This window comes from Pipra filicauda, unplaced genomic scaffold (genome assembly GCF_003945595.2).
Source record: "Pipra filicauda isolate LSUMZ 115617 unplaced genomic scaffold, ASM394559v2 scaffold87_size3191425_pilon, whole genome shotgun sequence".
NCBI lineage: Eukaryota > Metazoa > Chordata > Aves > Passeriformes > Pipridae > Pipra > Pipra filicauda.
The window spans coordinates 1,275,028-1,392,107 of record NW_024105064.1 but is presented as its reverse complement, the minus strand read 5'-3'; the positions used below and the strand labels follow the sequence as shown (position 1 = coordinate 1,392,107).

The 117,080-nt window shown below is 56.9% G+C and overlaps 1 protein-coding gene across 10 annotated transcripts; it reads right to left on the bottom strand.

Moving 5' to 3' along the window:
- Positions 1 to 3,341: 3,341 nt before the first annotated feature.
- On the bottom strand, positions 3,342 to 113,067 carry AGRN (agrin). Of its 10 annotated transcripts, XM_039390849.1 has the most exons (40): positions 112,716 to 113,067; positions 105,559 to 105,820; positions 68,562 to 68,582; positions 56,902 to 56,949; positions 43,484 to 43,699; positions 42,048 to 42,272; positions 39,972 to 40,196; positions 39,604 to 39,810; positions 34,440 to 34,661; positions 32,210 to 32,404; positions 31,111 to 31,311; positions 29,443 to 29,588; positions 29,194 to 29,299; positions 28,768 to 28,881; positions 27,033 to 27,197; positions 26,192 to 26,335; positions 25,961 to 26,085; positions 25,389 to 25,494; positions 24,776 to 25,159; positions 24,505 to 24,639; positions 23,026 to 23,153; positions 21,153 to 21,267; positions 20,721 to 20,840; positions 19,808 to 20,146; positions 17,773 to 17,965; positions 16,877 to 17,092; positions 15,963 to 16,192; positions 15,166 to 15,300; positions 14,913 to 15,009; positions 14,490 to 14,654; positions 14,277 to 14,388; positions 13,296 to 13,307; positions 12,337 to 12,453; positions 11,660 to 11,849; positions 10,984 to 11,071; positions 10,214 to 10,237; positions 7,600 to 7,632; positions 5,599 to 5,823; positions 4,917 to 5,020; positions 3,342 to 3,526 (listed from the first exon to the last, which is right to left on the bottom strand). In XM_039390849.1, the coding sequence occupies exons 1-40, from the start codon at positions 112,902 to 112,904 to the stop codon at positions 3,369 to 3,371; spliced, it is 6,237 nt and encodes a 2,078-aa protein (XP_039246783.1). In that variant the 5' UTR covers positions 112,905 to 113,067; the 3' UTR covers positions 3,342 to 3,368. The 10 variants fall into 10 exon arrangements, with proteins under 10 accessions (XP_039246783.1, XP_039246786.1, XP_039246784.1 ...); XM_039390852.1 differs by lacking the exon at positions 7,600 to 7,632; XM_039390850.1 differs by lacking the exon at positions 13,296 to 13,307.
- Between the last annotated feature and the right edge of the window lie 4,013 nt (positions 113,068 to 117,080).

Here is a 117,080-nt window from a genome sequence, read left to right as displayed (position 1 = left end):
CCTGTGCCTCAGAGTGTTGTCTCCAACCAATATCCTGCTGGAGACTGGCTTTCCATGGCCCAGGGGAAATGCTGCCATCCACGAGGAACAAGCCACAGGAGCATCACTTCAGTCTTGCTGAGGTGGTGTGGTGCCCATGGGATGCAAAACCTCTTTGGAAAATGATGCCCATGGGATGCAAAACCTCTTTGGAAAATGATGCCCATGGGATGTAAAACCTCTTTGGAAAATGATGTCTGTGAGATGCAAAACCTCTTTGGAAAATGCTGCCTGAGATGAGGGGATAAAAGAACAGCTGGGATGGGGGGGAAAAACCCCTTGAATTGCTGCAACCACTGTGATGGCCACAGAGGAGGGGAAGGAAAGACACACAGGTCCTGCAAACCCTGGGTGGGTGGGATTGAGGATGGAATTCATAAATAAGCTGAATTTAGAAGATACAGCAGGTACCTGCATGAGCCACTCAGGTTCTGAGGGAAATCTGTCCAGGAGACAGTGAATAAGTGTGAGATAAAGCACAAAAAAAAAAAAAATAGAAGCAACAGGCCCCTTAAAAACATATTTAATAGTTTTCAAACTTTATTTCATGGTGATTGACGAAAGACACAAGTTAGTAATGGTTATATCATGCTGCTCCTCTACTGTGCATTGCCCTTCAGAATTCATACAGCAGTTCACAATGGTCATTAATTTACCCTATAAATGAAGCCACGTGGACATTTAAAAAAAAAAAAACAAAACAACAAAAAAACCCAAAAAAAAACCAAAAAAAAAAACCAAAACAAAACAAAAAACCCAAAACAAAACCAAAAAAAACCCAAAACAAAACAAACAAAAAAAACAACAAAAGAAAACCAAACCCAGAAAAAAAAAACAAACCTCAATGTCTCTTTTTCTTTCTTTGTTTGTTTGTACATACATGTTATAAATGCTATTAAAAATAAAGCCCCAGTTAAGTGCACGGCCCCAAGGGAGCACTTGCTGAGCCTGACCTTGGTTCGAGATGCTCCACAACGAGGACACCACGTCCTGTTTTAAGGCATTTCCAAGCCCCAGCAAAAGCAGACAGAGTTTTTTTGTTTGTTTTTGTTTGTTTTTTGTTTGTTTAGCTGTTGGGTTGTTGTAATTTTTTTTTTGCAGTGACCCCTGGCTTCGTTTGGAGTGGCATTTGAGAAAATTAGCAGCTTCCTCTGCACGTGCCCCCTGTCCCCCTCTGGAGCTGGAGGATCCAGCCCTGTCTCAGCAATGCCCAGCTGGAAATTCCCCCCTTCTCAAAATTCACAGATTTGGGGGGGTCTCACACCTGCAATCCCCACCAGGACCCATGATTTATATACAGCAGCCACTTAAAATGTGGTTTTTGGCACACACACACACACACACACAGAGCAGTCTCCATCCCACAGAGGGCACAGCCCCCCTCTGTGGAATATTTAACCCCTGGATTTGCAGAGGAATGTCACAGATTGGGGATGGGGAGGGTGGGGAGGGGGGGGATAGTTTTCTTTCAATCAAATAAAAAGAAATAAAAAACCCCAAGTGGTTTTTACACACGTTCTTCCCCCTTGTTCAGAGCTCACCCTGAGGAAAAGGCCTTTGACCTTGTGTGGCTCAAAACTTGAGTGCCAAGAAACACCATTTTTAAAAGGTGTGCTGGAAGTTGGAAGGTGAAACTGCAGAATGATGGCACTTCGGGTATTAATTAACACTCATTAATTAATATTAATGATCCTTCAGGTGCATCCTGTACACTCCACAAAGCTGTTTTTTTACACAGAGCTGCCATCTCAGGGTGGGGAAGGGATGTGGATGCTCCACAGCATCATTAAATCCTTCCCATGGAGAAGGAACTCGAATGGAGAGGGTTGTTTCCTTCGGAGCTGTGATCCATTGGCTCTTCTCCTGCTCCCAGGAGATCCAAATGTCTGCAGGCAAAATGTGTGCTGGGTGACAGACACTCACAAACACGCACCATCCACTCACTGGCTTTGTCACTGGCACTAAAACATTTGCTTTCAAGGAAGAAAACACCTAAAAATCCCCCCCCACCCCCCAAAACCACTCCAGTCCCGACTCGTGCCCCGTTCCCATTCCTGATGGAGCTGTTCCTGCTGGGCTGGCAGCATCCAGAGGAGCTTTGATCACGGCGTGGAAGACCCTGGGCATTGCAAAAAAAACTTGAATCCAAGGTGGAAACTCCGAATTCTCTTTGTGGGAGAGGCTCCAGTGCCAGCTCTGCATTCCCAGGCTGGCAGAGCGCCCGAGGGCAAAGCCATGCCCCAGAGGCTGGAAAATGGACGTGGGTCATGGAAGGACACATCCAACAGGTCTTTTAAAAGCCAAGAGGGACCCAGTCCCTGTGCCCTCCCAGCCTGTTTGGTGGTGCTGGAAGAAGGGGGAGCACTTCCAGCCCTTGGAGAGGAGCTCCAAGTTATCCCCGGCGCACGGGAGGGCGAGGCTTGGTGGGCAGAAGCTCTTGGGAAGAGCAGCCAAGGGCAAACAGGTGGTTGGGACACGTCTGGATGAACACAAAGCGTGGAAATGAGGTTTCACAGCTGCTTCTGCACATGTCCAAGAGGAGGAGGAGGAGGAGGAGGAGGACGAGGAGGAGAACCAACAGAGAAAATCAACGTTTCCCCCCAGCACCTCTCAGTCCAGCAAACAGTCATAAGACAACCAAAGAGCAATGCTTTCCTGCCTGCTCAGAGCAGGCCTTGGTCTCTCTTCCAGTGCATGGCATCCCTGATTTTAACAGAGCATGAAGGAGAAAAGCACTTGAGATTCTTACACACATAAATTAGAGCGAGAGGAAGGAGGGGGGGAGGAGGGAGGTCGGGTGAGCACAGGGCCAGGGGAAGGCTTGGCAGAGCCAGACCCCGAAGCAGGGGTGGCAATTCCCACCTCCCTGCTCAGCCAGCACTGCAGAGGGGACGTTGGGGCCAGGCAGTGAATCCATGAAGGCCACAGGTCTTGCCAGCACCAGCATCTTTTCCCCCCCGCGGGCATGGACGACAACCCCAAGAACACAAGTGAGGAGAGGGGGAAAAAACAACCCCTCAAAAAAAGAAGCTTCAAGTATGAAGAAGATTTACAGCGTGATGGGCAAGTTCTTCTGTCACTTCTTGGAGACTTGGTTCAAGGTTTGTTCTTTGTTGCTGCTGTTTGATTCGAGTTCTGCCTGACCTGGATAGGCTGCAACCGAACGGATAACCCGAAAGAAAAAGGTGTCTCCTCCTCCCCTCCCTTTTTCCCCCCCTCCCTCCCTCCTCCCCCCCCAAAAATATAAAAAGCAATAAGTTTACAAAAATAGAAAATAATTACAGCAATAGGCAGGAGGGAGGGAAGGAGGAGGGAGGGTCTCTGGGGGTCTATTTGGCCGAGCAGTGTAATATCCTGGGGTTGTTTAAAGCGTCCTCCACCAGGTGCAGTTCTTGGCGGTCCACAAGGACATCCCGTATGCAGCCAACGAAGCCAGTGCTGTAGGCCTTGGGCAGCTTGTGAGCCACACTCAGCTTCTCCAGCCCCCCTGCAGGAGACACACAGAGCTCAGGGCACGGGGCAGGGGACAGCCAGACCGTCCCCAGCAGTGTCACACCCCCACGCACACACCGGCACCGCTGGGAACATCTCAGGAGGGAGCTGGGGGGGATTTCTTCCTGGAAAAGGGTTGTTAAACACTGCAAGGGGCTGCCCAGGGAGGTGGTGGAATGCCCATCCCTAGAGGTGTTCAAGGGACAACTGGATGTGGCATCAGTGCTCTGGGGTGGATCCCAGGTGGGGATGGGGCACAGGTTGGACTCGACCTCAGAGGTCTGTTCCAACCTTGGCCATTCTGTGAATGTCTTCCCAAGAGCAGGGAGAAACCTCTTTCCTGGCTAATAGTAAATATGAATTCATCAGTCAGTTAAATTAATTAGTTTTATGAAAATAAACAGTAGTTATCTTCACTTAGCTCAGTCGTGCCAGTTCCAACCATTGCCTGCAGGTTTCCTGAAGACACTTCAACCAGCGACTCGTTTCTATGGGTATTTCTATTCTCCAGCTATTTTTATTCTAAAATACACATTTCAACTCAAAAGTTTCCTTTCCCTTGGGGATTGGTCCCAAATCCAAACTGAATTTTAGTTCAGTTACTGCAACATCAACTCTGGGCTCATTACACAGGAAATACATTGGAATTACGAGGGGCTGATTGCAAACACAACTTTTGGAGGGGCCAGTGGGGAAGCCAAACAAAAATCTCTCATGGACTAATTCTGCTTTGCACATAAACTTCCAGGCTGATTTCAGAAGGAGAAATGGCCCCCAGGATCCTCTCTTTTTCACAGGCAAGACAACATTTTTGAATATGAACTCCTTGGGAGTCAGGTTAGACCTGAACTACAGGCTTAGACTGGGGAGATAACAACAGATGCTTCCAAAAAGTGTAAATGGAATCTAAGTCCATTTTTCCCTGTCAGGGTGGGCAGGTCCTGGCACAGGTTGCCCAGAGAAGCTGTGGCTGCCCCATCCCTGGAGGTGTCCAAGGCCAGGTTGGACAGGGCTTGGAGCAACCTGGGACAGTGGAAGGTGTCCCTGCCCATGGCAGGGGGTGGAACAAGATGAGTTTTAAGGTCCCTTCCAACCCAAACCATTCTGTGATTCTGTGATTCTGATTCACTGTTTTTTCCAGGCCAGCCAATGGGCACACTGTGCCATGGGAAGGACTGGCATTGGTGGGTAAAGCCAACCCCTCATCCCTCGGTGTCACCACCACCCTGCCCTGGTAGGCAGAGAACAAGCAGGGGAATGTTTAGGTCACCTGGGAGACAAAGATGTCGTGTTGAAGCAAGGCAGGGAGCATCCCCACCCCATTCCACCTCTGAATCCCTCAGCAAGGGGCACAGGGGACGCTCACCCTGCCCACACCAACTCACCCAGCCACAGGGCCCCGTCTGTGTCCAGCTGGGTTGCACCAAGTGGAGAAGAACCAGCGATGGGAGCTTCGTTCCCAACCTGGAGGGAGCCTTCCCTCTGTACCCTGCTCCCAGAGGGAGGGAAGAAGGAACAGAAGATGATTAGAGGACAAACCCAGAGGTGTTCCCTCTGCTTTGCACCAAACCCTGGCACTGGGCACCATCAGCCCTTCTCCAGCTGCAAAGGCGAAGGGAGCTGAGCCCTCCTCTCCCTCTGGCTGTGACACGGAGCAGTCCTTGCTCCAGTGCTCCCCTCCAGCATCCCCACGGCCTCCCACAGCCCCACCACCAGCCCTGCCAGCGGCCACAGCTCCCTCCAGAGCCACCAGCAGCAATCCCTGGCACGCCGGGCACATGATCCTCACCACTCCCACCACCACCAAAAATAACGAGGGGCAGCTCGGGCTCAACGCGGCCAGAATGTCAAACCCTCAAATAAAAGGCACAGACCTCCCAGGCCTCCTCGTTCCTGCCCCTCTGACATTTCCAGGCGTGCCCCAACACGCTGCCCTCCGCAGGGCACTGCCCACATGCCTCTCCTCTATTATTATCCGGGGGCAGGAGCGATCCTTGGGGATCACGGGGCGCCGTGACTCAGCTCGCCCGGCCCGCTCCCGCTTTTCCCTCCCTCCAGCCTTCCCACCTGGAGGCTTTGATGTGGATCCACTGGTTGGTGTTGACTGGGACTGTGGATCTGAGGACGACTGGCTTGGAGCCCAGGTCGTAGGTCATCTGCACGAACCCATCCACGATGGCCAGGGCGATGTAGTCCGAGCGCTCCAGCCCCTTCCCGCTCCACAGGATCAGCCCCTGCGTGGCCTCTGTTTTGATGCTCAGCTCGAAGTGGTTGGACTGCAGGGCCTTCTCACTGCGTGGGGAGATGGGGGCAGAGTGAAAAACAAGGCAGCTCCTTGGAGCAGCCTTCTCTTCCCAGCCAGCTGGCTCACCTGCTGGGAGAACCTCCAGCCAGCTCCTGGCATCAGGCTACACGTGGGGTCTGTCCCTACCTGAGGGGTTGGCAGACTTTGGGGCATGAGAATGCCTGGGGTCTGCCCCTGCCTGAGGGGGTCACAGATTTTGGGATATCAGAATGCCTGGGGTCTGTCCCTGCCTGAGGGGTCACAGATTTTGGGATATCAGAATGCCTGGGGTCTGTCCCTACCTGAGGGGTCACAGATTTTGGGATATCAGATTGCCTGGGGTCTGCCCCTGCCTGAGGGGTTGGCAGACTTTGGGATATCAGAAAGCCTGGTGCCTGGGGTGGGAGCAGATGGGAAGCTCTAAACCAGGCCAGAGGATCAAAGGAATGGCCCTCGAGGTCTCTAACCCAGCTCCCACTCAAAGCAGGATTCAGAGCAGGGGCTCTGCCTAGATGAGCTTGGGAACTCCTCCATCCAACTAAGCCTGGAGCCCCTCCATCCTCCTGCTGATCTGAGCAGGGTCTGCACAGTTCTCCTGGTGTTTTTTCCCCACTATCCAGCTTGAACCTCCAAAGCCACGGGGCTCCTGCTCCTTCCTTTTGCCCCCCAGGAGCACAGAGAGCAGGGACATCAATCCCTGCAGGCTGTGACACACCAGCCTCGCTCCCCAGGGCTGGGGACTGTGACAGGCTGAGCAGTTTGAAGGGGAGGGAGGCTGCCCACACAGGCAGCAAAGCCTTCTTTCTCCTACATGAGGTGTCTTTTCCCAAGGGAGGAACGGAGGAAGGACGGGATTTCCTCCACGTTGGCATCCCCATCTCTGCTCAGTCCCTTTTGGAATGGGCACAAGGCTCTTGGCAACAGCTGAGGTTGCCCTGTGGGGTGGCCACAGGGATGCTGAGACACGGAGACTGGACAACATGGACAACACAGACAGCTTTTTATTCCCAAGGGACACTGCACCTAAAGGGCTGGACGAGGCTCTGCACGAAGCCTGAGGTACTGCCAGGGTACCTCAGCCTGTCCCCTGCTGCCACCCCTGGAGTGCTGTGTCCAGTTCTGGGCCCCTCAGCTCAGGAAGGACATGGAGGGGCTGGAGCAGGTCCAGAGAAGAGCAACAAGGCTGGGGAAGGGACTGGAGCACAAGTGCTGTGAGGAGAGGCTGAGGGAGCTGGGGCTGTTCAGCCTGGAGAAGAGGAGGCTCAGGGGAGACCTCCTCACTCTCTGCAACTCCCTGCCAGGAGGGGGGAGCCAGGGGGGGGTTGGTCTCTTTTCCCATCAGCAAGACAAGAGGGCTGGGTCTTGAGCTGTGCCAGGGGAGGTTTAGGTTGGATATTGGGAAGAATTTCTTTGCAGAGAGGGTGCTCAGCCATTGCAATGGGCTGCCCAGGGAAGTGGGGGATTCTCCGTCCCTGGAGGTCTTTAAGCTGAGACTGGATGTGGCATCAGTGCCATGGGCTGGGAACCACGGCGGGGTTGGATCAAGGGTTGGACTTGATGATCTCAGAGGTCCCTTCCAACCCAGCTGATTCTCTGATTCTATGATCCTGGGCTGGAGGGTTGGGGCTCCCTCCCTGTTTGCTCCCCCTCTGCAGAGCTGTATCCCTCACAAATAAAAAGCCAAGGATCTGGGCACACAGGACACACACACAGGGAGACACAGACATGCTGAGGCAGCGACAGCAGAGCACGAGACACGAGAGCACAAAGCCTGGCTCACTCACCTGGGCTCCACGGGATAGTCCAGCGCCTCGGGACTCAGGTGGGGGAAGAAAGGGGAGCGTGCCATAAGCAGGGGGCAGCAGAGGAGACCCTTCCCTTCCCTCCCACCCCCCTGGCACACAGGGAACAGCCCCTGCTCAGCACCAGCAGCTCTTCATCCTACCCGGAACCTGCCCAGCGTGAGTGGGGAGCACCAGGAACTGTCCTGGAGGTGGATGAGTCGCCTCCAACACGTTTGGAAGTGGTGGCTTAGCCAGGGGGGAGCAGGATAATGCCAAGGAGGGAATCCAGCCCTGTGCTGGTGGGGTGGGGATGCTCCAATGTGCTCCTGGGGTCTGGAGCACAGCTCTCTGAGGGGTGGTGGAGGGAGCTGGGGGGGCTCAGCCTGGAGGAAAGGAGGCTCGGGAAGGACCTTCTCACTCTTTACAACTCCCTGACAGGAGAGGGGAGCCAGGTGGGGGTCAGGGTCAGTCCCTTCTCCCCAGGGAACAAGCAACAGGACGAGAGGAAACGGCTCAAGTTGCACCAGCAGAGGTTTAGTTTGGATTTTAGGGAAAATTTCTTCACTGAAAACGTGGTCAAGCTTTGGAACAGGCTGCCCAAGGCAGTGGTGGAATCATCACCCCCTGGAAGTGCTCAAAAAATGTGTGGATGTGGCATCTGGGGACGTGGTTTAGTGCTGCTGGGTTAACAGCTGGATTTCATGATTTTAGAAGGCTTTTCCAACCTCAATGATCCCATGATTCCATGATCCAGTGTTCCTGGTGCTCACCCACGCTGCTGGGGTGTGGATTCCAGGGACACACTGCTGGGGGAAGGGAGCTGTGGGTCCCTGGCCCTGCACAAGGACCCTTCCCTGCAGGAATTCTCTTGGAATCACAGAATCACTCGGGTTGGGAAGGCCCTCCAAGATCATCCAGCACAGAGCTCACCACTAAACCACATCCCCCAGTGCCACATCCACACATTTTTGGAACACTTCCAGGGGTGGTGCCTCCACCACCGCCCTGGCCAGCCTGTCCCAATGCCTGACCACCCTTCCAGTGGAGAAATCTTCCCTGATATCCAACCTAAACCTCCCCTTGAGGCAACTTGAGGCCGTGTCCTCTCGTCCTGTCTTTGGGGTGTTGCAGAACGGGCTCCCATGGAGTGGAACTGTCACACACAGCCTCTGAGTCAGCCTTGGGGCACTTGCAGAACAGGGTGTGCGTGGAGAAGGGGAAATCCAGGAGTCCAGCTGTCCCTCTGGCACTGCAGGTCCCGCGTTACATTCAACTCCAACGACATGTATGGATAAAAATGGATGTGCCAGTAAAAAAGGTACGGGCATGTCACGGCCAGCAGAGCCCAGAGAAGCACTGGCAGTGTTAGTCCTGCCCAGGGCACACCCCAGTGTCTGCCTGGAGGCACAAAAAACCCCTACTTTTATGGGTCCCTCAGCCTGGCAAGGCTGGCGAGGGCGGCGGCCACATCCCAGCAGAGGAATATGGGGAGAAACACTAAAGCTCCCTCACAGGATGGGGCATGCACAGCCAAAATAGGCTGGGCCAGGCAGGGAGGAGGCTGGGAATGGTGGCCTTCCCTTTGCAGAGCACTGGGAGAGGCAGGACACCTTCTGCTCGTGGCTCTGGGGGTGCAGAGGGACAGCGGGGCACTGGTGCGGGTCACTACAGGCTCTCGCTGCTGGAGGGCACTACCCAGCTCAGGAGGATACTTAGGATGCTCCTGAAAAGCCCTTTCCAAACCCAGGGCACCTCCCCAAGTGCTGTGAACATGCAGGTGATGGCTCTGTGGCTCCCCAGGCGCTGACACACATGCACACACCAGCTCAGCCCCCCACGCCCCTGCCTGAGCCCAGCTGGGAGAAAATGAGGTGAGATGGGGATGGGACAGGCAGGAATCTCTCCAGCTCTCCCCCAGACACCTGGGAATAGATCTGCATGGAGCAGGGCTTCCATTCCACCCCTGGTGCTCAGCAGGACAGACAGACAGACAGCAAATCACAGCTGTCAGGGCTGCTCTAGGGAAGAAGTTTCTGCCCATTCACCTGCCCAGACCCTTCCTCTGACCCCCTGTCCCCACTGCATCTTTGGAAGGGCTCCCAGGCCACACACTCTGGCTGGGGAACATCCTCCCAGTGCCCTGCCTGGCCTCCCCTCTAGAGCAGCAATGCCCCATCCATGGTGGAAAAACTCAGGGCAGGATCAGCACCCTGGATTTCCATCAGCTGCTGGTGGAACAGTGAGTCACAGGAACCTTCCTCCTCTGTGCCCAGCCTTAAACTGTGCTTAAAGAACTCTGCTGAACTTAAAAAAATCATGCTTAAAAATGAAACTATGGAGAGCTGGGACAACATCTGGCTGTGGCAGAGCCAGGACAACATCTGGTTGTGGCAGAGCCGGGTCGGGCAGCTCCTGCTGCGCCCTGTCTGGGCACCAAGAGCTGTGGTCAGTCCCTGAGTCCTCCTCCCCCCAAAACAGGAACACCTGCCCGTGGCAGACCCCAGGAGAGGGCCCAAATTCCTCCCCCCATCCCTGCCCTGTGCTCCCCCAGGGGTGGGCTGAGGTTGGGGTGTCGATGGTGAGGGCAGAGGGGAGCAGGGAGGGCTGTACTTACGCAGGGATCTCATTGCCCAGGTGGCTTGAAAACAAAGAAACAGGGACATTGAGAAGGGACAGACAGACAGAGAGACTGACAGACAACAGCTCAGCACGGACACCCTCCCAGGCAGGGTGTTAGGACACAGGGAAGCCGAGGGTGTGACGGGCAGATGGGTGAAGTCTCATCCAACACCCTTTCCCAGTTGCCCTGGAGCTGGGAATTAACCAGAGGGACACAGTGGTGAGGAAGGAAGGGCACTGAGCCAGGCCACGGCGGAACCAGAGGGTCCTGAAGGAGAAACATCCAGCCCAGAGGCCGTGCAGGACCTCAGGCAGCAGCTCTGCCCACCCTGAGGGAGCAGCCCCAGGGAGCAGCATGGCCACAGACACCACGGGGTGCACCCCAGCACCCCCAGCACGGGGCTGGGCAGAGCCTGGGGAAGGTCAGACGGGTCCCACAGCAGGGATGGCCCAGCTGTGCTGGCAGAATGACCCTTGTGGCACAAACAGGCAGGGACACAAAGGATGCAGCTCCATCCCACCCCCAGAGCAAGCTGTGCTGACCCAGGTGCCCCACACACAGCCAGACCTGAAGCTGGCCAGGCACTGCTGTTTTGGGGCAAATCCTCTGCCAGCAAGGCAGTTTTAGAGGTCAGGGCTGGAACTGGCTGCTCAGAGCCCCAGTTTGGTTTGCTTCCCTTTGGAATTCCTTGATCCCAGCTCTTCCTCCTGCTGTCAGCCCTATCTCCTCGTTTGGAGCTCGGTTCAGCCCAGCAGCCCAGTTACCTCTTGGTGACAGCATTGTGGTACTCCATGTATGTCCTGCCATCAAAGGCAATGGCCTCTGCATCCCCAGCAGCCTTCTCGATGATCACTGGGGGTGGGAAAGACAAGAGCTGTCAGGATCTGCCCCTGGAGACCAGGAAAATGCCCCTTTACACTGAGCATCCCTAAGAGGATGAAGGCAAGCACCAACCTGCCACCCCCTGGGGCGTGTCAGCCCCGGGGCACTCCAAGCAAGCCCCTGGAGAGGTTTGCTGTGGCTTTAGGGTATGGAATTTCGGGACCATCTCCTCGTTTTGCAGCCAACAGTCATCAATTGTCAGTCAAACTTAAACTGGAATTTCAGTTTGATGGCTTCAAACTTAATAATAGAGGGAAGGTTTAGATGGGATATTAGGAAGAAATTGTTCCCTGTGAGGGTGGTGAGGCCCTGGCACAGGTTGCCCAGAGAAGCTGTGGCTGCCCCATCCCTGGGAGTGTCCAAGGCCAGGTTGGAGCAACTTTGGCTAGGGGAAGGGTTCTCCTGCCCATGGAAAATGAGATGATTTTTAAGGTCCCTTCCAACACAAAACATTCCAGGACTCTACGAAGGACAAGATCTCCTGCACTGTCCTGCTGCCACCAGCCACGTCTGGTAGTGTGGGTGAGGGTCCACACCCAGCCCACCCTGGTCCCTCACCTTTCTCACAGTGGGCCCCGTGGAAGCCCCTCTGGCAGGCACACTCGTAGCTCTCCAGCCTGGGGCTGCAGGTGCCCCCGTTCTGGCAGGGGTTGGGTTTCTGGGTGCAGGGGTGGCCCCGGAAGGGCGAGATCTCGATGGCGCTGCGGATGTTCTGCTCCGTCAGCAGGGGATCCCCCTTGATGGAGATCTGGCACGTGCAGGCAGGAGGAAACACAGGAGTTATGTCATCCAGGAGGTGGGGAGGCCCTGGCACAGGTTTGCCCAGAGAAGCTGCGGCTGCCCCATCCCCTGGGAGTGTCCAAGGCCAGGTTGGAGCAAGCTGGGCTAGTGGGAGGTGTCCCTGCCCGTGGCAAGGGGTGGAATGGGATGGGCTTTAAGGTCCTTTCCAACCCAAACCATTCCATGATTCTATGGTGATCCTCCACCATCCCATCTCTCTGCCATGGGGGGACAGAGGGCAGTGTCCTTGGGGATAAGGGGAGACGGGAACCAGCCCCAAGCCCCACGTGTTCCTCTGACGCACCTTTGCCTCCCCTCCTGCCACTTTTCCACCAGGGGTGCTCCCCGTGGGACCCACAGGCCCACTGCCAGGCTCCTCCTCACTCCCCTCCAGCAGTACCAGGGCAGATGGCACATCTCCCAGCTGGACACTGGGCTGCCCAGCAGGACCTTACCCTCTGCACAGCCCCCTCGAAGCTGGTGGAGATGGCAGCTGCTCGAGCCAGCTTGCTGAAATCAGGGGCTCCTCCAACGTAAAACGGCTCCTTCAGGTTCAGGTAGGTGTGAGGCACCTGGGGAGGAGAGGGGAGATGATGGAGAAGATGTCAGGATATCCCTGGGTGTCCCGTGCAGGCCCAGGAGTTGCCCGTGATGAGCCCTGTGGGTCCCTTCCAATGTAGGATGTTCTCTGATTCTATGAAAGGGGCCTCCAGGAAACCTCCTCATGCCAAGCTGCGAGGTCCCACCCACCAGCAGGCACCTGGAAAAGGTTCCCTGGGGGTTTAATTTTGGGGAGATGCTGTTTCTAATGCTCTCAGGCGTGAAGGGGGGGCTCTAGTTTTGCGTGACCCCCCAAACCAAGTAACCAAAGTCTCTCTGGGGGTGATGTTCAAACCCAAACGCATTCCAGAAGGATTCAGCTTGGGTTCTCCTGGCTGCTACAGGTTGCCGTGGCTAGAGGAGGTTCTCCTGCATCCCACATGGTGTGTGTTTGGAGGAGAAATCTCCCTCCTTGCTGTCACCCTGCGGTCCCATCTGCCCAGCCTGGAAAATCCCAGGAGAGTCTCCAACCGCAGGGTTCTCCAAGCAGGAATGCTGTCCCTTCCTGGGCACCTGGGATGGAGCCAGGGGCACAGCAGAGATGGGGTTATATGGATCACTAGCTAGTGCTTCGTGGAGTTAAAAAAATGATCAGATTAATCGAAATGCTTCCAGAACAAAATGCAACGGCTGGCTGGGGATGAATGATGGAAGAGGAAACGAGTGTCTCTAATCTAAAGAGATCCTAAAGCTGCTCGGTCAGATGGGAAGGGGAGTGGGTGAAACACTGGGATCTGGATGGAGAACAAAAAAAAAAGAACGAGGTGCCAATGGCAGATGAGATGGAGGTGTGGTGGTTCATACTTATCTTTACCTTACGGGATTTCTGGGATCCAGAGACAGCAGGGGAGGGAAAATTACAAATGGAAATCAAAGGGAGAGAGAAAAAGAGAGAGAGAGAAAAAGGGAGATCAGTGGGTGACATTGCAACATGCAGGGCCACAAGACCCCCGCTGCCACCAGTGCTGGGGTAGCCAGGGAGGGGAAGGGGGGCTGCAGAAGGTGACAGGAGGGTCCCTGCCACCCAGGGGTGAGCTGTGCTGGGAGAGAAGCTTGAGAAGAGCAGAGCGAGGGGAGGAAGAAATCCCTTCTTTTCCAGGAATGCTGTGTAATCCTGGTGCTGCACTTCTAGGTGGATCTTATAGATGAGTTCAGCAGCAATCAGGGCTTTTCCTGCACTATCAGCTTCCCAGCTGGAAAGGGGGGTTAAAGGAACCCCAGGGGTCTGCAGACAGAAGTGCAGAGGGACAGGGGACGGGGAGAAGTTGGAGGGGGAAGCTGCCAGCTGGGAAACAGAGAGGAGGCACTGATGGATTCAGCAGCAGCAGTGCCAAGGGGCTTTCCCTGCTCTGTGACCTCCTCCTGGCTGAGCTCTCTGTGCTGGGGGGGCTCTTGAGCCCCCACCGTGGAGGACACAGGCTCAAAGCCACAGGTAGCACAGGTGCCTCACGTGCCTGCCCCGATCCAGGGACAGTCGAGGATCTGAGATAAAGAGTGGGGAGGTGGATGTGTGTGAGGGGGCTCAAAGGCATTCCTGAAACCTGGCAGGGGCTCTGCAGCCCTGTGTACAGGGCACAGGGAGGCAGCAAGGGCTGGGAGAGGTGTGCAGGGAGACAGGCACGCTCTGCCTGCAGCACCCTCTCCTCCCCAGGGCCTGCCCGCTCCTCCTCCACCTCTGAAGCCGTGTGCCACAGGGATTAAAAGCCCAGGAGCCTGGGGAATTCTCAGCTCGTTCCACACGTGACAGGAGCAGGGCTGGAAGCCCAGAGAGCCCCCTCCTGAGCCACCAACTCACCGGTGACTCCCCCATCACCCTCTCGCCGTTGTTGATCCTCATGACCCCCTTGCGCCCGTTCCTCTCCAGCAGGACACTCGTCCAGGTGTTGAGGGGAACCGGCTCTTTGCTCCTGGGTGGTGAGAAGGGGGGAGAAGACACACAGGTGAGAGCTCTGCCATCAGCAGAGCGCTGAGAAACCTCCCCTGAGCAGCCCGGGCTGGGCCCCCTCACCTGAGCACGGCTGCCCCCTTGCCCAGGTCGTATCTGTACTCCAGGTACCCGTCGTGCAGGGCCAGGGACACGAAGTCCCCCTTGCCATCTGTCTTCTGGCCGTTGTAGAAGATCATTCCACTGGGGTTCTTGGCCAGGAACACAACTTCCATGGACATTTTCTCCCTGAGGAAAGAAGGGTTATTAATAACCCTCCAACCCAGCAGCCCCTCGTGCTCTCTTCCTCCACCCCCATGCACTGAGCCCTTGGAATAACTCTGCCTGCCCGGGGCTATGGGATTGGCAGAGAGATGCCACCCCTGCAAGGCACCCTGGGTGGGTGAGAGGCACACCTGCTGTGCTCAGGATGCTGCTCTGTGGTGTCTCTTTACCCACCAGGCAGGTGATGCCCTCACGGGCCACCCTCATACCCCTGGCACTTACTGCAGGTCAGGAACGAAGGTCTGCAGCCCGTTCAGCTCCAGGTAGGAGAAGCCATTGAACTCCGGGAGGAAGGGCATGGTGTGGTCCTGCTCTGTCACTGGGCACAAACGAGGGGATGGTGAGGGAGGGGAGGCAGAGCAGCTTCAGCCAGTGCCCCAGAGCCACAGCGGGCGAGGCCACCGCCCGGGCTGGGCACGCTGAGCTCCGTCCACCCCCTGCCCCAGCCCCGCTCCTCCGCCGGCTCCCGTCCCACCTCGCTCGCAGAAGTCTCCTTCCCGGCCCATGGGGCAGGCACACAGGGCACCCCCCTCGGGCAGCACCAGGCAGGTGGCAGAGACGTGGCAGGGCGAGGGCTCGCAGGGGTTCCTCTCGTCGGCGCACGTGGGCCCTGCGGCGGGACAGGCAGCGTCACCCCCGCGCCACAGACCGACAGCCCAACGTCCCTGCTGCCCCCTGATCCCCCCCCAGCCTCTGGCTCAGGCTGGGTCCCCATGACCCAGGAAGCCCCCACAGCTGGCACCCACAGCCACCCTTGGCTGGCTACGCCCCTAAAATGCGAGGGGATGTTATTTTGTGCAGGAAAGCCAACAGGTCCTGGCCCTTCTGTCCTTGTGAACAGGGCTACACCCCAGACCTACTGACCTCACTGCAGGAGGCTTCATCCTCCACTTCTCCCTCTGTCCCACTGCTGACACTCCCCTCCCCACTGGGCTGATCCCAGAGGCTCTGGGATCCCAAAGGACCACCCAGCAGGATGAGGAGCCCAGCCCTGCTCTGCCTGCAGCCCCCTCCCCACTCTGATGATCTCAGAGGCTCTAGGATTGCTCAGGACCACCCAGCAGGATGAGGAGCCCAGCCCTGCCCCGCCTGCAGCCCCCTCCCCACTGTGATGATCCCAGAGACTCTGGGATCCCAAAAGACCACCCAGCAGGATGAGGAGCCCAGCCCTGCCCTGCCTACAGCCCCCTCCCCACTCTGATGATCCCATAGGCTCTGGGATCCCACAGGACCACCCAGCAGGACGAGGAGCCTGCAGCCCCCTCCCCGTACCGGTGTAGGTGTGGCGGCACTCGCAGTGGAACATCTCTGCCTCCTTGACGTGGCAGATGCCCCCGTGGTGGCAGGGGTTGGGGTGGCAGGGGTCGTTGCCACACTCGCCCACCCCGCTGCCGTAGAGGACGTCGCTGCCCTTCTCCCGCAGGTCGTACATCTGGTTGTTCACGTCCAGGAGGCGGATGCAGCCCTTGAGCCCCGTGGTGGCCGTGGTGTGATCTGCCACCCTGAGGGGACAGAGCTCGGGGTCACTGGGGCTTTTGGTCGCTCCAAGGATGTGGGTCAGGCTGTGCTCCCCCACAGGGCACAGATCACAGAATGGTTTAGGCTGGAGAAGAGCTCTGAGATCATCGAGTCCAATCTGTGCCTGATCACCCCCACCCTGTCCCCCAGCCCAGAGCACTGAGGGCCACGACCAGTCCTTCCTCGGACACCTCCAGGGATGGGGACTCCATTACCTCCCTGGGCAGCCCCTTCCAATGCCTGACCACCCTTTCCAGGAAGAAATTCCTCCTAATGTCCAACCTGAATCTCCTCTGGTGCAGCTCAAGGCTGTTCCCTCTCCTCCTGTCCCTTGTTCCCTGGGAGCAGAGCCCGACCCCCCCTGGCTCTCCCCTCCTGTCAGGGAGTCACAGAGAGCTAAAAGGTCCCCCCCTGAGCCTCTTCTTCTCCAGGCTGAGCCCCCCCAGCTCCTCATAGGATACTCCAGCCCCTTCCCCAGCTCCATTTCCCTTCCCTGGACTCACTCCAGCCCCGCAACGTCTCTCTTCCAGTGAGGGCCCCAAAACCAGACACAGCCCTGGAGGTGCCTCACCAACACAGACGGATGATCACTTAAGAAGCCCCCCCAGCCCCCCACGAAGCAGTGGCGGGCGCTGTGGCCCGGGGACAGCCCCCAGCCCCACACTCACACGGCCATCTGGTCGTCGGGCGCTCCCCCGATGAACAGGTCGGTGTCCAGGTTGAGCCCGTCGGTGCCCGGGGGGCTCTCCCCGCTCACGTGGGGCTCCCCATCCACGGAGAGCATCCCACTGCGCCGGTTCCTGTTCACCACCAGCTGGTGCCACTTGCCAGGCTCCACACGGACCTTGCTGGTGATGACGCCCGTGCCAGAGCCCGTGTTGAACCTGCAGGAGAAAAGAGGGGCGGGGGAGAGGGCCGTGTTCATGCCATCCCGCAGAAAGGTGACACCTGTGTCAGGTGACATCTCCCAGGGAGAAGCTGGGAGCGCTTGGGAGACCCCCCCTCCCTGCCCACCTGTGTGCCAGGCTGCCCTCAGAGCACGCTCTGCCCACCCCCCCTGAGCGTCAGGACTGCCTGAGGACTCATCTCCTCCACCTCACCTCATTCCAAATCTGTCCCTTTGGCTTTTGGAATGGGGGGGAGGGGGAAAAAAATAAAAAGTCATTCCAGCTCAGATTTCTGGGGCCTTTCTCCCTTTCCTTTTTTTCCACCTGTGTTTCTTTTCTCGGTACAAAAAAAAAAAAAAAAAAGAGAAAACCACCACCCAAAAAAAAAAAGAAAAAAAAGATCTCTCGCTCGCCCCAAAAAAATCAACCTCCCACACCTTCCAGCTTTTCAAAATTCAAACTGAAATCACTGAATTAACTTTGCTGAAAAGTGCCAGAGGGAACAAGCTCCCTATCACATCCAAAAAAAAAACCCTTCTCCTCTCCTCATCTCTTTGATTCCGGGTCTCTCAGAACACAAGTCCAAGCCCTGCATCCTCCTGATGTTCTGCGAGGACCGTTCTGGCTGGAGCAAGCCCACCTTCCTCCCCACCAGCTGGGGCTGGGAGGGCACCCACCTGAGCTCCACGAAGCCGCCCACCAGGGCCAGGGAGATGAAGTCCTTGCCGCGGTTCTGGCCGTTGTAGAGCAGCAGCCCCCCGAGCTCCAGGGTGCGGAACTCCATGGCGATGCGCACCGTGTGATACGCCTTCATCATCTTGAACGCCAGGTAGGACTTGCCCCCGAAGCTGGGGATGAAGTACCTGATAGCTGCAAGAGCCAGGAGATGAATGAAGAGGGGACAGAAGGACACAGAGCCTGATGTGAGCCCGGGAATGTTTTCGACCTGTCCGGACACGGAGCTCTTGGGAAGGGGCGGAGAGAAGCTGGTTGTCTCCTCTGAGCCCACGCTCACCCCGTCACCACCTCCCAGACATTCACACTGGTACCCAAAACCCCTCTTGTGATGCCATTCTCCCCAAAGATGCTCCCAGGCTTTAAAGATCTGTGGTGTTGCTCCCCCAACCAGCTCCTCCCAGTTAAAAACCAGTGCTGCTGGTCCTTTCCGGGCCCCTGTGCCATCATCCGAGCTCTGCTGCACACACAGCATCTCGTAACTCAGCTTCCCTGCTCCTTAGATAATTTTTATCTCTCCTCCCAGAATCCCACATGACAGATTTACATTCATCACTCCAGGCTTTTGTTCACCGTGGCTGAGGTTTTCCAAGAGATCTGAGAGGCCAAGCCCTATTAAAATGAACAGGGCTGGACACCCACAGCTTGGAGCGCTCCAGATTATGGCTTTAGGGACAAAGCTTTTCAGGAATAAGCACTCCCAGCCGCCCAGAGTCCCCAGCATGACCCCAAACTGCCAGTGGGGGCTCACAGTAAATAACAGCAGCTCTGGGTAAGCGTGCTGCCAGTCTCCAGCTGCTTGTTAAGCTGCTCCAAGCACTGGGAAATAGAGGCTGGATTATCAGAACACATCTCCCCAGGCTGGAGAGGATGGTCAGTGCCTGGCTGTGTCACACTGGCAGGCAGGAGCTGTGAGGGGCAGTGCCCCGAGCTGAGCTAACACAGCAGCAGCTCCCGATCCCCCGGTGCTTCGGGGCACTGCTGGATCAGGAGCGGAGCCAGGGGGAAATCACTCCTGGCACCTCGCAGCCTTTTACAATGAATAGCACATGTACAACCTGCTGTGGCAGAGCTGAGATTACAGCCCATTAAAGCAGCCCCTGCAGTGCCAGTGCCAATTCCGGGGCCGGATTTGAACGTTCCCCCCATCCCTCCATCACCAGCCAACGCGTTCGCTGGAGTCGCCCGACGCGGGATGTTCCCGCTCCAGGCCAGGTTGGACGGGGCTTGGAGCAACCTGGGATGGTGGGGGGTGAGCTCAGAGGTCCCTCCCCACCCCGCTCTGGGATGCTGAAACCCAGCAAGAGTTCTGAGATGCTGGAATTCTGTTCTGAGGGGATGTTACAGACCCTCGCTCTGAGGAATACAACATCACTGTTAAAGGGACAAGGGGTACTCTGTTCCAGAGCTCTGCCTACGGATGTTCTGTACTAATGAAAAGATAACAGAAAGGACAACTTAGTAGTCATGAATTAGATAGAATGGACATCTGGGGAGATGAGCAAGCTGAAGCAGAGGGGGGTTTCACAAGCTCCCAGTACGTAGTCAGGAAAAGTTCATGACAAAGAGGACCCTCTTGAGGCTGAAGGACCAGAAAGACCACCAGAGGACTCCCTAAAAGGACAGCCCTGTCTCAAGCTCCGCCTAGACTCTGCCCATTATGAATATGATAATTAGATTGTGAAATTAAACGAATGTGCATGTATAGATGTTGTAATCACTCACAAAAACTGTATAAATTACCCGGCTTTTCACTGAGAACTTCGGAGCTAGTTTGTCCAGCTCTGAGCAAAATCCGTTTGCCCAGACTTGGTTTTCACTCAGGAAAACCATCAGGGGGTAGAACTGCCCCTGGCTAGACTCCCCAGCGTTGCTCAAAACAAATACCTTTGCTGCTTAAAGACTCAAAACTGTCCCTGAGCAGCCTCCTTTCTGCCAATTTTGGCACCAATGCCATGGTGGGTGGGGGGCACTCACTTTTCTCGCAGACGGCCCCTCCCTTGCCCGCGGGGCAGCTGCAGGTGAACTCCTCGCCGTCGTCCTCGCAGGTGCCCCCGTGCAGGCAGGGGTGGGAGTCGCAGGGCCGGGGGGGTCTCCTGGTGACGGGGGGCTGCCGGGTGGGCTTCCTGCGGGTGCTGGCGGCCGGCAGGAGGGTGGGAGGGCTGGGCCTCCGGGTGCTCCCGGCGGCGCCGTCGGGGCGCTGCCCGCGGGCCGTGGTGACGGCGGCGGCCGTGGTGGCCCTGCGGGTGGTGGCCGGGGCCATGGTGGTGGCCGTGGTGGTGGTGATGGTGGTGGTGAAGAGCCTGGGGATCCAGTCTGGAAGGGCAAAGGGCGGGGAGAAGTCAGTGCTTCGCAGCCCTCTCCGGGGCAGGGGCGGCCGCGCTCCCACGTGCCACGTGTCTGTCTTCCCTGGAAAATCACTGTTCTGGGTTTATGAGGATGGACAAGGCCTGGCCACCTCTTCAGGAGCACCAGGACAGGCTCTCTTTCCACTGCCACGGTGCAGCAGTTGCCATGTGCCATGAAAAAGTGGGGCAATTCTACCCCCGGATGGTTTTCCTGAGTGAAAACCAAGTCTGGGCACACGGATTTTACTCAGAGGCCCCTGGCACAGGTTGCCCAGAGAAGCTGTGGGCCAGGTTGGACAAGCCTTGGGGTTGGGTCCACCGTGGCAGGGGGGGTGGAATGAGATGAGCTTCAAGATCCCTTCCAAAACATTCCATGATTCCCTGATTCTGCACCACCCTCTGCACCCTGGCACTGCAAGGGGGAGCTTTTCATGGGTTACTGCTACAGACAAAAAGCCCTGGCAAGAGCAGAAGAGCCACCCTGCCCATCTGAAAGCCTAATCCAAGCGAGGGGGGGCCGGCCACAGACAGAGGGGACTCACCAAAATCCATGAATTTGACATGCTCCTGCTGGGGCTTCTTCACCAGGATGGTCTTCTTCTTGGAAGCTTTGATCTGCTTCAGCAGGGCCGCTTGGATATCAGCTGCCGTGTAGGACGTGGCTGCTCACAGCCAGGAGGAGGAAGGACAAAAGGAAGAGTGAAGATACAAGCCCACCCAGCAGCTCCTCTCCCACAGCTCATCCAGATTTGCTCCTTTCCCAAGGAAAACGCTTCCAGCCCTCCAGGCACCAGCTTAGGGCTCACCCACTCCCAGCTCTGTTGGTTTTGCTGGGCAGAAAACACAACCCTGGCAAATTTTAGGAAGGTTCTTTCCTTCTCCTTGCCACACATGTGTTTCTCCAGGCGGCATTCCCGCTGGGAATGCCTGCTCCCTCCCTGGGCAGGTGGGGGTGCCCCAGGGAATGCTCCTACCTGGGTCAAAGTGGGACTCCACGAAGACACGGACGGCGCTGCTCTGCCCCAGGTCCCGCACACGGATGCTCTTGAAATCCTTCTTGACGTCAGAACTGCGGAAAAGCTCGTCCAGCTGCTCGGTGGGAGGGGGAGGAACAAAGGGAACAACCTGGTTAATGGGGAGATCCTGGGGAATGGATCTTTCCGGGGAAAGATCTGGAGTCTCGGACAGTCTCCTTGGTTTCAACCCACAGGGGTTTGCATCCAACCCTTTGCAAGACACAGACACACAGAGGACAGGGCTCTGCTGTGCTGGGTGACAATTCCAGGTGGTCCCTATTCTTTAAGGTAAGGACAGGATCCATAAATAATGTGGGACACCCCGTGGTACCTGTGAGGAGGAGCAGAACAGAGCCAAAGCAGAGACACCTTGCAGCTCATCCAGGGATTTTCTATTGTGTGGCATCTAAGTCTTCCTGATCTCTTCCAAAGCTGTGTAAACCTGCTTAGGCACTTTGGAAAATCCCATAAAGCCCTATTCTGCATCTTTAAGTACCTGCCTGCCTTTTAAAACTTGGCTGTTGGATACTGCAGGATTTGTCTGAAGTCACATGAAGGAGACAGTGGCAGTGCAAGGCTCACAGCAAGTCAGGGCTGTAACACCCCTGCCAGCTGTCTGTCCAGGTTGGTCTGTCCACCAATTCCTTCCTCTGGCTTCCAGGCAAAGACAGAAGACAGTAATTAACTGATTAATGGTCCCATGGCACAGTCTCCCCCTTTAAATTTGGAATAGTGAGCAGAGGGGTGAAGGAGCACATCACATCCCTGGGCAGGCTGCACAGGGAACAGGTCTCTGCAGCACAGGGCTGTGGCAGGAGCTCTCAGCCCAGCCACAGATGCCTTTTGTGCCATGGTTTCATGTTGCCAGCCTGGGAAAACAGAAACCAGCAAAGGCCCTTAATGGATGAACCCGTGAATGAAGCTTTTGTGTGCACGTTTCCATCCTGGGCTGTACTGGGAGACACTGGTATTGTGCTGCAGAACTGCAGGAGCCAGCTGGTCCATGTGCCAGGCACACATCTGCTGGTGTGACTGCACTGAGGGCTTGCCAGCTTTCTGTGTGCAGCTTGGAACCCGCTCTAAATGTGTTGATGTCCTTGCAAAGATGGTTTGTGTTTGCTGTGCCACCCTGCAGGCTCCAGCAGAACGTTGTTACCTCGCCCAGCACCCCCAAATGTACACACTGCCACCCAAAATCCACATACTCCTGCAGCTGGCAATGCAGGGGGTTCCCCTCAGGGATGGGAGGCTGGATTTACACAAGCAGCTTCCCAAGCTGTGGAGCTGAACCACAGGGTGAAGGGGTTCTGGATGTGTTTTTAACTCAGGGTTTTCCCTGGAGATAAGGACACTTTGGGAAATCCAAGGGGTTAAGGCAGAACCTCTTGCCTGAACTGTCCCACCACCGTGGTCAAGCTGAAGAAGGATTTTGAACTCAGAAGGATTTTTTGACCCAGCACAAAGGGAGGTTGTGGCCAGGCGGGGGTCGGTCTCTTCCCCCAGGTAACAGGATGAAAGGAAATGGCCTCAAGTTGCACCAGAGGAGGTTTAGATGGGATATTAGGAAAAAATTTCTTCACCAAAAGGGTTGTCAAGCACTGGAACAGGCTACCCAGAGCAGGGGTGGAATCACCATCCCTGGAAGTGTTCAAAAAACACGAGGATGTGGCACTTCGGGACATGGTTTGCTGGTGAACACAGTGCTGGGTTAATGATGGACTTGATGGCCTTGGAGGGCTTTTCCAGCCCTTATTCTGTGACTCAGTGACTCCACGGTGTGGCAGGGCCCCCTCTTTTGCCGAGGACAGAAGATCCCTGCCCTGGAACTCACCGCGCTCTCGATGCTCCGGGCCGTCTCCCCAAAGAGCTCCGACTTGGGGTCAGCCATCTCCGGGGTGTAGAACAGCTCCTGGCCTTCCACCTCCTCCAGGATGAGGACTCCTTGGAAGACTTTGGTAGCTGTGGCAGGGAGGGAACACAGTACAAACACCTTTAGTTTGGGTGGGCAGGGGGGGAGGCGTGAGGCCGAGAGCCGCCAAGAGCATCCGAGTCCCTGGGGAAGGGGGATGGCAGTGTGTGGGTAGTGCCAGTGCTGGGGTTAGTCTGGATGGGTCTGGGAGAGCCATGGAGGATTAGTGTCACAGGGTGCTGGAGCAGATGGCAAAGACCAGGCTGGAGATGGCAGCTTTTACCATACGGGTTCCTCTGAGCTCCGGCCCGGAGAGCAGCCCCCCTGCACCGGCTGAGTGACAAGAGAGACACATTAGCAGGACAGTCAGCATTCCAGGACCAGACACGGGCATGCACAGGGCACAGGAGGGAGAAACCTGGGCTCTGGACAAGGAGAAGACCTGTGCTGGGAGAAGGAAGGACAGAGCCTTCCAGGCCAGCCCTGCCAAACCCAAGCGAAACTGTGACAGGTCCCTTCCAGGGGGGGCAGTGGGATGCAGAGAGATCCCACTGTGGGTAACCACGTGGGAGGGTCCCTGCAGCTGTTGGGGGTTGAAAGGGGAATGTGGTGTCCAGAGGAAAAGGGGGTGTCCTGCTGGAAACCACAAGGGCACTTGGGAAGGACCTCAGTGAGGAAATATCTGGGACACAGCCCCAGAGCACCGATTTTCAGGGTAAGGAGGATGGACATCTTCTGACGGAGCAGAGGTGGGGCTGTGCTTCCTCAACATGTGGAAAAGGACTGTGAGCAGGAAAAGAGATTCCAGCTGGATCAGGGGAGCAGAGCACACCCCTGGGAACCACTGTGACAGTCAAGCAGCTCAGAGCCCCCAGGATGCCCATCAGGGACCCCAGGGGTACAGCTGCTCTCCCCCCAGCACCAAACTGGTCCTGGCCCCAGCTCCCTTTACAGCCACTAACACAGGGAATCCAAACAATTCCCTCCTCTACCCTAGTGCCAGTGGAGAGATTGGCAGAAGCCTGGGCAAAGCACTGGTCAAATTTTTAAGGCTGTAGCAGTCAAGGAGGAAGGTGGTCACCTGAGGGAAGAGAATAGCAGTGCTCCGGCTGCCCACGTGAACAGCAGTGCCCACCCGAGCACCAGGGCTGGTTGCTGGGGGCTGTGGCAGGTTGGCACCGTGTCTGGCAGCTGCTGTGGCTCAGCACATCCCCGTGAACACCCCCTTCAAGGGACACGCCAGCCCCCGGACGGGGCACGGGACCGTCCTCGCTGCCAGCCGGGCAAGCACAGCGCCGTGCTGCCCTCCCTGCTGGGCATCTCCCCGTGGCACCCCACATCTCAGCCTGACTCCTGACCCCCCACAGGGACCCCCAGAGCCCAACCCCGGGACAAATTCACCTGGGCAGTTGCTGCCCTCGGCGTCGGCAGCCGCGGTCTTGCCGTCGGAGCAGCATCCCAGCGGGGCGTTGTAACACGTGGCCCTCTCCACGGCCGGGGTGGGCGTCACCTGCCCTTCCTCCACCTCCTCTTCCCCTGCAGGGGCACCAAGAGGAGCGTTCACCAGCAGCAGTAAGACCTCCCCTCTGCGTCAGAGAACGGGGCTGAGCCACAGCTCACACACACACAGGGTTTGGCCGGACCCACGAGCGGCCCCAGAGCGCCCACTCACCGGCAGAGCCCGCCCCGCTGGACTCCTGGTCCCCGCTGGCGCCCATCTCCTGGTCCCCACTGCCCTCAGCACTGCCCGACTCCCCGTAGGCAGGCTGGGGGGTGGCCAGGACCACCGGGGCGGTGGAGAGAGGCCGCACCGTGGTCTTGTGCCCGCCGTGGGTGGCCCAGGGCGTCGTGGCCGGCCTGGCCGTCGTGACGCGTCTCGTCGTGGGGTGACCCCGTTCCGTGGGCTTGGCTTCCAGCGGCGGGGAGCTGGTGGCCACCTCGGTGGGCTCTGGAGCCTGGGTGGTGAGGGGCAGGGGCGGGGGGAGGATGAGCCGGTCCAAGGGCAGCGTGGGCAGCGGCGTGGGAGGCGACGGGTGGCTCGTGTGGGTGATGGACTCTGGAAGGAGCAGCAAACAGGGCGGGTAAGGAGGGGGGCACCTTCCGGGAAAGGCTGGCAGCGGCACTGGGAAGCAGGTTGCAAACCCGTGACTCTGGTTGGGAACCCTCAGGGCACCTGCCCTGGGCAGGAAATGTCAGGAAATGCCCTGGCACTGCAGAGGAAAGCAGCCAGACCTCAGGTCACGGGGCTGGCACTGCCCCAGCCCCCCAGAGCAGCGGGCACTCACCGTGGCACTGCCCCACGTGCTTCACCGTGATGACCTGGCCCTGCCTGCAGGCGATGGTCCTCAGCTGGCACTGGTCCCCATAGGTGACACCGTCAGAGCCACACACCTGGGGGGCAGAGAGGACACGTGAGCTGTGCCTCTGTCCTCCTCCGAGCAAAAGAAACTTGTCTCTAAATGCTGGGAGAATTCTGAGGCAGAGGGGACACGTGAGCTGCACCCCCTGTCCTTCTCCAGGCAAAATAAACCGGGCTCTAAAGGCTGGAAGGATTTGGAAGGAGTCCCTCTGAGGCGCAGAGGGGATGGTCTGCACAGAGGGACCCGAGGTGGGCTGTGGGAGGTCAGAAGCAGAGCGAACTCAGAGTTCTCAGGTGGGGGACAGAGCATCCAGCTCTGCTGGAGACATCTACCCTTGCACATCCCCCTTCCCCACGCACCAAGGCAGGGACCAAACCCGCCCTCCTGCTTCTTGTGGGGGGAAGAGACACAAGACCCCCACGCTGCCTGACACAGATGAACCCCCACAGGTCCCTGCTCGCCCCCCTGAGCCCCCCAGGGCTGCCTGTCCCCCAAACCTTGGTCATGTTGGCCTCTGAGCACAGCGGGGACGGGCACTCGCAGTGGGCAAAGCCGTTGACCTCCACGCACGAGGCCCCAAACTCGCAGCTCATCTCCTCGCAGGATTTTGGGGCCGAGGGGTCTGGTGGGGTAGGAAGAAGAGGTGATCAGAGCACACAGAAAGCAAAATCCCTCCCCTCCTGGTGCATCTTAGCTCTCCCAAGGACCCGTTTCTTGGTGCCCCTCACCTTTCTCGCAGCCAGTCATGCCCAGTTTGCTGCCGTTGGGGCACTGGTTGCACTTCATGCCAGTGATGCCAGTCTTGCAGGAGCACAGCCCCGTCATCTGCTCGCAGTCATCCCGCACTGACCCCACGGGGTCGCAGTTACAGGCTGGGAGAGAAGGGCAAAACCACACTGTTGTGCTGGGGGGTTCATGGAGCCGACTGCAGCATCACCCGGGTCCCTCTGGCACGGGGCACGTCACCCAGCTCTGCAGGACAGCTGCTGGAGGTGACTTACAAACAGTCACTGCATGGCTTGTGACAGGACAAACAGCTGCTGGAGGTGACTTACAGTGGGACAAACAGTCACTGCATGGCTTGTGACAGGACAAACAGCTGCTGAAGGACTTGCAATGGGACCAACAGCCACTGGAGCTGACATACAACAGGACCAACAGCCAGTGGGGGACTTGCAATAGGACAAACAGCTGCTGAAGGTGACTACAATGGGACAGTGACTGGATGATTTACAATAGGACAAACAGCTGCTGGATGACTTACAATGGGACCAACAGTCACTGGAGGTGACTTACAACAGGACAAACAGCCACTGGAGGACTTGCAATGGGACAATCACTGGAGGTGATTGATAATGGGACAAACAGGTGCTGGAGATGACTTGCAAGGGGACCAAGTCACTGGAGGTGCCTGACGATGGGACCAACGTTGGGGCTCACAGTTTTAACATCAACACCCTGACACCCGCCCCGAGCAGGCCATGGGGCCGTGCCCGTGGGAGCAGCAGGATGAGGGGTGCTGATGCCCCAGCCCTGCCCCGGGTGCTGCCCCAGCCCCGCCCCACTCACGGGTGCAGCCGCTCTTGCTGTCGGTGACGATGCCGCGGAAGTTCCAGAAGCCCGGCTCGCAGCGGTCGCACTTGAGCCCCCCCACGCCGGGCTTGCAGGAGCACTGCCCCGTGCCAGGGTCACAGGAACCCCCGTAGGAGCCGTAGGGGTTGCACTGGCACGTGCCTGTGGGCAGAGAGAGCCTCAGAGAGGGGCTGAGCCGGGGAGGAGCCCCCGAGCTCCAGCCAGGGTGGGCTCGCGCTGGGCAGGGGGAGGTTCCACCAGCTGCTCCTGCTCCGAGGGGGAACTAAACCTCCAAGGGATCAGCCTGCTGTCATCAAGGACTCCTCTCTCATTACCATCAAAGGGGAAGGAAGCTATTAGAAGTTTATTATTAATTCATTAATTAGGAACTTGATGGAGGGGAGCGATCCAAAGATAGACAGAGAGACGCTTCTCCTCACCCACAGGGAGCAGGGGAAAAGAGACACGGGGAGAAAGGGAGACCTGAGGAGCAGCCAGGAGGGTGCCATGAGCACATCCCCACGCTGCCAGAGGCAGGGAAGTGGCACATCCACGGACAAACCTGCCCCAGGGGCTTCAAGCTGCTGGTTAAGTGGTAATTAGCCCCTGATGAATGATTGCTGCCAGCACAGGGACACAGGTGGGACAGAAACCAGTGGGATACTGAACCCCAGTGAAGTGGGAAGCTGTGCCCATGGACTGGAGGGCAGGATTTCCACCAGAGACACAGAGGATCACCACTACCAGTGTGGTGCTAAAAACAAAATGCTTGTGTCCTCTGTAGCATCACCCTGACTGTCTCCTCTGCCCAGCACCCACCTCAGCCTGCAACACCCCCCCTACTCCTGCCAGGACACCTCTGGACATTCAATGCTGCCACTTTTGAAATTATCCAGCACATTACACAGGACTCCCCCCTCATCAAAGAGGCATTAGCCCAGCACAGGCACAGCACGAGCCGTGTCTCCACGGGGTGATGTGCTCCCTGCCAGGCAGCCACAGCCTCAGCTGTTAAAGGCTTTGCTAATGCCTTTCAAAATGCTCCTTCTGGCCCTGATAATTATTTAATAAATATTAATGAAACGCTGGGCAGCTCGGCTTCCTGCACAGTGCAGTCACCCACCAGTCACTGGTCCTGGGGTGGCCTGTGCAAGGTCCCCAGGTGAACCTCCAAGCTCTGTTCCACCTCATCCTGCAGCTCAAGGACAGGTGGAATATTCCTGTCGCTCAGGCTGGTGAGTCCAGCAATGGGCTGAAGGCACCAGTGGCACAGTCTTGGCCCCAGGGGCACTTCTGGGGGCATCCAGACAAGTTCTGAGCTCCCATCCTGCCTTCCTGCATTTCAAAGGGATTTAGGCCTGGAGGTTGTCTCAGAGCTTTTGGAAGGACAAGAGCATCACCAGTAGATCCAGAAGGGGAACCACACGTGCTGGGAGGTTGTAGCAAGGTGGGGAGTTTGTTCCTCCTCCCATGTAACAAGTGACAGGACCAGAGGAAACGGCCTCAAGTTGTGCCAGGGGAGGTCTAGATGGGATATCAGGGAAAATTTCTTCACTGAAAGGCTGGTCAGGCATTGGAAGAGGCTGACCAGGGAATCACCACCCCTGAAGGTGTTTAAAAAACACGTGGGTGTGGCACCTGGGGACAAGGGTTAGTGGTGGACCTGGCAGTGCTGGGTCAAGGGTTGGACTCCAAGGTTTTAGAAGGCTTTCCCAACACAAAATCCACTCACTTGGACATCCTGCTGCTCCCACTCCGAGTGCCAGGGTCACGTTGTCTGGGCAGCAGCCGTAGATGGTCTGGCTGCAGTGCACAACCAGGAGGGGTGGTGGGGTTGTGGCAAGGGCTGCAGAGGAAGGCAGAGGGGTACAGGTTATTTTTGGCAGGCAGGACACTGCTGGGATGCATGGCCAAGGTATGGATGGAGCAGCAGGCAGCAATTCCTGCAAAACCACACGGAGATTCTGGGAACAGGCCACGAGGCGAGGTCCTGCCCTTAGCCAGGGAGAGCACAGGGCATGGAACAGGAAGGATGCAGCGGGATCAGCAAATGAACAGGGACACAGTGGGCACTTATCCACAGGGAAAGGGCACCAGGCTGGGCACCCCCAGAGCTTGTGCCAGCTTTGGTGGGGAGGGCTGCCATCAGGGGACTCACCACGACAGGCTCCTTGGCCAGTGACATAGAGATCCTGGCGCTTCTCACACCGTGTCTTCTTCAGCTCACACTCGTTGGCGTAGGTGACACCATCGGAGCCACACACCTGCCAGGACAGGGAGGGGCAGCCGCTCAGGGCAGCCCCTGGCATGGGAAGGCGGGTTCCCTATCCCATGGGATGCCCTCTCCTGGCCCAGGGAACCAAGGGAGGAGAAGAGGGGAGGGGAGGGAGGGTGCAGGGGGGCTCACCGGGCTGCGGGGCACGGCCAGGCAGGTGAAGTCGCACACGCAGCGATCGTCCTCGGCGTCCTCGTCCCACCAGCCCCCGAACTGCCGGCACCGGTCCTGCTCACACTCGCTGCCATCCCCGGAGCCAGAGCCCCCCGAGCCACACTCTGCAAGGGAGGACCACCCTGGGGACACAGGGCTCAGCCCCAGCACGGGGGGGAGCGGAGGGGATGGGGCCAAAGCCCTGTCCTGGCACCAGGATGTGCCCACAGCTGCACACACCCGCCCGAATCTGAGTAGATTCAACCTCCTCAGCACAAGCAACCCCAAAATCCCGGGCCAAATATATTTGGATGTTTATGCCCAGCTGTCAGGGAAGATCTGTCTCTCTCTTGGACAAAGCAGGTTCTCCCACCACTGACTGTGCTGAGCCAACACAATGAGAACTGCAAACCTGCTTTAGCCTGAGGTTTTCCTCCTCCAGCATCACTGCAGGAGCCAAACCAAGGCTCCTGCAGCTCCCTGCAGCTCAGCCAGCTGACAGCCACGCACGGGAGGGAGGGCTGCCACCGGCCTTGGTGACAATTTAACTCCATGCTTTGATCCCACTCCTTTTCTTGCTCTCCCAAACGTGCTGAGCACAGGGAGATTGCTGCTGCCGATATGGAGAGCAGAGCAGAGGAAGGGACGGGGTTTGGGTTTAGAAGTTCGGTTAGGGAGATATTTTAAGTACCTAAAGCCTGTCCCCAGCCTGGCTGCCTCTCTGTAAGATGCTCAGAGCTCCAGCAGCAAGAGAGATGTTGCTGATTTCAAAGGCTTCTTAAAGGGGAAGGGTAGGGGGGGGAAGGGAAACCTGGCCCTTTTTATTGAATGATCAAAGGCTGGGATTTGGCATTACACAGAGAATTATTTAAGCTCTTCTCCCAGAGGGACATCAACCTGAAATTCCCCAAGGAGGGCTGTGATCAAACACCATGTTATGTCTTCCTCTCTCCTTAAGCTCTTCCACGCACTGAAGTCCTTTCCAGCTTGACTACATGTGCAACGAGCCAGGGAATCTCAGCTCACCGGAGCGGGGAGGTTTAGGTGCCTCCCTTACATGAATTCAGCCAGCAATAACCCACAGCCTTCCCCAAACTGGGAAAACTCAGCAGGTTCTTAGCTTTTAGCCTGGCCAAGCAAGGTACAGCCAACCCTACAACCTTCCCTGGCACTCAGGCAACAGCACCATGGAATGGGTTGGAACGGACCTTAAGGATCATCTTGTTCCAAGCCCTCTCCTGGGGGCCAGGATGCCATGGGATGTCACCCACTGGACCAGGTCACAGGCCAGGCCCTCAAGCAGCCCCAGAACAGAGGGAAGCAAAGCAGCAGCTGCGCTCCCAGCCCCAGGAATGGCTCTGTTTCCCTGGATGAGACCCTCCAAAGCGTGACATTAAAGCAGCGATAACTCCCTGTCCACCCAATCGGGTGGCATCACCTCCACAATGCTGGGTACAGGGGAAAGGGGGGTGGCAAGCGGGGTGCTGAGTGGGCAGGAGGCATTGCTGGCACACTGTGCTGGGCATTCTGGGGGTCTCACAGGGCACCGTGCCCGAGCTCCACACAGCAGGGCTCCCGTGGCAGCGGAACCCTCCGTCCCCCCTCCCTCTCTCCCTGGTTCATGCACCCCCACACCCTCACACCTACCATCCTCACAGGGCCCCGTCCTGGCCACCTCGATGCTCTTCTTCTGCTGGCAGGAGGCCACGTGCAGCTCGCACTGGTTGTCGTAGGTGAGCCCGTCGGTGCCGCACACCGGGGCCGGGGGCTGGCGCTCGCAGCGCGGGCACACGCACTGCCCACCCACACAGCGGCTGCCAAAGGAGCACACCGTGCTGCCACACGACTCTGGGGACACAGGGGGGAACACAGGCAGGCGTCACGGGGGCTCTCGTGGCCGGCTGAGCAGCGCCACACAGCTGGGGACCACTGACGTTATTGTTTGATTTGATCGGTGCAAAGGCTCTGCAACGGCCAGGTGCCCACCCTGAGCATTCCTGACCCCCCATCAGCACCCACGGGCACTGTGTGCCCACCCTGAGCATTCCTGACCCCCCATCAGCACCCACAGCTGTGGTGTCCAACAATTCTTCCTTACACCACTAAGAAATCCCATTTACTCTCGTGGCGTGTTCTGACTTGAGCCCATGGAGCACTGAGGGTCATCTGTCACACTCAGGCATTCTCTCCCGAATTCAGGGAGGATCTCCACGCACCAGCTCAATCCCTGGAACATCAGACCCAGCTGGACAGGTTTTATGAGGCTCGAATCATTGCTTTTACCCAAACAGCTTTTGCCTTAATGAAGAACCCGGCCAGGGCTTTTAATTCATTAAGAAATTAGCACAGACATTTCCCTGGGCTGGGGAGTGGGGAGGAAACGCGGGAACAAAGAGGAATTAACCCCAGGGGATGGGGGCGGAGGGAAAGCCGTGTGTGATCAAACAGACCCTCAGTGCTTTCAGTTCTGGTGGTGGCCATTAACACGTTTTTAGCCCGATTTCTTCGCTCAGCCCGGTGGACACTAATCCAATTTCTCTACCAAGTAATGGGGGGGGGGGAGAAGATACCACCTACAATGGGGAAACAACTAAACCAGCTGGGGATAAAATTCCTCCTAAGCCACATGGGAAGACCACGCGGGATGAGGCGAAAAGCCCAGCCGAGTGGGTGACCCGCCGAGCCCCGGGTGGGCAGGGCCAGGGGGGGGCGAGCGGAGGGATGGAGGGGACCTTGGCAGACTCACTGCAGTCTCCCTGGGCGGCCACCAGGATGTTGGTCTGCTGGGTGCAGGCTCGGACGTGCAGCTCGCACTCGCTGCCGTAGGTGCGGCCGTCGGAGCCGCACACGGGCTGGGCAGAGGGCACGCACTCGGTGGGGCACACGCAGCGCCCCGTCTCCGCCTCGCAGATGGCCCCGAACTGGCACTTCCCGCAGCGCTCTGTGCGGAGCAAAGGACAAAGCCAGGAGGTTAAAGCAGCGCCGAGGTGGGGGGCGTTGGCTGAGCACAGAGCAGAGACTGCACGGGCTGGGAGGGACCTTAAAGCCCGTCTCGTTCCACCCCCTGACGTGGGCGGGGACACCTTCCACCAGACCAGGTTGCTCCAACCTGGCGTTGGACACTTCCAGGGATGGATCTTGGAGCACCCTGGTCTAGTGGAAGGTGTTCCCTTCCCCCATGAGATAGGCTGTAAGGTCCTGTGCAACCCAGCCGTGGACACTCCCAGGGATGGGGCAGCCACAGCTTCTCTGGGCAACCCGTGCCAGGCCCTCCCCACCCTCACAGGGATGAATTCCTTCCCAATCTCCCATCTAAACCTACTAACGCAGATCTAAACCCACCCAATGCAGAAATGAAACCTCCCTGCTCCCACCTCGAGCCCCTGCAGACACCACAGCTCTCCCGGAGCAGCAGCCCCAGGGCAGAGTGGAAGGGAGGGAGTGAGGGCAGGGATGTGGGAGGAGGGAAAGGCTGGGAGGCAGAAAGGCAATAACTACTTGTAAAAGCCATCAGGGCCAGGAGTAACGTGCTGAAATGTCACCGTGGCTGTGTGCTGGCAGAGCCAGAGAGGAGGTGGGAGAGTGTGGGGCTGAGAGTAATTATGGGGAGCAATAAATCAGCCCCAGCCCCGGGAGGAGCAGCAGAGCCTCCCCAGCAGCCCGGGGGAGAGAGCCAGCAGCATTCCCACACGGCACAGCAGCAGGATGGGAAGAGGAGGTTGCCTGGGAAGAGGGATACCACAGTCCCCTCGTTCATCAGGGCACCAGCAGCGCTGGATGCAGGTGTAACATCAAATGTCACAGTGCCACCTCCCCGGAGGGACCCCCAGCCTGCCGCAGACACACAGGGCACACGAGGGCAGGCTGGGGGCAGAGAAGATGTTTATCATCCTGACAACTCCCTCTCCAAGCAGCTTTCACTCCTTGCAGGAGAGCCCAGACTCCAGCCAGCACCTCCCCTGACTCCCGGGTATTTACTAATTCACGGCTTCATTTTCTCCTTCAGACAAACACCCCTCTTTTTTCCCCTCCCTACCGGTCATTTCAGGAGGAATTTGGCTCCAAGGTGGTTTTCCCTTCTCTTTCTTTCACACGGCAGCTGCTGCCTTGGCATGGGGGAGGGAAGATGCACCAACCCCCTGCTCGGTTTGTGCTGTTGGCCAGGAGGTTTCTATCTATGGCACAAATCCTGCAGCCACACACGGGCTCTGCAGGTCAGGGGAGAGGATGCTCAGGGCAGCCAGCTCCTGAGAGCCAGCCTGAAGGTTTGGGACAGAAAACTGCATTTTGATGAAACTGCAACGAGCCCAGCCCTACCTGAACAGATTCTGTCCCAGGAGAACAGAGTCAGCCCAGGCTGTGCCTGTCTGCAAACACTCTCTGACTGGCAAAGCTGGCACAGAGAGTGAGCCTGCAGATGGAAGTGTCTGGAACAGGCTCCCCAGGGCAGTGGGCACAGCCCCAAGGCTGCCAGAGCCCCAGGAGTGTTTGGACAACACTCTCAGGGACAGGGGGGGATTGTTGGGGTGTCCTGTGCAGGTCCAGGAGTTGGACTCTGGTCCTTGTGGCTCCCTTCCCAATGGGGATATTCCATGATTTGTGCTGTGTAAGGGTCTGAGTTGTATATACAGGGTGGGTTCTTATCAGGGAAGAGGATGAACCCTCCTTACTTCATCCTGTGCCTCCGACCCAGGTACCTTCTCCCCAGGGCACCCTGGGTGAGGCCTGCTGGGTGAGGGGAAAACCCACACCTGCCTCCCCCCAAGCTTTCCTTGGTGAGGAAGGCAGCGTTCAGGATGGACACCAGATTCTCTCCCACCACCTTCCTACTGAACCTGGAGACACACAGCCCCAAACCCCTCTCTCCCCATGGGCACATCTGTGCTTAACTCACTGCCTACTCCCCATAAGGAAAGAGAGGAAGAAGGGGGAAGAGGGAGAGGAGGAGAAGGAAGCCCCTTGAGCTCGTTTCTTACCACAGGGCCCCTTGTGCTTCACCCTGATGTCCCTCTTGAGGACGCAGGCCATGGAGTCCAGCTCGCAGGGGTTGCCGTAGGTGCGGTTGTCGGTGCCACACACGGGGTCGTAGCGGCCCTGGCACACCTGCTGGCACTCACACACGGGCTCCTGGTTCTTCACCACGCACGTGGCCCCAAAGGTGCACTCCACGCTCAGGCAGGGGCTGGGTGTGCCCAGGTCTGCAGAGGGGACACAGAAAGGGCGGCGGGCTCAGCCAGCTGAGCTCCCCCCCCCAGCTCCCCCCCGGGCACTGAGCACAGCCAGGCATGCCAGCAGCCCCAGCCACAGCACCCCCCCACCTGCCTCTCCCCCAAAAGCCACAGAGCTCCTGGCCTTGGCCCCAGCCCATCCCCTGCCCCCTCCATGCCACCCCGACATGCCCGGCTCAGCGTCATCCCCATGCTTGGCAGAGGTTAGGGATGGGAAGCAGGCACAAGATCTTCTCCCTGCACGCCACGAGAGGGACTCCTGCTTCATCTCCTCCACCCCATCCCCGTCCCAGGGACGTTCTGCCCCTAGGAAGTGAGATCAGCAGCACTCACAGAACCTTCAGTAGCCAAAAAGCTCACACAGGGATAGCTCCCTCCACTGAGATCCACGTCCTCGGGATGTCTGTCCCCTGAATAGCTCATCCTAAGCCCAGGAAGACCTGGCTGGAGAGGACACCTGCATTTGGCTCCACCACACCACCCATGTCTCTCCTCTCCCATCCCCTCCTTGTCCTTCCTCAGCCCAGGGAGCTGCTGTGGGGCAGGATGAGAAATGTCCTCCTTTCAGCCCAGTCCTTGGGCAGGTGGCTCCAGCAGAGCCCTGGGACTCCCAGGGGGTGGGCAAAGCCCCCTGGCAGGGGCTGCAGGCTGGGAAGCAGCATTCCCCTCTGCTCAGCCACGGCCAAGCAGGTGGCACCTTCCCCGTGGGGATGCTCAGGGGTGACAAGGTGAGCAGCCAGCACTGAGAGCAAAGAGCAAAGGCCGCGTCCAGATCCCTGGTACAGCTCTGGAAATGCTAGCAGGGAAAGCCCTGGGGTCCCTCCCAGGCAGGAATACCCCTCCAAGAATTGCCCCCACCATCCAGGAGCCAAGCCAGGCAGCTAAAAGGCAGGGGGGACAGACCCAGTCCTGCCCAGTGATGCTTCTCGTGCCTCCAGACAAAAGCCCCGAGGACCTGGGGCAAGGAAAGGACACGGATTTGATCCGTGCTCAACACTGACAAGGACACAGGACAAAACACAGGTGGGGAACACACAATGCAGCCAAGAGGAGATGGAGGCAACAGGCAGACACAGCACAGCCCCACCAACACCCGGCAGCGAGGCAGGCACAGAGGGGAGCGTGGTGGGAAAGGGCCCTCCGGAGCCTCTGGAGTGGCACTGGGCACCTCCCCTGCCAGGACCACAGAGCAAGAGCAAGGTTTGAGCCCTCAGGAGCCTGGCTGCATGCTGGCAGCCAGGGAGGAATGGCCCAGCACGGGCACAGGCACGCCCAGATCAGGGATCCTGCTCTTTGGGAAGCACCTACCAAGTCAAAACTTAGAGCTGAGGGTCTGCAAAGGAACAGGGGAGAGTGGGACAGTTCAGGCACAAAGCAACTGCTCCAAGCCAGCCTTTTCAGCTGTGTGCCCAACTTCCCTGCAGCTGAGGAGTGTGTGAGCAGTCCCCAGGGATAGGGAGCAGCAGAGCTCAGCCCTGTGGTGCTGCTCACATCAGCCTCTGCTTCCCTTTTGGAAACATCCGTCCCATAATCGTGTCCCCCAAGCACAGAGATAAAAGTCTGCATGGAGAAAGTGCCTCTGATGGACACAATCAGGAGAGAGGCATGAAGCAAATACATTCCCTCACCTGAAATCCAGACTCACGTTCCTGCCTTGGGGAGCAAAGGAGCAGCGAGTGGGAGCACGGGGAGGTGCCAGCCCTGATGGAGAACGGGGCCCTGACACTCCCTGCCCTTCTTAAGCAGGGAAACGGGCAGAGATGCAGCACATGAAGTTCCTTCACAGCCCAAATCCCAGGCTGTGAAATCTCACACGCAGCCCTGGGCACCTCCAGACGTCACTGGGAGTTTTGGCACCACTGTGGGTGGATGCAACGAGGACCTACTGAGCTGTGCTAGAATCAAGACCTGCTTTGATTCCTGGCCCTTCTCCATCTCGCAGACAGAGAAACCCAGGCACAGAGAAAGCAAAACGCTTTTTCTGCACCCTGGGAGACTCCAGGGCACGGTCCCTCACCTGCTGCCCAGCTTGGAAGTGTTGAAGACCAGGCTGGATGGGGCTTGGAGCAACCTGGTCTAGTGGAAGGTGTCCCTGCCCCTGGCAGGGAGTGGGACTGGAGGATATTCAAGATGTCTTCTGACCCAAACCATTCCATGCTTCTGTGCAGACACCTAACCAAGCCCCTGGGCACAGTGAGCAATCCTGCCAGCCCCAGCTGAGGATGCCCGTGGAGAAGAGGCTCTGAAGCTGCCTTGGAACCCATCACACCCCATCAACCCCTGCCTGTGACACCCAGCGGGCTCCGGCACCAGCTCCACAGGGAAATATTCCTAGGGAAGAACCACTTCTGAGCACAGAGAGCTCCTCAGTGCTTCCAAAAGGCACGTGGTACTTTGCTGGACACCAGAAAGGGAAGCTGTGATCCCTGCAGAGCCCCTGCCCAGGGGGTTGGCACAGACAAGCAGGACACACACCATGGAGAGCAAAGGGACAAGCACCGCAGTCCCAGGCAGGCAGAAACTCTGGGAAGGAGGAGGTGGGGAAGAAAGGGGGGTTAGTTGGGGGCAAAAGGAGAGGTAAGATCAACCAGGAGCAGTCCAGAGTGATGCAGCAGCCCAAGAGGGGCTTGCTAAGGAGTGGGGGGCTCACAGCACCCACCTCTGCTCCCACTCTCATTTGCCTCGAAGGGTCAAGCACCGGACAAGACCCCAGAGCACTGCCAGGCATTCCCATTCCAGCAGCGAGAGTTTGGGGCCAGGGATGGGAGCAAAAGCAGGGCAACCTCTCCATCCCGGGGGCTCTCAAGCAAAACTAGAGAGGTGGGGAGCAGTGAGAAGAGGCCAGGACTGTCACTGGCCACGGAGAAGGGGGGAGAGCCGACCTCCCAGCAGAGATGTCCGGGTAGGGAGCAGAGGGTGATGCGAGGACACAACTCCTTCCTCCACACAGGCAACACTGTAAAACACAAGACACAGACGAGAAAGGAAAGACAGAGAAAGAAGGAGGGAGAAAGAGGGGAGGGGGAGAGCAAAGAGAGGGAGGGAGGGGAAAAAAAAGATGCAACTACAGACACCTTCCTTCCCTCCACCTCCTGTCCACGTCGGCCTCATCCCATCCCTCCTTTCTCACCTGCACCGTCACGGTGCCAGAATAGAGAAAGATTAAAAACAAGGCTTTTTTGGACTGTTTTGTTTGGCTTTGCCTCCTTTGCTTGGCTGCTGGAAAAGACAGCAGAGAGCCCAGAGTCTATTAGACAGGTATGTGTGGGAGATCAAAACACTGCCCATTCTAACAGGCTCCTTCATTCCCTCCCTTTCCCACCTGCTCCTGCATTCTCCCAGCACCAAGGCATGGATGAACTCAGCAGCACTGAGCTCACAGAGGATGCTTTCCTAAGCTGATGGGGAGTGAAAAAGCTGCCCACACCTCATGGGGGCTGGTTACAGGACTGCCTGGAGCTGTCACACAGACTTTGGAATCCCAGGCTTTGGCAGACAGAGCCCCAGCTTTGATTGATTCCCCCAGATTATGACCTTTTTTTTGCTGCCATCCCACAAGGACGTGGTTCCTGAAAGCAGATGGGCACATCTGCTGTCCTCACCTGGAGGAAGAGAAGTTGGTGGGAAGCTAAAATAAAGTGAGATGGGGAGAGGAATGGCAGGTGCATCAGGACCACGTCCTGCTGTCTGCTGGCCTCCCTCCATGGAACACGGTGGGAATGATGCATGCCTGACAGCAGAGTCACAAGCAGCACCAGTTCCCTGCTCATCCTAGAAATTTGGGAAGCCTCAGCCTCTAAAGGAGGCACAGGGAAGGGTTTGTGGAGAGCCCAGGGCAGCAGGGCTGCAAATAACCACCCCCTGGCCCTGCTGCTGCAGGATCCCAGCCTTCCCTGTAGGGAAAACTTGGGGAACTGACTCCTAAATATTCACCCACCAGAAACACAGGCAAACAGACAATCCAAAACAACAGCTGTGATTGTATTGAGTGTGATTTTGGGAGCCTGACAAACGGTTTTCAAGCAGCTGGGTCTGGCAGCATTAAAAACCTACAGCAGGAGCACAAAGCCAACAAAACAGATCCGCAACATGGGGCCTAATTCCCAAGTACTTCAGGAGGTTTAATGCAGCTGATACCTTATAAAAACATCAGCTTAAAATATCAGGACACGGTTCCAGAGCTAGTAAAAACCAAATGGAGCTGAAAAGAACAGTCCTTCCAAACTCATACAAATCAATCCAGTGATTGCGTTTCAACACCTTTCATTTTCCGTGTGATAAATTTAAAACTGGACATTCCCAACATCCTGGGGACCCAAAGCCCCATCCTATCACATCCTCCTGAAAAAGATCCATTGGAAAGGTCAAAAGCTTCTCCTAGAGACAAGACAAAGACATGGTGAGATCTCCAGAGAGCAGGCACGCTGGGAAGAGTTCCTTATGGAGAGCACCTGGAGCTGAGAGAAGCAGGCAGGCATGGAAGGGGGAGAGCATGGAAGGAGCTTGGAGACTGGCACTACCCTGGGAGGAGGAATGAATGGCATGGGCTGCAGGGAGCTGCGTGGTGGTGGATGAGAGAAACCAGCTGGACGTCACGGACAACAAAAAGATCCTCCCCCGTGTTACTGAGCACATCAGACAGAGACGAGACCACGGGGGAACACATGCACACAACAACACAAGGACTGCTGGAAGGAGAAAGAACAGGGATACTGAGGGCTTGCTGGGACACGAGACCGAGGAGACCCTGTGGCTTGCTCGGTGGGCACCACCCACACTTACCTGCAGCTCCTCCCTGCACGGAAGGACGGGCACAAAGCCGCCGGCAAGGAGGGGACGACGCCGGGAGGGCACCGGCGCCCCGGCGGGTGGGGGTACCAGTATTCCCGAGGGCAGCCAGTGCCGTGCTTACCACAGGGTCCGCTGTGCTTGACGGGGATGGCAGCCTTCTGGTGGCACTCTGCTTTCTGGCGCTCGCAGTCGTTGCCGTAGGTGCGGCTGTCGCGGGCGCAGACGGGCCGGAAGGCGCCGTCGCAGGCGATGCGGTCGCAGGAGCAGCGCGCGGAGCCGCGGCGGTTCAGGCACACCCCGTTGAACTTGCACTCGTCCCTGCACTTGTCTGGGGGTTGGGGGAGAGCACGGCACAGCACGGCTCACATCTGCACCCCCAGGGATATAGAGGGGACAGGGGATGGCGGGGGAAGCGGGACGCGGCGGTCGCGCCAGAGCGGCGAGCGAGGAAGGTCGGGAGCACAGGGAGGGGCACGGAGAGGTACTTACCCTGCTGCTGGCACTGCCCTGAACGCACCTTCTGGATCTCCAGGCCCCGGATGGCCCCCGAGCGCCCCATCACGCACTCGTTGTCGTAGGTGACGCCGTCGTCCCCGCACACGGGCTCCCTCCGGGGCGGGCAGCCCTCGGGGCGCGGCAGCAGCTCCGCCCGCCGGGTGCGGGGGTTCACCCGGCACACGCGGTTCATGTCGTTTAGGACGCCTTTGCAGGGGTCTGTGTGCGGAGCAGGGAGTCAGGCCCCGCCATTCCCTGCCCGGGGAGGTGTTTCCCGGGCCGGGCTCCTTCCCTGGGCGGCCCCAGTCACTCGAGTGCCTTCCCCCCCGGCACTCGGTGTGTGCTCGGCTGGTCCCTCACACTGGGCTCTGCACCCACAGGACTCAGTTTTTACTGGGCTGCCCACACACCACAGGCACGTGCCCTTTCCAAAGGGAGCACTGATGGGATGAGCCCTGCCTTTTTGCCCAGCCTGAGCTGCCTTCACTCCCCTCTGTTTCTCTCCTGAGCCAGGCAAATCTCCAGAGTCCAAAGGTGGGCACCATGGGGTGCTTGGTACTGCCATCCCACTCCTTCCACACTCCCTCCCTCCCTGTCTCCCCAAAGTGCTGGAAGAGCCCTGAAAGCAGCCAGGGCCACAGGCTGCCAAGCCCCACAGCTCTAATCTAAGTTTAGGCTCTAATCTAAATTTAGGCTCTAATCTAAATTTAGGCTCTAATCTAAATTTAGGCTCTAATCTAAGCTTATCTGGATCCCCCTGTCTGATGAGCTGAGCTCACTTCAGCCACACCAAAGACACGAGCAAAACAGATACCTCCTGCCCACTAATCCCTGCTGGAGCCCTGGGATTTATCCCCTCCTTGCCAAGCAGGCACCTGGAGAGTGCTGATTCATTGTCTGCAGCTGCAGAAGCACCACGGGATGTTCCCAGCCTTTAATCCCACTAGTCTGAAATCCAGGCTGACAAGGGGAGGCAACAGTAAAACAAAGAGGGATGTCCCTTTTGGCCATCCCCACATCCCCATGGAGAAGGCTGGCCCAGGACAGGGTCACAGCTGAATTCTTTTGCTTTGCCCATTTTAGTGTGGAAATTAAGTGGTTGCCTGTCCCTGCTCTGCCCTACCTCCAGCACATCCTCAAGCCTTACAGCAACACCCACCAGAGTCCAGATAACCCCTTTTTTCCCCAGATTTTCAGGTTCTACAGCCCAGCTGCTCAGCCCAGACTGCCTGAGCTTCTGCTGGTGCCCAGCTGAGATCACGAGGTGCTCAAAAGAGGCCCAAAGCTCATTCTCTGCCCTAGAAACCTGGAGCACCCAACGTGACATCGCCTCCTTCGCACCTCCCGCTTGCACCCCTCTTGCCCCACTTGGAGCGGTGAAAGCACAATTCCAGCTCTTCCAGGTTTCCAGCCTGCCCCAACACACTCCCACGCTCCTCTCCCTGGGGTCAAACACTGGTCTGGCACGTGCCTTGGCTGATCTCTTGGTTTTCCTAATGAATACAGCTGCTTTTAATTACCCAGTGCCCACAGCCACCACGAGCCAGAGAGGAATCCACCCTCGGAGCTCGGGACTGTTTGTGCTCCGGGATCTGTGCCTGGCAGGATGCTTTAATTAGCAGGAGCTGCCTGGGATGCTGGTGAGCAGCAGGCTCCCTGCCAAAAGCACAGCCCGGGGACTGCGGTCAGGGGAACAGCAGGAGGGAAAGGAGGTGGCACAGATGTTGGAATTGCTCTCTAGGTCAGTGGGTCCCAAGCACAAACAATTGCTGCGGGGGAAGCACTGGCTTGCTCCGAGTTTCAGAAGCTGTCACGCGCAGACTGATCTTTTTCTCCCTAAACCGACCCGTTTCTGCCCAAACCAACATTTTTTGCTGTCCAAACTGACCTTTTTCTGCCCAGACTGACCTTTCTGAGCTGACAGCACCGGGAGCACAGCCACGTTTTCCTCCCCAACCCATCCCCTTTCCCACTGGTTTACCCTCAATATCCCTAACCCAGGTGGAAACATTTTTAAAACCCTTCACCCCCCAGCTATTCAAAGGCCCCAGGGAGGGGCAGAGGACTCACCACAGAGGCCATCAAACTTCTTGAAGACGTTCTCCTGCTTGTCACAGGCGTGCTTGTTGAGGTCGCACTCGCTGCGGTAGTCGCGGCCGTCGCTGCCGCACACGGGATTCTCGGGAACGCCGCTGCAGGAGGACGGACACACACACTTGGCCGACTGGCCATCGGTGGAGCGGACACAGGTGCTGCCAAAACTGCAGGTCACCTCTGCACAGGGGTCCTTGGAGCCTGTGGGAGAGAGCGGGGGGGGCACGGCACAGGCGTGAGCACGGCGAGGGCGCTCCCGCTCCGCGCTCCTTCCTCCCACGGGACAAATAACCCCGAAGTGTCCCGGTATCAGCCAGGCAGCCCTACCCCTCCAAGTGCCCAAAAACATGCACAGCACCAATAGATGTCCTCCCATCAGCTTCAGCCCAGCTGCTCCTGAGCAGAGCTCGTCCCCCCCGATGAGTGGTGACGCTTGCCCACGGAGACAGGCGGGATGGTAAGGCTGCAGGATCAGCCCCAGCCCCACAAAAGGGAGCTCCCTCCTCACCTGGCCCTTCTCCTTTCCTCTCTAAACCTCTGAGCCTCACTACTGCAGGCTCCCTTCCCTGCACAGGCTCTCTGAGAGCCTCTTGCTCCAGCCTTGAGGACCCTCAAGGCACCTCCTGCAAACCTTAATTAGAGAAAGAGCTCGAGGAGCAATTTCCTCACAGATGAGGAAGGGTCAAAATTTGCCAGCTTTTTTTTTTTGATTTTATTTTTTTTTTGCCTTTTTCCCCCCTTTATTTGTCACTTTATGATTATGATTTTAAATAAATCTCTCGGTGCTCTCTCCCCTGTGCCAAGAGCCCCAGCAGGAGGGCCGGGTGTGGATTTATTGCAGAGCCAGCACGCCGAGTGAGGGAAAGGTCAAGTTAATTTACTCAAGAGATGAGGAGACCGGGGGGTCTCATTTACACAGCTCCTTGCTCACAGCTGGTGAAGGCCAGGCTGGGGAAGGGCTTTTATCAGCCCACCCAGCCCCTGCATGAGCCAGCTCCCACTTCCAGCTGCGGCAGATGTGACCCACCCTGGGGAGGTGGGGTGGGGCAGCAGGTAGAGATGTCACCCCCCCCCCTTCCCTCAACAGCCTCTGGCCATCATTTCACCTTCTTACTCCACTCTGCTGATCACCAGGGCAGAGCTGGTGATCCCCTCAGTGTCCCCTCCCATCCTCCAGGACATCAGGGATGCCCAGGAGTGGGCTGTTCCTATGGGGCTGCCATGCACCCCCTGAACAGCCTTTGGCCATCACTTTGCCTTCTTATTACACTCTGCTGATCAGCTGGTGATTCCCTCCGTGTCCCTCCCCATCAGACACGTCCCCATCACCCAGGACCCCACCAGTGATGATGTCAGTGAGCTCAGGACAAGTGTCCCTGGACCCTCCACGAGGAGATCCTGTCCTCACTCACCACACGGTCCCTTGCTGATGACCTTGATCCTCCTCTGCTGGTTGCACTGAGCCTTCTCCAGCTCACACTCGTTGCTGTAGGTGGAGTAATCGGAGCCACAGACAGGGGCCACCACGACAGGACAGGCTGTTTTCTTGCAGACACAGGAGGCCTGGGAGGGGTCGCTGGAGCTCCTCTCACACACGGCCCCAAACCCACACAGCATCCCCCGGCACACTGCGGGCACAGACACGGAGAAAAGGGTGAGCCACGGCCCCTCTGCCCACAGGAGGGGTCCAGAGGGATGCACCCACCCGTGCCAGCCCCCTCCCTTCCCTGGCAGAGCAGCCCACACCATCCAGGCTCAGGACAGGGAGTGCTACAGCCCTCAAGGGTACCCAGACTTCCAGGAGGATGCTCCAGGCACAGCAAGGTCCTTTCCTGGCTTAGGGCAAGGATTTCACCACCTTGGCACGTTGCCTCTTCCTGCCTGCCAGGGGGTTAAGCTGGGTTCTTCTCCAGGGAGACCACGGGTGACACGTTTGGGGTGTGGGGGCACCCAGCCACAGTTCCAGAGCCACTCACCCCAAAGCCACGAGAACAAGGGTGTGCCCCACCAGGGCTGCTGTACCCTGGGCTCCCAACTCCTGCCTGTGCCCAGCAAAGACAGAGGCAAGCTCAGCACTTGATCCACAGAGCACAGAGGCCACGGGGAAGGGCAGCATGGAGCTGACTGAGCCCTGCTGCCCTTTGCGAGGCAGAGGATGTGCCAGGCACCTTCATCCCACGCGAGGGTAGGGAGGGAAAAGGCTGGGGTGCAGCACAGCCCAAAGGGAACTAAGACACCCGTGGTTTTGTCCTCTCTGTGCCCCTTCTGCTTATTGTCAGCATGAACTGGAGAAAGAAAGGTCTGTCCCCAGCCCTGCAGCCCAGCAGGGAGGTCAAGGGCAGCAGGGAGGTACCTCTGATCCCACTGCACAGAGGAGCATCCCCAGCACTCCAGGAAGCTCTGCCCAGGATCCCTCTGATCAAGCTGAGTCTTCCACAGCACAGCTGAAAGCATTTTCTGCTCACCAGCAAGGGAAAGGGAAGGCAGGGAACCAGAAGGAAACGTCCTCACCTGTCTCAGTGTGGGACAGATCATCCCACACACACACACTCTGCTTGATTTACTGCCGTGTATGCAAAGCAGCCACACCACAACTCCCAGGGAGATGCAGGAATCTCTTTATCACATCCACTAATCAGAGCAGCCAGCACAGGCCAGTTCAGCATCTGAATTGCTAATGTGGCAGGAGATGTCATCCTTCAGTGGGAGGGAGGGAGAGAGGGGGCAGATGTCTCCAAACCCAGGGGGCACAGGTGAGAGACAGAGAGAGCGGGAGATGCCAGAGCTTTGTGCCCCTTGGGTGTGCCACAGGCACAGCCTGACGCTCACAACATGCCCTGCTGGGCAGGTAAATGCCATAGAATCGTGGAATATCCTGAGCTGGGAAGGAGCCACAAGGATCAGAGTCCAACCCCTGGCCCTGCACAGACACCCCAACAATCCCACCCTGTCCCTCAGAGCGTTGTCCAAACACTTCTGGAGCTCTGGCAGCCTTGGTGCCCTGACCAAACCCTGGGGAGCCTGTTCAGTGCCCAACCACCCTCTGGGGGAAGAACCTTTCCCTGATACCCGACCTAACCCTGCACTGGCATCACCAGCACAGCACCCACCACCCCCGGGCACCCCTCACCTCCCCGTGCCCTCCCCCTCACGCAGCCCAACGTCAGAAATGGAGATTGACCTACATAATGAGAGAAAGAGAAATCATAAAAGGCAAAATAAAATGCTCAGCAGCGGCTCATTTACACTTCAATTCCCGGGCGTTTGGCTCCGGCTGCCTCGAGATTCCCGAGCTCACACGCGCGGCAACAATGCGCCACTACAGGCTAATATCGTGAAATAAAAAAGGAACTCTCTTCCTCTCCTGCCCAATATCTAAAGGCAATTCATCATTTTTATGAAGCTCTCTGGATAGTCTCTCCTGCACTTCCCACTGCTGCTCTTTCTCCCTTTTGATTTTTATTTTTTTTTTAAATGCAGATGAGCTGCGAGATTAGAGGGTGCAGGGGAGGCGTCCGAGTGGGAAAAGCAGGATTTATCCCGTTCCCTCCACCCCCAGGCACAGGTCCGTGGAGCAGGGATGTACCTGTGATGCACCTGCGGCTGAGGTGGAGCTGCCCTGGAGCTCAGAGGGATGGAAGGGAGCTGGGGTGTGCAGATGTGGGATGCAGAGCCAGGTGTGGGATGCAGAGCCAGGTGTGGGATGCAGAGACATAAGCAGGATGCAGAGCCAGCCTGGAGTTCAACCAGGTGCCTGCTCGAAGGTGATGGGGAGAGGTGCCCATCTGAAGCCACTAGATGGGAAACCAAGGTGGGAAGCACATCCAGGGTTTTAAAGCAGGTGGCAAAGACAACTCACTCCTTCCCTGAGCTCTTCTGTTCTTGCCTCAGAGTGTGGGAAAGGAGCCTCACACATCCAAGGCAGGGGCTGCCAGGTCTGGTCCCACCCAAGCTGGAGAAGTTTTTGGTAGGAGCCAGTTCAGAGCGGCACAAACCACCCCAAAAACCCCAATCCCAAGACCCTTGCTGCTGTTTTTGGCTGCATTTCCTTCCCACCTGGCTCGCACTGCCCAGGGAAGTGGAGCAATCACCATCCCTGGAAGTGCTCAGAAAATGTGTGGATGTGGCACTTGGGGACATGGCTGAGTGGTGAACACTGTGCTGGACTCAAAGACCTTGGAGAGCTTTTCCAACCTCATTGTTTCCATGTTTCTATAATTCTCTGCACCAACAGCACTTCTGCCTTTGGTCCCTGTGCTCCACAGTTTCCAGCCTGTGAACTGGGCAGGAAAAAAAAAAAGCTTTCAGCCCTGGACAGGACTTCAGAAGAAATGAAAACACTGCTCATGGCTTTGCCATGTCTTCTTCAAAGACACTTTTAAAATTGTTCTTTTAGATTTGGAGCCAAACTGGGTCCTGTCACCTTTTAAGTGATCCTCCCTCTAATTATTTCACCTGCATATTTTAAAGAATCTCTTCATCTGAAGTGATAAAAGCAATGGTAAACGACAGAAAGACCACCATGTATTATCAAGTTAATTGGGTCAAGTCACATAAAGAAAACTGCTATTTTATAAGTCTCAGTCTATCCTTACCCCCAGAACTGTATTTCACAAACACTTTTATTTCATAAACACTTCAGGAACATAATATGCCAACAAGTGAGCAAAAGAGACGATATAAAAGGTATTTATTTACCTCCTGTTCCACATCAGCTGAATGTTGTACCAGTGAGCTGTTACAGCCCCGGTGTTTGACAGACACCTTCCCACTCCCTGCCAACCAGCTCCAGCCCTGGGAGAGCAGGAATCACAGAGTCATGGAATGCTTTGAGTTGTAAGGGACCCTAAAGACCATCTCATTCCACCTCCTGCCACGGGCAGGGACACCTTCCACTAGCCCGGGTTGCTCCAAACCCCGTCCAACCTGGCCTTGGACACTTCCAAGGATGGGGAGTCCACAACCTCCCTGGGCAACCTGTGCCAGTGACTCACCACCTGCACAGAGAAGAATTCCTTCCTGATATCCAATCTAAATCTCTCCTCTTTCACTTTAAAACCTTTTGTCCTATCACTTGTTCAAGGCTGAGCTTCAAAACTGGAAAGGGCAGCGGGGCCGTGCAGGGAGGTGAGAGCACAGCTCTGGTTAAATCATCCCAGCGCTGCAGAGACAGGCCACAGCGAGGCATTTGGCAAACAATGACAGCAGCACTTGTCTGGAGCCAAAAAAAGCTCGGAGCTGACCTTTCCCAAACCTCCTGAGCCGCCAGAGATGAGGGAGAGAGGCAGCTCAGTGAGGTATCCATCCAGCACTCCAGCGAGCTGCAGGGAACAAAAGGGAAGGGCTCGGGCTCATTGTCACCACACTGAATTCCAGCCAAGCCTCTCCCTGGCTCTTAGCAGCACTGGAGCAGAAAGGGGATAATAAATAATAACAACAACAAGAAGAATAATAGAAATGAGTTTTCTAGAGAGGAAGGGGAAAGCAAAAAGGTGTCGTCACAAATTATTCACGTCCCCGCACTTCCCACCCCGGCTGAGCCAGCGGGATTCCACAGGCAGCTCCTCAGCCCCAGGCTGGGCCTGAAAAGGCTTTGGGAAGAGATCAAGGCTCGGGGAAAGACCTGCCTGGGTTCAGAGCCTCGGCTCCAAGTCAGGTGTGCTGTGCCCTGAGGCTCTGTGAGGATCTGCCTTCCAACCTGCAGTGACCTCCTGGTTCAGGGAACCAGCATAAAGGGATGCTAAGGAGGGCTCCCTGTCCTCTGGTTAATTTGGGAAGGTGAGGGGCACACCAGCCTCTCCTCTGAACAGTCCAGACAAGAGGAAGGACACTGCCACAGCCTGGAGAACAGGCCATCCAGTCCAGCTCCTGGCCCTGCACAGACACCCCAACAATTCCACGTTGTCCAAACGCTCCTGGAGCTCTGGCAGCCCTGGGGCCGTGCCCACTGCCCTGGGGAGCCTGTTCAGTGCCCAACCATCCTCTGGATATTTCCTAATATCCAACCTAACCCTCCTCTGGCACAGCTTTGTGCCACAAGCAAAGAAAAGGGGAAAGGAGGGAGGTGACAAGGAGCCTCTGGGAGCCCACCCGGGCCAAGAGCTGTTGGCAACATCAGAACCAAGCTGCTCCTGCACAAAGAAGAACAACTGCCCACAGCACCAGGTGTAATGACACCAGTCCCAAAGTGCCACCCCAGCCACGACACCTCCTCAGGCAGCCCCTAATTAGCAGCAGGGAGTGACTGGGATGCTTCATTACCAGGGAGGGCCCTGCCAAGGTGCAGCTCAGCATCTCCCCGAGCAGGTGGCTGGTGCTCCACGAGTGGCTGCCAGGGCAGATGGCACCAGCTCCACCTCCTCGTCTCCAACAGTGCCTGCAGATGCCCAAAACGGCTGGAAGGACAGCTGGGAACAGGATGGATCCACTGTGGCCAAGAGGAAGGGCAGAGCCACCCTGAGAGTGGCCACGAGCCACCCACGGCTCTGCTCTGCAGAGGGAGGTGGGAGTTGGTGTGGGGATGCGGGAGTGGAACAGTGTGGGGATGCAGGAGATGAAGCAGTTTAGGGATGCAGGAGCTGGGTTGCTGTGGGGATGTGGGAGTTGGTAGGGGATGCAGGAACTGGGTTGCTGTGGGGATGCAGGCAGGGAGGAGGATGATTGCACTGTGCTCTCCCCTTCGGTCCCTGCATCCAAAACCACAGCAGCCAAGGATTCAAGGTGCACGTTGCCCTCCCCAGCCTGCACCCAGCACCCTCCACTCCTCTCCCACCTGCCAGCTCTGGCCACGCTGCCATTTACACCAGGTGCTCCTAAAGAGCTCCTGGACCAGCTTCTCAATCCATCCCCATCCCAGCCTTCTTCCAAGCCTCCTTGGATCGGGGCAGGGAGGATGGAGAGCAGCCTCTGCTTGCAGCTTCAGAGCTTCCAGCCTCAACTCCCCATCCCTTGATTCCCCTGCTTCCAAAACCTGCAGACGATAATCCCCAGCCCCCCAAAGTCAGCAGGTAAGTAGCTCAGTTTAAGTAGGGATTAATAACAAGCTGGCTTCGAGTGCTCTGAGATCTTGAGGTGAGGAGCTGTAGCTAATAAGCCCCAAGCATTCACATTAAAATGTTTCTCCAGCTTAATAACAATAATCATAAATGTAATGTTAGAAGTGCTCTTTTCCAGTGTAGAGAAAAGAAGCTCCTGGACAGCTTGCTGATTGCTTACAGCACCCTGCCAGCTCCTCTGCAGCGCCTGTGCCACATCCCTGGCAGTGCCCAGACAACCAGAGCAGCCCTAGAGAGGGGCTCTGGTGGGCACACAGTTGGTGGGCACACTGTTCCTCCCCCTCGGACCAAAGCTTTTTCCTGAGCAGGGATCTCGCTGAGGGATGAGGGAGATGAGGAGGGCCCTGAACAGCCACGGAGGAGGGGGATGTTGGGAAAACAGGCAGGCAATTCCTGCCTGCTGAAGGCAGAACATTTGCCAGCCTGGACCCGCTCCAGATCCCGGGGGAGCCCGTCCCTTCTCCGAACGGGCCGAGAAAAACAATCAGAGAAGCACAGTTGGAAACTTAATTACAGCTCGTGGGTAGGAGACAGGGAGAGTGGGATGTGCCTGCTTGCATGGCTTAAAGTGTCACCAGTGAGAGGAGAGAGGCAGGAGAAGGGGAAGGCTCCCAAGGCATGACAGCCACACTGCCGTGCTCCAGACACAGCCACAAATCCCTGCAGCCAGGGGTGCAGGAAGGACATGGAGAGAGACACATGTCCCTGGAGCACACCGGGAAGGTCAGGGCAACCTGCACCTCTGGGACCTGCTGAGGGCTGAACTGCTGGCACTGGGAATTCGCAGGAAGAGCCGGAATTGGAGAATTCGCCGCCTGTGACAAATGTGCCTTTTAATCTCATGCCATTATATGGATTAAAACCTCTCCCCGTTTGGAAAACGGTGGGTGCTCCCCTGCTGAAGCCATTTAAAGCGTTCTGGGCCGGGAATACAAAGCAGGGAGCAGCCCCTGACGGCAGAGGGGATGCTCAGACTCAGCTTCCCATCAGTGCCGGGCGCTGCCCCTCTGCCCTCACCTCCCACCCCTCCCCACTGCCCCCCAGGGATGGGGAGGGCACTGAAGGGCTTCCCTGTGCCAAAAGGGCAGCGGGGAACGCCAGACCCCCGGGATGGAGTGTCAGGATGGCGAGGGCCGGCATTAATTCTGCATGAGCGCGAGGTGCCCGTTGCCATGGAGAGGGTTCGGCTGCCGCTGCAGCCCCCGTGCACGGCGGCTCCTCCGCCCGAGCCCACCCTCCCTGCCATCAATATTAATTGCATCAGCCAGGCCTTGCTCGGTGAGGGAGAAGGAGCTGCCTGCCCTGCCCCGAGGGCTGGGAGGGCAGGAAGGGTGGCAGAGCGTCCACCCCGCCCTCCAAAATCACCCCCAGCCCTCGCAGGGCAGAAAGGCAGAGCCCTCAGACCGTGTGGCAGCAACACCACACTGGCACCACACCCAGGCACTTCTGCTCACAGCCCTGCCCCTGGCACGGCCAGAGCAGCGTCAGGGACGTGCTGGCCCCGAGTCCTCAAGCCCTGGTTTTGCCCATCTTCACCCACTTGGTGCCCTGTCCCTGCTACGACACGGGACAGGGACTTCATGCGGACCTGCAGAGTTCACCTCACCAGCAGGTGAGGGGCAAATCAGGCCAGAGGGCACCCAAGGGATGGGGAGGCAGCAATGCTCCCTCCCTCAGCAGGACTGGGCACATCACAAAGTCACAGAATGGTGTTTAAGGTCCCTTCCAACCCAAACTATCCCGTTCCAGCCCCCTGCCATGGGCAGGGACATGTTCCACTATCCCAGGTTGCTCCAAGCCCCATCCAACCTGGCCTTGGACACTTCCAGGGATGGGGCAGCTACGGCTTCTCTGTGCCAGGCCCTCCCCACCCTCACAGGGAAGAATTTCATCTTAATATCCGATCTAAACCTCCTCTCTGTCAGTCTGAAGCCATTCCCCCTTCTCCTGGCATTTCAGGCCCTTTAAACAGCCTCTCCCCATCCTTCTTGTAGCTCCTTCAGGTCCTGGAAGGCCACAATCAGGTCTCCCCAAAGCCTTCTCTTCTCCAGGCTGAACAATCCCAATTCTCCCAGCCTTCCCTCAAAGCAGAGCTGCTCCATCCCTCTAATCAACTTGGTGGCCCCCTCTGGACTCGCTCCAACAACTCCATGTCCTTCCTATTTCCAGTTTAGCCACGGCACTGAGCCACACTGTAGTGGGTCCCCAAAGCTTCAAGAACCTCTCTGGAATAAGTCCCCAAAACCACCTCAAGTCTTCCAGGTTCTAAGGATGGAAGGTCCTCAAGGAACTGAGAGGATGAGAGGCATCCACTGCCCAGTTTGGGAGCCTCTGGGACACTCTCAGCTCTCCCAAGGATCCTGCTTGCGCAGCTCTGCACGTGACAGAGACCCCAAGGAAACCAAGGACCAGCACCAAAACACACCCTGTGCTCCTGTGTCACATGGGGGAGACAGCAAGGGGAAGCCCAGAAACGTGGTGGGCAGCAGCTACAACCTGCTCAAAAAAAACCAAAATAAAATCTTTGTTGCCAAAAGCCCCCAGATGTGGAACACACCCTGTGAACAGGAGAACTGCATCTCATCCCCACGCAGTCCAAGGCAGACAAAGGAGGAGCAGGAGGCAAAGTGACCACACAGTCTATAAATTGGGAGCCAGGAGGGGTGGGCAGCAAGGAAAAAGGCTGATCAGTGGAAAGATCTGAAAGGCAATTCATGTGCAGCAGGCAGGGAGATGGGAGAGAGCACGGGGAAGGAGAAGGGAGGAGTTGGAAGCATCCTCGTGTTCTGGGGTCTAAAACCATCAAATTCACTCTTGCAAACCAAACATCATCTAAAAAGGCTCTCATTAATCTGTCAGGAGCCCCTGTGAGAGCAGCTCTGGGCAGACTGTCACGGCTCCCAGTCACTGCAGGATTCATCAGCCCCCACTGGGCACAGGGACAGTTTGGATACACGCTCCACACGGGATGTGAGCCAGCAGCCAGCCCTGTCAGCAGGGTCCTGCTGCCCTCCCTGCACACCCCAGCACACACAGACCCCCAAAACCCACCACGGAGCACGAGCCAAGAGCGGGGACCTGCCCACGCAGGGAGGGAGGGAGGGAGGGAGGCGAGGGAAAAAAAATACCTGGGAGGTTTTAACCTGCTCCCACCTGCCTGCTGTGCAAAGCAGTGTTTACAATCTGGGGAGATTAGAGAGCCTGGAGAGGGAAGGGGGGCTGCAGCAGCCCCTAGATGCCTGGGGGGAACCACAGCTCCTCCCCAGGTGCAGCAGGTCCAACACCAGCACTCGGCAAAGCCACCACACCGTCCTTGGCCAACCTTTTCCAGGCCCTGCCAGTGCCCTGCAAGGTCCTCTGGGGCTCTGTGCAGGGAGATTTCTTGTCCCCTGGGTGCCTCAGCCAGCTTTGTGCCCCCTGATGTCCTCTCCCTCTCTCTGTGCTTCACACAAAGCATTAAACAGAGCAGCTGCATCCCAGAAGGATAGCCCTGGGAGATGTGAGGCAGAGAGCGAGGCAAGCCTGGGATCTAACCTTAGCAAGGGCCCAATCCAGGGAAAAACAGGTCCACCTTAGCAGTCCTCCCATCTACTCCTCCTCTCCCACTTAAACCACGTAACATGAAAGTGCACAAATTGATCCCCAGGAGAAAGCTCAAACCTCGCTGTGAATGGAGAAGAAAATGCTCTCAGGAGATCAAAAGTGGTGTCTAACAACTGCTGCACCCCCTCTCCCCCCCTGCTTTTGGAGAGCTATGTTTAGCACCTCTCCTCTCCCCAGAGCAACCTGCCTGGATTTGTTCCCCACTGTGCTGTGGAGCTCAGGGGGGGGCAAATCCAGGCAGGGAAAGCCGGGCTGGGATAAGGGATAAGTGCACAGGGATGAGGCTCCACGAGCAGCCTCCATTCCTGGCTCCTGAGATGTCCCCTCACTGCCATAGGGTGTGAGCACGAGCAGGAAACAAGGAAGGGGAAGCCAAAAATGTGATGGAACCAAGGTGACTTCACTGCTGGGCCCTCCCAGGGGGTGGGTGGCTTCACTCTGGAGGCATGGATTGCCCGGGATGCTGGAAGGGGAGCACCCTGCATCACCCCCCTGACAGGAGGTCATCGTTCAGTGGGGCCTTAGAGGAGGAGGAGTAGGCACTGTGTAATTAAAAGTGAGCAGCTGCTCACAAAATGAGCAGCCAGGTACGAAAAAATTTCACCTTGTGCGGAGAGAGGGAGTGATTTTTTTCCCCCCCCCGTGCTGTGATGTGTGACAGACTCCCCGCCACGCTCCGACGCTCCCAATCCCTCCTCGCTCAGCCCCGCCCCAGCCACCCACCAGCTGGCACAGCCAGAGGGGCAGGAACGCCACCAGCACTCAGGGCTGGAGCCAGGAATGGTCGGGACCTGCCTGTCTCCCTCGGGATGGGCATCCCGAGGTGCTGGGCAGGGCGTGCAAACCCTTCCCTGCTCCCCGCGACGCTCCCGCCCGTGTGGGGGAGAGCAGGGGGTGGGAAAAGCATGGATACAAAAGGAAGAGAGCACTGGGGGGGGGGTCAGCAAACACGAGGGGGTGCAAAAGGCACCTGTGGGCAGCCAAAAAAGAGCCGGATCTGCTGCACCTTCCCACTGCACTCCCCGGGATCGGCCCCACCACAAAGCCGGCGCTGGGAATTCATTCCGTGGCATCCAAGTTTTCTGTTGGCTTGTGGCACCAGAGAAACAGGCTGGGAGCAGCAGCCAAAGCCAGCAGGATATTCCAGCACCACGGCACACAAAGGGAACGAGATTGAAGAGAGCCTGGGCTTTATTTTAGGTTCTATTTTCATGCCTCTTCTCCCAGGGCAGCCAAGCCCCCCCCTCCCCATCCCCACTGAGCAGGCACAGAGCTGCCCAGAGCCACCTGGGCAAAAGTGAGACACCAAAGGCCCCCAAGGCTGTCTCCCTGTATTTTCTCCCTGTATTTTCAGCAGCAGGAGGTGGTTATGGACAGCACAAATGTGTCCTGAGGTGGGACCCAGCCCCAGCCCTCAGCACACATGGAATCACGGAATGGTCTGGGTGGGGAGGGATCTTAACACCCATCTCATTCCACCCCCTACCACGGGCAGGGACACCTTCCACCAGACCAGGCTGCTCCAGCCTGGCCTTGGACAATTCCAGGGGTGGGGAGGGCATGGCAGGGAAGGGGAAGGAAGCACCTTACATGACTTGTAAGCCCAAGGCAATTCTTCCCCCAGCAGCAGGAAAAGGGTGGCAAGAAGAGAAGGATAACAAGGATCTGACTCCAAGAGCCTGGCACTTCATCCTATGGATGCCCCCCCACCCCTGAGCAGCCAGCCCAGCTCTCAGCAGGTCTCAGAGAGGGTTTCTTGTTCTCCCTGCCCTCCCCAGAGCAAACCTGCCCAGCAGTCCTGCCTCCCAACCACCGAGGGACGCTGCACACAAACAGAAAGCCAAGAACAGGGAGAGGCGAGGAGGAACCCTCCAAATCCTCCCCCACCGTTTCCTTTCCCCCCTCAGGGGACTTGGGCAAGGCAGAGCCCACCCTGCCTGCCCCCTGCCCACACCTGCCAGCCCCCTCCTGCTGCCCTGGGGGGTGGCAGCTGAGCCAACATCCGCCCCCTCTCCCGCTCCCTGCGCAGATGCTCCAGCAGGGAGGGAGGAGAGGAATTATCCAGCTTGGGCGCCCCAGGCCAGTCCCTGAGCTGGGGACAAGGCAGCAGCTTTCATGGAGCACTGCAGCTAAGTCAGCCAGGCTTCAAGACTCTATCCAGCCTAATAATCCCCTGCCCAGGCACGGGAATGCCAGAGGCACTGGAGATTTGGGAGAAAGCAGCGAGTTAACAGCGTTAATGGCCTTGTTTCCAAACGAAGCAGAGACCACTCTATAAATCAATGTGTGGCTGACGGGTTTTCTGCTGTAGAAATTGGAATTGCAAGAGAAGGAAGAGGTAAACAGCACACAAATCAGAGAAGCACACATGGAATAACCCGAGTTGGAAGGGACCCACAAGGATCATGGAGTCCAACGGGACACCCCAGCAACCCCACCACGTGTCTGAGGGTGTTGTCCAAACACTCCTTGAGCTCTGGCAGCCTTGGGGCCGTGATCACTGCCCTGAGGAGCCTGTTCCAGTGCCTGGGGTGAAGAACCTAATCCTAATATCCAAGCTAAACTTCCCCTGGCACAGCTAATGCTAATTAGAGACACCTCCCTGCTGGCTGGCAAAGTTTGTCACCTCCAGCACCACTGGAGCACCAGGGCAGCGACAGAGACTTGACAGAAGAGATGCCCAAGGTGTAGAAAGCCACTTCCTTCACCCAAAAACTGAGCTCTGACTTTGCCAGGACAGACAGTGGTTCTGTCCAGCTTTGCAGCACCGTTAAGAAGGGGAAAGGACCACAGCAAACCTCCCCAGCAGCAGGGTTGGCAGGCAGAAATCCCAACCTGTGGATCCTCAGCTGGCACAGACCAGCCAGTCCCTCCAGCACAGCAGAACCAGCAAGAACCAGCCCCTTCACCCCAAGAGGGACCCTCTTCCCATGCCCCCTGTGCCCCCAAAAACACCTCCCAACAGCCACACGAGGCATTTACCCCACACAGAGACTTGCAACGGAGGTGCCTCGTCTGGCAGCCTCCCAAGGGTGGTAGTTTTCCATCTCCTGTGGGGGACCAGGGATCTTCTGGAGTATGGCATCTGGATGGGCTGGGCTGTTAATATTTTGGAGCCCTGAGCTAGGAGTTCCACCTACGTGAGTTTTTATTTTGGCTTTAGATGTCTCCTCTGGTCCAATTATAGATTAATCACATTTTATCTCGCATCCGTTTCTCCCCCCCCCGCCTCCTTCCCCGCCCCCAACCAGAGAAGGCAAGAAAAAAGCAACAAACAGGTTATTAATTGGCTGCTGTTTTCTGCTGGGCTCTTATCTCTGCACGTGAAGCTGGGGAGGCTGGGGAAGGTGGCTCAAGAGCCTGCCAGGAAATGCAGGGCATTTTAAGCCTGATTTTTCTGAGGAAACAAAGCTCCTGTGATGACATTATCTTAGCCTGGGCTTGCCTGCCTGCATCCAACAGCCTTTAAAGCCTCTGGCTGATAACAGCCTGGCCTCAAAAAAACCCACAAAGTTCCTCCAGGTCTGTGAAATCAGAAGGTTTTAGCAAGCCCTGAGCAATGATGTGAGGTGCTGGTGAGAACACAGCTCATGAGACACCAGGAATCCATAGGGGAGAGGCAATCTACAGGCAAGGATCACAGATCCAGGGAAAATTCAAGTCCCAGGTGCTGTCCCACCTCCTCTGCCTGGGAAGGACCCTTTCCAGCCCTTCCCCTCTTCCACCACAGCCACCCAGGAAACCCTCTGCAGGAAAAGGGTTGCTGTGCTTCCATGGAGCAACGAGGGACACCTCTCCTCATCCTGGAGGGATGATCCTGGATCCCTTCTCTGCCCCCCCTGGGAAAGACCCTTTCCAGCCCTTCTCCACTTCTACCACAGCCACCCAGGAAACCCTCTGCAGGAAAAGGGTTGCTGTGCTTCCATGGAGCAACGAGGGACATCACTCTGTCCTCTCCTCATCCCGGAGGGATGATCCCCCATCCCTCGGCAGGGGCGAGGCCACGATACAGGACTGCTCTGGGCACAGAGAGCAGCCAGGCAGCTGCAAAAATAGATCAGTGGGTCAGGAGACACTGCTCCCCCAGCAGCTGCAGGAGGCAGGAGAGGCTCAACCTGCTCTCCAGTGCATCCCAAGGCCAGGGCCGGGCTCCAGCAGGGAGTTGTACTCACCATCCCGCGGCGTCGGCGGCGTCTGAGTGAAGTAACTGTTGGGCTTGTCTGCAAAGAAACAAAAAACAGGGGGCTGTCAGCAGGTCCCTTTGGATGCTCCCTCCTCCTCCTCCTCCCAGACCTCTGTCCACAGCTTTTGGACCAGCATTTCATCCCTTCCACGTGCCCTTCACAGACGGGTTCGACTCCCAGGGACAGCCGGGGGGTCTCGCAGCGAGAAGGGAGCAGCAGGAACAGGATCCAGGAGCCCCAGCTCTCCCACTGGTATCGATGGAGCATCTCTGGCGTGGGATCTGGGAGCAGCCCTCTGTGCCTGGCAGGGCTGGGGCTTGTCTCAGCCCGTCCTGTGCCATCCCACGGGGGCTGTGATGCCAATCCTGCCGTGTCTCCCCTCACACACACCTGGGCATGGACTCACCGGGGCATGTGGGTTGAGCAGGGCCTCCAAAAAGTGGGGGAAGGGGGTAGCCTGGGGCAGCAGAAGGTGAACACTCCCATGGGCATGACTGTAGGTCCCAGAGGAAGGTGGCACAGCCTTGCCACCTGCCAGCCCTCTACATCTGACTAAGCAGGGGGGTGAGAAAGATTCCACTCAGATCTCCACAGACCCTCCCATCCTGGGTGAGAAACACCCTAAACCCAGTGTCTGGCTGGGCTCTGTTCTCTATCAGAGATGTGCCCAGGGCAGCAAAGCCAGGCTGTGACAGAGGTGGCACCACTCTGTCACCTGGGCCTTGCTCCTGCCAGCCTTTGTAAATGCATCCGTGTGTTTGACAGTTTTCCACGGAGCTTGTTCCCAAACAACGCTCCCCTCCAGGGGAGGCAGCGCATCCCAAAGCCAGGCTGGAGGATTTGCCTGCCCTCTAAAGGCTTTTCTCACAGCAGGTGTTTGGCACTTTCCAGCATCAAGGAGGTCAAAGACACGGCTGCATGATGGAATACTCCTCCACAGGCTGTGCCTAGGGAAAGATGAGCACCTGTGCAAGGATGAGGTAACAGAGCACAGCAGCAATTCGTGGATGGATCCACGCCCAAATGTGGGATCTACTCAGCCACAGCAGGGATCACTTTAACAATCCAACCTCAGGGAAAACTCCCCCATCTTGCCCCAAACCCTCTGTTTATTCCTCAGAGCAAGAGAGCAGGGAGCCTGGGAGACACATTCCCACCTATATATAGCGACAGGGCTCCAAGGTCCAGCTTGGAACAAGGGAGCAGCAGTCCTCGGCCAGGGCAGGACTCCCAGGAGCCCTGCCGAGATCCCCAGCTCTCAGACGGGCTGGCTGCATCCCCCCAGAGCATCCCCCACACTCGGACCTCAAGCAGCACAGCAGGACACAGTATTTTGGGGACGGGACAGGGCACACCCAGGGTGCTGGCACAGCTGAGAGCACCGTGCAGGGAGGGAGCTGGGCCGGCCCACACACACCCGCCCTCCCAGCTCCGCTCCACCCTTCGGGGCCAACATCACGGCAGGGAAAAGTGGGGCAGAGCTGTGGAGCTGTCACCTCCCTGGATCCTCCCCAGGCAAGTGCTGAGCTCCCGGGTGAAGCCCAGCTGGCAGCGCTGGGAGCCCGGGCTGACCCCAGCCCTGCCTGTCCCTGCCTGTCCCTCCCCGGCCTCCCGCACGCCCGGGGGACACCTACAGTTATTGAGGAAGAGCAGCACGGCAAATCCCAGCGTGGAGGTGGCCAGGAGGATGAGGCAGATGTTGCAGGGGATCATGAAGTACCGCACCACCAAGGAGACCTTGTGCTGGTACAGCCGGTCCCGCTCCAGGGCCCCCGGCGCCATGGGGTACTGGCAGGCTGTCATGCTGGGCCACCACGCTCAGCCCACCGTCCATCCATCCACGGCACGGCAGCCACGAGGCTCACATGGATCCCTCTTCCCTCCCCTCCCCGGGCGTCTTCAGGAAAACCTAAGTTTTCCCAGAGGTTCCCATCTCGGCTCGCAGGAGGGCAGGGCGGGCTGGGGGGCACCTTCAGGGGCAGGAGTTTGTCCCCACGGCTGCCATATCCCAGAGGCACAGCCTGGGGTGAGGTCCGAGCCCGCTCCAGAGGGGGACGTGCAGCGCTCCCGTGCTCAGCAATCCCTCTGCCAGCCCGGAAGGTGTCAATCCACACCTGCCTGCAGAAAGCAAACAACAACCCCAGCGCTGAGAGAGCTCAAGTTCCACGGCCAAGCCCACCGGGACGGGGACGAGCCGCTGCTGGTGTGGGAACGGCACCAAGAGGCGCTGGCTCCCGGGAGCGGGGCTGGGACAGGGACGGGGGGTCAGCACGGGACCCCTCTCCTCAAGCTCGCGGCATCTGGAAAATCCATATCCTCTCGGCAGGGATGGCAGGGGGTCTGACCACCCCGGCAGCCGCCTCTCAGCTCTCAGATCCTCGCTCCAGAAACACGGAGCTTCCCCCGCTGTCCGCGCTCTCCTCCGGGACAGGTGATCCCGCGTCCAGCAGCCTCCGACCCTCCGCAGGTCCTCGGAGCCAAAAATTCCGGGGGCAGCAGCCCAAGATCCCGGGAGCAGAAGCCCAGAAGGTGCCGGCTCAGTTGTCCCACGCTCCGGCCGAAGGCAGACACTCCCTTTCCCACGGCAAGGCTCCTCTCACGGCCGCGGCACATCCATCCCCGCTCCGCTCCGCGCTCCTCCCGGCCAGCCGGCGCTCGGCGCTCCCTCGCCGTCCCTCCTCCGCCAGCTCCCCGGCACGTTCCCAACCCTCCGGCGAGCAGCGAGGGGCCAGCACAGCCCTCCTCGGCCCCCTCGGCACGGGCACCCTCCCCGGAGGGAGCCGGCTCCCCGCCTCACGCCGCTGGGACATGCCAGCCCTTCCCGGAGAGATCCCGGCTCCGCGTGGAGCCCGGCATGGAGCGGCGCTGCGGGGAGCGATGGGAGCTGCCTGGGCGGGCGGGTGAACGGGTGGGTGGGTGAACGCGTGGATGAGGGGATGGATCCCCTAATCCCGGCGGTCTCCGCCCGCCCCACGCGCGGGGAAGGGGCCGCGCAGCATCAAGACAACGGAGCGGACCCGGAGCGCCCGCCCCGCGCCCCGGAGCTTCCCCGCCCGTGTCTCCGCTCCCTCCTCCTCCTCCCCTCCCTCCGCCCCTCGGCTCGACCCCGGTAAGGGGAGGGGGGGACACACCGAGCCCCTCCGAGCGCTCGGCGGCCAACAAAGGGGAGCGGGGGCGCAGGGGCGCGGCGCAGACAAAGAGCGGGAGGCGGCGGGGGTCGCGCTGCCCCCGCTCCCCCGGGACACACGCGTGGGCAGGGCAGGGGCGCGGCACTCCGCCCCGACGGGTCCCTCCCCTCCTGGTTGCCCTCCCCCCCCCGGGGTGAACCCCGGAGGGCAGGGGGTGGAAGGGTGGAAGGGTGGAAGGGTGGGGAGGGTGAGCCCATCTCCCCGCCCCAGCCCGCCCGCCCACTCGAGATGCTGAGAGGCGGAGAAACTGCCTCCCCAACCCCCACCCCAGCATCGCCCACCCCGGAGAGACCCCCAGGGACAGCAGAGCTACGCAAAGAGCAGAACCCCTGCTTGCTGGTTTTTAGGACATCGGTTGTGGAGGGAGGGGGACAGACCCGCACGGGCGGGGAACAGGAGCACGACCCAGCTGTAGGGACCTCTCTGGGTCCCCGCTGGCACTGCCAAAGAGCACGGGAGGGGAGAGAAGAGGTGCCAGGACACAGATACACTCCAGGACACAGATACACTCCGTGCTGCTCCCTACCTGTGCGCTCCTGTGCCCTCCTCCTGCTTCCCTCGGGCAGGATGCTGCCAGCAAGGATGGGAAAGGTGGCACGAGGACAGCTGGGCTGAGAGCCAGACGGAGGTCAGGGCCAAGAGCCTGCTGGAGTGAAGGTCCAACCACAAAACGAGAGCCCTGCTGCAGCCTGAGCAGTCCCTGGTGCCCACACGACAAGTCCAGGCTCCCAGGCCCTCCACTCCATCCCTGCTCTCCACTCAGGTGGAAACAGCATTCCTGGCAAAACACACAGCTCCCAGCAAACGATTTCCCTGCCCTTGGTACCCCACATTTAGGGCATCATGACCTGCCACCTCATTTCTAAGCCACCACAGTCCTTAGTAAACAGGGCTGAGCTCTTCCTCACCATGGAGGAAGATGGCAATTCTGGAGAGTCCAAAAAAAAAACCCAGCAAGAGGAAGGTCCTCCAGTCACAGAGCCACCTGAACACAGCCTGAGCTGACTCTACACAGCCCTGCCATTCCAGAGGCTGGTTTATCATCCAAGCCAGGGGACAGGAGGGCTCTTGTGTTCTCCCCTGTCCCTCAGGTGCTGTGGAGGGGCTCTCTGTATCCTGTGTCATGTACAAGGCAAAGTAAGATCATCAACCCCCCCGTCCTGTGCTCACAGGGCAAGAGGAACACTGTGGGGACGTGGCACTGGGTAACCCCGCTGTGGTCAAACTGGGAAGTTCATTGCAGAGAAGCTGCTTCAGGTTCCTCCTGTCTCCACACGCTCAGCATGTGCCACAGCCAGCAAGGGAAGCACAGCTTCCTCCTGGCCACGGCAGCAGCCACCACACAGACCCAGGGCCTTCTCCTCTCCCACTGGGATGTCTGGGTGCTGTGGCTCCCTCCAGGCAGCTACAGGCCTGCAGGGGCTGCCCAGCAGCATTCCTGCTGCCCACTCCTCCAAAAAGCAACAACCTGAGATGGGAGAACACCCCCTGCCAGCTGCAGGTCCCCCTCCCAGCCCAGCCCCTCCTTCCCTCACCTTGGCAATCCGCCTGGAGCCCGAGGGACACAAACACTAAAGAATCCACCCACCCTCCCCTCCCACGGGGAGATGTGGAGGAGACTGGGTGGTCCTTCCATGGGGCACCTCAGGCACCACAAGCCAGCAGGTCCTGAGGTCTCTGTGTGGAGTTGGCAGAGGCTGCCCCACAACCACCCCACAGAGCCACGCTGCTCCTCTCTCTCTGTGGGCTGGGGACATCCTGGGTGTCCCAGCACTGCAAGTGCACCTTGCCAAGAGCAGAACAGGGAAGGAGAGAAGCAGAGAACAGAGAGGGGGGGGGAAAATCCAAGTCACGTCCCAGAGATTGCTCCTCTTTAAACCTGCGTTGCTCCCTCCTCTCCCTGGGGGCTCCATAACATGATCCCAGCTTGCTGAGAGGCATGGGCTGCATCCCAAGCATCTCAACCACCCAGCCAGGAGAGCTCAGGAGCAGGGGGCTGATGGCCCTGTGTCCAAGGGGGAAGGCAGATCGTTGGACACCCTGGGACACGTTCTCCTCAGGGACACACAGGCTGAGAAGAGCCCCTGAGAGCCCAAGTGCTATGACAGGGCTCAGCAGGAAACACTCTGCCAGGCTGCCTCTGCCAAGCAGACCCCTGCTGGGAACCACCCCAGGAGCCCCCTCACGAGCAAAGCCCTCTGCCAGGGAGAGGATGGAGCCTCCAACACAGTCTTTTTCCCCTGAAGCATAAACTCGAGTCCCTGTCACTGCTGCCCCATTTCTGGTTCCCTCCGGGGCCGCCGCAGCCCTGTGGGAATTTCTAGAGCATCACACAAGAAGCCAAGAGCTTCCCAAAATAACCCAAAAAATGAGCAGTCCCCTGGTCTTCTCCTCCACTTGGCCACCGTGTGGCCACTTGGCCTGGTCCTGCATCCTTCCACTGTGTCCTGGCACACAGGTGCCAAAGTCCTGCCTGATGCCTTCACCAGGGCGCTGCCCCGGCAGCATCCCTTTTCCCTCCTGGCCTGCTCCACATCCTTCCCCTCCCCGGGTGGGGCTTCACAGCCACGGCAATCCCAGCACATGCAGGCTAAGGCCACAGGCTTGGCTTTGAAAAATCCCCCAAAGGGAAGCGAGGGCATTTGCATCCTCCCCGTTTTGTGTGTTTTCACATGCAAATCAGCCGCCGCACAGTCTTCCCTTTCTTCCCGGGTCTGCCAGGGCTCTGTCCCCTCCAGCCATTTGGGGGCCACTTCTAGGGGCGGCCCTGCCTGGGATCTGAACAGCCTTTGTGTCCTGGGGGAGGCAGGTTCAAACTCCAGCAGGGACAGACTGGCTCTTCACCCTCTTGGGAAGGACAAACACTTGTGCCTTTGCCCCTTGCGAGGCTTTTGGGTGAGACTCCAGGACCATTTGCACTGGGGAGGCATCACCCTTGCCTGGTCCATCCACGTGGGATGTCATTTTTGCCTGTGACTGTCCCTTTCCCCAGAGCTGGCTGCACACACCCTGCACAGCTGCCACACCCTCACCACGTGCTTTGGTGCCAGGGACACCCCAACTCCCACCTGCTCCCTCTGCCCACCGTGCCCACTTCCCTTTACACTCCAGTCACGTCCTTCAGGCAGGAAGGACCGGGCAGGACAATCCAGCAAGACCTGGCAAGGCAAAAGAACACATAAAACCCCCCTTTGCTTCCCAACTGACCCAAGATACCTTGGCCCCCTCCCAGTACCACTAAATCTGTTCCTGTCCATACTGGGATGGAACAGCCCAGGCAGAGGGGATTCATCCCTTATCCCTCAGCCACACCAAGGCTCCAGAGCAGTCCAGCTCCCATCATCCCCACTCTGATAACACTGCACCTCTGCACCAACAGTCTTTCTCCCCTTCCTCCTCCTCAGGACTGGGAGCAGCCTGGCTGAGGCTGTGGGTGTCCAGAGGATGCTCATCCCCAGCAGGGTGCAAGAGGCAGAGTCACCACATCTGCCAGGAGAGAGGAGGGAGGGACAAGGGACAGCCCAATTTACCACTCACCCACAGCTGCTGCTCCCCTACTACAGGCAGGAAAACATTCTATTTGAGCTAATCCACATTGCCCCCTGCCCAGTTTTCCAAATTGAAGTGTTCAGTGCATTAAGGGCTCCGTGTGGTCACCAGGCAGCTCAAAGCTGGTGCTGTTAATGGGTTTATTTCTGGGCTTTCACAGCCAGGATGTCGCCGCCGGTGCCAAAAAACCGCGGCAGCCGGGCAGGAGGGGCTGGGTGCAGCTGGCTGAGAGCAGTGGGGCAGGATGGTGGGGTTTTATCCTCTTGTTTCTGAAGCACAGAGCTGGCAGGACGCAGCAGCAGGACCCTCACACGCTGCCCTGCCATCCCTGCTCCGACCTCATCCCGGGCACCTCACAGCCACCAATCCCTTGGGAAGGGATAACACCAGCAGGAGACACGGCTTGATTTTGCTTCACCTCCCTTGTTTCTGCCTCCCAGATGCCACGTAGCAGCCTGAAGCACCCAAAAGCAGAGCTGCTTTGGGAGCTAACTGGCAGCTGCCAGTCAATGCCGGGCGGGAGCCCCCAGCTCCCGCTGTTGCCAGGCTGATTCCCCACCTGGCTCCCTTCTCGCTAATCCTGTTTGGCAGGGAGCTAATTGGGATTTATCTGACAGCACCCAACGCCTAGAGAGCCATTTTGTGCTTCCTCGGGGAAGGGAGAAGAGGAGGAGGAGGAGGAGGGAGGCTGCAGAAGGCGTTTGCACGTTCTCCCTTCCCCATCCCCTCCTGCAGTTTTACAGGCTAATTACCAGCATTAGGGAGAAAGGAGCGGGAGGGGGGGAAAGTGGGGATTTTAATTATTTCATTTAACACTTGGCAGGACCCAGCTTGACTCCTGCTGAGCAGCACTTGGAAATAAAGAGCTTTTAAAGCCTCTCAATGGGAGATGAGGGAAGCGGGTGCGGGAGATTCGGGGCTGGGGTGGCCTGGCGTGTGTGCTGGGAGGGAAAGGGATGTTAATTCACACCATTCCCAATAAACAGCCGTGCCAGGGAGTGCTGGATAAGGGCTGTCTCTTCTGAAGAGGGGGGTTTCATCACTTAATAACTTTGTCCTCAAACAAACCCTTCCTGGACCAGGCAGCATCTCCCAGACATCCTTAGGGATGGCTGGGTATGGAATGGGCCACATGGGTGTGCCCAGGGGCTACAGGTCACACCTCTCCCAGCACAGCAGGCCCTTCTCCAAGCTGGGGGTCTGCACACCACTGCCTGTGCTCAAGCTGCACTGCCACTGCCAGGCAGCCCCTCTGTTAGCAGGTGTCCCCCCCACGAGCACCCCAAAAAGCACATCCTTGACCTAGGACTAGCTCAGTTGTTTAGAACCTGGTGCTAATAATGTCAGGGTTGTGGGTTCAATCCCTGGACGGGCCATTAATGACCCTTGTGGGGTCCCTTCAGAGTGTTCTGTGATCCTCTCTCCCACCCAGCTCCTCGCATGCAGTGATGCCTGTCCCCTTAAAAAATCAAAATTAAAGGAAGGTTTGCACACAGAACTTGATGTCTGGAAGGACAGGGCTGCCCAAAAGGGGGGACACAGCGAAGCAAAAGCAACCCAAGGGAGGTGAAGCTTCTCTGTGCTGTCACACAGCTCCTGCTCTTCCACCGAGGAGCCCAAGGACTCTGGCTCCTCCATCCCTGGCACCTCTGCCTTCACAAAGCCAAACTGCTGCCCCTGGGCACTGCTCACACGGACTGCTGGGCTCCCCTGGAACCCTCACTCCCCTCTCCAAACACGGCAGCCAGGCTGGAACCCACAGCCCAAGAGGATTTTCCAGACCAAGGCACCAAATCGGGGATTCCACACCTTCAGCAGCCTCTGCCTCCCTCCTCCCTGGCTCCAGGAGAACCACGGCACTCCCTGTGCTGCCAGGGCGCTGGGAACAGCCCCCCGGCTGGAGAGGGGACAATGCTGGGCACAAAGCCCCCCGAGTGTGTCCCCTGAGCTCTCCCCGAGCTGCCCCTGCAGCCCCAGCCCCGCGGCTGCACAGCCCGGGGTGCCTTGGGCTGCAGCCCCGGCTCCTCCCGCAGGCTCACACTGCCACCTGCCGCCCTTCCCAACCCATTCCCGCTGCAAGGAACTCCATCCGAGCGGCAAGAAACTCCTTCCGAGAAGAGCAGAGCGGTGGGGTGTCCACAGCACCTCCACTGACCCGGGGATGGGCTGCCCAGAGCATCCCCCCTGACCCAGGGATGGGCTGCCCAGAGCATCCCCACCGGCCCACACAGAGGGGATGATGAGGAAGGGAAGCCTCTCCCTTACTAGGGGACAAACAGACCCTTCAAACACCCCAACCCACCCTAAACTTTTATCATCCTGTGACCACTGTTTCCCCAAGACAGCATCAACTCCCTCCACCAGAGAAAGAGCCTTGCCTGGCTACTGGGGATGCTGGGAGGGCACAGCACTGCCAGGGGGTGGCTCCGAGACAGGGGCTGTGTCCAACACCCACCACAGGCAAGAGCATCCCCTCCAGACCCTGCTCCAAGCCGTGTCCCCTCTGTGGTGGCAGGGGAGGACACACAGCCCATGGTCCAGCTCAGACTCACACAGCTCAGACCCCCAGGGCAGGGGAGCAAAGCCCCCTGAGCCTCTCAGGGGAAGTAAGAAGAGGAAAAACTCCAGCACATCACTAGAGAGGAAAACACACCCAGCAAAAACCTGTGCTGCCAGAAGTCCTCAGGAGCAGGGCAGCTGCTCCAGCTGGATCGGGAAGAGCCTGTGGGAAGGAGCAGAAGGGAAGGGACACCCTCTGCTCTGACCAACAAAGCTGGATGGAGACACAGCAAGGGGAATGGGCATTCCCAGGAGCCCAGAGCCTTTTCCTCCTGCCCACCAGCTCCGTGAGAGCCAAAAGCAGGTGGCACCAGTTATTGTACTGCCAGCACCCCGTCGCTGGGGCTGCTGGCAGCAGCTGGCACCCAGGAGGGCAGCAGAACACTCTCCCACCAGGAAACAGGAATTCCTTTCTCCCTCTCAGGCCCGGGAAGCATTAGCCGGCAGGGGATGCTGTTGGCTTGGATTGCTTCCTTCTGCTCCTGCCGGGCTCCGCGGGCCAGCCCGGGAGCGCGTGGCTCTCAATGGAAGTTTTATGTCCCTCTGTTCCCTCTCCGGCGTTGCTGCAGGAGGGCACGTTTCCAAGAGAACCCCTCTGGTCTATGGATTATACAGGACGAGGGGCACGGAGCAGGGAGGAAATCCAGCAGCAGAAATCCAGCTTTAAATCAGCTCCCCAGCCACCCCTGGGGTGACTCCCTTCTCGGCTCAAAAGGTTTGGCACAGCCAGCACAATGCCCAGACCGAGGGCAGCTGAGCTCTCACAGCTCCAAACCACCCCACATCACCCCAAAAAGCTGCTTTTCCAACTATAAACGTGGGTCAGCAGCGAACACAAAGGTCCTGAGGTGAGCAGAGGGGCTCAAGAGTGGGCAGAGGAGCAGCCCCGAAGTGAAAACCAGCACAGGTTTTGCCACTTCTGTGCCCATTCCTGTCTCTAAGCAGAGGGTGGCAGCCTGTCCATGGCAAACACAAACCTGGGACCTCTTGCCACAGCAGGGTGGCTGCCCAGGGATGCTGGAGAGGGGCAGGAACACCGGGAGGCACTGCCCTTGTCCCATCCTCCACAAAGGTTTATGTGTGCAGGGGAAGGGGGTGGGATGAACTGCCAGCCCCAAACACATGCCAAGAGCCTTCCTTCCACACCCTCTGTATCCACAGCCACCAAACAAAGGAGCTGGCTCCCAGGCTCCCGGGATGCCGGGATTCCCAGCACCGGGAATGGCAGGGGAGTGGGCACCCAGCCAGGCTGCAGCCACACACACCACACACCCTCCCCTGGCCCTGAGGGGCTGCTCCCACCAGCCAGGGCACACACACAGGGGGTGTTCTAATGATGGGATTCACTGGTTAAGACAACTGTCAGTGCTGGGGATGAGATGAGCCACCACTGACACGGGGCAGGGACCAGAGGAGCGGGGACAGGAGGGACAGGGTCACCCCAGGGGCTTTGATCTGTGCCCACACTCAGAATCATAGACTAGTTTGGGTTGGAAGAGACTTTTTAAAGATCATCTCTCTCCAACCCCCTGCCATGGGCAGGGACACCTTCCACTAGCCCAGGTTGCTCCAAGATCCATCCAACCTGGCTTTGGACACTTACAGGGATGGGGCAGCCACAGCTTCTCTGGGCAACCTGTGCCAGCATTTTACCACCCTCAGTGTCAAAAACTTCCTTATATCCGGTCTAAATCCACCCTCCATCAGTTTAAAACCATCAGCCCTTGTGCTGCCCCGACTTCACTCGCTTTTGCCAGGAGATTCCCGGAGGAATTGTCTGCGGGGTGTTTGCCCCACACCTGCAGCTTCCCAGCTCAGCCAGGGTGAGGACTGAGGACACACAGCCCCTCACAACCCCCCCAGGCCGGGTCAGCAGCCCAGCCTGCCCGTTCCACCCCCGGGAGGAGCTCAGGGTGCTCTCCCCCCACCCTCCCCAGGACGCCGGTGAAGGTGAGAGGCTGAGGATGGAGTCAGAGATGAGACAAGCACTAGGTGAGGTGTCCTTAGATCACAGTTTCACACCCACAGCGCTCCAGAGGCTTTGATGCCACAGCAGCTGCCACTTGAGGAACCAAAAATGAGCCCGGTCCAGCTTCAGGCTGGGCCAGCTGGAGGCAGAGGGGAAGGGAGCTCCTCAAACTGTGATCTAAAAGCAATAGCTCCCTCGGAGGGGGGAGCACACACCCACGGGGGTGGGTGTGCTGTGCCCAGCTCCAGGAGGTCCCTATTGCTCCAGCACATCCCAGGGGGATGGGAGGATGGCACGGACTAACCAGCGACTCTGATGGTGGATGGAAAAACAAATGGGAATTTTTTTAAATTTTTTTTTTTGCATGACACGCCACCACTTACCAGCAAGAAGCTTCCTATGTTCTTTAGAAAGCAGGGGAGGAGAAAAAGGAGAGAACAAAACAGTTAGAAGCAAGAAAACAGGCAGCTGACCCCAAGCTTTCCTCCTCCCCGAGCCCCCTCCGCCAGCGCTCGCTACCAACACCACCTGGAGCACTTCCATCCTTCTCTTCCAGCCCTTTCCAGGCAGCATCAGGCACCAGCTCCCAGATCACCCCAGGAGATCATGGCTGGGCTCCTGGCACCTGCATCCTGAGCAGGAATTCTTTATCCCTTTAGCCCAGCAATCCAACATCTCACATGGAAGATGCAGGAGAAAACCAACAGCTCCCATGTGGAAGACAGTTATTTTTTCTGCCTGTGGCAGGACCCAAGAGGTGGCCCAGGACCAAACTGTGCCCCTGGAGACCCACCCCAGTCCAGATCTGGCTGTGAAGGGCAGGGGGCAGAGGGACAGCATGACTGGCACTGCCACCCTCGCTTGCAACACAGGAACACGCTGGATTTACCCAGTAAACCCCAATCCTTCCCCTGTTAACCCTCATTTAGGGGCATCACTTGCCCCCTCTGAGTTTATTCCCATCCCCACCTTCTAAGCACATCGATCTAAACCTCTTTTAACAGCACAATGAGCTCCCAAATCTCCAGAGAGCCAGAAAAAAAACCTCCAGATCCTGATGTCACCGGTGACATCCCACACTGCAACAGCAGGACGAGGGACAAACGGAACCAGAACCCCAAATATGTGCAAAGCACGACACAAACCCCACCAGGAACACCTCAGCACTGAGTGCTGGCTGTCAGCCACACGAGACAAGCGTGCTGGATTTGATCCTCAGAGGATTTGATCCACGAGGAGCCAACACTCTTCCCTCACAAGGATGGCTCCAGGAGACCCCGGGGAACGTCACAGCACAGCCAAAGGCTCAGAACTTCCATTCACTGTTACATTTCATGGATTATCCTGCCAATAGGTGTTTTCCTGAAACCAAACTAAATTGGGAAGAGTCGAGGAGCTCAGCCTGGAGCTCTCCACAGCTTCCCAAGGATGGGATGTTTCCCACTCAACCCTTTCCCATCACGGCTTGATCCCTCCTGTCCAAATGCATCACCTGGGCCGGAATGACTTTGGAAGCTGAGGAAAGCAGAGCAGCAGATGAAACAAAGTCCCCAGCAGATGAAACAAGGCTCCCAACAGACGTGATGAAAGAGGAGGTGAAGGGTTAAGCAGCTGAGCATTTTAATAGTCACTCTTGAGCACAGATTATTTATCTGCAAGTAACGCAGGGCAGGAGGGAAGCCCTGTAACCATTGTGGAATTCATTCTAGATGCCTATGGAAATAGGAGCTGTCACACAGCCAGGTCCTCATCCCACCAGGACACGGGGATCTCCCAGTGTGAAATCCAACTCTTAACCCCTCTCTTCTATTCATAGAATCACAGAATGGTTTGGGTTGGAAGGGACCTTAAAGTTCACCTCGTTCCAACCCCCTGCCATGGGCAGGGACACCTTCCACTAGCCCAGGTTGCTCCAAGATTCATCCAACCTGGCTTTGGACACTTCCAGCAGCCCCAGCTTCTCTGGGCAACCTGTGCCAGGGCCTCCCCACCCTCCCAGGGAAGGACAGCAAACCTAAATTTCCCCCCATCCAGTCAGAACCCCCTCCTCCCTTGCCCTATCCATACAGCTCCTGATGGAGAGTCCCTCCCTCTGCCCAGACTGCTTTGCCTGCTCCCAGCACCACACCACAGCTACTCCACAGTTACAAGCAGGTGGAATTTGGAGTATGTGGTGCTTCCCAGGCTGCTCAGAGAGGACAGACACAGCCCCGGGGCAGCGGGGCCAGGCAGGGTGAGGACACAAGGGACAGAGGTGGGCGACTTCCCAGGGAAAGGGACACCCAGCAGAGGAAAGAGAGGAGGAGGAAGGCAAGGATGGGACACCCAGCAGAGGAAACACAGGAGGAGGAAGGCAAGGATGCAGCTGGAACACCCAGCACCCCACAGAGGGGTGCAGAGCCCCCCTTCCCCCTCGGTGCTCTGCGTGCCACGTTAGCAGCAGCTCCACAACGAGCTGTGGGTAATGTGACACTGTGAAGAGCCCTGACAGCTCACTGGGGACCGTGAGGGGAAAAACAAAGTGAGCATTGAGGGCTGGGGAGCGGCCCCGTGCCAAGGAAGTGACGTGCTGCCTCCTCCGCTGGCAACCCCGGGAGCCCTGTCTGCTGGAACCTGTTGGGAGATGGAGGGAAGAAAGGAAGAGAGGGAGGGAAGGGGGGAGAAAAAAAAAACAGCTTAAAAATATCACAGAGCAGCACAGTTATTTTGGGATTTTTTTTTTTTCATTTATAAAAAGAGGAAGAAAAACAGAAATGAAAGCCAAGACCCCATGACCAGCCCTGGTGTAGATGAGATGTTTGTGTCTGGCTGCGCTCCCTCCCTCTCTCCCTCTGCTCTGATGCCTCTAAATTAAAATTATGTGCGTTGTGCTGCCTCCAGCACATCCTTCTGTCACCTGGCAGAAGAGGTGGTGCTTCTGGACCACCCCCCTGTCCTCTTACTCTGCTACTCCTGGGGAGCAGCAGGAGAGCCCCTGCCAAGGGAAAAGATGGGAATGCCAGTGTGGGATGGAGGGAACAGAGCAAGGGTGGGTGTTGTGCATTTTGAGGGGTCTCAGGTCCCCTGTGTGGGTGTGGGCAGCTCTCCCAGCTCAGCCTGGTCACCTCAGGCACCCGTGGCATAGGGCCAGGAGCTGCCACCCCACGCTGGGTCAACACATCATCACCTCACATACAGAGCTTCCCTCGCAGCAGGCGGGTCCCCCAGCTGCTGGCACGAGCCCTGGCACCCCAGGGAGCCACCCTGGCATCCCAGGGAGCCACCCTGGCATCCCAGGGAACCACCCTGGCATGGCACCATGTCAGTCCTCCACGCTCCCACAAGGCATTCCCACACCACATCACCAAATACAAACACACACAAGTGACATTCCCAGGACAAATGACATGCCCAGAACCAGCCAGTAATAAGCTGTGGCAGAGGGACACAGCACACACACACAGAGGGAACAGCTGGAAGCAGGAGAGCTCCTTTCCCACGTGCCAAAGCACAGCATTATTCCCCAACTGCACCCACACTTTAGGGTATCCCTGCAGTAGGTCCCACTGGGGTGTGGAGATCCTTGGGATCATCCAGGATCCAAGCCCTGATGTTCCAGTAACAGCAGCTGCTTCCCAGAATCAGGGGAAAACCAGGAGCAGCCAGACAGCAACAAGGAGAAGATGGAGTTGCCTGGCCAGGACCCCACAGAGCTGGCAGCTCCTGGGAGCAGGAATTCCAGCTCTGTAGCCCTGGGATGGAACAGGATTGCTGCTCCAGGGCCAAATCCCAGCCGGCTGCCCAGGGCAGAGGACAGGGAGGAGCACACAGGGTGAGGGGCAGGCAGGGAAAAGGGTCAGTGTCCCCTGGGAGCGCTGCTGGCTCTGGTTTGGGGGTGGGGAACAGGATCCCAGAAGGGTGAAGGGCCTTGGGACGCACCCACAGCCACCCTGGACGCTTGACCCCGAGGAGCCACGAGCCAAGTGTGAGTCACAGAGACTCCAGACCACTCTTGTGCTCAGCAGCATCCACCCAGACAGCACTGCTCCAGCTGGATGGACACCCCAGCCCCTTCCCACAGCGGCCCCTTCCACCCCACAGCTCCTTCTTCCTAAGGCCCAGGAGATCCCACCATTCCAGCAGGGTGCACATGTTCTCCCTCTCGTTTTTTAGAACAAAAGGGCAATTGAGCTGAGCAGCCCCTGGGCCTGACCTGCCTTTCAACTCCAGCAAATTTCCCTGGGCTTTGATTTTTCTCCTCCTGGAGCTGCAGCTCAGTGGAGCAGCTGTGAACACCAAGGAGGGGAAAAGAAGTTTATTTTACTATATATTAAATAAAACAAAACCCGAAAGGAGAGCAGGGGGGGGCTCTGTTCCAAGGTCAAGCACTTGACTGTGGAAAGTTTTCCTGGACAGAAACACACTTGGAGCAGGGGAATGAGCCTGAGCTGTGCAGAGAAGTGATGCAGAGCAGGAGCTGGTGGCCTGCCTGGGGATGCCAGCCAGGAACAAAGCAGCCCTTCCCCTCCCTTCTGAGGCACCCAGGACATGCCTTTGGACTTACTCCTTCCTGCCAGAGGCTGTGTCAGGAAAAGTGGCACTTTCTGGGAAACCACATGTGACTTGGAGTCACCCCACAGAGCTGCTGCAAGGGCAGAGCCATCTCCTGACTAACAGCTCTGATCCTGAGTCACTCCCCAGCTGCATCCCAGGCCAATTCCCTGCCACCACAAGGGTCAGACCTCCCCAAGGCCAGTCGTGCTCCAGAAAAACCCTGCCTGGGCATCCCAAACTGGAGAAGAGGCTCTGGAAAGAGGCTTTGCAGCTGATAATGAAACACGGGGTGAAGCCCAGGGCAGGGGGTTCCTCTGCAAGGCTTCCCTCAGAGGAGCACCTGCTGCATTCCAGGGAAGGCAGCAGGGGATGGATATCACTCACCTGCACCCCCCCCCTCAGGTGACAGAGCTCCCAAGGGAAGCTGCACTGCCTGCAGAGCCAGGGAAGGGATCCCTGCTGGATCCCAGGAACCCAGGAGCACAGTGTTCCCTTGGCCCTCACACCAACATCCCTGAGAAGCCCGCCAGGGAGCCCAGGTTGGACTGTCTCATTCCCAAGGAAACAAGCCAAGGGTTCCCACGCCACCTTCCCGCTGCTCGGCGCACAAAAGCAACACAGACTTCCTGAAATCCCTCTCTCCATGACCCTCCCTACTGTTCCTCTGCATCCTGCTCCAAGGCCACGCTCTGGGCCGAGATAACAAGGCACTTGCTGCCAAAACCAGCAGCCAGAGGGGCCCAGGATCCATGTGGATCTGCATTCCAAAGAGAGACCTGATCCGAACAGACAGAAAGTGGGGATGGAGCCCTGTGGGGGTTTAACTAATCCACCTAAGGCCAGCGTGGGATTTTGGGAAGAGCTCAGGACGCGGGTGCCAAGGTCCCACTGAAAGCCAGGGCCACTCCAGCACCTGCTTCCCAGCCCCAGCAGGCAGGCAGTGCCAGGAGGGAGCAGGAGTGGGATGCTCTGCTGCAGCCTCTGTATCCAGCAAAGGAGACAAGGGACTGGGAAAAGTCAGGATAGCCAGAGACAGCTTCCATCTATTCAATCCTAAATCCCTCCACAAACGAGAAACCCAAGAATTTCTCCCTTTCCTTCGCAGCTGGCAATTAATTCAGGAATTTTTCTGAAGTCTGGGGCATCCAGCCGTCCCCGCTCTTGTAAATTATACACTAATTAACCACATTACAGCCGCTCTCAAAAACATATCAATCAATTGGCAGCCCATCAGCATCCAACAACTGCTGCTGCCGCTGCCATCCAGCCTCCCTGGAGGGCTGCAATTCTGGGTGTCCGTTGTTTAGGTTTGGAAAACGAGATGGGAGCTCAGGAGCATCCCCACTGCCAGCCCGGGAAGAGGGTGCTGCTGGAAGGAAGAGCAGGAGGCAGGGATTTCCCCACCTTCCTCCGTTCCCAAGCTCCGAAGAACAGTCCCCAAAACGCAGCCAGAATTGAAACCAGATGTGTAGGAAGTGTCTCATTAGCAGTAATTGCTTTGCAAGGATTTGAGGTTTCCCCTCTCTTGCCACCACCAAACACGCTTTTAAGGAGCTGCCGTGGGTTGGGTACCGGGGCTGCGCTGGCGGAGGGGGAGAGGAAAAAAAGAAAAATCCCCCCAGGGCAGAGTCTCTGCTACACAAACGTTTTTATTGAAGGCAGGGAAAGTTTACTCAGACGAGGCCGGCTGCAGGCACCGCGCTGCCGAGCACCACTCCGGCAGATTAAGCTGGAAAAGCTCAGCCTAAAAGCCACTTCGCTGAGCGCGGCTCAGCGCGGCCAAATGACTCGTGAAACGGCCTCACAATTAGCTCCCTTGCACACCCCCAGCCCTGCTTTCGGGAGGGGGGAAAACAGGCACGAGGCGCTGCAGGAACTCGCCTCCTTCCCCACAGCTCCAGGCTGATTAGAGGATCTGGCAGGGACTCCAGACCCGGCCATTCCCTGCTCGTGTTCTACCTGCGGAGTGATTTTCCCTGGATTGTTACAGGGCTGCATCCAGACCGATCAAAGGCAGAAATCAGGGCGTCAGGTCCTCGTGGAGCTGTGGCTGTGGCCCAGAACAGGGAGACCCAAAACAAGGCACGAAAAAACAAAGCCACGAGCCACCTCAGAGCCAAGACCCCTCCGAGCCCCCGTGGCACCAAGAGCCATTATTTTTCTCGTGCTGCACAAGTTTTTTTCCTGCATCGGGCGACAACTTCCCACCTAATCCACTTTACTAAACCATCTCTTTGTCCTCGTGCTGAGCTCCAGCTTCTCCAGATAAAATCACAGGCAGCATTTCTAACTTGTACCAGGCCATCTTCCCTACTCTGCCTTGCTGCACCCCACCAGCACTGGGCTTTGATCCCACCTCGGGAAGGAGAGGGAAGCAGATCCAGCTGGGCCATGCTGGGCCATCTCATCTCCTGCCAGGGGGCTGAGCTGCCCCCAGACCCACAGTCCATGCTGAGGGTGCTCCCACTGGGACAGAAAATCCCAGGAAGCAGCAGCCTGAGTTCTAAACCCCCACCAGAACCACCCTCCGTGCATCTTTCAGGGAGAGGAACGAGCCAGGAGGATACAAGGCTGAGCAGGAGAGGGTGACACACCACCAGCATCGCCTCTGTCACCTCTGAGCACATCCCCGTCCCAATCCCGACACTGGGATGACACGAGGCACCCCAGTCCCAGCTGGGGTACCCTCCCAGGAGAAGGGCCTTACTGTAAGACCATTCTCCCCCCATTTCCTCCTCCAGCCCTGAAGACAAAGGACTCAGTCTTTGCTAGACACGAACTGACTGTAAGAGCCCCCCCCCGGGGGAAGAGCGATTCGAATGTCAAAGGAGGAGCGATTCGAATGTCAAAGGAGGAGTCGCACCCGCATTATTTTTGGTGAGAGGAGCATAATTGAGAGCCTGCAAATCTCCCGTGTTCCTTGGGCTCCTTTCTGCAGTCCCTCCAGCAGGCGGGATCCCCTCTCAGATCTCAGTCTCCAGGGCTCACACAATAGCTGCTTATGTTCGGCCCCAGCGCCGCTTTCTGGGAAGGGAGCCAGGCCTGGCAGCTCCCAGCAGCAGGGAATAAAAGCCCTGTTTGTGCTCCGGAGCCCCTCTGCACCAGTGGGGCACCCTCAAAGGGAGGCAAGGCATCCTCAGCCTGCTGGGGAGCCCAAACAGCAACGCAGACAGATGCCTTGGGCTGAGGGAGAGGGGAGGGAGAAAGAGCACAGGAGCACGAGAGAGAGGCGAGCCTTGTTCGAGGCAGGGCTGTGCAGCCAGCCAGGCCCTTGGGCACAGACGCAGAATGCTGAGCATCCCCCTCCCCGGGCAGCGGGAGCCAAGGATACGGCGCCGGTGCGGTGGGAAACCAGGATGCTCCGCGCTCCGAGCAGGAGGCGGGGTCACGGTGCCCACCGGGGGCAGGCTGCGTGTCAGCAGGGCTCATGTGGGCATGAACAGGGATCCCTTCACCCCGGGGCACGGAGCAGGCTCTGGAGGCAGGCAGGCAGCCAGCCCCCCCTGCTCTGCCAGTCCTCAGTTGGTGCTCACTGCTGCCAAGCCTGAGCACATGGTCCCAGGGGATCTCCTTCCTGCAGCGTGGCATTCCCGGTGCCTGTGCACAGGCTGGAGAGCGGGAGGTGCCCTTGGCTCCCCCCTGAAGTCCTGGAGAGGCAGCTGGTCCCACCCTGCAGAGCCCATGGGTGTCCTAGCAGTACCCAAAGATCGGAGCCACAGCCCAAACACTCTCACCCCCCATCTGGCTGGGTGGTGATGAACCCACACACTTGTCCTCTTCCCCATCACAGCCACTTCCACAGGCTCAGCCTCCATGGCTGGGAGCGGAAATCCCACCCCAGGAGACACCTTAGGTGGCTGCTGCCCCTTGGGGGGGACGCAGGGAGGGCAGGGACAGAGCCAAGGGCAGGCAAGGGCTGGGCTCACACCTCCCTTTCCCAGAAGAGAAGGTGGGAATGGGTGTCTCAGGCCAGGACTGCACCCCTGCCTCCCTCAGCCCAGCACCCAGCCCACCCAGCCCTCCTGCTCACAGGGATGCTAAAACCAAACAGCACCAGCTCACAAGGGGAGTTTTGCGGGTTGAGCAGCGAGGGCAGCACTCAGCCCACGGCCCCCTCAGCTGCCCAGCACGTCCTTGACCACACAGCCTCTCGTCCCACTGGGCTCTCTCAGCACCTCTGCCGTGCCCCAGGCAGTACATCACTCACTTCCCAACATCCTCCCTCCCCAGCACTGCTGTCAGATGCAATAACCAGCACCAGTGTCTTTAAAATGTCCACGGCGGAGCAAAAATGCAAATCGATAAAAAAGAAAAAAAAAATCATCAAACTGGCCTCTTCTTTTCCTTTTTTTCCCCTCTTTACGAGGCTTTAAAGTTGCTTTTCGACCGTCCTGAATAATTGACGTTAACATGAAAATTTAAAGTCTTTCAAGATTTCATTAAAATTCATTCTCTCTCCCTTCGGAGAATTGTCATTGCCAGAGTCCCATGTAGGGCAGACAGCACAGGCAGCTGCCTCCCCTCACAGCATTTAACTCCCCTCTCTCTGGCTGAAGAAAATTCCCTCTTAATTGTTTAATGGAGACCCTGAAATAACATCCTTCATTGCTCTCCATCAGCAGCCTTCTAATCCCATTCCCTCCTGCATCCAGCAGCAATCCTGCATTTCTACCTCCTTCAAACCCATTTCAGCTCCAGAATTACCCAGCTTCGTTCCCAGAGCTGCCCAGGGAAGTGGTGGCATCACCATCCCTGGAAGTGTTTCAAAAGCACGTGGATGTGGCACTTGGGGACACGGTTTGGTGCTGAACACAGGGTTAAATTTGGACTCCGTGATCTTGGAGGGCTTCTCCAACTTTAATGGTTCTGGGATTCTATGACCTGAAAGGTTTTTTCTAGACATAAATAGGTTCTGTGATCTGAAGAGCTCTTTTCCAGCCTTAAGGGTTCCATGATTCCATGAAGGGCCTGGCCTTCTCCTGCTCCCAGGCAGCTGCCCTGGCTCCTTCCTAACACTGAACTGTCACATCCAATTAAATTCGCCATGAAAAGAGCGACCCCAGCCCAGGAAAGCTGAGAAAAATGGCAATTTTTTTTTTTTTTTTTAATTAATTGCAAGGCTCCAAGTTGTCCTTTAAAGGCCAAAACGAGCAAAGCAGGAGGGGTGGCCCTTGGCTGGGCCATCACACAACCTAAGGAAACCACCACATAACAGAGAGCAGTAAAAAATGACAGGCTGGAGCTGGTGTCAGTGCCCTTAAAATGACACCAAGGCTACCAAACCCTGTTGGGGCTTTTCTGAGAGCTGTTAACAGCACCCTCTGCTTTCCAGCTGCTTCCCAGCTGCTGCTCTCCAGAGGCTGCCTGGAGAGGGTCAGGTTTCCCACGAAACCCCAGCACAGACTGTTACCAATTAAGTGTTATAACCTTGGGCAAAGCTCTCCCAATTTACCCCACTTGACCAACTGACCCTGAGGATTTGGAACAGCCTCCATAAATCCTATTGATCTCTACCCAAGCCCAAACCCACGTGGGTTTTGTTTCCAGAAGGGAGTTATCAGGGAGCAGGAATGCTGTACTTGCACTGGCCATTTAACCTTTTAAGCATGAGGTGACTCTTTTCTCCTCTTGGTAAAGGAACAGGCTGGCACTTCAGAACGTGTGTGTGCTCCAAAAAGCTATTCCAAGAGGATAGGATAGGATAGGATAGGATAGGATAGGATACCCTGAGCTGGAAGGGACCCACAAGGATCACTTAGTCCAACTCATGGTCCTGCACAGAACAACCCCAAAAATCACACCATGTGGCACATTCCCTCTCCCAAAAGGAGGTGATGAATCACAGATTCATTGAGGCTGGAAAAGACCTCCAGGATAATCGAGTCCAACCTTTCACTGATCAACATCTTCACAACCAGACCAGGGCACTGAGTGCCATGTCCAGTTATTCCTTGAACACCTCCAGGGGTGGGGACTCCACCACCTCCCTGGGCAGCCCCTTCCAGTGCCTGACCACCCTTTCTGTGGAGAAATTCCTTAGGATGGAAAAGCATCGCTACCAACTCTGGATGCTCAAAACATTCCAGGTATCTTCCTTATCTTCAGGATCCCTCCCCAGCCCCTGACACCCAAGCAAGCAGCTCATTCTCAGGCACATCCCACTTATGCACAGGGAAGTTTTATCCACACTCCTCCAACAACAGGGACAGAGGGGCAGAGGGGGTTTCTGCTGTGGCAGTGGGCAAAGGGGACACGCTCTTCCTGTCCCCTCTGTGCTCTGCTCAGTCCTGCCACCTGCACAGGAGAGCTCCGAGGCTGCTGGCTGAGCTGGAGACTGCCCAGGAACAGGCTGATCCAAGGAATCAGCCTCCCACACACACGTACTCGGCTCCCTCGGAGCCGTGAGCTCCCATCACACAAAGCATCCTTGTGTGTCAAGACCAAATGCGTCCCAGCCTCCCCTGCCCCACTTTCTGTCCAAGAAAGGAGATAAATGCTGCTCTTACCTAGTAATGAATAATCCAGAATCCACGTGGGAGAGGACAGCACATGCAAAAAAAATAAAGAGAAACAAGAGGAAAAACAGTTGGTGAGACCAGAGTAAATTCTGCCCGCAGAGCTCTGCTCCTCCCTGGGCATCCCAGGCTGGTTCTGCTCCTCATGGAGAGGAGCTTGACAGCCCTGGGTCTCACTCCTCACCCCATGCACAAGAGGTTCACCCAGGGAAACCTGCAGCCCCCCCTGAGCAGCCTGTGGACCTGCACAGCCTCATCCCTCATCCCTCACCCACCCTGACTCCGAGCCAGGGAAAGGGAGTGGATCAAAGCCCCAGGAAGAACAGCCTGGATAAAAGCAAGGCAGGATCCCTGACGCCTGCAGATCTGCAGGGACTCCAGCAGAAGGCAGATAAGCCTTATCAGGGGCACAAGGGACAGCCAAGTTCCTGTCACGCTGCTGAGAAGCATCTCAGGGAGCGGGTCTGATCCCCACAGAGTCCCTGCAACATCCCGAGTCCCTGCCTCATCCAAAATTAACCAAAGAAGAGGGAAAGCCACCAGATTAAGTGCCAGAAGAGCACTTGCCTCTCCCAGGAAAGGGAGATGTCCAAACAATGTCAACAGAGCCAACCAGGCAAGGACAGGGGCACCCACCAAAACCCACGCAAAGACAGTACTTGGTGGCAAGGTGGGGAGCACAGCTGGGGAACACATTTTCTTCTCTGCCACAGGGGAAATATCCAAAATTCTCCATGGGGGATGCACAGGAGTCTTATTCCAGAGTCTCCTCTGAGGGCTGGGATCGGGTGCACAAAGCTCAGGAGACTTGAGGGAGCCAATGCACCAAAACCAGCTGAAGGAGCTGAAAGCAGGAAACTGCTGCCAGCCCACACTGCAGCAGCCTCATTCCCTAATAGCAGGATTTAATCTCCTAATTGGGCTGCAGCAACACTCCCAGCACAGGGCTGAGCAGCTGGAGTCACCTGGATGGCTCAGGAAAAGCTGGGCAAGGAGCCAGGGCTGGAAAAGCCCCAGCACCTCCACCAGTGCTTGGGACAACCCAGCCCTCTCACCCATCCTCCTCTAGAGACTGAGGGGTGTTGCTCTGCCCAAATCCCAAAACCTTGGGACAACAGGGACTCACCTGAGACTACCTAAGGAAGCACATGGTAGGCACAGGAAGGTTTGATCCTGGTTGGAGACAGCAGGTTGCTGTAGGTCTCCAACCCTTCCTCCCCACATAAACCCAGGGAACACACACAGTTCTTTTGTTAATGCACAAAATGACAGCAGAGAGGGACTTGGACCTGCACGTGCTCCCTCTTTCAGGTGACCACTCATTTTCCCATTCTTCCCATAAAGATGCAGCATGTCCCTGCTTTGCTTGGCTGAGAAGATGCCTGCAGCAGGGCAGACCTGGATTAACTGGAAAAAGGCAAGGCCTGGGACCTCGAAGGAAGCAAGACACCAGTAGACGCTCACCCTGTGTTTAACTGAAGGTCCAAGGCATGAGGGGGCCTGGCTGTTCTCTCCTTAGAGCTCCAACTGGCCAGGTGAGGAGCTGGGAATGCCATGGTGCCAGGGAGCTGCTGGAGCTGTGCCCTGGCATTAAGGACCAGCCCCTCACTCACTCAACCAGTCCCTCTGGGCTATGGTGTGGCATAAAGATTCCTTGGATCAGGAGCCACGTCCCATCCTACCAGTGGGATGACTGGGTAGATCTCAGGAGCCACATCCAACCCTACCAGTGGGATGTCCTTGGGACTGGGACAACCTCACTCCACTTTAACACCAGGTCCCAAGCTGAGGGTGCCTTCCTGCAGCTTCCCTCCTTGGTGAACACCAAAAGGTGCCGAGACCAAAACACAGGTTAGAGGTGCTCCAAAATTCCCTTAAGATCAGCACAGTTGGGCAGCACAGACTCGGAGAGCGGGCAGGAACGACACCAACACCAACTGCCTGGAAGGGGTTTGGGATCAGGAGGGCAGGGAATGGCAGAGTCACGTCCCCATGGCTCGGAGCGAGGGGCAGGCACCTCTCCCAAAGTGGGGAGGCCAAAAGGGCAGAGAGAGCCCAGCAGAGCCCGGGAACAGCAGCAAACAGCTGCTGCCAGCGAGGGTTGCCAAGGCTGCTGGGCTCTGTATATCCAGCAACAAGCTTTGAAGTCAGGGCAGAGGAATGTGCCCCCGCTCCCGCCGCGCCAAGGCGGGACAGGCCACGCTCCAGCAGCCACCTCGCTGCCCCCCACCTGCCTCCAGGACCACCCCCAGGTGCACAGGATGGGACCCACACCCCCTGTGCTGCCAGGCACAGAAGGCACCACGCCATGAGGTGTCCTACGTTATCTCCTGTTTCCCAGGAGAAAAGTGCCTGGAAGCTGGAGGTGGTGCCCACCAGCCTGGCCAGGCCACACTGCCCGTCCCGTGGCACCGGGTGATGGGTCTCCCTTCTCCAGCCCCACTGTTCTCCCCTCTTCAAGCCACCCTGACAGCCCCTTCTCCGAGGGAGGGAGCCTGCTGCACACATCCCCTGTTGACTGAGGCCACGGGGCTCCTTCTGAACGAATTCCAATCAATTTTGGGTGTTGATTCCCACGTAGGCAGTTTTCTGCCTGCAAACAATTATTCCTGTATTTTGACACCCCCGTAGCGTGGTCAGACCATCTGTCTGAGCTGCACGGCTGTTTAATGGGAGTTAAAGTGCCATGAGCTGCAGATGCAGAGCTGGCTCCGGGATTGCTTTGGAACAGCCACCAAACCAACCCCTGAAGTGCACATATGAGTTATAAAAGCACAGACTGGTTTGGGTTGGAAGGGACTTTAAAGATCATCTCATTCCAACCCCCTGCCACGGGCAGGGACATCTTCCACTAGAGCAGGTTGCTCCAAGCCCTGTCCAACCTGGCCTCGGACACTCCCAGGGATGGGGCAGCCACACACAACTTGTGCCAGGGCCTCCCCACCCTCCCAGGGAAGAACTCCTTCCGTATATCTAACCTAGATATCCCCTCTTTCAGTTTGACCCCGTTATTCTTTGTTATGATGTGGCCGAAGCGAGCCAGTTATCCATCCATTATCCATCCATTATCCATCCCCTGCGGGCATTCCGTGGCACTCAGAGCCCTCCACAGCCCAAGCTGTGGCTTTCCCCAACCCCCTGACCACCACACCCATGCAGTGAGGCCGATGGATTCCCATCCCAGCCGGACACTCCGATCTCCCTCAGCCGCGACTCCCGGCACGGGTCAGCGCCGCAGTGGCCGCTTTCCAGCCCCGCTCCAGGGCAAAGAATGTAACACATTAAGATGTAAGACATGCAAGATTTACTGTGAAGGGAAAGCCTTTAATCTGGAGCAGGCTTCAAACAAGTGCCAGCTCCTTTCAACTCTATCCCCACACACACACACACACACACACACACAGGGAGCCGGGGCAGGACCGGCTGTCACAACGGAGGGAGTGTGGCAGCGAGGGCAGTGCTGATGGGAGGTGGCAGGGCAGATTCCCAGCCCTGCCAGCTGCGGCTCACAGGGGCTGGAGGCACCAGGGAACACGTCCACGGGCTCGGATGGAACGTTCCCTCACGTCCCGTGCCACAGGCACCGTGACACGGGAGGCACGAGCCACACACGGACCCTGCTGCTGCCAAGGACTCTGGGCCACGTGTTTGGGAGAGCCAGGGACGCTCTGTGAGCCATGTGCTCACACACAGAGACCACCTGTCTGGCACAGCAGGGAGCAGAGCCCCCCGGAGTCCCACCACGCTCCATGGAATGGGGTGCAGAAGACATAACACAGGGCAATCAGGGGGGAAAAGGTTCCCCCAGCAAGCTGCCATTCCCTGGGCATGCCAGGCTGGTCCCAGGCCCCTCTGCAGGGTGCCTCCTGTTCACGCAGGAACAGTGTGGGTCCCATCCCCAGTGCCTTTCCACAGCCACTGCAGCATCCTTCCTCATCCCTCAGTGCTCTCTCCCAGTAGGAAGCTCCCAGATCTCTCCTCTCCCAGACTCCTGGCCCTGCACAGACACCCCAACAATCCCACCCTGTCCCTCAGAGCATTGTCCAAATCCTCCTGGAGCTCTGGCAGCCTTGGGGCCGTGCCCACTGCCCTGGGGAGCCTGTTCAGTGCCAACCATCCTCTGGGGGAACAACATCCCCAACATCTCTCTGGGGTAACAATTCCCCCAGGGGCAGGAGCAGAGCAGGGCTGTGGTGCCACCTTCCCCTGGGCACTGTGCCCACAAGCCAGGGCACACACTCCAACAGGACTCCTGCCTTTGGAGCAACAAGAGGCAGCAGGGTCTCTCCACCCTCCTTGGAGCCTTCCCCATCCTTCCCTGCAACAGGAGCATCATCAGGCCAGAGGTGACCGGACCCACACCCTTGGGAGCCCTCTGGACAGACAGACAGACGGGAATCATCCGGCCTGCACAGCCCTATCCTTGCAGCTCTGAGTGCACAGGCTCAAAGTGCAGAGACCTCTGTGGTGGGAAAGGGAAAATCCCCGCTGGAAAGGCACAGGACATGTGCAAAACACCCAGACCATGTGCCAAAGGCCCAGACCATGTGCAGAAGGCCCAGATCATGTGCAGAAGTCCGGGCTCTGTGAGGGAAACAGAAGCCCCAGGGCAGGACTTTCTGTTGTCAGGACATGCAATGGCCAGAGGGGCCCCAGGGGCTGGCTGGGTTCACAGGGCAGCAGCTCCAGCCCACACTGCTGCTTCCCTTCATCCTCCCTCCACCCTCAGAAGGACACCAGCCTGCTCCAGGGCTGATTTCCGGGGCTGCACTCCACCAAAGGGTTCCCACGCTCCGGGCGGAGGGGTTGGGACGTCCAACATCCTCCCCCTGGGGACAAGAAAAGCACTCATCACACACTGCTCTTTCTGCAGAGCTCCCAGTGCTCCCAGTGCCCACTGGGATGCTCCCAGAGAGTGGGAGGGGGGATAAACACAGCCTACACCAGCAGGAGTGGCCCAGCCACCCTCTTAAAATCCCTTCCCTTTATGTTCCCTCCGCTCTTCTTTAGGTAGGGTTGGAAAAGCCCAGCCTGAAGCACAAAGGAAATGTTCCACAGGAATTATTATTATCTTTTGGGCTAAATCCAGAGGGATCTGCAGGTCCTGCACTGGACTCTGCACGACATGGGTGGGCATGATGTCAAGTTAAGACGAGCTCAAAGTTAAGACACACTTAATGCAGAGCCTGTTCTACCACCAACAAGGCTGTTCCCAGAACTGGACCCCTGAGCAGACCATGCTTCCAGCTTTTTTAAGGCTGTGCACCACCATCCCCACTCCCTCATGTCCCAGCCAGCTCCTCCCACCAGCCCTGCCCCGTTCCCTTCTGGCTCCATGGCACCGAAATCCCGATGCCACGAGCAGAGCCACGGGGTGGGATGTTGCAGAAGCACCACTGGCAGCCTCAAGGGAGCCAGGCACTTCCATGAGGCCTCCACAGAGCCTAGGAAAGACTCCCTTGGGCAAAGAAAGTGCAAGTCCAGCTGGCCAGGAGTGACCCAGAGCTGTCTGGGAGAGATCACCAGTCTAGAAAAACAATTCCAGCCTGGATTTCTTTAGATTCCCCCCTCCTTCAGTGCCTGGGAACTGGGCCCGAGCCAGCAGCACTGAGCACAGCAGGCAGGGGTTCTCATGAGCCAGAAGAGCATGAAGTGGATCAGCTGGTGTCAGTAGGAAGCTTGGGATGGAGAAGGCAGGGTTTAGGAGGAATTTGGCAGATACGCTCCCCTAGCTCTGAATCCAAAGCAAAGATGCTCCCAGGCAACCAAAGTTCCCTCCACTAACAAATCTCCAAGCGGTTTCTACCCACCATCAGCTCCACTTTCACGTGCAAATGGAAGGATCATGTTGTGTCCAAACCAATCTGTCCAAGCTGCCGTGAAACCCCGACAGAACTCCCGGTGCTTTATCCCAAAGAGCACGTGAGATCCACACCCCCACCACTCCAACAGCACAACCACACACCAGGAAAGCTGTTCCTTCTCTCCCCTTCGCTGAGCAAACCAGGTGTTACCCTGGGGAAGGCAGAGCAGGGACCTGGGTCTGCCTGCAGACTCCCCAGGGAAAGGGAATTGCAGCTTGAAAACAACAGGCTGGTTCAGGAAGTGTCCCTGTACCCTTCATCCCGCTGAGCTGCCAGCTCAGAAATCCCTCCCGCGGTTTGTTAGCAAATAAATCCTGGAACTTGAGCTGGGCTGGGAGCTGCCCTGGCAAGGAGAGGAACACCCTGCAAAGCAGGGAGCTGTCAGAGCCCTGGTGAGAACAGAACCTGGGGCAGGACCCTGCAGGGAAGGCTGAGGAAGCAGGACAGCTCCTTTCCCAGGGGATGAGAATTCAGTGTACTCGGGGAGAGAAAAATCCTCTGCAGAGAAAAACCACACAGCACAGCTGGGAAGTGCATGTTTACCCTGCACCACATCAGAGCCAGCTCCTACAGAGCATCCTTCCAGGCTTCCCGGGGAAGCTGTTAGCAGCAGGGTGTTTGGGTTCTGCCTGGAGTCCCAGGCTCCCAACAGCAGCGGTGGCAGCACCACCCAGCTGGAAAACCTCGTGCTTCCCTCCCTGTGGGCTGCCAGAGGGAGCACATCTCACCTCTGCCCAGGAAAACAGAGCACAAGGGTGGCAGGTGAGCCCGAGCCAGCCCAGGGCTGGCTGAGCAGATGCCAGAGGAATGTGTGCCCGCAGGTGAGGCGTGGAGAGGAGAGGCAGGGATCCAATCCATCGGCACATCTGCACTGCCAGCCACACTCATCACCCCGGAGCCTGCCGGCTCCAGGCAGCTCAGCCCACAGTCCCACCTGCTCTGCAGCCATGGCAAAGCTGGGATGAGGGTGGTGGATGGAGCAGCCTGGGCCTGTAATGCCCTCTCGGGTCTTGCCATCCCTCCCCTGGAATCCAGGCAGCACCTCAGGAGCTGTGGGAGCTGGATCCTGGCACACACGGGCTCTACAGCCCAGCACTGCACGACTGTCTCCCCAGGGTCTGTGTGCTCTCCAACACCAGGACACGCAGTTTGATCCAAGGATTTACCAGGAAAAGCCCGAGGGCTTGGCTTTCTCAAAGCAGTGGAAGCATCAGATCCGTTCAATAACACACAGAGTCTAAACTCAGACGTATTCTTTCCTATTTACTTGAGCCACTTGTGGAAGCAGCAGCTTCTCCCTCCCATTCCCAGTTGGAAGGCTGGCCCAGGACTGTGTCAGGACCTTTAAGCCTGGCCTGGGTTATTGCCCAAGATCCCTCAGTAGAAGTGAAATGGGCACTGGCTCCGATGGAGGCTCCTCCAAAAAGCAGCCCTGCCCTCCAGGCTCAGCCAGCTCTGTACTTCCCCGAGTAAGTGGGTGGGAAAATCCAGCCTTTGATGTTCCACTGAGCGGCTCCAAAACAAAGATGGACTACGGGAGATAAAAACACCAAACAAACTTCGCAACGGGATATATCCGGCAGATAAAGTGGGAAAGAATTCCATTTCCATGGAAGGCAGACTGCATGAGGTCCGTGGAATAACCCAACAGCAGCTGTTTTCCACTCCCAGCACACGCTGCTTTCACAGGCAGCACAGCAGCAGAGCACCGGGGGCACAAAATCCAGGGATCCGGGAAAAGCCATCCCGACAAAGCTGCTCCCCCATCAGCAGGTAGCAGCTGTGGGCAAGGCAGCTTCCCCACAGCCTTATCTCAAAGAGCAGGGGCCTTTCCCAGGTACCTGCAGCTGGATGCTCTCCAGTCATCATTCCCAGCATCAGCACAACAGGCACCAGGCACGAGTAAAGCAGGCGGAAAAACGCGATCTGGAAAACAGCAGCAACCCACTGCTAACGTGGATTTTGGTCCTGGAAAGCAGAATCAGTGGCAGGGTGGCACAGACTGAGAGCTGGGGCTGCTCAATCCGGAGGAAAGGCATCCCAGGGAAGAGGCAACCAACTGGTTTCAAGCACACAAGCAGAAAAGGGAGCCAGCAGGTACCAGGGTGGGCACGGGATGCTCTGAGCAAGCTGCTGCCATGGACCCAGACAGATCCCAGAGAGCAGGTTTCCATCGTATCTCTGTAGCCACTTCCCCATTGTAAATGATCTTTGAAGCCAAAGCATTGAGGAACATCAGGAAAAGGTTCTTCCCCCAGAGGGTATCTAGGCACTGAACAGGCTGCCCAGGGCAGTGGGCACAGCCCCAAGGCTGCCAGAGCTCCTGGAGTGTTTGGACAACACTCTGAGGGACAGGGTGGGATTTTGGGGGCTGTCCTGGACAGATCCAGGAGTTGGACTCGATGAAATTTGTGGGTCCCTTCAGACGTGGGATATTCTGTGATTCCATGAAGCTTCCACAGCCCAGCCCTTGCCACTCTCCCAGGCAGCACAGCAAGGAGAGGAAGGTGCTGCTTGCAGCAACACCACCCTCCAGCCAGGCATTTTTTTGGGGCTGACAGGGCAGGGCAGCCTCACAAAGCTGCTTTTCTTCCAGCTCCTGCAGCCCCAGGACCACCCCCTCCCTGCTTCCTCTCACCATCCTTCTCCCCCCAAAAAGAGCCCCAGCGCTCAGCAGTGACACAGATGAGCCCAGCACATGGGCCTTTGCTCCTGAAAAGCCCAGCTTAAGGCAGCAGCACTGAGGGAAGAAAGGAATAACGTGACAAGGAATAAGGTGACAAGTCTCATTTGCAGTCTGGCAGTGCCACCTCTGCTCTATCTTAAGCTGCAACCAGAGAGCCCTGTGCCCCCACAGCCATGCAACAATGGAAACACGTCAAACTGGCAGGAAAAGGGAGTTTTTGCAAAGCTGGAAGAAGGGCTGACGAGTGGCAGGGCTGGATGGAGCAGCTTTGTGCAGAGCCCTGCCGTGGTGAGCGCAGGGTTCTGCTCACCTGAGCCACAAGAGAGGGACCAGCTGGCACTGGGCAGCCTCAGAGCCCACGTGGCTGCTGTTCACAGCTCCAGCTCCCCTGCCAGAGGGGGCTGAGCACAGCCCAGACACCAGTGCCACACAGCTCTGCTCCCTGGAGCTCCACAGCCCCCAGGATTGCCCCTGGCCACACACCACGTGCCAGGGGGCTCAGCCTTGCAGTGCCTGCTCAGGGTCAGGGAATGGTTCTCACGAGTGGTATAGAGAGGGAAAAAAAAAGCCTGTGCTACCCCAGGCAGCAGGAGCTCTGCCACTGATCCCAGCTCCCCATTCACAGCCCTGCTGAGCTGCCTGTGATAACCTCCTAAGCTCAGCTTTAGGGCAAACGGGGCCTCTGGGGAAGTCTGGGAACAAGTGGCCAGCTGAGTTCAGCCTGAGACAGCTGATTTGGACCTTGACATTCCTCTGCCTCGAGGGACAGCACAATCTGGAGGCAAAGGTGAGCACTTGAACCGCCTGACCCCAAAGATTTGCTCCAAGCAGTGGACACAGCCCCAGCCAACACACCAGGGCCACGAGCCTGGTGTTAGTCCCACAGAGGAACTAACCAAGCAGAGCAGAATTCCAGCTTTCCATGAGAAGCACCTCCGAGGGCAGCATCACCCGAGGAACTACCTCCAGCCATACCATTCCAAACAGTGAAACAGGGCTTGTTCCAAGAGCTAAATATACACCCCAGTCCCTGGGGGTTACTGCCAAACCCTGGCAACAGGACTGCAGGAACCCTGATAATATTGTAGGATCTGCCCAGCCCTCTAAGAATAACTGCACTGCCTGTGAGAACATCACAGGAATGAGCTCCCTCCTGCCCACGACACCCCTGGTACCACACTGGAGCCAGGAACCCGCTGGCCACGGGCAGGGGTGAAAGCACATGGATTTACAGCCTAGTCCAGCATTGCCTCAAATGGAAAACTCCTTTTTTTTTCCCCCCCCCGCAGGATCAGGAGTTTCACCCTCTGCTTCCTGTGGAGAACAGAGCAGCGCTGTGCCTGGCGCGGTCCCGCCTGGGTGTCGGTGGAAAATAACCAGCAGTTCTCCCCATAAAGAGATTAAAACCCTGTTTTATGTGAATAACAAGCCGTGAGGGAGGGAAGGGGAGTTCTGTGGGAAGCGTGTGCACGCAGGGCACCATGCTTCCACTCTTTGGGCATGAGCTGCTAAACCCGTGGCAAGGCAGAGCCCAACCCAGGTCTCCCACAGGCAGAGACTCCCAGATATCCCAGGGCAGTGCTCTTTCCTTGCTGGAGCTCTGAAATCCCAGTTTCTCACCCACAGCCTCCCGGGGATGGGGAGGAATAGATCCCAGCAGGCTCACCAGCAAGGAGCCCCCAGCAAGGTGGGGGTTCCAGCTGCTTTCCAGCACCCTCACAACCCCAACCACGAGCTTCACACCAGCTCTGCTTCTCCACTGGGCACCTTCCCCAATCCCTGCCTCCCCAGCATTCCCCTGCCATCCTTTGACAAGCTCTGGCACTGCCCGAATTCCCTCGAAGAGGCACCAGTGCCTCGGGAAAGCTCCTGGAAGCTACTGGCACCCTTGAAAGGGGCGCCTGCCTCTGCATCCAGGGGATGCATAGCTGGCATTCCAGGCTGGCAGAGCTCTGCTGAGCATAATCCACCTGACCAGGGCACATGCCAGAACAGGTTACACAAACACAGCACACGGGCAGAGGAGTTGGGAGAGGAATCGGGCAGGGAAAGGGGGAAAAGGCTGGAGAAGGAGCTGTAAATTCCCTGCACATTTAAAGGTCCTCAAGCCAAACCCTTCCAGCTGTGGTGCAGAGCACTCTGACCCTTCCAGGGAGTCGGTCTGACAGAGATCTGCCCTTTCTGTGCAGCGCAGAGGGAGAGGAAATTCAACCCCATCACAAAATATCCCGAGTTGGAAGGGACCCACAAGGATCACTGATTCCAGGACACCCCAACAACTCCACCCTGTCCCTGAGGGCATGGTCCAAATGCTCTTGGAGCTCTGGCAGCCTTGGGGCCGTGCCCACTGCCCTGGGGGGCCTGTTTAGTGCCCGACCACCCTCTGGGGGAACAACATCTCCTCGTCTTGCCCCAGTTCCCCCAGGGGCAGGAGCAGAGCTGTGATGCCAGCACTGCCACCTTCCCCTGGGCACTGTGCCCACAAGCCAGGGCACACACTCCAACAGGACTCCCTGAGATGCTACTGCACCCCCCTCCTTCCTCCTGACCCACAGCGTGGAGCAGAGCAGGGAAAAGCACACCGGGGATGAAATGCTGCCCATGGCCACGTGGGCAACCCATCACCCACCCCAAAACCTGCAGCCTGCAGGGAGAACAGGCACAGCTGACGGGAAAGCAGGCCAGGAGGGGACTGGAGAAGGAGGTGGCTGCTCAGGCAGGTTTTTGCAGCGCCCGGACTCGCCCGGCCCCGCGCGGAGGGAGCCACGTGCCCGCCCTGCACCCAGAGCACCCAAACGTGCACACACAGGCAGGGTGCAGCCTCCCCACCCCAAACCCGGCTCTGGAACCCCCTCCCTGTGGCTGGGGACAGCAGGCAGGCAGCAGGGGACGGCCACCACTCCCACCTCGCCCTCTCCTTCCAGGGTTTGTGGTGACGGTGCTGGAGGAGAGAGCGGAACGAGGCCACTGTGGCAGGAGCAGCAGCCACGACTTCCGTCCTTCCTTCCTTCTGCTTCCCATCCCGCTGGAGGGGCTGGGAGCAGGTGTTCAACAGAGGAGTGCCGGAGCCAAGCCAGGGCTGACCAAGCTTGTCTGTACCCTGCACCACCCCATAATCTGAAAACCAGCTCTCTGGAGACTTTCAGCAACCAGAGCTGGCTCAGCCTCCACAACTGCCAAATAACTGATTGACCCATCGTGATTTTAGAATCATTGAATCATTGAGTTTGGGTTGGAAGGGACCTTAAAGATCATCCAATCCCACCCTTTGCCACAGGCAGGGATGCCTTCCACTAGCCCAGGTTGCTCCAAGCCCCATCCAACCTGGCCTTGGACACTTCCAGGGATGGGGCAGCCACAGCTTCTCTGGGCAACCTGTGCCAGGGCCTCCCCACCCTCACAGGCTTTTGCCTAACCCTTTTTCAGCCCCTTAAAATTTCTGGCTCTTGCACCATCCAGTGGCAACAAATTCCATGGTTTTACTTGTCTCTGTTGTAAGAGTGGCCTCCCTTTGAGCCTGCTTCCCAGTTCCTCCAGTCTTGAACAGGAGAAAACTCACCTCTTAAACATGGATGTGCATGGTTCAGCCCTGTCCTGCAGTGCACACAGGCTGGGCAGATGAGCTCTTTAGGAGAGGGTTACCTTCCTCTTCAAAGGCAAGGCTGGAAGCCTCAGCAGTGGAAAACCTCTGTTAGGATCTTTCCCTCCCTGCCACACACCCCTGTGCCCAGAGCCACCAAACCTGAGGTCTGAAAGGAGGGGGTACCCCAACTCCCAAGAAGTCATACTAAGTGACCAGAGCTTTTCATCCCCCTTCCCAAGCTCGTGGAGATCCAGGAATTTAGCAGACCAGGTGGAAACTTAACCGAAGGTGAGCGAATCCCAGCCCAGAGACAAAGGAGGACCCTGGGAGCAGGGGGTCTCTCCCTGCCCGGGGTTACGTCACCGGGTCACCATCCCAGCACAGGGACACACATCTCAGTGCCATTGTTTGCAGCAACCTCACTGCCCAGGAATGCAGCAGCCGTGGGGGCTGGGAGAGGGTGGGAATTGCTCCCTGCACGGAGGAGCTCACTCCCTCCTCCCCACATCCATTGAACACAGCCACAAGTGACCCGGCCACTTATCCCTTCAGCGGGGGAGCTGCTGGACCACGGCAGCTCCAGCACCCTCTGCCATTCCAACCACCAGCCAAAGGCAGCGAGAAATAGGGAATTTCCACAGGTTTTGGCCTCTGTGCTCAGTCAGAGCACTCACCTCCACGGAGCTCAACTGGCTCCTCATGACAGAGTTTCTCCATCCGACTGCCAGGAGCTTCCACTGATCCCGGTTTATCTCTTAGATAAACAGCATCAGTTAAAACAATTTGCTCGGGGATTTTATCACTGCATAAACAGCCAGCCTGGTGGAACAGGGAAAGCTGAAAGAGAAACTGGCTGGAAGCAGGGGGATGGACAAATGAAACAAAAACCTGCTTCCTCAAAGGCCGGTTCCCCAGGAGCACAACTATCCCAAAGGAAGCTACAGCTCATCCCAGGCCCAGGTCTTGCCAATCCCAAGCCATAGGAATGGCTCCCACAGTCTAAAGGATTCACTGGGGCAACAAGTGGATAAGAACTTAATTCTGACCCTGTAGCCTTGATGGATCTGCTTTTTAGGGAATTTTGAGGTACCAGTGGAATGAGAAGTGAAGAGAATCAGCCCAAAGGAATCCCCTGGCAGAAGAGATGGAGCCACAGTGCAATCCTGCACTTCCTGCAGAGGAAAAACCCTTCTGGGCACGGCGCTAAAAATGCCTCTGAAAACAGAGATGAGGATCCCAAACATATAAAACAAGAGAGTGAAGGAGCCATTCCCTCTGGGAAGGCACACAGGGAGGAGCAGGAACCCCCAGACACTTATCCTGGCCCATGTCCAGACTGCAGCATCCCTGGGATGCACAGCCAGCCCCCTCCAGCTCCAACCCTGCTTCGCACACGGACATCCAGGAGTTACAGGATCAATCCTGAACCCAAAGCAAGGCCCTTTCTGCTCTGCTGAGCCATGCCAGGGGCTGGATTTTCCCCAGCAACCCCATACAAGCACCTCAAAATCAGCACATGCCCTTTTCCCAGCGGGACAAGCCTCCAAGAAACTGCTCAGCACGGCAGGAGAAGGGATGAGACCACCCTGTGCCAGGGAGGGACCCCCCTCTCCCTGCACCCCTGGGTGGCCAGTGCCACCTCTGGTGCTGTGCCACGGCCCCAGGAACGCCCTGCTCCCCTTTTCCTGCGGGTAGGCTGCTCCTCCCACGCCTTGTCCCGCAGATCCCAGCCTAGCAGGGCTTCTCCTGCCAGCCTACCTGGCTGAGCTATGCCTGGAATGCCGCCCCTGGCCGCCCGCCCGGGCGCTGCTGCCCCGTTAGCACGGGACAGGATAAAGGTTTATCGGCAGAAAGGTGCAAGGCAGAGCCCAGCCCAGCCCGGGGAAGCACCTCTCTCCCGAGCTGGATGCATGGCAGGACTGGGATACAGCCTCCAGGGCAGAGAAACCCTGGGAAGGGGTCCAAAATCCCCCCTGCCCACCGTCTGCCTCAGCTCTCAGAGGTGCCAGACGCTCACCTCGCACCACGTGCAGCTGCTTAGTTCCTCCCCAGAGGTTTCCTGCTGGGAAATACTGCCCAAGGGATGAGGGTGGGGAGAGCCCCAGCCTGCCCTGACCCCTGCAGGGACCACTGCAGGCACCGGGAGGGGGTCTCTGCACTGCTGGAAAGGCATCGGAGGAGCCACAGCCCGTGGTGCTGCTAAAGGGAGCCCAGGGACTGAGGGACAGCCCCCAAACATGCTCTAACCTCTTTTTTGTGGAACATCCCCAGCTGAAAGGGACTCACAAGGATCAGTGTCCAGCTCCTGGCCCTGCACAGACACCCCAGCAATCCCACCCTGTCCCTCAGAGCGTTGTCCAAACACTCCTGGAGCTCTGGCAGCCTTGGGGCTGTGACCAAACCCTGGGGAGCCTGTTCAGTGCCCTCTGGGGGAAGAACCTTCTCTAATAATCCATTCTAACCCTCCCCTGACACAGTTCCATGCCATTCCCTTGGGTTTGCTCCTCTCCTTTCTCCCCAAGCTCTGATTTGTGCCTCCCCCAGGAACCAGGAATCTCTCACCACGTTAACAGAAAACACAGAGCTGAAAACACACCTTCACAGCTCCAGCTGGGCAATCTGATTTTCTGTGTCCATGCCCATCACTGCAGCTGCTTCCTGAGCCATGCAAAACTCAGGGAAGTCTGCTTGGGGCTGCCCTGTCCAGGGTGGGAAGCCAGGATCCAGCTGGCCTTGTGCAGCCAGAGGATTCAGTCAGAGCACTTCACCCCCACCACCCCTTCTCCAATGCTGATGCTTCCTTTGCAGTGCAGTTATCCCTTGGTTTTCCAGAAGCACCTGAAGGCCTGAACTGACCTAAGGCCCCAGAGCATTGTTTTTTCCCAGAAACAGAGCGAGCTGTGGTGCTTCTTGGCCAAGGAGAAGAGCTTTATAGCCAAGGCAATCACGATTTGGCAGCTGAATTAGTTGGCAAGAGATGCATTGGTTGGGTTTTCTTCCCCCTCCCGCCCTCCAGTGACTTCTCCTCTGCAGTTTGGGGGTGCAGAAGTACTGCAAGTGTTGGAAGGCACAACCCACTCCACCCTTTGGTTCCCAAAGCTGAGCGCGGGGCAGCTCCTGTTCCCAGAGGAGTTGCCATAATCCCAGCCAGGTTAAAGGTTTTGGCAACCACCCTCCACCTGCAACACACACTGGCACAGCACAGGAAGGGCTGGGAAAGGGTTTATAAAGACTAGGTTTTATAAAGACTAGGTTTTAGAAGCTGAGTGTAGATGGGGGCTTTAGTTCAGCAACACACACCCACAGGAGTGGCAAGTGGTTACAAATAAACCCTGAGCATCCCCCCTGGCCTTTGAGTCCTGCAGCATGAGCTGTCCCAGCCTGCAGAAGAAGGAAGACAGATAGGAATTATGCCAGAAGGAAGTCAGGATCTAGCTCTAGCCATGCTGTCCTTAGCTAAAAACCTGAGAAAGTCCAAATTTCAACCCCTCTTCTATTTGCTTCCCCCTCCAGAGCAGCAGGGATGTGCACAGGCAGAGAAAAGAACCAGGCTGGGAATGCCCAAGAGCACATTTAGCAGGATACCTGAGCACCATCCCTGATCCCTGTGAAGTGCCCTGTTGCTGTAGATGGAGTCAGGTAAAGGATGATAAGACCTCCTGGATAACCTGGAAGTCTGAAGGAAAAGCCAGCGGGAGGAAACTCCGAGCACATCAAGACCACCAGGGGAGTGCCACAGCAGGGACAGTCCAGGGAATGCACAGATAACAGGGAAATACCCACAGCAGGGACAGTCCAGGGAATGCACAAAGAACAGGGAAATACCCACAGCAGGGACAGTCCAGGGAATGCACAAAGAACAGGGAAATACCCACAGCAGGGACAGTCCAGGGAATGCACAGATAACAGGGAAATACCCCCAGAAACTCAATGCTGTGGCAATGAGGATCCCAAGAGCCCCTGGAGGGACATCTCCCCATCCCAGCTCTCCTCCCACTGCAGGTTCCATGGCTGTGTGTCCATAATTCTCTGGCATTCTCTGCAGTATCATCATCTGCTCTGTTCATTCCAAGCCAAGATACAGGTGGGTATCCAGAGTTATCCTGAGCTTTCCCTTCCCACTGCCAGCAGCTGTGAGCAGCCCACAGAGTTCAGATTCCTGGGTCCCATTCCCTGCTTGGTCCCAGACTTGCTCTGCACACTGGGATTGCTGCTCCCTCCCCAGACCTGCCTCACCCTGCAGGAATGCAGGCAGGACCTGGGGGACTCCAACACCTTCTCTACACGGGCACACTGCTTTAAAGCTCTTACAGGAGAGATAACTGCTGTTATCACACTGTTCTCCAACATCTCCATGCCTGGAAGTGTCCAAGGCCAGGCTGGATGAGGCTTGGAGCAACCTGGGAGAGTGGAAGGTGTCCCTGCCACGTGGAACTGGATGATCTTAGGTCCCTTCCAACCCAAAGCATTCCATGATTCTATGAAATTCTGAACCTCCACACTTCCCTCTGCCCCCACAAAGAGCAGTTTGGATGAGACCAATTCCAACCCAAAGCATTCCTGAGCGTCTGAAGGGAACTGGGAGCTGCTCTCACCCGAAACACAGGCCCAAGGATTAAATACCCACGGAGAGACAACACACTTGGAAGTGCAGAGATCAGCAAAAGCTCCCTCAGCCTTTTTCCGTTCCCCTCCTTTTAATTATCCCCCACAACTCAAAGATGCTGAGGCACAGCCAGTCCTCCAGCTCACTTCAGCTAATTAGCATCCCTGCAAGACAGGGAGAGCACAGTGGCCTGATATTAGACAGAAGATGCACTTCCAGCCCATCAGGAAGACACAACATCCTCTGGGAGTGTGCAGTTCTCTTCCAACATCCACTACAATGCAGGGGGGAAAAAAGCAGGGTAGGAAGAGGCAGCTGGTTATGGGAGAGGTTAAGGTTGTCTCCCAAAGCTGGGGAGGGGCAGCAGAGCCATTTTAACCTGTTTTCCTTCTCCCAAAAAGGCAACCTGAGAGGAGATAATGGAATAAAGATGGTGCAGAGTGAGGCTACAGCAAAGCCCTGCTGTGAAGGAGCATCTCTAGCCTATAAACAGTGAGAAGCAGAGCCAGGGCTCTTCCAGGGCAGAAAACCACTAAATCCAAGTAAATCCACCTAAATCCACGTGGCCTCAGCTCCAGGAGAAAAACCACTGGCTGGTTACTCTGAGAATGACACACACAGAGTCCCCTCTGCAGCGTGCCAGGCAAATTCCAGCCACAGCTCCTACAAGGCAGAGGTGACAGACACTGTTACAGCAGTTCGTGTTGCAAAACATCTTTTCAGCGTGACCCACAACATTCCTGCCGCCTGGAAGTGCCCCTGGGATGGGGCAAAGCAGCTGCAAGTCAGTGCAAGGCAAAGCAAACAGGGCAGCACATTTACCCACCAGAGAAAGTGGCTTTTAGGTGAAGCTGAAATGTGGATTTAAGGAGGAAAATGGAATTAATAGGGTTGGAACGAGGCCAAGGCACGAGAGCTCAGACAGAGGTATTGATCAGCTCAAGGGCAGCAGAGAAAGTGGGTGAGGCAGTGGGGTGGGAGAGTGGAAGCTCTTTAGATGGAATATTGGGAAAAAATTCCTCGTTGAAAAGGGTGGTCAGGAGTCAGCACCCCTGGAAGTGCTCAAAAGCACGTGGATGTGGCACCTGGGGACGTGGTTTGGTGGCCAACACTCTGCTGGGTTAGTGGTTGGACTCAGGGATCTCAGAGGGCTTTTCCAACCTAAATTATTCTGTTCCATGACTCTTAGGAAGAGCAGCAGTTGGTGGGAGCTGGAGGCAGGAGTGGGGACAGAGCCCAGCCTGTGTCCCTGTGCTCCCCCAACCACACTGGTCACCTCCACACCTTTTAGTGGGACAGGGGATGATGTGGGTACTGGACACAGGGAGGGCCAGGGGAGGAAAAACCAGAGGCAAACAAGAAAGTGGTTTGAAAGCTCACCTCACACATTCTCACTCACTTTGTAGTCGGTGCTGCAGCCAGGCTGGAATTAGGCAAATTGAGTATGAATTATTGAAAGCACCCGAGCCCCATTTCCTCTCCTAATCAAAGAAAATGATTCCAGGAAGCTGAAAATGCAGGAAGAGGAGCAGTTTTTCAAGGAAAAAAAAAAAAGAGAGAGAGAAAAAAAAAGAAAAAGGCACTGCTAGAATGGCTTTTATAAGGGCACTGTTCACCTCCTCCAACACACACCAGGATGGATCCATCCACCCACCCACCCATCCAGGTGGTGGGCACAGTCACTCTGTCCCCACCCTGGCCACACTGCACATCAAAGCTCTCCTGCTCCGGGAAGTCATCCTGAAGGAATGCAGGATCTCTGCAGAGTGTTTATTAAGATAAACAGACCAAAGTCCCACTCCTGGGCACGGATTAGTTCGGGACAAGCCCGGGCGGGCGGGCGCCGGCAGTCTGGGCAGGCGCCTGGCAGGGAGATGCCCCTGGGGCTCCTGGGCAGAGACTGGCCCATCACCCAGTGCTGCCCATCACTGTGGCTCCCTGGGCAGCCCCAGCCAGCTCTGTCCTCCCCACCAGCAGATCCCAGCTCCTGGACTTTGATTTGAAAACCAGATGAGTACTGAGACATTTTCCTGGCCTCCCTTTCTGCTGGGACAGATCCTGTGGATGCCCAGGCTGACCTGTGTGCCCATGTGGATGCCCAGGCTGACCTGTGTGCCCAGGTACTCCAGCTTTTGGCCAGAGAGAGCCCAAGACAAGCAGCACAAACTCCAGGTGGACCAAAGGGAAAGCTGAGCTCAGTTCTCAGAGCCACCCAGTTCCCTGCTGGCTGCAAATTGGTGGCACCACTAAACCACCCCAAATTCCTGCCCAGGGCTGTCTGGCTGTGTCCTGTGAGCAGCCACAGCTGTACATTGAATTTACACCTCCAGCACATAGAGTGTGGCAGGGCTGAGGGCTCCATCCCATGTGAAAAAGGGCCAAGGTGTAGGACCAGCTCCCAAATTCTCATCCAGCTGGAGTAGGGAGGGATGCAGCTCCCTCAGTTTACTGGGGGTGGGCACAGGGTGCCAGGGAAAGACAAAAAACCTGTATCTGACCCTGAGACAGGTCAGCACTAAGTCCCAAAAACAGTTCTGCAAAGCCAGGGTGGAGGAGATGCCAGGATCCCAAACCTGCAGGAATTCCACTCAGGAGATGCTCAGAGGGACAGATTCCAAGCCAGCTTTGTCACCAGAGGAAATGTCCCCACAGTGTCCCCCACTCCCTGGTGCCCTGGAGGGAACAGCCACCCCCACAGTGGGATTTTCTCTCCCACACATCCCCAGCACCTCCAGCAAAGGCTGCACATGCCAATGGAGCATCTCCCTGCAGGAATATCTGCCTGGGAGAGCTGCACCACAGCTCTGGTCAAGTCCCCTGAGCATCCCACACTTTGGGAAGCTCCAAAAGGATGCTACAGGGGCTGAGAACGGGGATATGGAAATGTCTCAGCCCATGGGAACTCACAACACCTTTCCCACTCTGTGCCTTTTTCCTTCCCTTCTGCCCCATATCCTTACAAATAAGATTGGAACAGGGGAATGCTCCTTCCCTGAGCATTCCCACCAGCCCAGGGATGATGCACCAGCTCCAAACCAGCAGTTCACTGGGAAAACACGAGGCAGAAGGAGGTGCAGAGATGGGAGCTCATAATACTTTTTCCCCACTCCCACATCCCTCCCTCACCCTTCCCTTCCACCCCACGTCTTTACAAAAAGGATGGAACAGGGAGAATGCTGCTCCCCTGAGCATTCCCACCAGCCCCAGACCAGCCCTGATCCATTTATCCAGCAGTTCACCAGGAAAACACGGGGCAGGAGGAGGCACAGAGCCTGCAGCACAGCAAAGAATCCCCCATATCCCCTCCAAGATATCCGTGGAGCAAACAAAAGGAGAAGCAGAACCCAGAGCACATGGCCAGGGCCCAGCACTTGTCACAGCAGCATCTGTGCTGCTGACCAAGGACCCCTGATCCCGCAGAGAAATGCAGCAGGATGTGCCAGAGCGGGAAGCGGGGCCAAAGGAGCCTTCCCAGACCAGTAGCCTCCCACACCAGATTAAAATTCCATAGGAATTTGCTAAACAAATCGACTCTCTCAGCTACTGCCGTCAAGCCAGGGGATGTTTTGCATTACTGCCACGCCAGGGAGGGAGCAAAACAGCCCCCCAGGCTTGGCCCAGGCACAGGGCCCCCCACACAAGCATCTCCTGCAAACCCTGTCCCAGCCAGGGGCTTCTGCAGGCTCCATCCATCACTGATCTGCTGGAAAATCCACCAGAAAATCCCCCCCCAGGAATCTCCTGCTCTCCCCAGTGCCACTGCCTGGCACAGCAGCTCCGAGAGGGAACCTGCTCCAGCCCCAGCATCCTGCTGAGCTGCCCCAGCCCATGGATGGGGAGGCAGGAAGGGGCCCCCAGGGCTGTCCAGAGGTGGATTCTCCCCTCTCCACTCCTCTCCTCTCCTTTCCCAACGTTTCACAGCTGCTGCCTGACTCTCTCACCCTCCCGGGACGGAGGTGTTGATGCTGTTCTCATTATCTCTGATTCAAAACAGAGCCAAGAAGAGGAGGGAAGGAAAAGGGAAAAACAAAACAAAACCACAAACCTCCTTTAAGAAGAAACCCACACATCAACCCTCTTCCAAGCCCCCTCCCTCTCCCTGCTCTGGAGCACAATGACATGGCAGGGGTGGATTCAAAAGGAATCCTTGCAGGGGTGGAGAAGGGCTGCAGAGAGAGCAGAGCATGGGAAGTGACCACAGCCTGAATCACCTAAGGCAGAGCCATGCCAGCGATTTCCTTGCTGAGAGGGAGCCCACTGTGCATTCCTTAGAGCCTCTGCAAGGAGCCTGAAAAGGAAATTTTGCATGGGCTGGTTTACAAGAACAAAACGCCTCAGTTCCGTGGAGAGCTAAAGAGAAAGAGAGGAGACAGAATAGAAGTGAGAGAGCAGAAGACAAAACAGAATGAACAGTGTAACTTAAAGGGAGATGCTCTCAAGGCAGCAAACATGAGAGAAAGCTTGGGAGGAGAGGTAATGTGGAAGATGGAATTCTTCCACAGGAGTAATTCATAGGGTTGCTGCAGAGATGAAAAAAAAAAAAAGTCAGAGGAGAGTTCTGGACTGGCTAAAATCAGAATTTCAATAGGAACTATGTGACTTTTTTATACATATGGAGCATCTGCAGTGCACTGCGGGCTGAACACGAGCCAGAGCAGCTCTGTGAGGGGCATCCACGTGGAGCAGGGTTCCAAAGGCCCATCCACTGTGGTCACAGCAGTGCTCCAAGACCCCACTTTGGCCCCCTCCATTCCCAGGCTGGGTGACATACCCCCCAAAGGCGACTGTCCTGGCACGACACCCACCCAGAGGGAGCAGCCCTGGGCTGGAGGAGGCAGCAGAGGAGCCACCAAACCTCATGGAAGCCCTAGCCATGGACACTGTCAGCATCCTGGGAAGCCAGCAGGTAAGCCCAGACAGGTTTTGGGACACACAGAGGGTCAATGCTCAGCCTTGCTCTCACTCCGGAATAATTCCCATCAGGGAGGCACAGCATCACCCACACACTGCCCCCAAAACAGGCAGATGCATCCTGGCCAAAAGGCTTAACCACCCCACTGACTTGGCTCTGTTTTCCAAGTCACCTCGAAGCTGAGGTTCTTCAGGACATCTTCAGGGAATAATTATCCCCAAAAGCCAGAGCCTTGCCGTGTTTATTCCTGGAACGCTGGTCCTGCACCAGGAGGGCTGGAGTCACTGCTACCCACTAAACCACTACTAAATCACATTGGTTTAGAGTCAAGAGCTTCTTGAAGATGCTGCAGGGAGGGGGGTCCCAAACCACCAGCAGGACCCTCAGTCCCAGCAGCGTGGGCTGACTGTGCCCAGCACCACCCGGCCCCACAACAACCCAACTCCCACGGGCTTTTCCCAGGAGGTTCCAAGCCCACACACATCCCAGAGCTCACCCAGGGCAATCACACCAGTGCTAATGCAAACTGTGCCACGGCCAGACGGTGTCTGGGAGGAGCTCCGGGTTCTCCTTAACCCAAGAGCTAACAAGGGTTTTTAATCCGAGCTCCCTTCCCACCCAGACGGCCCCGGGAGGAGCCACCGCGCACAAAATTCCTGATTTCCCTCAAGGGCTGTTGGGATCAAAGTGAAATGTGAGACACACACACACAGAGGGGAAAGATATCTCGGGGTCAGTCAGCTGTTGAGCTGCAGAGCAGCAGTGGTTGATGGTGTCAGGGGAGAGCAAGGAGAGGACAGTCGGGATGCTCCGGTACCTGCCCAGCCATTCCAGCCCTCCTTGTGCAGCACCAGCACTGCAGGAACAAACACTGCAAGACTGTGGCTTTCTGGGCTAATTGTTTCCCTGGGAAGCCTCATGCAGATGTCCCAAAGAACAAGAGGAAATCCACTCCCACTGTCCCCTTTCCATACTTTCCCCCCCACAGAGGTGGGGACCAGAGCAAACATCCTGCTCCGCCCGGTCCCAACCTGTGTCCCGGACTCCTGAGCAAAGCCCCAGAGCTGCTCCTCTGCCCTTCAACGCTGAAGACTCCCCCTCCAGACCCCCCCCAAGTGCTGGAGCCAGTTTGCAGAGCTCAGCTGGAGTCTTGAATTTCAACTCCAGCTGGTCAGAGCGTTTTTACCACAATTAAGTATAATCAAATCACGGTGTTTTCGCTCTGACCTGAGCTGTTCCACAGAGATGCCCTGGTTTGAACTCCCCTCTTAGACAGGCAAGACTTGGATGTCTAGGATTTTTCCAAGCTGGAGCAACAGGAGATGAAGATACTCAAAACATTCGTGTTTTTCCACTCAGCTGCTGCCATTCCTCCAATTCTTTCTGCAGAAGCACTCAAAGGTTTGTTTTTTAAACTCAAAGTGCAGCAAAGAGCAGCATCCTGGGCAGCTTTGCTTTGAACCCTCCTGTGAGGAGCTGATGGGAAACAAGTCCTGGAGCTAAATTCTCAGACTGGGAGCTCAGAAATGGTTCCCAGGGTGGCAGGAGCAGGTTCTCAGGCCTGGTTTTTTTTGCAGGGCTTCCCAGAAGCCAGGTGGGCAGGTGTAGTGGGTGAGCTGAAAGGGACTTCCCCAGACCTCAGGAGAGGCCTGAGCTTCGACAGGGCTCAAGGGAAAACAAAGTTTTGGAGGTAAATTTGGTCCGTGCTCTCTACAAAAATCCTGCCAGTGCTCAGCAGACAGGATATACAAGAACCAAGATGTGGGAAGAGCAGCAAGTCTGTGGGACACGACAAAAAAAGTTTTCCTCAACAACACCCCCTGGACAGGTCTCCACCAGTCTGGAGAAATCAGATCCACCACGCAGGGAGAGGCTGTCCTTTGTTTTCCAACCCTCTCCAGCCCCCAAAACCACACACAGCAGCCAGGCTGAGCCCACCTGCCATGCCAACAGCACCCTGGTGAGCCATGGGGAAGAGGAGGGTTGCTTCATTAAAGGAATTCCAGCCCTCTCCAGCCCCCAAAACCACACACAGCAGCCAGGCTGAGCCCACCTGCCATGCCAACAGCACCCTGGTGAGCCATGGGGAAGAGGAGGGTTGCTTCATTAAAGGAATAAGCTCTGCAGCAAAGGATCTCAAAGAGGGGAGTCCCAGGAAGAATCATTCTGCTGCCTGGCACCAGGAAGGGTTCACAGAGCAGGGGATAAAGATAAGCCACCTATATTTTTATGGACCTGCAATTTAAGCACAGAGGAAAGAGTTGGGACATGCCCAGCTTTTGGCACCTCCAGCCCCCTTGCACAACAGCTTGGGAGTAGCACCAAAAATCCTTCTGGTGGTGCTGCACTTGAGGGAACGATCAGAGACACGTCCACCTGCCCCAGCTCTACGGCAAACTCAGGGTACTGGGACGAAAACTTGATCCCTCCTCATCTCCCAGTGGCCTTAAGGGACATCAGAGAATAGAATCACAGCATGGTTTGGGTTGGAAGGGACCTCAAGGACCATCCAGTCCCACCCCTTCCCATGGGCAGGGACACCTTCCACTAGCCCAGGTTGCTCCAACCTGGCCTTGGACACTCCCAGGGATGGGGCAGCCACAGCTTCTCTGGGCAACCTGTGCCAGGGCCTCCCCACCCTCACAGGGAGGAATTCCTTCCATGTATTGAACCTCAATTTCTCCTCCTTTAGTTTTAACCCTTTCCTCCTTGTCCTGTCACTGCAATTCCTGATGCAGAGCCCCTCTCCAGCTTCTTGTACACCCCCCCTTTAGCTCCTGGGAGGCTGCTCTGAGGTCTCCACACAACCTCTTCTCCTTCATCCTTCACCACAAACAGGAACCTCCCCAGCTCACATCAGCACGTGCAAAAAGAGCCTCCTAAAAACCCCAGCAGGAGAGAGAAACCTCCCAAATATTTGCTCAGGTTTAACTGAAACAACCACAGACACTCATCTTTCTCCTGCCTCCCTCCCCACTAAGTGCATGGAAGGAGCAGGGCTGACACCTTCCAAGTTCATTATAAAATATTATATATATATATATATATTTTTAGAAAGCCTCCAGTGCTCTTCCTGCTCACAAACCCCACTCTGGGAGCCCCTCTGCTGATCCAGCTCCCTCCCAAGCCCCAGAGTTGGGTCATTTACCCCTGTCAGCGTTCACAGCTGGAAAAAGGGGTTATGGCCTCTCTGCTGCACATCCAAGGGGAGGAGGGAGCCAAACCCGCCTGTTTATTTGTTGTCTGTGCAGAATTCCTGCATTCCTTCCCATGTTTGCTCATCTGCTCTCAGGACATACTCAGAGCCCAGCAAAGGGCTTTGGGGGCACCACATTCTCCCCCCCTGGGCTTGGAGCTCTTGCTGGAACCAGGACAAGCATAGAGGGGAAGAGGGAAGGCAGGGAGTGGGTTATTACAGAATATTTTCAAGGTGGTTGAGGAAAAAGGGAGAAAAAAGATCAATTCTCCCCAGATCTGCTTTTCACAGAGGCACAACTCCACACCTGGATGTCTAAGACTGGTTCTAACTTATTTTACCTTGGAGAAGCACAATTTACCTCCAAGTAGAATTTGTCTGGCTTCTCAGATCCCTTCAGGAGTTCATCCACAAGGCTCCAAGCAAGCAAGGAAGCTCCAAGACACAGGAAGCCAGGGGTGGCTGTGATGAAGAACAGGCCTTCACCCCAGCATTAACCCGTTAACTTATTAGCTCTAAACCCACGGGGAGAATCTAACTCAGGTGGGAGCAGCCTAAATTCCCTGGGGAGTGCCTGCCATCCTGTCAGGACAGGACCTGCCGTGGGGATGCTCCAACCACAACACAGAGAGGACTGGAAACGCATCAGATCTGGAGCAAAATGAGCATAAAATGACTTTGCTTGGGAGACACTGGTTGTGTGACAGCGAGGTCACTGCCAGGCACTGTCCCCATGACAAGAGTCCACAGACCAGAGCACCAGGAACTGGGATTAGCTCAGCTGGTCCCAGCATGGTGCTGATAACACCAAAGCTGTGGGTTTGATCCCCTGTAAGGGCCATCCACTCAAGAGCTGGACTTGATGGTCCTTATGGTCCCTTCCCACTCAGAATATTCTGGGATTGTGTCCTTCATTTCACAGCTTCATCACATTCCACCTCTACCTGTCCAACATCCAGATGGGAGGAATGAATCAGACTTACTGGAACCTGGAACTTTCTGTGACTCTGCCCTGGACACAGGTAGAACAGCAGGGTTGATCCTCATCAACCAGCACCAACGAGGTCACAGAATCCCAGAACCCCCAAGGATCATCAAGACCAACCCTTAACCCTGCACAGGCCCAATTCCCAAGAGTGTCCGAGAGGCATCATCCAAACAGATGACAGATCTTGAGCTCTGGCACCCTTGGGGCCACGCCCACTGCCCTGGGGAGCCTGTTCAGTGCCCGACCACCCTCTGGGGGACGAACCTTTTCCTGAGATCCAACTTAAACCTTTCCCTGGCACAACTTCAGGCCATTCCCCGGGGTTCTGCCACAGAGCAGAGCTCAGTGCCTGCCCCTCCTCTTCCCCTCATGAGCAAGTTTTAGCCTCCTCTCCTCCGGGCCGAGCACACCGAGCACCCTCAGCCGCGTCCATGAATCCCTCCCAGCCCAACAGCTCCCGGAGCACCCCCGGGACAGCCCAGGCCCCTCAGCCTCACCTTCCACGCAGTGCTCCACCTCCTCCAGGTTGCGCAGGGTGATCCTCATGAGGCTGGAGTTGAGCATGAGCTCGTTGCGGTGCGCGGGCCACAGGTACTGCGGGGCCGGGTTGACGAAGAAGATGCGCGTGTCCCCCGTGGACACCTGGTTGTCGCAGATCAGCGGGTCCCCGAAGCCGCCGATGACCACCTTGTTCCCCCCGTCCAGCAGGATCTCGTGGGTGACGATGTCCTTGCCCTTCAGGTAGCGCCAGACTCTCACCTTGGGGGAGAAGGAGAAAGGAGAAGCTGGTTGTGAGGGCGTCTCGCGGGCGGCGCTCTCCGACCCGGCTCTCGATTTTTCGCGGCGCTTCCAGCAGGGATCATTTCATCGGCTCTGAAAGCACGGAATGTGTGGGCAACGGGGAGCAAAAGCCCTCTGCTGCAGGTCTCCCTGGCTCCCAAGGAAATCTCAGTATGGAAGGAGAAGAAAGCACTTCTGATTGGAAAAAAAAAAAGGAATAAAAAAAGGCTTTGAAAGGAACATTAAGTGGCTGGAAGTGCCAGCTGGGCTGCAGAGCTAAAAGAGAGCGCTGTCCATCCACGGGGGAGGCTCTGAAGTGCAGCACAGGAGCCTCAGACTAGGGTAGGAGGAGGCAGGTGGGTTGGGTGGAGGGAAAGAAGGGAGTTTGGTGGCTCTGACAGGCCGCTGGTACCTTGGGAACACAAAGGCAGAGAGGATAATGTTGCACGCAGAAATGTCAAAGTTAACTCACGTTCCTCTAAATTACTAAATAAAACCATGGCAAGCTGGATTTGGTAAAATGCACAGAGGGTTTGGCAGGAGGAACCCATCTCCTTGTACTCATCCAAACTTCAGGCATAAAAATAAGTCCTGGCCACAAGAGTTAGCAGCCACTAACTGCCAGTGTTTCCAGGGCAGTGCCCCTGCGCTCCAGTGCCAGCTCATCCCTCTCTCTGCAGCAAACTGCCCAAAAGAAACACCCACCCAGGAGGGAAGCAGCAGCTCTCAAATGAACCTTGGTGCACACAGGACACCAGACGCACGTCCCCATCCGCTCCTGCTGGGTCAGAAATCCCCCTGCTGCGATTCCATGGTGGGGAAACACGGCCCAGAGCAGAGCCAGCAGGAACAGCTCATCCGAGGTCTGTGCTCAGAGCAAGGGCGGCTGCTGGGAGCAGGGGCATTGCTGTGACCACAGGCATCCCTGGGCTGGCAGGCTCAGAGCTGCTCCATCACACCCTGCCATCATCCCCCCACCCCAAGGGCACTTCAGCACCCTGTGCCAAGCCCAGAGCAGCCAGGGAGGTGGTGGCTCAGAGATAAGGGGGCTCTCTGCTTTAAGAACCTAATTCCAGAGGGGCAGAGGGTGGATGCTCACAGGCAGCTGGGCAGACAGGTCTCTCCCACCCTCTGGGGACACTGGGGGTGGCAGGGAGGCAGATTGTTCACACCACAGCTTCTGTGCTTGATATTGGGGTTGGGAATGGGGGAAGAATTGTTACAACCGAGGAGGAAAGCACAGAGCAGACTTTATCCCACTTGAGAACGAACCATTTCTATAGTTCTCTGCCACTGCAGCTCAGTGGCCTCTGCCCTGCACGGCCCTTCAAGTGCATTGTGCTCCCCTGCAGGCTTCTGTGAGACCCTTCAGACAGAGAGACTCTTCCTCTTTGCCAAACACCTCCATCCCATCACTCGGTGACTGCAGAAGACGCACGCGAAGATCTGACACTGCAGAGTTCAAACAGGAGGGTGAAAGCCTGCTGGGGGGTAGGGGGAATGCAAGTCTCCTGACCTCTCATCAATCCTGTCCATTTTTGAAGCCCTAACTCCAGAATTTCAGGGGAGTGAGCTCGGCACTCAGTCCTGATCCAGAGGCTTCAAGGTCCACAGTGATCTCGAGCCAAAGTCCTGCTCGCTGTCCCTGTCACAGTTAGGAGCAGGCAGCTACAGGGAGACATTCCCTGGAGGAACAGGGCCATTCCCACTGCCACAGGAGCAGGCAGGCTGGGGTCAGACCCTCCTGCTCAGTGCCAGACTCACCTGTCAAGCAGGAAAAGGGAACAGATTTAGTGTTGCCTGTACTCTGCAAGTACAAATGAAGGTTAAGAACAAAGTTTAAGAATGTATTTCATTCTCAAATCCTCCTATTTCTCACACCTCCTCCTCGAGGTGTAACATTTGTCCTCCTTGGAGAAGAAGCCTGGATTTATGGGTCTCAGCTCCCATCCAGCCCAGCAAGTCCTGCGATGCAGACAGCAATATATTATCCAAACTACAGCTCCATTTACCAGGGTGAGCCCTGTTCTCCTGCATGCCTGAGCTCAAAAACCACCCCGGGTATTAAACAGGGCTGTGACAGCTCTTCTCTGGAAGCTGCACATGCCTTAGCTGCTCCCAGGCGTGGAGAGGTTTGCTGCAGACAGGTTACCCACGTGTTCTCACACTCATCCGTCTGCCAGCCCGGAGGGAGTCAGCACCCCGTGGGTGCTGAGCCATTCCACAGCACCAAAGCTCAGGGAATAACTCACACTCCAGGATATGTGAGCCCTGCCCAGCCCAAATCCAAGCTGCTGGGCAGGGGGAAGGAGAGGGACAGGGAGAACAGTGTCTTCAAAGCCACGGGGGGTTGGAATGAGATGGTCTTTTAAGGTCTACAACTTCCTCAGGAGGGGCAGGTCTGATCTCTGCTCTCATCCTGACCAGTGACAGGATCCAAGGGAATGGCTGGAGCTGTGGCAGGGCAGGGTTAGGTTGGGGATCAGGGAAAGGTTCTTCCCCCAGAGGGTTGTTGGGCACTGAACAGGCTCCCCAGGGTTTGGGCACAGCCCCAAGGCTGCCAGAGCTCCAGGAGGGTTTGGACAACGCTCTGAGGGACAGGGTGGGATTGTTGGGGTGTCTGTGCAGGGCCAGGGGTTGGACTGGATGATCCTTGTGGGTCCAACTCAGGATATTTTGTGATTCTGTGACTCTAAGATCCCTTCCAACCCAAACCACTTCACAGTTCTCTGAAGAAACCTGCACAGCCCTGCCAGCACCAGCTCCGCTCTTGAGAGAGATGGCACCCCACCAGCACTCAGATGGCAAGGGGAGCTGGGACAGGCACTTTCCCTCCCCTCTGATCCGACAGGGATCCCACCATCCACACTGACATCTGCTCCACCACACGGGGCAGCCCCTTCAAAGAGCCTTTTTGGGGCCACCCGCAGCCGTGGCACCCCGGCTGAGCAGGGTGCTGAGGAGCACCAGCCTGTGCCAGCACCAGCCTCCTGCCTCCCCAGCAGGGACCACGCTGTTTCTCCAGCGTTTCCCAGCAGCTCGGCTCCCCGTGGTTGTGCTTCTCTCCCCGCAGTCAAGTCAAGACACCTTCCTGCAGCCCCACCTCCTCCTCCTCGGCGCCCGCAGGGCAGGCGCTCTGAGAGGTGCACGAGCAACCAGGGTGAAAACCCAGGAATACAAAGGAGACAAAAGGGAGGAAAGGGGAAAAAAAAAAAATAATAATAATAAAAAAAATACAAAATACACCAGGCAGGCAGAAAGCACAGCCCGAGGCTGGTGCTGCAAAAGGTGGATGTGGGGCATTTTCACAGCTAGGGCTGATGGGGGGAGAAAGGCTCAAGCCCACCCCACTGCTCTGCAGCAGATGGTAATTTGAGTTAATTGGCACGGCTGTTCCAGTCAGACACTTCAGAGCCAGGCCACAGCACTCACAAGCAACATCAGAGTCCAGCAGCTTTCTCCCCACCCTTCTCCTCTATAATGAATGAATGGGAAGGCACCAAAGACCAAGCAATTACCTGTAGGGCATCCCATTCATCATCACACACAATTAAGACTTTGTCACCGGTGACTCACCGGCTACACCAAGGACTGGGGAAGGAAAGGAAGAGAAAGAGAGAGAGAAAACTGGGCTGTAACCTATTCCCAAGAAGTCCCTTTCCTACAGCAGACTCACTCGCCCACTCCTTTGCCAGGGAGCACATAAAACACTGGATTAAGACTGTTTTACAAGACTCCTGGCAGCTACAGGGAGGCAGAGTAAAAGCAGTGATAACTTTATTCAAGCAGAGCCTTGCAAGGGTGTATTTTAAGTGGGGCAGAAAAGCCCCCAGAAAGTAAAAGGATTTTTCCAGAATGCCACGGGGGGGTCCATGCCACAGGGAAAAGGGGACCACCTGTGCAGTGCTACCAAATTCCTGCCAGGAATATGCCTCGAGAAATGGTTTTGTAAAGCAAGATGAGAAGTTAGAGCAGTCTCCTCTTGCAGATGTCTGGATGGACAGCAGGAGGAAGGGTCATCATTAGATTTTTGGCAGTTCTGGGAGATGAAGGCCAGCATCAGCTTCACTCTGCCCAACCCTTCCCTCCCTGACCACATCCCACCCCTCTCCCCCTTTTTGTCACTCTCAGCTGCCCTTTCCCCAGGAGCTCCCAAACCCACCTCCCCCAGCAACTTCCACATCCCCCCCAGCCTGGAGAACAGCCACAGTTACCCCCCAAAATAGGGGCTCCATTGTCTGGAACAGGATCCACATCCTTTTCGACACTTCCTATGGCACATAGAGAACCTGGGCTTGTCCTATAAATAGGAGCTGCCTCCATAAATATCAGGTCAGCCCAGAATAAGGCACATCAGAGGGCTCAGAGCAGGAAGGACAAGGCCAACACAGAGGATGAGCAGCAGCACCAAGAGCTCGGGAAGCAGAGTGCCTGCTCCCTTGTCAAACCCCTCGGAGCAGCAGCACATCAGCCAGTTCCAGGGAGCTCTGTCAGCCTGTTCTTCCCTTTTTCATCTCCTCTCCCAGCACATGAATGGCTGATAGCTATTTATGGGTGTTTATCTAACATTAACTTCACATTTCTCCCGAGTTGTAATGTGCTTATCTTCATCTATCAAAGGCTTCAGCTGGGAGGGTTTGGAGTTTAACTGGGAAGAACAATACCCCAGTGCAGCACTCGCAGATATCCACATGCCTGCTCCCTCCCAGACCACCCAGCACCAGTAACACTCACTATTTTGGGTGTGGGCCCCAGGGAACTCCCACCACACACTTGGCCCTTGCCTCTGCTCTGCAGATAAAGAAGAACCTGACAGGAGATAACTGCGGGATCTGGAGGTAACCCCAGGGAATGACAGTGAGGAATTACACCTGAATTTCCTCACCAGCCTCTGTTCCTGGGCTTATCCCAGTCCCACAGGGCAGCAGGGTCCGTGTGAGGGCAGAGCTCAGGTTTAATGCCCAAACTGCCCTGTTGGAATTCAGGTGCTTGATGTCAAAAGAAAAAAAAAAAACAAACAAAAAAAACCCCAACAAAACAACCAACCCAAATCAAACTCCAGGCATGCCTAACCCGGCATCAGCAGAATCCAGAGCAATTCCAACACTCTGGGAGATCTTGGAGTGAAACAAGCCAACAGCTGCTGCAGAGCTACTCATTTACAAGTCATTATAGTTAGGGGAGATTTATCTGCTTTCAGGTCCTTAAGACACCCCAAGTCCCATTTCAAAGCTTTTTTTCCCTGCAAACACACTATGAAATGCCATTAAAAATGCCACAGAGCAGGCTGATGTGCAGGTAAAGGCCCTGAGAAGCACTGTCCTATGAAGGGTGCTAAATGTCACAGCCTGACCAGGGATGGGATGGGCACTTCCATCTGAGGCAGGAGGGAAGGTTTTCCTCCTTTCACTTTCTCTTACAGGACTCCAGGACTGAAAGGGGATCTTGGGAGCACGTTCTGGCCTTCGGGTGCTGTTACAACACTAGGAATGGGCAGGAGCAAAATCCCACCATTAACTCTGGAGTGAGTAGCACCAGCATTGCTGGGCTGGCTCAGGGAAAGGCAAGAGATTCCCCTGCCGAGATAAGGAATGCCAACTGCGTTTCACATAAAGCCACCGCGGGCAGCCCAGGTTCCCTCCCTGGCTGCTCCAGCTCGGGCTGGATGGATTGCACCTTCCAGAGGCAGAGAGAGCTGCTGAGCCAGCAGGTTTTCCCATCGCGGCGTTTCCCGGCCCAGGGTCTCGCTCTGATGCGGCGAGATGGTTTTACACCAGCCAGACACCTCGCTGCGTGTCTGCGCTGCGAGCAAAGAGCCTCCTTTTTCAGACGGGCATTTCTGCCTCATCACCAGCCTCCCCGGACCACCTCCCTCGTGGCACCCCTGCCCCAGCCTTCAGGTGGCCACATCCACCCACCATCTGTGCCCGGCGCTGCCGCAGGACACCGGCTGCGAGCAGCAGCTCATTAATTTTCCACGTAGCACCCAGGATGTGCCAGACGCTCCGCAAACACACGGTCCCTGCTCGAGCCTGGAGGGTCTGTGATCTAATTTGCGAGGTACAGATTGTTCCGCGCGGGGCAGAGCAGGCGGGAGGCACCGGGCACCAGCTGGGCAGGCAGAGGCTGCTCGGCTGCTTCCCTGGGCTGAGAGAGATGCTCCGGAACACGGGGCAACACCGCGGCGTGAAGTTCACCCTCCCCTGCCCCGGCAGAGCTCTCCCACCAACGCACCGCTGAGCATCACCCCAGGCCCTGCTTAGCACCAAACCACAGGCAGGAACCGCAGGATTTTTTTTTTTTTAAGGATGGGCAGAAAAGGGGATGGGGGGGGGAGGAAGAGGAAAAGGCAGCGTAGCAGCATGTCCTTGCAAGTGAGATTCCTACCCCGGGAAGGGTTAAGCCATCCAGCACGTTTTCTGTCAAGCAGGCGGATGGTATTTCAGGTTGCTCAGTACTTCACCGTCTCTCAGCTTAGGGGGGAGGAAAAAAAAAAAAAACCATAGCCAGAGGCCAGATTCGTAGTTAAACAATAGCTCGAGCTGGAGGAACTCAAGATGCTGCTAAAGTAAACAGGGAGCCCTGGGGTACAGGCAGCGAGCGGCTCCGAGCACCTTCCCGGCAGCCCAAACCCTGCCAGAGAGAAAGTTGGGAACCGGCTCCCGCATCACGGCACGGAGGGAAATGCCCATAAAAAGCAACCTTGAGAGATTCCCCCTCGACACAGCTGCGGGAGCGACTCCGCAGTCTAAAAATACCTAATTACACCCCAAAGCCCCGGCGCACACAATCAGAACCACATGCGCCCTAAACCCAGCCGGCGCCCGTCGGGAGAGGGGGGAGGGGGTGAAAGTTCCCCCCGGCACCCCCTTACCTTGCAGGAGTAGGTGTGGTGGACCGGGTCCACGTTCATGATCTCCTCCACCGTGCCCGTCAGCACCACGTTGGCCTCCTCCTCCCTCCGCTCCAGCTCCCGCTCGGGGCAGGTCGCCAGTCCCAGTCCTAATCCCAGTCCCAGCAGCGCCAGCAGCGCCCGGGCACCGTCCGCCCGCTGTGCCCCCATGGCCCCGGTCCGGTCTCGCTGCCGGCCCGGTCCCGGTCCCCCGACGGCGCGGGCAGACAAAGCGGCCCCGCTCGCAGGCGCAGGGAGAAGGGCTACTTTTGTTCGAGGAGGTGAAAAGGAGGAAAGAAAGAGAGGAGGGAGGGAGGCAGCGAGGGGAGGGGAGAGCAGGGGAGGGGAGAAGGAGGAAAATCCCAGGAGGAGGAGGAGGAGGAGGAGATATCTCTCCGTGAAGCCGCGGCCGGCGAGCAGCGCTCGGTCCTCTCTGCCTTGCCCCTGTAAGAAAGCCCGCAGATTTGCATGCAATCTGAATTGCTGATAAGGAAGGGAGCGGGGGCAGGGGGGGAGAGGAGAGAGGGAGGGGGAGAGAGAGAGAGAAAGGGAGGAAGGCAGCGCGTCCGCCCGCCCTGCTGCCAGCTCTTATTGCGGAGCTGCCGCGAACGCCACCCCCAGGAAAAGGGAGCTCGCCTCGGGTTAATGGATAATCAGCGCCGCAACGTGAGGAGACTTTTAAAGGTGTAGGGACCGCAGCCGGCCCCGCTGCCCCCCCAGTATGAGCGACAGCTGGAGCCCAGCCCCGTCCCGGGGTCCCCTCCCCCGCGGGGGTCGGACCCCGGCGTTTCCATCCCCCTGTTTCGCCCCTGGGGGCTGCCACCAGGGATGCTCCCGGTTTTCCCGTGGGGAAACTGAGGCAGGGTTGGTCCTGCTCCGGAGAGATGCGACGAGTGCTCCATGCCGGGGCAAACCGAGCCACCCACGCCTGGGCCATCACCCGCTCCCCGGGGTTCCCAGGGGGAGATGGGGCTCAGGGAGAGGGGCTCGGGGGGTACCCCGACCACAGAGCCACCCACCCTCCCGTGGAATGATGGAATCGCGGGATCACGGAATGGTTTGGGTCAGAAGGGACCTTAAAGATCACCCAGTCCCACCCCCTGCCGCGGGCAGGGACACCTTCCACTATCCCGGGTTGCTCCAAGCCCCGTCCAGCCTGGCCTTGAACACTTCCAGGGAATGGGGGGTGTCAGCCCCTGGAGCACCGTGACCTCCTGCCCCGACTTTTCCTCGGGGAACTGGATGGCAATTTTTCCAGATGTCATGTGCAATTACTGCAGATATAAAATGAAAAGTTAAGTGGCACCAGGGGAGGGATATTGTTTCTCCCCTCCATAAATTAGCCGGCCCCCAAAGGCGATTTACAAGGCTGTTTTACTTGATGGCCCTAAACAAGTCCCGTTTGTGACCCAGGGTGAATTCCCAATCCCAGGGTGAAGTTTAACCACTGCCAGTGCCACCGTGCCAGGAGAGGGATGACACATGATGTGCCCCCTGTGTCCTTCCCTGATGAACATGTTTCAACACACAGCAGCATCCTGCCCTCAGCAGCTCTGCATCCCCATCCTGCTCGTGCCCTAAATTCTGAGCAGCCTGTTTGTGCTGTTTGCCCCTGCAACTGTGGATGTGCCAATCCTTTTTGTCTCCCCTGGAACAGAAACAGAATTTAGCTACGAGATAGGAATAAATGAATCCGAGTGCTCAAAACGCTGTCCAAGCCTACCTTCTACCCTGAAGAGGATGAAACACCAGAGATCACATAAACCTGGAGGTATCCCAACTGCTGGGTGGTTCACAGAGAAGGCAAACTGTGCATTTTCTGTCTTAAACCAGGCACTTGGCATTCCCATGGTGACTTTGTCTCAATGCTGGGGCTGTTCTTGTAAACCCCATGCCCTCTCCCAGCTCTCATTCCACTCAAAGCTCCCATAAATCTGGGTTCCCAGCTCAGCACTGAAGGAAGGCTGCCTGTTCCAAAGCATGAATTATTTTATCACCTCGGTGAGGGCTTCAGAGAGATGGTTTTCAGAAGAAAGTGGCCCACAGTGCACTCAGGCCTGCAGGAAACCTGCCTTCACCTGGCAGGGTGTAACTCCCCCAAAGCTGCCTGTAAAACCCCAGGGACCATCCTGTGACAAGAAGGTGCCACAGGGCAAAGTGACCTGAAGCAGGACACACAACATTACGTTTTCCTACCAAAAAAACTTCCCCAAAAAAGCATGATTTCTGGCTGAGCTGCAGTGGGAAGACTCCATCCATCCCAAGCCAAGCCCAGGCCCTGCAATCATCCCCGTGGAGGTTCCTCACAAAGGGCTCCATTACTACATCACTGCTCCTACAAACTCCAGCAATCAGCTAAAAATATTTCACGCTGCCTGGCAGATTATTTTTCCCCCCCCCTGTTTTAATTATTAATTTTTATTGTATTCCTCGAGCGCTGCTCGACTGTAAATCACAGGAACAACCTCAGCTCGGGGCTGGAAGAAACCAGCTGTGACACTCTGCTCCAGCACTTTGAGGAGAGGAGAGGGGAAGAATTATTTACACTGTGTTTGTACTATTTTCTGTTTGTTAGTTCTCTCCTTTTAGCCCCACCCCACCATCTGCTTTCAAAGCTGTGAAGGGAAAAATGGATTTCACAGGCTGGTTGGTTTTTTTTTTTTTTTAGGTATTTGCCCCCAATCTGGTGGGTTCTTTGAGTGGACTTACTCAGCCTTGGAGGCTTTTTGGGGGAGGTGAGACACGAGCAGCCCGGGATCTCAATCTCCTCGTGCAGGTTTAATAGAGTTCAAAAAAGAGAAGGGTTTTCCAAAGGAAAGCAGGAAAGGGAGAGCAGCTATTATTTCCTTCTGTCAAACTCTGAAAAAGCCCTCTGTATAAATTAAACAATGAAAAAACAAAATGTTATTTTCAATTCTATGTCATTACAGTCAACAGAATCATAATAATGCACCTAAAATTTGTGTCTACAACATACCAGGTATACATTTTTGGGAAAAGAGAAAAATGAAAAAAAAATATGACATTCTAAGCTTGTTAAAAGGGTAATGGTCCCATATTTTTTATTACAGGTTAGCAAAACCAAATCCAATGGATTACAATAATTACATGCTATTTGAAAAATTAAGTAGTGAGCACCTTTTTAGGGACAATCTGCACATCCTGGGCCTCACAAAAACTCCCCTGAACTTGTTCAGAGGCAGCTCTGAAAAAATCCAAATATCTTGCAAAACCCACAAGGGAGGACACAGCGTTTGCTGTGAGGAGTTTGGATGGAAATTCCAGGGTTTTTTTAAGGGGGAGGAGGGCTAAAATTTGGGGAGAGGAGAGGGAGGGGGTGCTCTGTGATCGTCCCCCTCGGGTGGTTTCACAAAACCCCCTGGGGCTGTGGGACCCTGCCTGGCACTGCTCAGCTGAGCCACCCTGACCTGCAGACACCTGTTTTCCTCCCAGCTCTGGGGGGATGTCCAGGGTTATTTCTTCCACATCTGAAGTCAACTTTCTGGGCCAGGCTTCTCTCCTCATCAGGGCTTTCCCCTCCAGCGGTGGCAGCTGTCACATTTTCGGCAGGATTGTAATTTTATTATTTTTCTTTTTTTTTTGAGTCCTTTGAAGATTTTTTTTTTTTTCTTCTAATTTTAACAGCTCAGGAACTTCTTTCAGGCTGGGGCTGAGCAACCCTGCCAAGGTCTCTCATTTACTGAGAGTTCTTGCCTCTCCAGAAGGGCTGCACAGACACTCCTGCTGCACTCAGCATTTTACTGCAGCATCTCTCCACTCTTTGACCCCGAAGCACTTCCCTTTCATGGTGTTTGCTGTCACAGCTCTCAGCCAGGGCTGTCACAAGGGTCATACCTTCATCCTCCAGCTCCTCTTGGTGTCTGTGGGCACTTGCTGAGAGCAGATCCTTTAGGGTGTAGCAGGTGGGGTATCCAAGAGTCGCAGTATCAGTGACTGTGGAGTAAATCCCTCTGTCTTTGAGGGGTTGGAACTTGATGAAAATGGGATGCAGGTTGCCCAGAGAAGCTGTGGGTGCACTGGAAGTGTCCAAGGCCAGGTTGGACAGGGCTTGGAGCAACCTGGTCTAGTGCAACCTGCCCCTACCCATGGCAAGGGGTGGGACTGGATGATCTTTAAGGTCCCTTCCAATCCCAAACCGTTCCTTATTCTGTGATTCCGGGCCCAGAGCAGAGCCCATCCCTCACACTGCTGTGGCACACACACGTCAGAGCAGGAAACCCACAGGATTTTAAGCCAAGCCTTTAAAGCAAATAAAAGCCCTGTGTGAATACCCTGGCAAAGCAAAACCCGGCCCCGCCGCCGGTCGGAAATGCTTCCCCAGGGGTG

Excerpts from the sequence above, each read along its gene's own strand:
- AGRN (XM_039390849.1), bottom strand. The coding sequence starts at position 112,904 with ATGGGGGCACAGCGGGCGGACGGTGCCCGGGCGCTGCTGGCGCTGCTG. Across the intron at positions 16,193-16,876 it reads CCCGACGACCAGATGGCCGT|GGTGGCAGATCACACCACGG; the intron begins GTGAGTGTGGGG and ends CTGTCCCCTCAG. Across the intron at positions 10,238-10,983 it reads CACAATGCTGTCACCAAGAG|CCACCTGGGCAATGAGATCC; the intron begins GTAACTGGGCTG and ends TTTGTTTTCAAG.